We start from the raw sequence: 104,747 nt of genomic DNA on the forward strand, positions 1-104,747 counted from the left end.
ACTTATCGCAGGGTGTTAAATCAACACAGTGTTGATATGTTTTCCTTAGAAATAAAATGTATTTAACGGCCCATTCAAATTGATTGTCAATTGCAGTTGACAGGTAAGCGCAGTCAAGCAGTCAAAGCGACAAACGGCAGCGACAACGTCGAAATCGTCTTGCAATCGCCCGAGTGCCAATTGAATGCAAATGCAAGTGTGCAAACAACGACAAGAATGCCGGTCTCACCGAAGCGAAAGCTCTTTTACTCCATTGTACACTCTCTCTTGCTCTTACGCTCTCTTTGCTCTCTCGGCTGTGTTTACGCACGCAAGCACGCAAGCACACACACACAAACACATTCGCAGGTGGCCATAGCTACAAGTTGCCGCAAGCGATGCGACGCGTGGTCCAAAGTATCCTGTGTTGTTTGTGGGCGTCGTCTGTGTAACTGTTGCTCTTGCTGTTGTTTTGTTGTTTTGCGTTGTGTTTGTGTTGGGGGGGGACTTTGCTCTCGTTGTCTCTCTCACTCGCTCGCGCGCCAAGCGTTGGCAGGCAAGACAACGCTGGGCAAAAGCTCTCCTCCCGGTCGTAGTTTAGCGCTGTCATTTGCCGTTATTAGACGTGAATTTAGCACGACGCCGTCGGGTTTTGATTCATTATCTCTACAGCGAGAGATACGTCGTTTCGTTGTCGTGTGTGTTGTCGCAGCCTCCGCAATCTTAATAAATTTATAGAATCTAAATAACCGCAGCAATAATAATAACAACAACAACAACAGCAACATCAACAATATCAAACAACAACAAGAGGAAAAGGAACAACAGCAAACAAATTGAGACATTGCCGAAGGCCATTTGATTATTTGTATTTGGAAAATTCGTTACTTTAGGTACATATTCAAAATGGGTTTTTATAATTTTTTGCATTTATTATCTATAATCAAGAATTAAATAGCTTGCGTGTGATCAACAAATGTGAAATGTGCGTATGTTTTATGTGTGTGTGACTTGAGTAATAAAAATGATAAAGACGATAAACATTCAAAACGATGGCAAAACTGACACTCGACTACGGCCAGGGCCATGTGTATGTTATGTTAGAAGTCGTCGCCGTCGTCGTCGTCGTCGCTTTCACGTCCAAGTGAGATGGGTGAGACGATAATTTCAACATTTGTTGCACCCACGACACGCTTCTGACTTCTGACTCTTCTCTCTCGTATGTGACTGGTTTCACACTTAAATTATAAAAAAAAGAGCAAGAGCCAACAACAAAATCAACAGCAGCAACAACAACAACAGAAAAGAAAAGAAAGAAAAACAACGATGAAAATAAATTGCCACAATGCTGGATATAGTCTGCATAACACGATGCGCAAATAAGCTGAGCCGATAAAAATGATCTTTTCTTAAGCGTAGCGAATTCCGAGGCAGGGGGGCTGATCACTTAGCAGCTCGCTCCATTGGCACACAATGAGACTATTAAATTGGAGAATAAGCATTTGATTGCGACTAAATATGTGTGCTTAGCGCTTGAATAAATTGAGAAAAAAACACACTCACACACAACAAGCCAGCATAAACAATTTCAAGATCTTTGCTCTCTGTGATCATGTTGATCAGTTGATTCACTTGTATTCGCATTCATGCCAGCCCATGTTTGTCAGCCCTCGATTTAAAATCCTTTTTAAATTCCACGAATTCTGCATTATTCTTCTTACTCATTCAATTACACATATGTATATAAATTATTTATCTATTGGATCGGCCAGATCACAGCCGTTAGATTGCAGTTTCTGTCTGCTGTTTGTTGCTTTTGTTGTTGACCAAATATAAACATTGTTACAATTTGCAATGCGTTCATTTGCCTCCAGAACACTGGCTAAAAATAAACATAAAATAAAAAATAGACAAGAGCAGCAAATACACACAACAACCCCAACACTAATAATAAAAATAAAGTAAGAACAAAAACAAAATACAAAAAACAAAAACAACATAAAAATAATTGAAAAGTCGAAGGCCAGCATTCGACTCGACTGCAAGTTACCCTCCACAAAATATCAATATATAAACATTTAAGTACAGTTCAGTATAGTACTTATAGCATATTGTAAGTAAGTGAATAAATTCGTGAAGTTGCCATGTAAATTATTTAAATAAACATTAAACTCTTTACGAACGTTTTCGAGGGTTTTAACCCCCCATAATAATGATATGTCTGGCTTCAGGTTCATATCATGCTATATTATTTTGCAATTGATTTGAGTGAACACAGTCGAACTTGTAATTACATTACATTAGTTGCAATTAGATGACAACCGAGTTGTATTAGTTGCAATTAGATGATAGCTTGAAAAAATAAGACTAATAATTTGGAAAAACATTTACATATTTGTTTTAAATGCTGAATAAAATATTTCTTAGATTTTTTAACTATAAAAGGTAAAAAAGACTTGCACCATTTCATAAAGAATGTGTGTATATAATAATATTAACAATTAATAATTTAGATAACTTCATAACATAAACGAAATACAAATTAAAAACCAATAAAGTACAGCTAGAGTGCTTGACTGTGAGATTCACACTACCCATTTTTAATAAAAAGCAAAACAGCGTGGTATAATTCTGAACATATACCAGCTTAATAAAACGATAAAATAATAATTAATACCAGAGGCTATATATAGTATATCGATATAGTATTGTGCTCAAAATATATCAAAGCTTTAATATTAATTTCGGCAAAAATCTAAAATACAATCCATTTGCGTTTAACAATAACAAGTGCTGTCGAAAATAATTATGGGTCCATCTCATATAACATAGTTCTTGGTATCTAGATGTTCATACGGACAGACAGACATGGCTACATTGTCTCGACTGTTGACGCTGATCAAGAATATATACTTTAAGGGGATAGAGATAACTCCTTCTACATGTTACATACTTTTCCTGCAAGTTATACGTTTCTACCCTACGAGTTGTGGGGGTGAGAAATGTAAGAGAGTTTTACACACTCTTTTTTATAAACAATATATGTATATATTCGTATATGTTTCATTTACATACATTTGAATACAGCAAATAAGGCAAATACAAAATGAACTCACAGTTCCCTCCGGGCGCAACTCCTTGAACTAGATAAAACATTCTTAGGTGCGCTTTGAATGCTCGTTCCACTCCGATAAGCTTTAATATGTTGCTTAGAAAATGGAGTTTAATATAAGATGAGATTACTTAATGATTACATTCTAAGCTCGATTGTTTGTGCTACACTCAAGCCGTGTTCTCTCGATGTTAGTGCCCATTTTAGTTGGCCTTCACTGTGATGGAAGTGCTCGTTAACTGCAATTCACTTTGGTCTGAAGTGCAATCAGTTCAAACACTTTTAGAGGTACATAGTAGCTGAAAAAGTTGCCAATTGCCAACTGAAGTGCAGTTGTCATGTTCGAGCTTCGAAGCGAACGCCCCTTAGTTAGCTAATTGATACTCCATTAGCTGCGTCACGGTTAATAGCTCGAAATTGAAGTCGTTGCTCAGGCGACAAGAGCTTACACTCGGCCCACACACACAAACACACTCACACACACACGGGAGAAACAACAACAAGACAAGTGCCCACACAAGTATTACGACTGAAATAAAACACACAAAACTTTGTTCAAGAAATTTCAGTTTGTTTATGGATTCCTTTTTTTTTTCTGGGTGGCGGGAGGATTCAACTTTGACTTCAGTATTGAAACGAGTATGTGTGTGCGTGTGTGTGTGTGTGTGTGAGCAGTCAGCAGGCCATAAAATGTCTGCAGCTTCTTCTTTAATTTATTCTTCTGAAATTTATATAATAATTGCAAATGAAATTTTTTGCTTCGCCCGCACTTTTTTCCACTTCCTTTATTTATTTTGTGCGTTTTCGTTGCTCATAAAACAACTTTACACGCTAAGATGCTCCGAACAGAGGTCGACAGGTTCTTTTTCCTTTGGCAAGTTCAAAGCGTATTTTTTTTTTAAAGATTTCTTATGCTGTTGTCGCATATGAAATTAATTCGTTTGCTACTGCGACGTTGCACATACGACACGTGCGCCACATGAAGTTAAAGCATTTAGTTTGTGCTGCTGCTCTTTTAATTTGTAAACTTGTGGCTATAAAAGCAAATACACATACACGCACACACACACAGGAGCACAGCATGTGTTTGTTTGGCTTAACGTTGTTTGTCTGTTTTGACCTCGCAATTGCCAATTGGCAATTGGCAATGGACAAAGCATTGAGGAAGGCAGCAAAGGCAGGAAGGCACAATGCCTGGACAGTCGCCTGTCCAGTCCAGTCCAGTGTATATGTGTGTGTGTGTGTGTGAGCCTGTGTGCAAACAAGCTATTTATTTGCTTTCCGGCGTCCATAAATATCGATCATCATAGCGCCTGACTGCATCTGGCTTTTGATTTGCGCCCTTTTATCCAGCTCCAGCTTTCAGCTTTAGCAATTGCCATCACATCACATCGCATCGCATCGCATCTGATGGGCAACGCTTCATGCATTCATTCATAAAATTCTGTGTACTCATTGTGGTCTGTGCGAGAGAGTGTGTGTGTGCGTGTGTGTGGGGGGTCTCTGCGTGTGCTATGTGTGTGTGTATGTGTTTTTACGTGGCTTTTATCACGCCTGCAGTTGACATAGACTCTGACTATATACGACTCTATACACACATATGGCAGCACATTGGCCGTTAATAGCCACAAAAAGACATATAATTGATTGGGTCTCATATGATAGCGTAGCGTAGCGTTTTTCTTTATCGTAAGCTCCCCGCATTATACAGCTCTCCCATATGCCTTCATGCCCCATAAAACTTACAGCGATTATCACATACATTTATATATATGTACATATAATATGCACAATGTATATAGAATATAGTTTTCGATTGAATTTTTGGTTTTTCCATTTGTTTCGATACTTAATAAATCAATTATAGATCGCAAGAAGCAGCAGCAGCAGCAACGGCAGCAGAGGCGGCGATCTGGTAAATATAAATATAAATATAAAGTATACGCGGCGTTGCAACGCAAGAATAATTTTTGCATTATTTACATTGAACAACCAGCAGCTGAGACTGTCTGTTTATTTGGCTTTAGCTTTAGCTGCTAATTGTGCGCATTAGTAGGCAAATTAGCCGCTTCTTTAATGGAATTCGAAGCACAACAGGGCCACAAACAGTTCCAACCACAAAGCAAAAGCAACAGGCAGAGACTCAAGAGAGAGAGAGAGAGAGAGAAACAAAGAGCATATACAAGTCATAATCTAACGCACCCGGTGCAAATATTGCGTTTGTTTGCCACCATCACCATAAATAAATCGCAGGCAGCCAAATATTTGAGCACGGCATGCGCCACTTGCTGGTGGCACTTGTCCGTCTGTCCGTCAGTCTGTGTGACTTCTTCATTGCCTCCAAAGTTGCGAGGAAATGCTCGAGATGCATGACCCTCTGAGCCACCATCTCGCCATAAATAATTCATGGCTATTTTTGGAACTTCACCAAGATCAAAGTCAAGTGGCCCAAGGGAGAGCAGCAAATATTAGCATTAGTCAATAATATGCTTGACCATTTTGCGTATTTAGATGGATGCAAATTTGATTTGGCATCCGTTTTCATTAAACACATTTATATTTGGTTTGCCACCAAGCACAAACAACTACAGCAAATAATCAGCAGCAGCTCATCAATCTCTTTGACAATTGATTTTGCCCGTTTGCAGAGCACATCTTTAATTCTGACATTCTCATTAACGCTGGTGACGTTTGTTTGCTGTTGTTGGTTTGACTTTTCTGTAGCATCATTACCTTGTTTAACGAGCATGTTGAACGAAACGAAAGCACAAACAACAGCTTTGATATTTCGACATGCGCCCTTTGACATGAGCTCCGCCCTGAGAACATCATCAACATCAACATAAAACAGCAGCAAGTACACACATACATACATATATATAACATATATACTATATAGACTTGCAAGTACTTTCAGTTTGACAATGACAAACTGTGTGTGTGCGTGTGTTGGAGTGTGTTTGGTTGGTATTTATTCATTAATAAATAACTTGACACTCTTTGTTTTAATCACTGTATACAGCAGCAAAGACCCTCGCAGAAAAGCGAAACTCTTATTTGTTCTACTCTCGTTTTTGTTGTTCTTTTGCCTGCCTTCAGTCAGCTTCAGTTCAGCTTTTGTCCTCACGTTTGAGTCAATGTCGTTGCCAAGTGTAAATAAAAATAAGAAACGAAACACACACACAGACACACACACACACAAGTATGTATAATTAAGTACGCACTCAAACTCGTATAATTATTACCCACCTGAAGCAGCTTTTAATCAGAATGTTGGCAAAATATCACATTGTAGTTTTTTCGGTCATTCGCTCTCGACTTGGATATACGTAGATAGAATAGATAATGATTGGCCGAATGAAATTTTAAAGTGCAAACTGTTGACAGTGACGAATCACAATTTCGAGCGATAACAGCGAAAGTCGAACAACAGAGGTAAACTGGTGCATACGCTGCGTATGCGTAATGCGAATGTGTCGGTAATCTAGATAGTTCTTCGCTGAATAAAACTAAGAAACACCTTCTCAAGGGCATTCACTAAAAATTAATATGCTCGAAATAAAAGTAATAGAAGTGGCTAGCATTATCAATTTCATAAACTTGTATAATAACTACTGACATCCAGTGCGTATACGTAATAATTGTAAACGACGCTCTGTAGATTTATCTTTATAGCTCCTTTGAGCAATAGAAACTGAAAGTGAAGCAGATTGTATGATGCGTAAATAATAGCTGAGATATTTCCGACCCCAACTTCCTGGCTTACAGTGCGTATGCGCAATTATTTGACTGAGTTGATCGACGCACATTTTCGACAGCTGATAGTTAAATTTAGTCGACATCTTTCAATTTGTTTTTAGAATTCATATCATCATAAATTGGACCGAAATAAATTCAGAGCACACTTTGTTTATTATTATTATTATAAATATAGATTTTATTGACATGTGAAGAGTAAACAAAAAAATGTTCATTTTATGTTGTTTCCAATAAAATAAAATTAAAGCGAAATATTTCCCCTTCGGGTGCATATGATCAACCGTGCTTTTCCGCACCTTTTAATTATACAATACATTCTGATGATTGTCTACGTCTATGTAAATTACGTGATTATTTGATACACATGGTAAATAATCAGACGGTGTTTTATTGCACCGCCTGTTAACAGACAGATTGAAAATGTGGATCAGGTAATCAACGATTGGCAATTAACAATTGTAATCGAAGCGTATTTGGGGCTTGTTGCTCGTTCCATTGCTATTTCCATTTCCATTTCCACTGCCAGTGACTGACAGTTAACACAGTAACCCCGCCCCAAAAGTGTAGAGGCCATAAAGATTGTTGTTTATTATTTATCTGCATATTATCTACACAAACACAAACACAAATGCAAACACAAGCACTAGCACACAAAAGCGCCGAAGGGAGCGGGATTGCCACGTGATTTAAGCATGTATTATTTGTACAGATTTCTTTTTAGAGTAAGTTCTACTATATGCGAATGTGAATGTGAGTGCGAGTATCTGGCACAACTCAGCGGCATATCTGGATATGTGCGATATATATTTGAGCAGTCTATGAGCACTACTATATATCTTCTGCCAACTGGGGGCCTAGCGACCTTGCAAGACGATTTTTCGGGTGCGGAATTGCGAGTTTCGCTGGGCTAGGTATATTTTGTATATTATTTATTTTTCGGGGCTTGGACATTGCGTGAACAAGTTGATATCAGATAAAGAGCCCAAAAAGATACGGAGCATTTCTTTCACATTTAACATTTTTTTTGTTCATTCCATTTCCAGCTTGTCAGCATACACATATTTGCGCAATTTGTGTCTTGTGTCTGAGGTGATCCGTTTAATTGCGCAGCGCATCGTGTCGCTCGTCGCGTCGCGTCGCTTCGCAGAGGGAATGCGAAAGTGTGTCTCGAGTTCAGCGGCAGCCGTAGCCTGTCCACACTCCACAGCTCACACACAGATGACGTCCCGTTGACATGTGCCCCGTTGGCCATACACGACGAGCGAAGAGTGCGAGTCCAAGTGCGAGGAAGTGTGCCATAAAAAGTGCGTCGTTTATTTGGAAGGAAGAAGAACAGCAGCAAATGTGCAACGCATCAATGCAACATTGTGACACACAACATTACATGATAACAGGCTGAAAGAGAATAATCAAACAGCACACACACAGAGACACACACACACAAGTTAATTACTACAACGTTACAACATTCCTTTAGCAAATGGCTGACGACGATTTGCGGGCTTTGGTAGAGATGCTGGATGAGAATCCAGCTGAGAATAGTGCCAATATATTTGCCAACTTCTCGTTGGACATGCTGCAGCGAGCCAGCGCACTAATTGGCGCCCAGCAGCCATCGCACAGCGGTGATCCCCTCCTACTACCCCCCATCAATCGCACCCTCGAAGAGCAGTGCAAGCATCAGGCAGACAAAGTCTCCGACTCACAGCACAGCACGGTGAGTTCTTTAATCTGCATTTAATTCAACTTGAAGTGGCAGTCAGACAGAATTCAAGAGCATCTTCAAGTTATTTTTGCATGAATATGAATATGAATGTAAATTTGAATCATTGTTGAGTCATTCAACTAGCACGAGCTTGGCGCTTGCATTTAATATTTTAGCAAACAATGTCCAATTATATTTATGGCTATCAGTGGCAAATGAAGTGAGCTAGACAATGGGGAAAACCATTGTCATCATGCATTATGTGCTACTATAAAGATATTAAAAATTATAAATTAAATTGATAACACTCATATTTTACACACTCTGTTACAATGCGTTGCAGCGTCTAGTCAATTGTTATGTGAATTAAATAATCTAACAAATACTATAAAAAAATATGACAAAATCGAATGGTAATGAAAATGAAAAAAAAACAATAATTTTAAAGGTGTTGCATAAATATAAAAAAAAACAAATTATAATTATAAAATGAGCAAGTTATTATTAATTAAAAATTTTAAAAATTGAATAATTTATAGAGTACATTTTATTATGCTTTAAAACTTTTCTCACATTCAAATTCGATGGTACCAAAAATTAATTTCTAACAAAAGCAAACAGAGTCTTAAATAATTATAATTCAAAATAATAAAACAAAGTATAGAAGCAAAGGAAATAATGTGAATTTTCTTCAAGTTTAAAGCAAATAAATACAAATTTATTTGATCTATAATGTGAAGAATATAAAACATAACTAGAAATATTCTTAAACAAAAATCCACGGCAAATAAAAAGAATCATTAACTGAAAAACCTTTATAATAAACATTAATTTCAACTATTATTATTATTTGTTATTTATTATTATTATTTTTAAACAAATACAGAAAGATTAATCTTTCTATAATTATTATTCAATTATTAATAATTATAAAGCACAAAAGCCACAAATAAATATTTGAATTATGTCAAATCTCATGCCGATATTTATGAGGAAATTAATAAAATCAAAGAAAATACAGAAAGTTTTTTTTTAAATGAATACTTTTTAAAATACTAATAAGACACCTTGGTAACAAATTTTAATACTATAAACCAAATTTGCATTCAATAATAATAACATAATTATAAATATTATTCACAAAATAGAAAGAAAAAAAAACACAGAAAGTTTTTGTTTAAATAAATACTTTTTAAAATATTAATAAGAGTAAAAATTTTAATAATATAAACCAAATTTGCATTCAATAATATTTATTAAAAAGTAATAATACAGCAAGAAGAAAACATTTCAATTTTCTTCACGTTTAAAGCAAATAAACATTTACTTGATTTATGAGTAAATTAATCAAGAACAAAATTATAAATATACAAAAACAAAAAAACCAAGAAGGTTTTTGTATAAATAAATAAATAAATACTTTTAAAATGCCAATAACATTAAGAGAAAAGCCTTTAAGTCAGTTAGGCGCCGCTTATGTTTATCAGAAAAGCACGTACGAAATGTTCTGCTCTCAGGTTAAGGAAACAAATAATAATTGAATTTATTTATGTTTATAAATTTGTTTTGTGTACTCTCTGACTCTCTCCCTCCTCTCTCTCTCTCTCTCCCTCTGTTTTTGCAATATTTGTTCAATGGACTGCAGACTTTGTACTGTCCCGCGTCATTCGACTCGGTGCTCTGCTGGCCCCGCACAAATGCTGGCACCTGGGCAATCCTGCCCTGCTTCGAGGAGTTCAAGGGTGTCCACTACGACACAACAGGTGTGTATGGCTGTAATATGTGTGTGTGAGTGACCTTTAAATATTACTGCAATTGCTTACAGAGAATGCAACGCGATTCTGTCATGCGAATGGCACTTGGAATCATTATTCCAATTACTCCAGATGCTCAGTGCCCGTGGTTCCTGAATTTTCGGCCAGTGTCGATCTGCCATCGAATATCTATGTTGGCGGTTACTTTATAAGTTTTGCCACATTGGTGGTGGCTCTCATTATATTCCTAAGCTTCAAGTGAGTTGCACTTACAAATAATTAGAAATTAAGTTATGTATTAATCTTCGATTGACAGAGATTTGCGCTGTTTGCGTAACACAATTCATGCGAATCTGTTCCTAACCTACATCACCTCTGCACTCTTGTGGATTCTCACGTTCTTTCTGCAAGTGGTAAGCATGTGATTATATTATTCTCTACGTCCTTTTTCTAATCTATCTTTTGTGCCCAGATAACCACCGGATCTAGTCATGCTGGCTGCATTACGCTGGTCATTATGTTTCAGTACTTTTATCTGACTAACTTTTTCTGGATGTTCGTGGAGGGTAAGCAAAATAAAAACAATTGAATACAAACAGTTTGCAATCAAGCAATTGAAATTCATTTGTTACAAATAATAGTAAATAAATAAATAAATAATGCATAAAAGAGCCACTTAAGATTGCCAACTCTATTCGACTGTATTCTTGCTGGCCAATCAAAAGTTTCGCTAATTTGATTACAAAATAAATATAGATTTTTGAGTTTAATTATTCTATCGCAGGCCTCTATCTCTATACTCTTGTGGTGCAAACATTCTCCAGCGAGAACATTAGCTTTCTTATCTACGCCTTGATTGGCTGGGGCTGTCCCGCTGTCTGTATATTGGTGTGGTCCATTGCCAAAGTATTTGCGCCGCATCGAGAGAATGAGCATTTCAATGGCGTAAGTGCGTCATCAGCTTTCAGCTTTCGGCCTTTGGCTTGCCTCTGGTTGCCTCTTCTTGTGTAAATTATTGATAACTTATTTATGAATTTAGCTGGAAATTGAATGCAGTTGGATGCTTGAATCTCAAATTGATTGGATATTCAAGGGGCCCACCGTATTTGCGATACTAACTAATTTAGTTTTCTTGATACGCATCATGTGGGTAAGTCTTTGACTTTTCTCTTGAATTCTCTTTATCATCATCTAATCAAAACTTGTTCGCTTCAGGTATTGATTACCAAATTGCGTTCGGCTCATACGCTTGAGACGCGGCAGTATTACAAAGCATCCAAGGCGCTATTGGTGCTAATACCGCTCTTTGGCATTACGTATCTGCTGGTCTTAACCGGGCCTGAACAGGGCATCAGTCGGAATCTCTTCGAGGCCATGCGCGCCTTTCTGCTTAGCACACAGGCAAGAAGAAGGGAATTTCTTTCTGAACCTACAATTTAGTTAACATTTTTAATTTAACTTAGGGCTTCTTTGTGGCATTGTTCTATTGTTTTCTGAACTCGGAAGTGCGACAGACGTTGCGGCATCGTTTCATCAGATGGCGGGAGAATCGAAGTATACATCGAAGCAGTTCATTAAAGAATCGTAGGTGAGTGGGCAAGCAAGTTTATCGTTTTACTCATAATATTGTTATTGTTTTATTGTGGCTTACGCATTGCATCATTATTATTGTTCAATGTCAGTTTGTTGATTCGTTGCTGTAATTATTGTTATTGTTGCTGCTGTGGCTCGCTGTTGTCACTTAACCAAATTAATTTCCATTTCAGACATCGCGCATCCAAAGACTACTCGCAACGCTCGCGTACTGAAAGTCTACGGTGCGTATACGCAATGCTGCTACTAATCATGTAGCTGCAGTTTATCGCCCCCGCCCTCTTAACACAAGCCTCCCACGTCTCGTTTGAACTAACTCAATGACTGCATGATGTGTGGTTTCAAAATTTTCCTTCTTTTTTTTTAATTGATTTCTTTATGATTACTATTTTTATTTTTGTTTTTCTTATCCACATTTTTAGGTTGACCTCAACAAGTCCCGTGCCAACTGGACACTATGAATGATTATTATAGTTTTAGAAAATACCACCGAGATTTACGTTTTTTTTTATACATACCTACATGTTAAACACACCGTTTTGTATAAAAGTATTGCATACACTATTAAAGTATTATTTTTTCATCATATTGGAATCCATTCTGTGTGTATTTGAAATCTCCATCTCGATTCTCTTGCAGTACCGAGGAATGTGTCATCTGCTTACGTCCATCGCCGCATACACGACTGGGATCATTGAAACGTTATCACAGCATTGATTTAACCGACTTTGTGTAATAGGCTACTAAAAAAAAACCCAACCCAAAGGCCAATTGAAAAGCGTTTGCATTGCTTAGACTCGACTTTTAAGTTTATTCTTGTTGAGAAAGTGACTTGAAGTTACAGGAAAAATGTTTAAAACTAACGTATTTGTATTATACTCGTATGCTTTAGTGGTAAAATCTCTCACTTAAATGTTTAAGTACACAACGAAACAAAATTGTAAACATAATTGTATAATTTATTTTGGATAAATTAACATTAGGATTGTGCAGAGCGCAACCAATCTGAAATGATCAGAGACGAATCGAAATTGTTCCGTATTCAGTATTCAGTTGCACTGTGCACGACTACGACTATAGTAAATATTATTAAAAATTAGCTATAGATTTGCTAGATAATTAATTTTACATTTTACTTTTTGTTTAGTCGATTATGTGCCAATTCGTGCAAAAATGTTGTTTATTACAATTACATTTTTCTTTTTAATGTATATTTTTAACCCTAGGTTTCATTTTTTCATTCATTTGTCATTTTTAATTTTTCCTTTTTTTGTTTTTGCTTGCTATTAATTTATTTTCTCATAAGGTCACATTGTTTGTATCACTGATAAATGTAATTTAATTTAAACAAACAATAAAAAAATAAACTGAAGTGAATTGAGAAATGAAAAGAACGAAAAATGAAAAAGAAAACATAAAACAATTTACTCTCACACACAAATATGCATATGTATAGTATATGTTTAATAAAAAAATATCATATAGTTTGCGAATAAAGCTTTCAAAATATCAAAATTGTCATCATTGTATTAGTTCTTACAAATTAGTTTTACCTGTCGTGTGCATGAGTATGAAATCTGCAAATACATTAATTATTTATTCTACTAACTAAAGCTATCACTGTCAACGCCACAGAAGCCTATAGCATTCGGCATTGGCATTGGCATCGTCTCTGAATTTGTCCCTACACTTTTTGTTACTTTAAATATTCGGCAATTATTATTTGTATACTTTAAATGTACTCGTATATATATGTAGTATGAATGTGTGCGTGTGTGTGTGTTTGTTATCTGTGTGTATGTGTTTATATCTGAGCGAGCGAATTATACTACAACTAAGCTAGGCATGTATATTGTATATATATAAAAAAGAAACGCCAAATGAGATTGAAATTGAAATACAAGTTCACAAGTTTTACAAGTTCACACGGGGCTGGTCTGCCGGAAACCATTTGGTCTGCAAAATATTTTTGTGTGGTGTAAAAAAGGCGTCTTCGGGATGCCTCTTCTTTGCATTTTTTTGTTTTTTCCTTTTTTTTTTGTTTTAGAGTGGACGCTTAACGCTTAATATGTATTGTTAGTACACAGTAATAATTAAAAAAAATAACAATTACACTATGAACTAATTAACGCACAGAGTGTGGGGTAAGGGCGGGGTCTGGCTTGAGCTTGGCTGAGATGCTCCGGCTGCTTCGAATTGGCTTTCTATCCAATGTTCTTTCTATCGCTTCACTTAATAATAATATCAAATGCACTCGCCGGGATTCTGTGCACAGTATTTGGGGAACAACGCTTCCGCCTTGATGCCCAGCTCAACCAGGCGATTGCGGAACAGCGAGATTCGTCGAAACACATCCGGCTGCACAACATCAAAGTCATGATCATCATTCGGATCTGACCACAGGCGTTCGGCGAGCGCCGCCGCCCGAGGCCATAACCGATTGTCCAATTGATTCTCATCCACCTGCTCGGTCCACATGCAAGCCTCACCGCCCAGCACCTGTTGAAGCACATAGTTATTTCCAGGTTGATAAAGCACAATTCAAATTACGTTACCTGTTTGCGTCGTTTCTTGTCGAGACGCATACGCTCCCAGGGACGATGCTTGTAGACATTCTGCCACGTGCGATAGGGCGAGCAGGCTGCTTCGCCCGTCGCTCGCCAGCTGCCAAAGCCGCAGTCCAAATACCAAGCGTCCACATGCGAGAAGATGACGTTGTAGCCATTATCGAGGAGATCATAGTTCTCCTGCCACGTGCTGCCGCCCCAGATCTGCACCACGAATTGACTGTTCGGAAGACACTTGGTGTTTGTGAGCGCGCTGGACCAGACGGCCACATACTTGGGCGGCACATTGCCATTGGCCAGTTTCAGTCTATAAACAAGATGATAAATTAGATCAATTTCATAAACAAATTTTGGTCAACTTACCTCGCATTGGACTGCAGCATAAAATCGCACCACAGACCACGCAAATCCGTGTCATTGAAATACTGCGCCCAACAGTCCAGATTCACTTCATCGCCGCCCAAGTGGAAAATATCCGTGGGCCCCGACAGCTGAAGAAACTCCTCGTAAAGGCGCTGCAGTATGAGGTAGGTGTGGTTATTTTTCGGATTCAGTTGGCCGCAAGGCGGTTCGCCACAGTAAAAACTCCATGGCTGCTGATTGATGCACATTGCCAACTCGCCAAGGCCACGTTTGGGTCCCCAGTCCCAGCCATTGCCCGCGTGCGCCGGCGCATCCAACTCCAAGAGCACTTGAACACCATAGATCTTGGCAAACTCAACCACCTCGCGCACATCCTGATCGCTGTACGTTTCGCTCTCCGAATAGGCGCCATGCTCGGCGAGTTCGGGATAATGCCGCGACACATATGGAAAACTTTGTGCATCCGTGATGTGCCAATGGAAACGATTCAGCTTTGTCAAACCCATGGCGGCAATAGTGCGTTTAATTGCCTCCACCGAAAAGAAGTGCCGAGAGGTGTCCAGCATAAGGCCACGATAGCGAAACTTGGGTACATCATTGATCAACGAGCTGGCGTAGGTGTGCAGCAAGCGATCCTCATCGTCATACCAAATGAGCTGCTGCAGCGTGGACAGCCCATGGCGGGCGCCAAAGAACGTGTGCGCCGCAATGTGCACCACCAGACGTTGATGTTCAACTAGAGAAAGAAATTAATTGGATATTGGAGGAGATATTCACTTTCACTTTACTTACAAGTCGTGCTTAAGTGGTAACTTTCATTGTTGTCCAGATTAAAATCAATCTCGCCGGACTCGTGAACGGAGAGCTTCACTTGCAGGCTTTCCAAGTCGCCGGCACGTTGCAGGCCAAAAGTGGAGCCAAACAACGAGGCAGCTGGCTGCGTTTCAGGCGCCGGAGCTTCGTTGTTATGACGTCGCTGTCTGGACGTCGCCTCGCTAACCAATGTGGCTGCTGCCGCTTCTGGAGTGTGTGTGGCATAGTCCAAACGTTGTATTTGCCGCAGATCCCTGACGAACCAATCGAAGGCGATCTTCAGCAGCTTGGACACCTCACGATGCGGCGTATCCAGCTGCAGTTGCACATCCTCGACCGAGAATCGCAACGTGTGCGCACTGATCAGCGATTTGGTTGTGGGATGTGGCCAAATGTTGATGTCGCCACAGGTCATCGAGCAACTGGTGAAGGAGACACGCTTCGTGTTGCTCGCATTCTTGCGATAAGGTGTGCGCACACATCTATCATTCTCGCATTTGTATGTCCATGACTTTTCCACCGGTCTGCAAAGGGATTTCATTTGTTAGTACTTCATTTTTTGCATTTGGTAGAGTGCTACTTACATGGATAAGTGATTGCGATCCTTGTGAGTGTGTGGCCGCAGCTGTGAATCGCTGTATGCCTGTGTCTTGATCACGCCCTGATTCCAATAGAGCACTGTCAGTATGAATACCGCACCCGAGAGCAAGACGAGCAACGCACGACGCAGCGAGACGGCCAGCGACATCTTATAGAGGTACCGTAGGCTGTGGAGTACAATTTAATAATATAGCTCGTTATCAGTGTTGACATCATCAAAAGGTGGAACACACACACACACACAGAAAGGTTGACAGAAAGTTGGCAAAGTTGGCTTCAAAACAAATTAAACAGTTAAGCAAACAATAATGTACAGCAATCAAGTCAAGACCAACACAAAGGACTGCCTTTTGCCTGTCGACGTCCAATGCGGGTGACCCACAAAAGAGAAACACAACAACAACTACAACAACAACAACAGCAACAACAATGACAGCAATAAGGAACTGTGTCCACACTTTGCACGCATCGAACTTTAATCAATGCTCGCGATTTGGATGACTTGAGCTTGAGCTTAACAGCCGATAAAATCTTAAGGAAACCCATTTTGCCCCTCCGGACTCGCCTTATTTCTGTTGTTCTTTTTTGGGCTGGCATTTATGACACATAAAGCGCATATGAAAACTGTTTGTTTTCCATATAAATCCTGACACGCAATGCTTAGCTAGCCGCGGTTTATCCCTTTCATTTTTGTTGTTTACCCTGCTTGACGGCGCATAATGTTGCTTCTTAAATATCAACAATATGCTTTGTGGCATGCCCCAACCAGTTAGCAAGGAAGCACATATGTACATATGTGCCTGGTTATAGTTACCCAAGATGCGCTTGACCAAGCGGACGACGATGGATATTGGATTGCAGCTTATATTGCATGTCGGCCAACAATATAGCAATTGATTTCATTGTAGCGTGTGCCATAAAATGTAGATTTTCAAAAAGGAATTTATCTATTGCAAAGCTGACAACTATTTGAAAGGCTTTGCCAGCTATAAATCATTGTGGAATAATACCCGGAATTAATAGTAAAAAACCATATACATATTATGGCACTTAGTTAGGTGAGCTGAGCAAACAAAAAGTTTGTCACGGCGCTGACATTGTTTACCTATCGATTTGTTGGCTAAATTAAGTTAACGTTGCCGACTTTAAAGTGTGTCAATTACAGGCGAACGAGAACAACGCCCCGCCCACATATGAGCACATTCAGGGACAGGTCTGCAAACTGGTGACTAATGCTCCTGCTGTGCACACTAGCAATTGCCCAACTAGGTGTAGTAAGTATATTAGACACACCCTGCGGTGTGTTGCAAGCTAGCAAGCAAGCGAGCCTTGCGTGTGCTTACATTGAGTTACATTTTCAAACAAAAAATATGAAAAATATACGTGGCAGATGCCGTAACACGTCTACAATTTGTTGCGCCCTGTCAATACCAAATGGTCGAAATATCAACACAGCAAATAGAAATAGAAGTAGACTCAAAGACGTGTTATTACAAAAGGAAGTGTGAGAGGGGCCAACTACAAACATATATAGAACCTCTTCGACCAAACGAAAGCAGCCATACTGTTGATAGGCTGTGTGCATAATAAATCAAGAGCGCGTATGCATAATTGATGCCAACAAAAGCAAACAAAAGCGAGTATTGACAGCTTTAAGCTGGCAAACATAAACTAATTGTGAGTACAGAAAGTGTAGCATACTTTCAAGCGCAACGAATTCAAAAAAAAACAAAACATTTTCAACTCTTACCCGTAGCGCGTGCGCAGTGCAGCGCTTAGTGACCAAAAGCGCCAAAAACTATCCATCATCGAAGGGTACGAGCCTCATCTGTCTCAATGATGACACAAAGACCACGACAAATGAAGGCAGCCAGCCCAACTGTTGAAGGGCAGCTGTCACAGTTCCCGGCGCACACAAACAAACAGGAATTGAAATCACAAGAACGAGTTGGTTGAACAACAGCTGCAGCTGCTCTGCGAATTGACTATTTCTTCTCTCTTGCGCTGCACAATTGTTAAATTAAGCACACGTGTATCGAATAGTGAAAAGCAGAACGGCACAAACGGTAAAGGAAATAATAAACTCAAAAAATTGTGACAAGTTTTCGACGGAATGCAAAAAACGTGATGCGCGCAACGCTCGAGAGGTGTAAGTAACAACTACTATCAGCCCAAACTGCTGAGCCTAGCACGGATTTTCTTTCTGCTAGTTATTTTATTTTCATTTTCATTTTGTTGTTTCTGTTTCTGTTATTTTTTTTGTTTCGAAAGATTTCCCTAGCTAGACTGTTTGGCTGGCTGAGTTGACATGGAGCGACGAGCACACACAAATGCTGGTCCCAAAAATGGCGTGCAGGCATTTACATATGTAGTATGTTCTTGAACCAGCAGCTGCCATTGTTGCTGAGCTGCTGCTGCTGCTGGACGCGTTCACAGTGCGCGTCCAAAATATTGTGCACACCTGCTGTGTTCAACACGTTCTTCGACATGCATATCAATTAGTTGCCGTGATAATTATACACAATTGCCAGCTGTTTAGCGCGAAATGCGCAATTAATAAATAAAATTCGAAATAAAAGTGATTAGAATCGTGTGTTTTAATTCAATTTGTAGCCATTGCATAATGACATAATTACGGCTATGAATAGCTCACAAGCAAACCACAATAATATAATATAGGAACGTGTAAATAAATGCCAATGTTCATAAATAAAAATGAATTATAAATTACCAAGTAAATAACATTTTAAGTTGAAGTTATAATTTAGTATTAACTAGAATTATTATTATTAGTTATCATTTTGGTATCTTTAGTATTTATTGATATTCTTTTAATTGTAGTATTTACGCTATTTTCTTTTGATGGTATTTATAAAATTTGGAATATAGTATTTACACTTTTTTCAAATTTTGTTTACAAAATCTGAATTGTATTCTCGCCATTAAATTCAAAAATGTTTTATTTTTATTTTTTTTCTTGCTACTTTTAACAAATTTGACTTAGTCATTGCTCAATATGCAGGGCATCGACTGTTGCTTTGAGTCGCATTATTATTTATGGTCGCATGCCGTGAAAAACGACAGTTGGCGACAAGTGTTGTTCAAATGGCATGCACGGTTGCCACAACAACAACAACCACATATACAAAACAAGTAAGAGCAGAACGAGGCAAAGCGAACGACTTCAATAATACCCTCTGTTTAAAAATATTACAATTGAAAACATTTTTAGCAGTTGTTATAATTTAAAAATGGAAATTGGAAATGTAAATATAAAAAGAAATAACTTTTATTCTTATTATATTGCAATTCACAACACTTTTCGGCAGCTGTAAAAAATTAAACACAAAAATATTGAATTTGGAAAAATGTGTTTAAAATGTTGCGCATTTTCTAGTTTAATTGTTTTGGTTGCTTAAGAAGTTTTAAAAGACTCCAAGAAGAAAGTTTACAAAAAGCATAAAGCGATAAACTTGTATTTTCAAGTTGTATCATAAAAATGAAAAATAACTCGTATTCTTAATAATTTTCAATTAAAATATATGAATAAAGAAAATTAAGTAAAAAAGACTCCAAGTAGAAAGTTTACAAAAAGCATAAAGCGATAAGCTTTTATTTTCAATTCGTATAATAAAAATAAGAAATAGCTTTTATTCTTAATATTTGTATAGAAATAGAATAACAATGTTACATAGACTAAAAAGAAATACAAATTTATAATTTGTATTTTAAAGCCCCTACAAATATGCTATAGTTTAGGCCACCCGTTTGGGCTAGTTTACGTTTGCAGGATAGTAAAAGCAGTTGGCGCTCAATTTGATGTGAAACGCGCAGGAACCGCACACATATGAGCATACAACACACACATACGTAAAGTAAGGGAAAAAGGAAGCTCAATACAAATAGCTGTGCTTGGCCTTTATTACTTGTCGTTGAAAAGGGAAAGCTGCTTTTAGGAAAGCAACAGCAAAATGGCGGCAAAACTTGTAACAGGCGCACAGCAAACGGCAGACAGCAGACAAAGTCTGAAACAATGCACGAAGCAAAGTTTTGCTGGCTCTTGCCGAGTGAATGAACGAAGCAAATGGCAATCGGGTTGACTAAAAACTTCGGCGGCGTCGTCGTGCCGCATGCCACAGCAACAGAGCGCACACAACAAAAGGATAAGTCAAGTCAGCCAGAGCAGACCAGGCGAGGCCAGAACAGACTGCCAGCTAGCTAGCCAGGCAGTCAGGCAGCCAGTCAAGCCAAGCCAAGCCGGGACTTTAGTTGCAACAGCACTACGTATTTGCCAAGACGTACGCGACGCAGCGCAACGCAACGCAAAGCGACGTGACTCGACGCGAATACCTTATTCTGTGTATGTGTGTGTGTGTGTGTTTGTTGCCATACACGTTGCGAGGCGTCGCGACCAAAACAAGCCAACACAGAAATAGAAATAGTAACACTTGTAGTTGGTGTTAGTGCTAGGTTTGCTGGTTACCTTGGCCATCGATCGTGCGCGCGTGGTTAGCGTGTCAGCCTGACGTACATTACGTATACGACACCAAGGCACTGCGCTATGTTGTGGAGAAGCAGGCAGGCAGGCCGTTGTCCTTGGTTTTAGTCTAGCGCTTGCAGCGTGTGGCAACGGTAATGTCCTGACTTTAGTGCGAGTGTTTTTACTATCTGTCTCTGTGTTCGTGTGCGTGTGTGTGTGTATGTGAGTGTGTTAGCCTCTCTCTTAGTCAGTAGTTGAAACAGAGCTAGAGAGTTGTGCCATGTTATTGGCTAATCGTTATGCAATCGTCTAACTTTAAGCCATAAGTGGAAATGTCTTTGAAACGTTATGCAATCCTCGCGGCGGTCAGTCAGCAACAGCAGCAGCAACAGCAGCAGCAGCAGCTGCATCATCTGCCATACAATGCAACAGTCATGTCAACAGCAACGCCAACGACAACGACATCAGCAATAGCAACAACAATGGGCACAACATCTTTGCCCGCCAGCAACAGCGAGGAACAGGATGAGCAATTGCTGGAGGACGCAGACGTAGAGGAAGAGCCGCCATTACATTCCACGTACTATCAAGGCGGCATTGGTCTCTATTATCAGCAGCTCGGAGGAACACCGACAGGAGGAGGAGCAGGCGGAGGAGGAGGCATATCACTAGTTAATGGCGCCACTGGCTCGAGCAGTGGCGGAGGCAACAGCCATGGCACAGCTGGTGGCAGCGGCTCGCAGAGTTACGCTCATGTTGTCAATGGCAGCGTGAATCTTTTACTCGGCGGGTGAGTGACGGTGACGGTGATGGTGATGGTGACGCTGATGCAGCTGCCAACTGCCAACTGCCAACATCATTTTCATTCATTTCGCATTTCGCATTTCAGGCTAGGCAGCTGCCTTATTAATTTGCCATGATTAATTTATGAGCTGCAGTGTGTGCAGTTTAGACCAAGTTTCCTTATGCGTTCCCTTTCATTTTGTGACATGCACTCACTTCACATACTCAAACTCAAACTGGCATTCGTAACTGGGAATACAAGTGAGACATGTGGAAGTCTCAAACTTATAAACTTTGCAATATAAATGAACAGTTTTCGTTATGCCCAAGAGAAATTTTCACATATGCACGAGCTAAAGCTAAAGAACTAAAAGTTTGAAACGAATTCTATTTTTCATTCATTCGACCTAATTTCAAAAAAAAAGTTTCTAATTAATTGTGAACCAAAAACATGTGAAGCTAATCACGTAAAGTATTTGTATTACTTCTGTACTTTGTGTCCCTTTTTAGTGGACATATCAAAGTTTAAGTAGTTATTAAAATAGTCAATAAATAGCTCAATGTCTGCTGCATGACTTGCTCTTTGACGTATCGTAAAATGTAAGCAGCAATTTGGATTTAGTAATTGCCTTAACTTGTGCTTTATCGACTTTAGCTGCAGTCATAAATTAAATGAAATGGCTTTTCGTAATTTCCCTAATTGTGCATAATTTCTCGTTATGATATTCCATCATCATCTTTGTTGAAGACACTCTGCTCTGTTCTCTGCCATAGATCATGCACAATTTGCTGGGATGATTTATTAGCCAGCTGCAAATTAATAACATCAAAAATTCATACAAGTCTTCTGGGGAAGTCCCGCTCTTTTTTTCTCAGAGCGTAGCGTAGGACACATATAATAAAGTAAACATATTTATAATTGCGCGTCTTTCGTCTTTTTGTTACATTTCTCAGACTTTACCCCCTTTGGGGGTAAGAGAGAAAGTGTCATGGTACGCTTATTAAAATTTATTTTTATGCATGCAACACGAGCAGCAGCCCGACAAAAAGAAGCAGAATAAATGAGAGCGAGACTAAAAAATGGGTTAAACGAAACAAAAGCCGAAATTGACAACAACAACAACGACAACAACGAGAATGAGAAAAAGTTGATGTTCGTAAACAGCGAAACGCTTCGAATCTCGTAACTTTATTTTAACTACATTTTTATCGATCGTCTATAGCATGTCAATGAATTTCCACCATCTTTCGTTGATAGTTTTAGACACGCCTCCCTCGACCCCCCTGAAACACATCGTTTTCTATATTTTCCTTCCTTTTTTGGGCTTTTAATGAACCGTTGACATGCAAGAAATTGCGTGAGGCGCCACGGAAAATGAGCAAAGCGAGCGCTGGAAAATGGGGAAAAAACACACACACTCACACTCACACAACTAGGCAAGCGAAAGGCCAAAGGATAAAGGACAGAGAACAGAGGACGACAAGTGGCGCATTATGTTGCATTTAAAGCGGATTAAGTGACATCACATCATTGATTTGTGTAGCGTGTCACAGATTTGAGGAACTCGCAAAACGAGGTTACGACGCTTCAAAATCGTTATTATTATTACTATTATTAGAGGGGATTGGATAAAGCACTTTTCTCAATTTGATAATAGAATGTTACTGTAATTGAAGCTATTTTAAATATGCATAGCATACTTTTTCGGGCAGCTATGAATGGACACGAACATGGACAATGCTGCGAAGGTCTGTCTCTCAATTTATTTGATTAAAGAAAATTGCATGTTATGCTCTAATAATCTATTATTGCAACGGCAAATAAATGTTCACGAGTTGAAGGACATTTTAAGTGCTTGCAAACAACGCAGTCAACAATATTTCATTCATATTGCAATTGATTTTACTCCCCAACATTGCGTTTAAACACTTCAATTAAATTGTCAAATAAATCAAACAGTATCGAGTGGGATAATTGATGGACTAATGTAAAGTTTGAAGATAATTGAACCGGTATTATTTATTTATTTTGTTTTTGTACTTAAAATTCGGATACACTTGGTAGATTATTAAATTGATTCGATTTAAACTTAGCAACGTTTTCTTTGACAACAACTTGTCTATAGTATAACTGCTCACAAATTTGGAGTACTGCTAAAAATAATACTTAAAGCGTATTTTTGTCTGCTATCACCAAAAGCAGAAACAAAAAAAAAACTCACAGACAATAAACAAGATTTCGTGTTATGCATTTCATTTATCTATTTGTAGGCCAATATTGTCGAGCAGCTGGCTTCAGGGCAAACACAATGAAATGAGCTTACCACTATATATATACTATATGTATTCCCATTGTATGTTCGTGAGTTTGTCAGTTGTTAAACAGAAATTAATAAGAGCAAAATCGAAATTAAATTTCGCAATCAATTCGATGTCTGCTTCACTAAATGAACGTTTTACATACCCTGTAAATTATAGAGCAAGGTTGAAGCAGACTTGAAATATTTAGTAGATTATTAAAAACTCTCTAACACAAATATACTATAATATGTATATAGTATTTTATGAAGATATAGCTGAGTTGAACCATACTTCAAATTTTTATAATAGTATTAAAAATGTCTAAATTAAATTCTTAACTATAAATGCTGGCAACAATTAATGGATTTTAAAATTGTACTACATAAAAAGATACTAAAGTTTCATTTGCTGGGTATTTTTAGTGCCCACACATGACTTCAATTGTTTTTTCTTTTTGTTGTATATTACAGCTCTATGCTGTGTCTGGTGACTACAATTTTATGTGTCGTTTGTTATTGTTGTCATCGCAATATCAAAAAGCGAACTGAGGCCGCCTACAGGCAGCAGCAGCATCAATGGATGGAAAACGACCCCAATATGGAAATCTACAGTGTTGAGCAGGTAAGCAATAAATCCATATTATTATTATTGAGTTCATAAGTAGACAATTTAGCAAAACTTAAACGAATTAGAGTGAAGACACTTTTATTTATGTCGTACATATTTTTATTGAGTTCATGTTGTTAAAAAGCTTCAAGCACTTTAAACAATCTGTATTTGATTAGCATTATTTTTGTGTTTTACATAGATTAATAAATATATATTATGTAAATTTTCTATTAATAAAAAAAAACACAAACTTACAATACTTTTATCCGTTTTAATAATTAGTAATTTAAAGTAATTTCATAAACTGCATGCAACAAAAGCAAATAAATAAATTTCAAATTTAAACATTTTTTGCTCACTTTTGCATTTATGATTTTTACTTTTATTGCATGTTTGTATAACATATAGTAAAATGTATCTTGATAACTAAACCACAGCACAAAAATAACAAATTTTAAATACCACAACTCTAAACAACATTCCACTGTAACTAAAAACAACAAAAAATAATTTTTCACTTAAATAGCGTACTAGCGAGAAATGTGTTATCAAAGTTTGCAGCACGAAAAACAAATTAATGTTGTTTGCTTCGAAAGATAATTACTACTCATTAGAGTAGAGTTCTTGTATAACATGAAAGTAGAAGCGGAAATCATAGACACTGTATATGTACTGTGATTGTTATCAATCAAGAAACTGCGACTACTTGAATTATAGAGTGAAAAAGAGAGAGAGAGAGAGTGAGAAATAAATTCGTAGTTCAATTTGTGTTGGGTTAATGTGGCCAATTGATTTGAAACCAATTGAAGCATTACCCTGGCACTGTTAATGAAAATTTATGCACTAAAACAGGTGCGATGGCAAACAGCAAGGGCAACAAAGTAGTTGGAATGAATAAATAACGCTGGGGCGAAAAAGGCTAAACTCTTGGACATTGGCTTTGGTGCTAAGTTGTTTGGCCCACTCACTTACACACTTACACACACTTACATTAAGCGCACCGCCGTGTCTTATTGTTGTTTGTTGGCCCAGTGGGAAAACGGTGGAGCGTAAATCAACGTTAGCCTGGCCCATGTCAGACAATGTTGTCAACGTTCGTAAGCAGTTGGTTGCTTGCTTGGCTGGATTACAAGTGCCACACAAGTAGCAGCAGCAACCACAACGTTCTCTCGCAATATAAATAAATTTATTATGTGTGCAATTTAAACTTTTTTATTTGTGCAGCGTTAATTTCACTTCTTGGACTAAATAAGCACAATCTATTGCTTTCCTCGCTTATTTATCTAGCTGTGTTTTTTAGGCCAACTTCATGGTGTAATGGCATTTTCTTGTTCTTCCTCCGCCCTCTCTCTCTCTTTATTGGCCTTGGGCAATTGTTACCGAGAACTTGACTTTGATTTGCTCACACTCTGTTTCACTTTCCATTGCAGTGCTACGAGACTTCGGGTCTCTTTCTGGGCGACTCGACGGATGGTTTGGCTGCGTTGCCAGCGTTGCATCATGAGCCGCCGCCTTCGTATGACGCTGTCGTGTTGCATGAGCGGCAATTGCTGCAACAGCAACAGCAGCAACTCGAGGAGCAGCAGCTACAGCTACAGCAACAGCAATTGCTCTTGCAACGCGTCTCTCCGCCGCCTGGTTATCGCTCCACGCTCGACATCAGCTGTCTGCAGCAGGCATCGTCGTCGGCTGCAGCTGTGGCAGGTGGCAGTGTTGAAGCAATGCCTGGTGGCAGTGGCAACTCTCCAGCTACTGGAGTTGGAGCTGTCGGTGGCGATGCGTTGGTGCACAAGCAACTGCATCGCACACTCAACGCCCAATCCTGTTGCTCGCTGCAACGTGCCGAGGTGGAGAACATGTGGAATGCAGCTGCTGCGGCGGTGGCAGCACGCAACAACGGCAACTGCCAGGAATTGGAGATGTACATGGCGTCGCCATCGCCGCCATTACCGCTGGCATTGCAGGCGCGAAAGAATGCGCAGGCGGCGCTGCGTTTGAATAGCTTTGGACGACGCTATTTACAGCAGAGTCAGCTTCACATGCAACAGCACAGTCACTATAGGCGTGGCTGCCCGTTGTGTGGCAAGTTTCGCTATGCGGCCGATGACGAAATGTTGGCGGCATCCGTTGAGAGCGGCCTGGAGCAGTGTGATGACAATGACAATGTGGCAAGTGAGGCAAGAATTGAACAGCAGCAGCAGCAACAGCAACAGCAGCAAATGACTTTGACTTGCCTAAATGGCAATCAAATTGATGCCGCAGTTGTTGAAGCTGATGCTGCAAATGGAAATGTGGTGGACAACAGCACAACAGCAGCTGAAGATGTGGAAGCCAACGCTGACATAGACGAAAATGACAATGCAGCAGAGACACCAACAGCAACAGCAACTGCAACTGCAGCATCATCATCAGCAGCAGCAACAACTGCAACAACAGCAACTGCAGATGAGGCTGCTGCCAACCTAGATATTAACAACATCAACGAGAACGGCATCATCAGTCTGGACATGAGCAAAATCATTGATGTATCGGGGTTGCCCACATACGAAGGAGCGCTAAAGCTCGAATCGAGTGGCTACGTCTAAGAGAGGGAAAGAGAGAGACAGACATAGCATCCCCCAAATGTCAGCGAGATATATGAATGACAAGTTCACAAAATTTACCAAATGATAAATCTATCACGAATGTGCTTTATTTTACAAAAACCAAAACAAAAAAATGTGGAGCAGAGAGTTGTTGTTAATGCCTCCCCCTAAGAGCAGGTAATTTTCATTGTGTTAATCAAATCGCAACTGCCTTAACAGCAACAACATTGATCTCGGGTTGAAATGGCTTCGATTCTCAACCCACAAATTGTATGAAATATATATTTCTAATTTTAGCTGCTAGTTCTAAGCTTACATATCCTCCCAACCACCCAATTCTAAATAGCAAAAACAGAAAATAATAAGTCAATGTTTGTTCCGACCGAGTTATAAGTAAAACAAAAAGAAAAAAAAAGAAAACAAAATGCAAAAAAGAAAACGAGAAATATCAATAAAAGAAATATGCTCGAACATTGTTGCTTTGAACCTTCGCTTACCTTAACCTTAATGCGCTGTTCACGCGTCGTCAAAGGCAATCCGATTGATTTTGTATTAAATGTGAAAGCGAAATCGCAATCGAAAGTGACGTGCCAAATGGCGACAAGTACTTAGCTCAAAGAACGCTTCTATTTCTGGAATTATGTAAGTACTCACACACATACACACGAATGTTTTATGTCTGTCATGGTATATTAGGGTGATTCAATCTTTTATCTATGATGAATTCTATGAAATTGTTACCAATTTTTTTGTCTGCGATGAATTCTAAGAAATTTTTACTTTCAAACTATGTGTGTAAAATTGAATCCTTAAACAACCTAATACTATATACCTCAATTTTATACATCTCAGTGGAAATTGAATTTAGATCCACATTTATACTCGCTACCCTACCCTATGGGAGTAGAGTATTATTACTGTGTTTGCAAAAAACAATGTGTAACAGGCAGAAAGAGTCATCTCCGACTCCATGAAGTATATATTATATATTATATATCGGCGACATCACCCGAGATTATATAATATAACCGTGTCCGTCCGTCTGTCTGTCCGTATGAAACTTTTTCAGCAATCTGATAACCTGGAATGTTTAGTACTCAATATATTTTGAATGTAGTACCATATATAATATACCAAATAAAACCTTTGGCATATTTAAGTATTTTTGCGCTATATATTTTAGTGTATTTGTAAAATATGGTTGAAGATGAGTAGCGGCTATCTCACAGTCGAGCACAATCGACTGTAGCTCTCTTACTTGCTATATCATATATTGAAATATTCTTAGAATTCTGCACTGAAAATACGATTCTAATAGAAGTTTACAACTTACAAATTGTGTCACCCTAATGTTCATAGTTTCTCCCATGAGAGCAAATAAGTTGCAAGTCGGAATTGGACTAAGGCAAAAATAAAGTTGAAAGACCACATTACACTTACAAACAAATGGTAACAAGCAACTTGTTAGTAGCTCTCAACATTTTGCGCATATACCCTGTAATTTTATGTACTAAAGGTATAAACTCTTGTGCCTCACACATGCATTAGGCAATAAAGCCGAGTATTTGCCAGTTGTGCCCGCTCATCTGAGAAACCTTCTTCACATTTCAGTTTTATGGTCTATTCCAAAAAGGGTTCGCTCAGCAGCGTAACCTTGAATGGCCCCACACACACACACAAACACACACAAGACAGACAAGAGAATGGTTGTGGTAATATGCCATGAATGTAATTATGCATGCACTGTGTTATGGAATTCATTTTCGCTTGACTTTTTACCCAACGATCAACAGGAATTTTTTGCGCTTAATAAGATGAACAATTTTGTCTGCGTTTTGATGACGCACTTTTAGTTTTTTTTTTCTTATCACTTTTAGCATGACCCATATACGATTACGATCTAACAGATTTGTGTCTTTTTGCTTGCCAAGCGACGTCAAAACGTTTTTATTTTTTCGATTTGTATTTTATGCTCACTTTTCATATTCATTTTCTTTTTTGGGTTGTACGAAATGCTAAAAATAAAAAATAAAATGCCGACAACCCCAACAAGCCCCCAGAGTTTGTTGAGACTGCTGCTTTCGATGTGGTTCGGCGACTCGTGATCTCATGACAATGCTGCGCTACTGATGCCGCATAGACGGATTATCCATTTTGCTAACGGGGCGTATGCTTAACCCAAATGGCAAACGTATGCGCGATTTTGTTTGCAGTTGTTCAATAATTGTTCTGCTGACAACGACTCAAAAAGCAAAACAGCAAAAAAAAAAAGAAACAATAGAAACACTTATTTCGAATCGATTGGTAAGAAAGCACATCAACATACCGTCGTAGCAGCAACATTTCAAAGAAACAAATTTCCACAATTACGAAGCAACACAACAAATAGCATTAAGCACATTTTATTTTTGATTTCTTTCAGAAATATTTAAAATTTTCTCGGGAATTGTATTTAGAACGTGCTGTTGAAGGAAATGCACATAATATTATTCAGTTGGAACGCGTGTAGCTTATAATTGCAACTGAAAATGAAGCGTTGCGTTGGTGGCACAACAAGTGAGGCATTCACACAGCCATCGCTGTTGAGTGTCGAGCAGACAGAGCGGGCAACATCACAGAGAGCGACAGAGAGAGAGAGAGAGAGAGAGAAAGAGAAGAGCAACAACGGCGTGCTAATATGCAACCTAGACAAAATAGAGCGTCTACTTGGGGCCTCTATATATACGTATATATGTATGTATGGATGGGGTAGAATATGTATGTGTGTGTGTGTGTGAATCGAGTGACGGCATGAGACGGCGCCACTAACTGCGCAGCGGCATCGACAAACCATTTGACCCTCTGTCACTTTGACAATCTGGGGTTGCCTAGTTGCCTGCCTCCTTCGCTTTCGCTTCCTCTTCCACTGCTTCGATTTATTAATACAATCTCTGTCCCCTTCCCCTTCCCCATCCCATCCATTCACTGCCCACCCACACACCCACCTAATGTGCATTGAGCGATGTGCCATTTTTAATTGCTGCCAATTGCCGTGTTACAAAGCAACACTCAACAAAAACCAATTTCAACTCAAATTGGGTGATTTAGTTGCTCGCCAGCTTGCATGTGTGTGCTTAAGGGTGTGCACGTGTGTATGTGTAAGAAGTGTGCCCAAAAAGTGTAAAGAGGTCGGAGACATGTTTAAAAATAGCCAATGGGTTTGTCATCGCTCTTGATGTTAGAAGGGGCGCAAAAACAAAGCGACAAATTATGTGACCCGAAAATTCAGCGAAAAACAAAAGAGAGAATTACGGTAAAGTGTTGGGAGCACTCTAACAATGGCAAAGGCGTTCCGCTACTAAATTAATAGCAATTGTGTTTGACTCATTTTATTGAGCAGTATGAAAGTACATATCTACATACCATACATATATGTAAACAGGTAATTCATCAAAAATGCATGTTGCCAAGTGAGATTAAGGTATCAGCAAACAACAAAAAGCAAAAACAAAAACCGTTGGGAGTAACTGTAAGCGTAACCCAAGCGACAGCAGCTTTAACAACAGTTGCTTAAACAAAAACAACAGCTGAGTGAAGTTACACACACACACACACACACACACCACTCAAATGGAGTTTTACACATGTATTGGTGTGTGTGTGCAGATTATCATAACAAGCACAACTTAGATGTGACGCAAGCACAAGCACATAAGAAACAACAAAAAAAAGTCGAAAATGAAATTGCGAATAGCCTAAAAAGACATAGAGAAATGATAGACAAACGCACAAACAACACAATTAATTGTGGGAAAAGGAAAGACGGTGGGGAATGGGGGCAAGCAAGCAGCATAGTTAACAATTCAAGATACTTACCCACACCGCAATTTGAAATGCTCTTTGCATGTCCTGATTTTGTCTACGGCAGCGATGCCAATGCTTCTCGGCTGAGCTTCAGTCCCGCAAAGCGTAAGTTTTGTTTTTGTGGTAGGCAAGCAAGGTGGCGATAGTGAAGGGAGGAACGTAGCGCGACAGGTTAAGAGTGCGGTGGCGACGGCAGCGGCGACGGTGACAGTGACGGCGACGGCGGGTGTAAAAGCAATTTACGACACAATATATATTGCAGTGCGTTTTGTTGACGTTTTGCGGCTTTGTGCGTATGTGTGTGTGTGTAAGGCCCTCACTGAGTAACTAATTATAGCATTACATTTTCATTGGTTTTCATTATTATTTACACTAAAATTGTACATTTTGTCTGCGCCAGCGTGACCGCAAGATGAACTCTCAAATATACCACCTGGCTTCAAAGCTTCATGCCAAGAATATACTAGTACACATGACAAAAAAAATATGACCGTATATGTGCCAGCCTGGTTACATTATTTTGTGCTATTAAATTAATTTAAATTTTAGCCTAATCAAATAATAGTTTAGAAAAATAAAAATAAGTAAAAAATTTGATATTATTTTTGTTACAGCTGTCGTTTCATAAATGCGTCAAGATAGCTCTGCTACTTTGGCGTCAACTCTCCATAAGTCAAAATCAAGCAGCTGGAACTAGTTCGGAACCAGTCAACCCCAAACCGTTCCTCAAATTTCAGTACCTACGGCAGTAGCAACCACACGAGAAGTATTTGTTTACAAAAACAACTCGTGCGTTATAATTTAAATTAATTTAAGCGCCATAAGCCATTGCTCAGTTGCCATACAAAGGCTTAAGCGTAGATATAATTTATTATCGGCAATTCAATTGTCGCACTAGAATACAAAGCTACTTAGTAATAGTATACGATCTAATCTGCCAAACTTGCAGAAATTCTCATAAATCAAATTCATCTAAAACTTGCAGTATATCGCATAATCCAATTCATCTAATTGTTGCAAATGAGGTTAGAGTTCTTCAGATTCCATTTGAAAATCCTCTCGTTATGTAATTGTCAATCATTTGAACAACGATTGCCGTGAAACATTTCCAATAAATATGTATGTACAATCCTATGTTTGATTAATTATTTAAATAGTGGCCCATGTAGGATAAATCGTCATCTTGATCGCAATCGTTTTGACGCACTGCCACTGCTGTTTCCACAAGATAATAAAAGCATTTGAATTTTTCTCGCTCCTCACGAGTTAGAGCTGAAAGATAAGAGATGATTGTATTCACCGCCATATTAATGACTTTAAATATGCACACCTGGTCGTGGAGGAGTCTGCGGTTGTTGTATGCTTTCAGTCATTATTGAGGTTTGTTCCTGCTGCACACTTGGAACATCAGCTTCGTCGGCAGCGGTCACAACGGTTGCCTCGGCACCCAATATATGATCTAACAAATTCTGATTGCCTGTAGATCATTCCGTAAATCAGTATCAAATATGGGAGACAAAATCAATTCATTTATGAATTTTACCTTCAGTCTTTGTTATTTGATTGGATACACTGGTATTGGCACTCTTCTTTGTGGTTGTCACTTCTTCAGTAGTGAAAACGGTCCTGATTAAAAAAAAAAACGACAATGTAAAGGCAATTATTCAATCTTGTTCTTTGCAACTTACTTGATGACACTTTGCCAATCATCCGAGGTCTCGAAACGTACTTCTTCTTCGCTGCCCTGTTCGCACGATTCATAATCCTGTGCGCTATCTTCGCCCTCAGATCTGTGGATAATGAAATAATACAATAAGTGAAAATGTCAACAAAATTTGGCGTATTAATAGTTGATATGCTAAAGTTGCTGCATAAATCTACCTAAGCATTTGAAAATCTTGCTTTTCTGATTTCTGTTCTCGCACATCTTCGTTTTGAACATTCAGTCTAAGAACTTTCTCTGGGATAATCGCCTCATTCTTCTCTTCGCTCTGTCGCTTGCGCCCGCCTTTCTTGAGTCTTTCTTTTTCTAAGTCTATCGATGGGTTAACCGACTCACTAGCTTCATTTAAGAAGCTACTACTACTGCAGCTGCTGTTGGCGATTGAACTACAGCTCTGGCTCACATCCTCGACACCGGACTTGCGCAATTTAAAGCTTTGTATCTTTTCGATAATGGTGGCTCGCAGCGAGGCATGTAGCTGTTGAAATTTTAGCGGATTGTTGGCAATTGCTTGTTGCCAACTTCGAAAGTAAGGAATGGTGTTACAGTCTACAGTCTTATCAACTAGAAGCGGTCTGGACATTACCTATAAATGACGCTCTCATCGTACTCTGGCTCCATTTTCATCATTTGGCCACTCGGTGTGCGCACATACTGATCAAAATTGGTCAACACATTGGCGATGCCCTCGTGCATTTCGGCTGCACTATGAACCTCCTCGGTAGCTCCAACAATCTGCAAGGCAAGCACAACACGATTAATATAATGTACCATTTAAATGAGAATTTGAATCGCTCACCACTTCAGAAGCAGGACTGCCTGTTATAGGATTGGGTGTCCCTCCACTTGGCATGCTAATGGTGCCTGAGGTATTGGGACTAATCTTCTTGCCGCGCCTCGAGATTGTAAAGTGCAAGGGATCGTTGCCTTCGCGTCGTATCATTTCGGGCAAAATTCGTCGTCGCGCATTGATGAACCAATTGCAGACCTGCAACACTGTCAGATTCGCCTCTTGGGACAACGAAAACTTCTCAGCATCACTGGGATACGCATTGTAACGATGTTCGTAGAGCCAACGCTTTAAGATCTTCACCGAATGCTTGGGTAGATTGCCGCGACGCTTACGCAATGACCCGTTGATGTCGATCTGAGAATCCACGAGCATGTCATGATAGTTTTGTATCTCGTGCCCTGCCTGTTCAGAGTCGTGATCCTCCTCGACAATCTCATCGGCGGATAGCGTGCCCAACACTCCCATCGCATCGTGTTGCAAATGATCCTGTTCATTGCTCGACTCGGAATTGTATCGTTCACGTGCAGCCACAGCTAAAACAATAAATTACAGTATATACACACACATATATTAAATAAATAATAGCATATATATGCTCACATAACAATATGTCGTACCTTCACTTTCTAGAAGATTCGCTTGTACATCCGCCTCGCGCATCATGTCCTGTATATTTTGACGCACTTGGCGATCCAGCACCAAATCAACCTCATGCTGCTCCGGCGATATCATTTTTTCGTTCAACTCGAAAACAACAATAAAAAATATAGGTAAAGGAGCAAGGTTGACTTGCAACTTCTTGAGCAGTTTCTCCTTTCACACGAAACGAAAATTCAAAAAGCAGTTGAAAATATGACTGAAGTATATATTTTTTCTATTCCAAATAATCGTGTTCACAGCACAAGCTTTGAGATTTGACTAACTTTCACTGCATGAGATTTTTTTCCGGTGACACCAAAGTTCTAGCGCAGCCTCCTATTGCACATTATTTCCTTTTTTTGAAATTTGTCGCCCTACGAAATGGCTCGTTTTTAATAATCGAGTATGTTTTCTGTATGTGTGTGTGATGTTATCGTTTATCGAGAACTTGTGGTATAAGACATTGCAAGACGTGACAGTATAACATGTCAAATTGACATTGCGAAGAAGAAATTTTGACAAATAGCTTAATACGCGCGCAGATTTCACACAAATGTAAACACTCTTGTCACTCCAACTGTTTTTCTCTTTTGCATTTAAATTTAAATTGCATATTTAGTTGGCTTCTAACCTCTGCGAGGTATGAAGCTGTACTTCGTTTTGTTTTCTGCACAGCGTTTTTACGCGTTACTTATTCCTAATGACGATCTTGATATCCAAATGTGCGCATTTAGCGACAACGCTGACACAGTTTCACTTTGTATTTCCAATAAATGACACTGCTATTACAGTTTTAATCACTATTACAATTAGCAATGTTTTGTTTTGCTGCAATTTTAATTATGCATCTCTTTTGGCATTGGTTGTACACACTGAAATGAGCTGAAATTTGCGTTTGCAACCAACTTTGCGCGAGACAAAAACTGCGCACAGCCAACTTCGCGTACTACAAAAAATGGTAAACAAAACATTTGTAAACAATGAATGACAGCAGTGAAACGGAATATGTGCTTGATGAACAGCTGTTGTCCAATATGAAATGCAGCGAAGATGACGAACGAATGGAGGAAGAAGATATGGATCTTAAAGTTTCCATCAATGACCCTGAACTGTTTGCTGATCCACTGCAGGAAACAAATTCAGCCTCCGCCAACTTTCCATGGTTGTTTAAAGATGAAGATATTATGTTGTTGTGTGATGAGGTGACGCTGCAACCTGCAAAAAGTCGTGGCAAGCGTGGACGAGCAGCAAGCACAAGTGGCACTTACATTTCCAGCGATGGGCAAACCTGGTGTCTGGAGCGTGAAGCACAACCAAACACAGAGGAGCTACCGTTAGCCAAGCAACAAGCGTGTGGCAAAGGACCCGTGAGATCCGCTACAAATGCAGTTGAGGCATGGATGCTACTGTTTGACGACGATATGTTACGCATGCTGCAACGCATTGTCAATGAGCAGATACGTAAAAGACGCAACCGAAATGATGCTCAACGACTCACAGATCTCACAGAGCTGCGTTCCTGGTTGGGTCTAAATTATCTTTGTGGTGTCTTCCGCAATGCACAGTACAGTGGACCTCTTGGTATAGTTCTCACATTGGCATTTATATGTCAGTCAGAATGTTAACTCATATTCCTCTTGCAGAAGAGCTCTGGACGTTGGAACTGGGCAATGCTATATTTAGGGCAACTATGTCGCTGGCACGCTTTGTCTTCATAACCGAGATGCTCAGCAATCAGCCGGATGATGGCCAACGACTGTGGCAAAAGTTTCTCATCAACAGCCGCTCCTACTACGGTGCCAGCGCTTGGCTCTGTGTGGATGAAGTGCCTGCCTTAGTTGACACCCGCTTGATGATCTGCTGCGATGCCAAGACACAGTACATGACCAATGCGTTGCTTGTGCTGCAACCCACGGCACCCAGTAAAGAGCTAGTGCAGCTTATCTGTGATTACAAGACAACGGGACGTAATATTACACTTGGATCATATTATGCCACAGCGCAACATTGCGACCTGCTGCTGCAGTACAATTTAAGTAGCATCTGCAGACTGTCACCAGTTGCTGGTGAATATCCAAAAAACTGGACAGAGGGAACGCTGCGAAGCGGCTCCAAGCGATTGTCACAGCGCTGCGACGTTGCGCTGCTCAGCTGTGGCTTGCCCAGACAACTGGATGCCTTTCAAATCGAACAGCACACATCAACGGTGTGCTCGCAGTTCTATGAACTTGCCACACGTTATAGCACAGCGTTTGCGTTACCCAAGCGTCAGGCGGAGGAGCGGCAGCTGCATCCCTTGCTACAACTGTTGCATCTGCTGCTCAATATTGCTGCTGTGAATGCTTGGATCCTGCTGCGTCTGTCGCCAAAGGGGAATGCGCATATCGAACAGCGCGACTTCCAGCGCCAATTGGGACTCTTTCTCACTCAGCAGCGTTTGCAGCACCGACTGCATCGTCGCACGATGTCTACATCGCTGGTAATGCGACTACAAATCTGCGAGATTCTTGGACAATCCAATCAGCGCCTGCTGAGCGAAGCAACTGGCGATGCAACGCAGCGTCAAGGCGTCGGCGTCATCAGCTTGACCCGTGCCATGCTGCCCGAGGATGTCAAGTTGGTCAGTCGCCATGGTGAGAAGCATCGACGTTGCAAGCCGTGTGCGCGGAACAAGCGTGAGACGAAAGCCCGTACACGTTGCCAGCAGTGTCAAGCGCATCGTTGTGGCAATCATCTAATCTCTCGCTGCTATGATTGCATGGGTTTGCAAGAGTCTCAGCTGCCCGAGAGCAATAAGAAAGAGCAGTAGTTGATTATCGGGTGCTGAATGACCAACTGAGAGTGGCTGCACAACATTTATTTGGAAAGTGGTAAGAGTTTGCTACAACGAATCCACAGATGGATTCAACAACTACAACTACAACGAAATTGGGCAACAAAAAGCGCCACTTAAAATTTGTACTGAAACGATTTGGGCTTATACTTGTTGGCCACAATTCCATTGCTGTTATGGTTGCTGTGGCTGTTGCTGCTCGCCTTGCCCGTCTCAAAGGGATCCGAGCTGTCGAGGAACAGACTGAGGAACTGCTCGTTTTGCTCTTCTTTCAATGGCATCTCTAGTTCGCTGCACGACTTGACAATCTCAGCGCATGCGCGCAAGTCCTTGCGATCATCTAAAACAAACAAAATATCAATAAATAAATGCAATTATTGAAATAATTAAAGTTCATACATTGATAGCCAAAGAGTCTGCGTAAGCTAAGAGAGCAAGCCTCGCGTTGATTGTGCTCTAGGAATACTTCAATCAAACGATGCACTGCATCCACATTGTGATGACCCAGAAATGAATCACATAGTCCATCTGCCCGGCGAGCCACCAAACTTTGCAGATCGGGAAAGTTCTCAAAGAGTTCTTCGGCATACTTTTGATCACTGAACCAACTGCTAATGAAGCACTGCTTCCACACACATCCCACCACAAAGATGTCGTTGTGCTCCCGGTGTATGGCGCGTGCCACCTCCGTCAGCGAGATCAAGACAGCCTCCGACTTCTGAGCCAAAGTCTCCTCGGCAATTGTGCGAAAAGCGCAACGCATCGCGCGCCTTCCCTCATCGTTTTTTAAGGCAGCAGAGTAGCCACGATGCAGCGTCATAAGGGCGACATCGGAGTTGCCATTCTGCCATAATGCCAGGGCCTTGAATGGTGCCAAATCCGAGTAAGTGATGGCAAAGGGATGCTTCAATTGTCGGCATGTTTCGGCCAGCGAGTCCAGCTGCTGCATGCGACCCATATTGCTCAAATACTTGAGACAGGCGATGAACACCTCGTTGCAGGGCAAGAGATGCCAGCGCACACACTGACGGATTAGGTAAAGGAAATCCACTTTATTCTTGATCTCCAGCGTGGCTAGTAGTAGATTGTCCAACTGTGGCTGCGACAGCGAACGTATGTCCAACCCCAGTTGCGGGGAACGCAACTGCTTCAAATCATTCATCATTCCCTTTGACATTAAGCCAACGTTCTGGCCAAAGCTATTTTTCTTTGACTTCGTCTCCTCGGCAACGGGCGATTGTTTGGCCCTAAGATTGTCATGCAACTCCTCCCACTTTTGTGTCTTGCGATTCACGAGCTCATCGGTGAAGGAATCAATGGCATCCAGTTGTTGTTGAGTGGACGTCTTTCGTCGCTGTGAAGTTCCTCCTGGCCAGAGCAACGCACTGAGGTAGTTCTGGAAGCGTTGCAATCCCTTAGGCGAGCCTGGAGCCACTGTCGTTGTGCCGTTGCTGGTTAGGCGCGTCAACATGGCCATCTCTGTTGGAATCAGCAGCCCAATGCACGTCCAATTCTACCTCTCGAACGGGTCATCAGCATTCGATAGTGTTGATAAATGTATAGGGACAGAAAAAACAAATACAACAATTATATAACTGAAAGTTGTGTGTGTAACCGTTTGCTCATTTGGTTCTGTTAACTTAATCGGGGGTGCTCTTATTTATTAATGACAGCAGTTGAAATACATTTATCGTTTTACCTATGATTGATATTAAGCAGGTAAATGTAATGAATTTAAATTATTTCTTTGAGTATGGCAAATATTTCCAATTTTTTATAAATATATTAAGAGATTATTTCACTGATAACAGTTATCATTTAAACAGACAATTGTTATCGAATATTAAAAACATACAACCGTTTATTGCTGTTGCCTCAATAAATGATTGATTTCGTATTTATAAAGTGCTATTACTTATTGGACAATACAAAATATAGAACCTTTTTTGAAATTTAAGTTATATATATAAATGTACTGATAACAGTTTATATTTAAATAACAGCCTGCTATTGATAACATAGGCTTTGATATGTATTGCTATCTCAAACTATTAAATAATACCAATAATTCAACTGGGAATTTTATTTACATTTATCGTTTGTTAATGCCTATGATTAGTGCATAGCATATAGTGCGTATTTATATATTTGAATTAAATTCTTAAATTCTATTCTAAATTTCTAGTTAGCTACTGCATTGCTGAAGACAGTTAACATTCAAACAATCAACGGTTATCGACAATCGATAGAATGCAATGCGTCGCCTATCAAAAACAGCTGTTATTGGCAAAGCATTGCGCCGCTGGACGAGATAAAACTTCACATAAACAAATCAAATGTCTGTTGTGGTGCTAGATAATGGTGCGTACACAGCGAAAGTGGGTCTCGCTACGCAGGACGAGCCCCAAGTGGTGCCCAATTGTATCATGAAAGCGAAGAGCGAGCGACGTCGCGCATTTGTGGGCAATCAAATTGACGAGTGCCGAGATACATCAGCGCTGTATTACATCCTGGCATTCCAGCGTGGCTATCTGCTTAATTGGGATACACAGAAGACCGTGTGGGATTATATATTCAGCAAAGAGGGCATCGGATGTACGCTGGAGAATCGCAACATTGTCATCACCGAACCACAGATGAATTTCCAAAGCGTCCAGGAGGCAATGCTTGAAATGCTATTCGAGGAGTATCGTGTGGCGGGCATGTACAAAACCACAGCTGCCGATTTGGCCGCCTTCAACTATGTGGCCGATAGCGAAGAACGCACCACAATGCAATCGCTCAACTGCATTATAATCGACGTGGGATACAGCTTCACGCATATTGTGCCCTTTGTGCTGGGTCGACGAGTACTGGAGGGCATTAGGCGTATTGATGTCGGTGGCAAGGCGTTGACTAACCATCTAAAGGAGCTCATCTCATATCGCCATCTCAACGTTATGGATGAGAGTCATGTGGTCAATCAAATCAAGGAGGATGTTTGTTTTGTCGCTGAGGATTTTAAGGATATGATGAGTGTGCATCATAATGAGGCGAAGCGACAACAAGTTGCTGTTGAATATGTGCTACCCGACTTCACCACTGTGAAGCGTGGCTACATACGTGTGCCTGGCCAGCCACGGGACGACGAGGAACAACAGCAATTGGTTCCGCTGTGCAATGAACGCTTCACTGTGCCCGAAGTGCTTTTCAATCCCTCAGATATTGGCATCTCACAAGTCGGCATACCGGAGGCCGTGGCCGATTCCCTTAAAGCGTGTCCGTGGGAAGCGCATCGCGAACTCTTGCTCAACATTCTTATTGTTGGCGGCAGTTCTCAGTTTCCCGGCTTCCTGCCGCGCCTCAAGCGTGATCTGCGCGCCCTTGTGCCCGACGACCTGGAAGTGTCACTCATTTGTCCCGAGGATCCGGTGAGATACGCTTGGTATGGCGGCCGAGAAGTGGCCACCAGTCCAAATTTCCAAGAATTTATTTACACGAACGAAGATTACGAGGAGTTTGGCGTTCATGGACTGCAGCAGCGTTAATTATATATTGGAAGCATATTATTAGTATTATAAGTTGTATTTGTATAGCCCATAAATTGTATGAATGTCCCAGCAATTAAGATAAATAAGAAACACTTTGATAAACTTAAGCGAAAAGCAATTCGGGCGGATTCCATTGTATTTCAGTGCTGGAAAATGCATCGTTGAATATTGGTTGCTGTTGCTAAATAACAACAATTATTGCAACAAGAGTGTAAACTCACATCCCTAGTGCTAATGTTCAGATGTTATTGAGAAGACTGTCGGCGAAGTGACAACAATGAAGAACACCGGGTAAGGGCTCATAGGCATAACTTAATAAACTTGTTAAATAATTTGTTATTTATAGCAAGTTACGGGGTAAAACTCTTTTTATAACGGGTGCATCCCGAGGCATTGGCAAAGCAATCGCTCTAAAAGCAGCTTGCGATGGAGCAAATGTAGTTATAGCGGCCAAAACAGCTGAACCACATCCAAAACTGCCGGGCACAATCTATACGGTCGCCGCGGAAAGTAGGTATTGCAATAAGCACAATTATTTTAATTGGAGTTTGCACTTTACTTGTTTGTTATCTCCCTTATCACATAGTCGAAGAAGCTGGCGGCAAAGCGTTGCCTTGCATTGTTGATGTTCGCGATGAGCAACAGATTCGAAAGGCCGTTGAAGCTGCAATCGATAAATTTGGAGGCATCGATATTGTGATCAATAATGCGAGCGCGATTTCAAAAACTCAAACTTTGCAAACCGATATGAAGCGTTATGATCTCATGCACAATATCAACACAAGGGGTACTTTCTTGGTGTATGTACATATTTCTAATGTTATTTGAAATTAATCTAAGTTTGCTCATTACAGCTCCAAGGTTTGTTTACCATATCTATTGAAGAGTGACAATCCGCACATTTTGACCATGTCGCCACCCCTGAATATGAAAGCCGAGCATTTCTCTATACATATGGCATATACTATTGCCAAATATGGCATGTCCATGTGTGTGCTGGGCTTGGCTGAAGAGTTTCGTCCTCAGGGAGTTGCTGTGAATGCTCTTTGGCCTCGAAGCACCATTCACACTGCAGCAGTTGATATGCTATATGGCTCAAAAGGTGCATTACATTCTCGTAAGCCAGAAGTGATGGCCGATGCAGCATACGCTATACTGTGCCGCGATGCAAGGCAATGCACCGGAAATTTCTTTATTGATGAGGACGTTTTATTAGACGCTGGAGTCAAAAATCTTGCCAAGTATGCTTGTCACCCTGAAAATGTTCACAAATTGAAAGCGGCTATATTCATGGACGTTAATTGTGCAGCATCAAAATTGTAAATAATGTTTCTACTAAATAAATGTTTAGCGGCTTTAGTGCTCGAAAATGCAGTTACTATTACAGTTCGATGACAGCGTTTAATCGTTGGTGAATAGCAGTTGATAGAGATGGTGGCTCAAACGATTGCAACAAATGTGCTAACTCACATCTCTAGTGCTAATGTTCAGTTGTTATTGAGTGTGAAGAAGGCTGGCAGTCAAGTAGTCAACAATGAAGAACACTGGGTAAAAGACTCGTGGAAATAAACTTAAATAAATTAATAATATTGTCTTTATTGTCAGCAAGTTGCAAGGAAAAACCCTTTTTATAACGGGTGCATCTCGTGGCATTGGCAAGGCGATTGCATTGAAGGCAGCTCGCGATGGTGCAAATGTTGTGATTGCGGCCAAAACAGCTGAGCCTCATCCCAAGCTACCTGGCACAATCTATACGGCCGCCGAGGAAAGTTAGTACTGCACTTTGGATTTGTTGAATTTTGAACTTTGATAGTGTATTGGGTTCATTGCTTATCTTGACTTTTACTTTTAGTCGAAAAGGCCGGAGGCAAAGCGTTGCCCTGCATTGTGGATGTTCGCGATGAGAAGCAGGTGCAACAGGCGGTTGAAGCCGCTGTGGCCAAATTTGGCGGTATCGATATTGTGATCAACAATGCGAGCGCCATTTCGCTAACACCGACACTGGACACGGAAATGAAGCGCTATGATCTGATGCAAAATATCAATACAAGGGGCACATTCTTGGTGTAAGTGTTATCTCAACTCATTTAATTAATTATTCAATGCTTATCAATACTCCACAGATCGAAAACCTGTTTACCATATCTGCTCAAGAGCGATAATCCTCACATTCTAAACTTATCACCACCGTTGAACATGAAGCCGCATTGGTTTTCCAACCATACAGCCTATACCATAGCTAAATACGGCATGTCCATGTGTGTGCTTGGCATGGCTGAGGAATTCCGTGCTCAGGGTGTTGCAGTGAATGCTCTGTGGCCCAGGACAACTGTTCACACTGCGGCAGTTGATATGCTCTCTGGTCCGGAGGGATCTTTACATTCTCGTAAACCGGAGGTGATGGCAGATGCAGCATATGCTATAATATGCCGAGATGCTAGAGACTACACGGGCAACTTCTTTATCGATGACGAGGTTTTGTTAGACGTTGGTGTAAGAGACTTTAGCAAATACGCTTGTTATCCGGAGAATATGCACAATTTGCAATTGGATATATTCTTGGATGATGCAGGTCCATTTGCAAAGCTGTAACTTTTTGTTGACGCATTTTCTTGTTTTGTAATCGTTTTTATATTCTTGATTGTAAATAAAGCATTTCTGTAAATATTTTAAATTCAACTACAAAGCTGGCGCCAATAAGAATATCGATATTGCAGATAAAATAGTGTCGATTAGTAAAACAAACCACTCTCGTTTGAACTAGTTCAGTCAGGACTGTTGATATTTTTCAAAATAAAATATCGCATTGATAATATTTCGATTTTCTTATCGGCGATAATGTCGTTTATATAAAACTCAACTGAATATAAAGATAGATAGCCCAATTTTAAAAAATGGAATAATAATATTGATGTTTATCGGGACTGTTAATGCAATAAAATAACGCATATTTAAAAATAGTCGACGATCTGTGACGATAACATGGGTGCGAATAATCTAGACGTGAATGTATCGATATTAAATCAACTTCAACATAAGTTCAACATTGAAATTCGCGATAGATGCATGCACGCTTAGCACATGTCACAATGAAACGCGAATTTTGTTTGTTTTTGCTTATTTTGGTGTTTAAAAATGTCGTTGAATCGGCAAAACTTAACCATCCGCGTGTTTTACTACCCATATTTCAAGACAAATCCATCAACTTCACGCTGGAAGTGGTCGAACCCAATTGCTACAAATGGTTCGTTTTGCCGGCTGTTCCCGCCCAGTGGCGTCTTTATAACCTTAAATTGAAAGTGGTTTGTTAATAGAATTGTGTTTTTTAGGACCTCATCACGTCAAGATCTAATCACCGTAACGCCCATATACAAGGGATTCAGCGAATGCGCAAGCCAAGCTGTGGTCACAGTCCAGACTCGTGAAAAGCGCCGCAACACGGCAATTGTCTTTGCCGAGGAAGTAGCCACTGGAGCCACATTGCGTTGTGATGTGATTGTGGATACGATTGCTCGGTTAAATGTGCGCACGGCCACACGCCAACTGTACCTGGAAGAGGCGCCGGCTACGTTTGAGCTACATGCCTTCGACTCGCAGGGCAATGAATTCTTTACGCTGGAAGGCATTGAGTTTAATTGGGAGATTTCCGCATCCAGCAGCAACATGCCAGCTGCATTGCATTTTCTCACCTTCTCGGACAGTCCTTTCCATGTGGTGCCGCCGGCCCTGGAAAAATTCGAAGCATCTGGCATAAAAGGTTATATGATACTGTTGGAGGGAATTAACACGGGCACTTCGAAGGTGGCCATCAGTATGCCACAGCCGGAGTACAGCCATGTGCCTGCTATTGAGGTGTACATCAGTGTGCTGGCCAACATCATTATCGAGCCATCCGATGTCACTGTTTTGGCTGGCGACACCATCAAATTTCGCATTCTACAGCTGAAAATGGACAGGCTATATGAGATAACATCGAATATGCAGTATTATCTGGAAGTGGAGGATACAGATGTGGCTTACTTAAAGGGCAACAGTGCCACAGGATCGCGTTTGGGACGCACACAAGTATTTCTAAGGGATCGCAATATGCCGCACAACAGCGACAATGGACTGGACAAACCGAAGGGACCAAGTGCCCTGCTCACTGTCGCGGAACCTCTCAAATTGGGCATCAGTTTGCTGCCTCACAATAACTGGGTGACTGTGCAGGGCGAGCGTCACGAGGTGGCATTTGATCTGTATGCCAGCGATGGCCAAAAGATTACGCTTGGCACTCGGTATGCCATTGGCTCGGAGCTGAACGACGCCTTGTTCATCATACACAAGAAGACGAATAATGGTAGTCGACTGTATGGCGAAGCAATACGGGAGGGCGTCACGCAAGTCTATGGCCACTACAAGGATGTAAGTGACTAGAGTATGAAAACTTTTAGAACTCGTTTATATAATAATGTTCTATTTGCAGCTGTCCGTACAAGCAGAGATGCAAATATTTGAATCGTTGCGACTGCAACCTGCCAAAGTTATTCTACCCTTCGATCCGAATACCATAAAATCTCAAAAGTTTCAATTTAATGCTGCCGGCGGTGATGGCAACTATGTGTGGTTTTCTGGTAATCCACAAATCCTGCAAATCGATGGTCAGGGCTTGGCTACGACAGAGATACGTGATGTCCGTTTGCCTGGCAGCTCGCAGGAGTTCTTTGACTCTGGCATCGATCTGGCGGCTCATACAACGGTGCGCGTGGCATTGGCCAAAAACCAGAAGATTTCCCGGCAGGCACAAATCTACTTTTTGCCACCGCAACGTCTGCAGATCAAACAGTATAACTTTGAGACGGCTTTGAGGGATTATGTACATCTTCATGTCGCTGTCTATGCTCATGTCAATGGCACCTATGTGCCCTACTCCAAGTGCGATAATCTGCACTTCCAACTGGACTTTACGCATTCCATACTGCAGCTGGAGAATGGCGCAGCGGATCCAAACGAAGCATTGGCCCCAGAGGCCTGTCATGTTCTCAGACTGCGAAGCACAGCCGTGGGCAGCACTTCGCTGCGAATCTCATATACCTTTCAGGAGAAGGTTTTGCAGGATTCGGTCGATTTGCATGTCTTTGAGCCGCTAACTGTACTAAATCCTTTGGAGAATGAGGTTGTGCTGCCCATCGGCGCATCGCGCAATGTGATCTACACGCATGGACCGCAACGCATCTTCACGCTCGAAGCTGAGCTCACTAAGGCAACGCAGTTCAATGCAAAGGTGGCGCAAGTATCGGAAATTGTATTTGATACACAGAATTCGATCACGGCATTCACTGTGCTGTGCGTGGGACTGGGCGAGACGGATTTCACTTATCAGGTGCACAACACTCTGAACACACCCAACTTTGCTGCCTACAATGCCCATGTGACCACCAAGGTGCACTGTGTGCGTCCACGTTTCCTTAAGCTATATGCTCGCCAGCAGCTGCGTCAATCGTGCCCAATTGAGATGCGTTCATCGCTACTGTACCTGAAGGATGAGGAGAACAAGTTTGAGGTGGAGATTGAGGTGCAGGATGTCAAGAATCGCAAGCTGACGAACATTAGTTCGCTGTACATCGATTGGGAGTTTGCTGCTGGCGACGAACGCTATCACACCGACAGCATTCCCCATCAACAACAGGCCGAGGTTGAACATTATCAGGGCCTCAGGCTGCCAACTCGTGATGTGCTGGTGTTGACACTCGGCGAAGTGGCGCCCAATTTCCGCATCAAGGGCACCGTTGACCGCTATGACGACAAACTGCTGGCCAAGTTGGGCATCACTCAGGAACGTCCTCCGTTTGGTGTAAAGAACGTGAGTAGTCAATTTATAAATGTCTCAGTCAACAATTAACATTTACATTGAATATGCAGCAAAAGACCGGCGAAGTTTCCAAACCGGACATTGAGAATGAGTTGCGTTTCCAGACGGTGAACAGTACATTGCTGTCCCAGGATCATGTCAGCATTTTCCTGGCTCCCTCGCACAGCGAACGCTTGCCCATAGCCCAGGGCAGTGGATTCTTCCAGCTGGAGCTCTCCGAACAGGGCATTGTGCAGGTCAGCCACGACGAGAAGCATCAGCAGCTGGTGCTGACGCCACTGCGTTTTGGTCATGTGCGCTTGGAACTTATCGATCGTTGTCTGATGAATGATCCCGCCTATTTATCCATATCTGTGGTTGGCATTGGTGCCATCAGAGTTGAGTCCTTGGATCGCGTTGAACGTACCAACTCTATTGAGGCTATTGTGCGACTCTACGATACCAATGACAACCTGCTGCACATTGATTCCAATATGCTGAGCGTCTATCAGCTAACTGAGCTTGTCTACGATCCAACCATACTGAGCATCAAGCTTGATGAGCAACACAATTTGGGCATTGGCAGAATACGTTACACCATTACAGGCAATAATATTGGCGAGACTAAGATAGTCTTCCAGACCGGCAAGGGTGATCTGCTGGTGACCAGTGAGCCGCTCAACATTCAGGTCTTCGCACCATTGCGCTTGTATCCGCGTAACTCAACGCTTGTTGTGGGCTCGAGCATACAGATTTACTATCACGGCGGACCGCAGCCAAACACGAACATTGTGTATAGCGTGCAGAAGCAGCAAGTGGCCAGTAAGTTTGATATCCGCCCATGATATTAATGCAGCGTACCTAATCCTATTTCGCATATTCCCCACAGGCATGAGCTCGGCCATTGTTACAGCACACAAGCTGGGCGTAACGAAAATAACCGGCAGATGTTTGCTTAAGAACCCAATTAGCGGAAAGGATGATGTGGTCTCGGAGGATTCGGTGGAAATTCGTGTCGTCGCCCTCACAGCAATGCAAATCCGAACGCCCCTTGTGCGTATACGCAGCGGTGCTGTTATGCCTGCCACGCTTTGGGGCCAGCCCGACTTGTCGCCCATGGTGCTGGGCACGTTGGAGAATATGCGGACCACATGGACGGTCAATCAGCCGGATGTTGTCGAGATCTTTAATGTATTTTCCGCTGCAGGTGAGTCGATTGAGTGAGTTGCACTGTTAATGTAAGTGTGCAAAGATACCGCATTGTTGCGCAGAGAATTCAGCTCAATGCCCACCAAATGCACGCATAGCAATTGTTTTACGATGAGCTTGCATGGTTGAGTCTCAGTGCAGGAACAGATACGGAACAAACAAGCATATATCTATTATATTATTTATGAATTCGTTTATTATACTATTGGGACAAATAGTTTATTTAACAATCAAATGTCTGTGTAAGAAGATGATGCTCAGCTTTAATATCTTTAGCTTGATTTTAGAGTAAAAGGTTGTGGTTTTCAACATATTTTTTTACATAATACTTATAAAAATATTATTATTATTGTTTCTGTGAATGATATACTTTTTTATACAAGCTAGGTTTATAGATTAAACATAAGTTTGTATACATAAAATTCTAATTCACATATCAGATTCGATTCTTAATGTAATGTAGAGGCAAAATATACAAAATAATCTTAATTTATTATATATAAATTTATGAATTGTAAGCATAAAGATGTTGCTGCATTTTTACAATTCAATTTCAATATCTCTCTTATCTCTTTACTTTTGAATTACCTTAAAGTTTACTTAGATTTTATATAATAATTTTTAAATTACTTAGTTGTTCTGCTTAAACTAAATTTGCAGTCTTTTTTCGTTACATTTGAATCAACATAAAGTAAAGTTAAAATAAACTTGTAAGTTAAAATTAAGACATTAAAATTGCGTATTTGTAAGCTCAGCTTATTAAACAGAATTATATTCAATATCAAGACATTTGAATTACCTCAAGGTATAGTTGAAATAGACATTAAATTACTATTAAGACATTCAAGTTACGTATTTGTAAGCGCAACATATTGTGTTTATCAAACTATTAAGCTATATACTAACTATTTATTTGTATCTCCCGCAGGTATCGAATACCAGAGCAGCGATTTAATTTCTGTACGTATACGCGCTCTCAATCCTGGCAAGGTCACAATCACCGCCTCCGTGCAGCTGGCAGATGGCGTAAAGCTGCCGCCGACCAGCGTGGAGCTAATTGGTAAGTGAAAAGTGGTCGTATAGAGATAGAAAGTTATGCCCACTGTGTACGGTGGGGATGGATGGCTATGTAGTTTGGAATTTCAGTAGTGACTGACCGCAAATTGAAATTGTTATCACAGTTTTCAAAACACTGGAACTGCTCGCACCAAAGCCGATAACAATGGACTGGATTTTGGCAGCGCCGCGAAGTACGCTTCAGTTAAAATGTAATATGGATGATGCTGTCTATAAATTGGATGGTCAGAGCAGCGGCATTGTCAGTGTGTCGCCAGATGGTGTTGTCAATACAAAGGATACCCTCGGCCGTGATCTGATAATTGTAAGTGTGTGTGTGTGTTGTGTGTGCATATTGTTCGTGTGCAAGTGTGAGCGGGGGAGTGAGTGTTTGTTTTGGATTTGTGGTGAAAAGCAGCTTATCTCCTCCACCTCTTGCCTGCCTCGAACTACTTATTGAAGCACTGCATTTGATTTGATTTGATTTGACTCTTTTTTTTTGGGTCTCTTATCCATCCATCCAGGCGAAAACTGTAGACCAGACGCTACCCATTGGCATCGAAGTGAAGAATGTGCAATACATTTTGGTGACTTTGCAGCCGGACATTAAATTGAAACAGCTGGAGCATAAAATACCACGCGGCATGAATTTCGTATTTAAAGTTTCGTTGCATGACAATCTCGGCAACGAGTTCTCCCACAACATTGAGGATGTGAATGGACTGCGCTACGATTTGGCCACCAAGGATGTGGTCGATGCACAGATTGGCAATAATCTGACAATTGCGGTGAGTGCCCATTTTGTGAACGGGATTGAAGTCGCAAGTCGAACTCAAAGTCGCATTGCTGTCCCGGTTACAATTTTGTGCTACACTTTTTTATGCTCCACTCAACGTCATCGTTGAGAACTTAAAAACTTTTTGCCTGTCATATTTAGTTGAAGTAACAAAGTGTTCTTTGCCGTCGTGCAGTCTTTATATAGTCCTCTAGTCCAGCTCTCATGCTCGTTTATATGTAAATGTGAACTTTAAACTTTCAGCAAGTTATTTCAATTTTAGTTTTGCGCGCCTGCTAACAACAAAACCGCTGCATTTTAATGCACTCGTAAAGAGCTCTGCTTTCCCACCTGAGCACAGCTTTCGCTCACTTCTCTTTGCCAAATAGAAAATAAAAAACAGAAGAAAGGAAACAAAAACTAACAAAAAAAAGAAAACAAAAAAATCTCAGCGTCCGGCCGCATGGCACGTCGTTCGGCTTGGCCACAACTATTTTCGTTTTATAATACCCTGTACTCATTGTGGGAATTATAAAGAAAAGGTAGATATAGCATAGGCTTGAAATTCTTAACCAAAAAGGCAAAATTTAATTTAAAAGTAAGAATAGAATAATCATTTTTGTATAGTTAAAATTTCAATTTGTCAGAAGTATTTGTGCTACAAGCAACTGCAAGTCGATCACACTCGCCTGTGACACTTTGTCTTTTTGGAGTTTTTCTTTTTAATTTTTACTGAGCTGTGGCACGTTGATGTCACCACATAAAAATGCAACGACGCGTTGTCGCACATGCTGCAAGCGTTGGCTCTTAAAAATTTGCGGCTGTCGAGTGACCGCAGACCACAAACACAGAACTCTTGAAGTTGCAACTGCTGCATGCTGCATGCGGCATGCAGCAACTGCAAGCATGGCCAAAAACACATGCATTAAATTCAAATGCAACGACTAAAACCCAAAAACTAAAAACTCTAAACTAGAATAGAAAATGTGTGTTTTTTTTCGTGTGTGTTGAGAGGAGGGAAACTCAAATGGATTTTCATTTCGCACACAGTTGAGTTTGCCACGCGAGACGAGCAACATGATTGCCATCAGCTTAAAGGATACAACTGGAATGAAGCATGCCGAGGATTACATCAAACTGTCTGTATCAGACTCTCAGTTCATTTATCCCACCAAGGTGAGTTTACCACTCGAATAACTGCTGTCAGTTCTTGAGTTATAATTAATTTTATTTTATTATTTGATATATTTAAATTGTACTCAACTTTAAATGTGAAATTACTTTAATCAAATTTCTTTTGGTTTTCCCCCTCTTTTCGCATGTGTCGACCAAATAAATGTTTACACATTTGTGGCAACACCAATCTGGGCAATAAACCGAAACCGAACTCAAACCCAAACCCAAACCCAACCCACAGACAATTTTGTCAGTAGGTGACATCATTTGCTTCGATTCACCGCTAACTTTGTCATCGATTTGGAGCAGCTCCAATGAGCAGTTGGTAACGATTAACCAGCACACAGGTGAGTGAAATAGTTTGGCTAAATTTCGGTTCGATTTTCCATCGATTGATTGATTCGAAGTTGTAATCAATTAGTTATATTGCATAAAGTTTTCATGTTTTATTCTAGTTCATTTATTTCTAATTTTCTCTTAATTAGTTATTGGTTTAATTGTTTTGTTTGTAGCGTTTATTGATCAATTGTTAACAATTTTACTATAATTGGCAAATCTTGCGATAATTCAATGACCAAACACTTGTCAGCTCTGCATTTGAATGCTAATTTATGCGCTGCAATTCACAAATTCACAGACAGTTATTTTGTTTGATATCTGCCGTTCTGTTTGCTCCCACTTTAATTACACACACACACACACACACATGACCATGGAGTGTGTGCTGAAGGACAAATCCTGTAAATTGGCCTATATTTCACATACGATTTATTGATAACCCAATTAGGCTTATTTTTGGCTGCTTTGTAAACAAGCCAAACAATGACAACAACAGCTAATAAATAGTTGCCAAAATACAACAATTTGCTGCGTCATTTTTGCATTCATTAACTTTTCCAGAGTATTTCATTAGATTTGCATTCTGTAACAGCGCTCGAAACTCTTTTTTACGCTTCACGAATGTCAAGTGCTTCAAGTGGATCACACTCCGCACTCCCAGTATAGACTGGAAACATTGAATTTGTTGTACTTTTACAATGTGTCTTTTTTGTAGTAGAGTAGTCTAAAAGTTTAAGTTGATTTGATTGTAAAAGGCGTTGTTTTAAATAGGAACTGTAATATACTTTTATTTAGAACTAATTCTGATTTTTTGTAAAATAGTAATTTTTATTAGAATAAAGTCAGTAATATAATTCCTATTTTATAGAAATTAAGAATTAGTTCCAAAACAAAATTATATTTACAGCCTCATCAACTTAAACTTGTCGAATTTCAATGCTGTTCATATATAAATTTCTGCTCCTACCCTTAAATATTTCACTTAATTGTAATAGTCAGCTAGTTTTACAGGGTAGCTAGGAGTTGAGCACGCTTTGTTTGCGTACATTTTGTTTACCTTTTGTTGGGCTCAACAGGGAAATGGTTTGTTGAAGTGTGTGCGTGCCTTGAGCCTTCGAGTGTCGTGTAAAGTGTTGAGCACACAGTGTTTTTACGCTTCTTTTTCACTACAGTAGACATTGACTAAGTTCGACAGGGAATAAACACAGCACACCCACACACACACACACAGAGTTGAACTATCTTTTTTGTTTGGCTGTTGAGCAATTGCAAAATAAACTTGTAACGCAATTCACAGCACAACACAACGCAGCTAAGCATAATACATTATTCATAAAGTGGCGCCAACCCGTCCCCCTCCCCTCTTTACCCACCACAAGACCGAATCTTCAGTCAAACAAAAAATAAAACATAATAAAAAAGACGGCGAAGAGAAGAAAAACAATTTTTCACACTTTGCACGTCGCAGGCAAAAGGATAAAGCAAATAAAGGCAGGACGCAAGCCATCGCGATTATGCAACTTTTGTGCTTGTATTTGTTGCCGTTAACTGCGTGTTGCGAGTGGCAGAAGCTGCTGCAACCAGGCATAAAGATAAAGTGCGAGTCGCATCAATATATTTGCCAAATATCAATACAAGTGATGCCAACAAAAAAAAGAGGAAGCTTGTGTTTTTGGTACATGGATTTTCTTGCGACAGTCATTGATGATGAAAGTGAAAATAGATTGACAGAATGTACGAGAGCATCAAGCTCTCTCTCTAAGCTGCTTGCATTGCTCTCTAGTATCCAAGTCTTAAGTACCATGGAAAATTGCAAAATGCCTTTGCCAACTTGAAATAGCATTTCAATTATGATGACTCTTTGCCGTCTGCCCATACACACACACACACACACACATACACATACTCATAGAGGTTGCTTAAAAGCCAGCACAAACTGAATTTTCAATTACCAAAACTATGAAAGTTTTGTGGTCATAAGGTGAGGCCATTTGTCATCAATGGACAGACAACAACACACACACACACACACTTAAAGTAACAAGTCTCTCAGTCTTTTGTTCTGTCAGAACCTTCAATGCTTTCATGAAAATATCAATCTTAGATTACGTATCATCATTTACTTATCAAACTCGAGAATCCATGAGAATGGTCAAAACAGTTCCGTGCATTAGTCTTCGCACACACACACAGACACATACATAACACTTGACTTATTGCTGCTCCCCATTTTAAAATGCCCTTTGTCTACAGAAAGTGTTGACAAGTCAGTGTGTGATTATTTATTATTCCCCAATTCATTATACCCTGCAAATGTATGCGAATGCTTAGCAAATGGTTGCAGCTCTTAGTTAAGTATATTTTAAATACAAGCTTAAAGTATTTAGAATTAAACGATTTAATTTAAGCTTTAGTTGAGTGTCTGAAAGTCGAGTACGCCCGCTTGGCACATTATTACGTGCTTTTCAATTGGCATTGTCTTCATTGTGTGACCAGCAATAAATCCCCAAGCAATTTATACAGCCAATATTCCTCGAAGCTGCAGATTAGTTTTACTTGCTGTTTCTTTTGCTTCTGCTCCGGCTGCTGCTGCTGCGAGTGCAAAAGAAAAGTGGAAAATCAAAGCTGTTTTGAGTCATGGCATCTCAGCAAAAGAAAATTCCCAAAACAATTAGTCTGATGTCGCCTGCAGTGCTTCAAAATTAATTTAACTACATGCACTAACCGAAACAATGAATAAGGCTTGATAATACAAAAAAAATGCTAAAACTCGAAAGGTCATCAAAGTCACGATAAGAAAGTGTCATGTTATATTAATTAAACATGGCATGACATTAATATCAAATGCTTTGCTTAACTTCTGACTTCAGTTTTCCATTTCCACCGTCTTGTCATCATTCTTACATCCTAAACTGACGCTTATCATTTATGCTACATTTGAGTAACCAAGCAGTTGACCCATTTTGAGAGTTCACTTTAAACAAGTCTCTCAGCGCAAGTATTTGAGCAGCATTTATGCTTCGCTGGGCGATGTTATTTACTATTCAATGCGGCGCACCATTTGCATTGACATGCCGGCATAGGAAGGAAGAAAGATGTAGATGGTGATGAAGATGGCGATGAAGAGGGAGTAACTCCAAATAGCTGGAGGAGCTGTGGGAGAGAGAGTGTTGTATTGGGGTACAGGTAAAAAATCATTGAAGCATATTTAATGCCATCAAATATTAATATCGTTGTTTGTTTGGCAACGTCGCGCAGAGTCGACGACATTGCTTGCATATTTTAGGCTTTATCGTAGACATTTCGGGTAGCTTTCCTCTCATATTTCTGGAATTTCCGAATACTTGCCAGCAAGGCATAAAATTATTGCCCTTTTTGTTGGTGTGTGTGCGTGTGTGTGTTATATATCAATGCCGGTGTGTGTGTGTGGGCAAGTCAATGGAAATCGTATTTATATATATTTTTAGTCTAAACGAAATTAACGTTACGTTTCTTCGTTTAATAAACTTTTCGAAAGTCTTCGATTTGTGTGCACTTTATAAGTTCAACTGACTAGACAGCATAAGGGCAGATGTCGAATCAGATCAAAGAAAAGTTACGTATTGATGTAGCAAAGTTTTCAAACCAAATGAAATGCGTCATGAAAAACCTTTGAATGCTTTTTGATACCAGATTCTGTTGCTGCTGGTATGTTAAGTCTTCAATCTTAACATCATATTTCAATTGTATCTAAATCAAATATTTAAATTTATTCAACAAAATCAATAAATTGGTAAATTCGAAGTTAGAGTTTAAATTTTAATTTCATCGTTTTCATATTTCTAAATTTAGTATTCTAATTCTTTATATTGACTGATTTTCTTTAAGTTCTAAAACTTATTAAACAGCCCTCGCAATTAATTTGGGGCGGGTAATTAAATTCTGCTTTGGCTGGAGTAATTGAGTTTTGATTTTAATGTTTAGTTCACTATTTATTTCAGGCATTGCACGGGTGCTAAATCATCAACGCAAGCTGGGCGAGAAGGTGGCGGTGACATGTGGCGATAAAATGCGGCGTGGCGGTTACCTCAAGTACGATCTGGAGTTGCGTGAATCGGATGCGGTACGTTGCGCACATAGAGAGAGACAGAGAGAGGGAGAGAGCCACTTGTAACCCAAATTAAATGGGCAATAACTCATATTCTCCTCCGTCCCATTGCGTATTCCACAATTGGCAACGACACCCCATTTATGCTATTTGTTTGTTTGCAGATTGTGTTTGCCAAATCCCTGGACATATTCAGCGGATCGGAGTATAAGGCGCAGTTGGTGTTGCGCAATCACATACAAGTGGACAAGTACAGCAATTTGGTGAGTGGTATTTTGTGCATACTGAAATGCAAACAGCAAACTACATACTCACACACTCACACACACATGCGATATAATTGCAGATTGCACAGAACGCATCGAAATGCATAAATCAGCTGAATAAGGTCGCTGTGGAAGCGTTTAACTGTCGCCTGGTTGCCAAGGATGAAATCGGGCACAAGTTGCTCAAGCTGTATCAAGTGCAGCCCATATTTGATACAGCCAGCACACAGTATGCTTGCAGTCTGCAGTTGAAGTCCACATTTACTGAACTGTTATCCACGCTGAAGACCAACAATGCCTTCTTGGAACTGGAGGTGAGCTTAAGGAGTTGTCAAAAAGAGATATAAAATGTACAATTTATACTAATATCGTTTTTATTTTTTTTTTGTTCCTCTTGTTCTTCAGGCCTCAATGCCCAACGGAGTATTAGATACCATGTCGTTGAAGCTAGTGCCGGGCATTAAAGTGTCGGTGGAGTCATTGCAAGTGCACGACTTGAAATCGCAGGAACTGCAAATAAGTGGCTTGGATAAGGCACTTCAAAAGCTGCAGGTGAGTTGGCAAATTTGTAATAGTAGCAAAAACTATTAGACTATCCTGTCTTCGCCAAAGATTGATGAGCATCGAAAGGGAGCTCGTATTTTTGTTGCTTCGTTTTCCTGTTTTTATACCCAGTACCCGAATGGGGTAGAAGGGTGTTATAACTTTGTGTGAACAGGAAATGTATGAAGCATTGAGAAATGTAATATATATATTCTTTATCAGAGCCAATAGCCGGGTTAATAGAGCTAAATTTCAGAGACTATAAGAGATAGAGTCTCTATTTGATGATATTTCATATTGTTGCACGCGCATAAAGTTTGCTTAGATTTTTAAGAGCTTGAAAAATATCGAAAAGTCTTACACAAAAACTACTCAACTTTATGACTAGCGACCACACTAAAAAAATATAAAGGTTTTTTTTTAATAGATAATGAATTTATAGAAGAAACTTGCAGCAGTCGACAACCTCAAAAGTTTGTATTATGTTCCCATAGAGCTGTTGTTATAATTCAGTATTTATTGGTATATTAATATGTTGAATGCATTGGAATGCAGTTATACAAAATATATAGTTTTCGGTTTCTTTTTTCAGTATATTTCAATCAATAATACTACTTTCGCATTTTACTTTTATTTAAAGTGGGAGGCGGGTATATCAAAGTCGAGCACACTCGACTGTAACTTTTTTACTTGTTTTTTCTTGTATTTTTGCCTGATCACGCTTCATGTGCTTCAAGGATATCCGTTTTTAAAGTCATCTTTTGAGCTGCACTTTAGACTTGTATCTATTTATTCGCCAGCCTTGAGAGACAATCATAAGATAGTAGGAGTAGCGACACAAGAAAAAAAAAAAACAGGCAACAGAAGGACTTCACATTTTATGTGGTAATAAAATACAGGAAATTGCTTTACAATGTACGCTCCTGTTTCAAGCCAGTGGCAGTAGCTAAAGCAGTCTATAGCTGTAGCACTGTGGCTGCGGCAGTGCCACTGGCGGCTTCTGCCAAAGTACAATATTATGTACGACAAGTGTTGAGAGTGCGCGCTGTGTGCTCGAATCGACAGACTGAGAGTATTCCATGAATTCGAAAGTTCTTACTTATGGACTGTCTGTCTTTCGCCATCATCATCAGACCATCCATTCAGTGTTGGCCAGCCAGTCAGACAGCCATTGTTGCCTGCCGCCTGCTGCTGCTGCTGCTGTTGTTGTGCCGCAAGAATCGCCGCAAGTAGTTGTGGCTTCCACTTGCCACAGTAGCAGCTGCTGCTGCTTTTGCTGTTGTTGCTGCTGCTGCCTTGCAATGTCAATGTTCACCCTCAAGACTCTCCTTGGGCTGTAAGATGTTAGTGCCCAGTGCTGCGCGTCTCAAAAATGCAAAATGACAGCATTTTGCTTGACTTCCGTTTCCGGCTAGCCTGGGGCATTATTTGCTTTTGCTTCGCTCCATCTCAGTCTCCGTCTCCATCTTCGACTTCGACGTCCGTCCGTCTGTTTGTCTTTGCATTTGACTATTTCAGTAAAATATTAGCTGCATTTCCAGCAACTCTAATTACAGTTAAGTGGCCATTTGAAATATGCCGCATAATTTGCATTAGCTGAAAATTTGCTGTTTGGCCAACAGCAGCCGCATTAAGTAATGCGGTCGACACTGAAAGGCTCTTTGTTGACCAGAGTTGGTTTACATGACATTTGATCGCTTAATTTCGATATACAAAGTGAAATGTTCACAATCGCACCGATTATTTATTTCAAATTTTGTAACACGCCCACTTCCGCCCCGCAAATCGACAAAAATCAAATAACAATTTAACGCTAGAGTCGCTAATTTTGGTACGGACAATAATAGTTAGTATTTATTTAGTATTTATTATTCCTGGCAATTTGATTGAGATCGGATCAAAATTGTAGAAGTTATTTAAAAAATAAATTATGCCTACTGCAATCGAGTTTTAGCTGTTTTGGTATATTTTGATCTCTATGGTATATTTCGAAAGAGGTACTTATACCAAAGATAACAGTCATTATACTTTAGTACTTTGCGCCAAATTGCGCCATATTCGGTATATTTTAAGAATAATACTGCACTGTTTGGTTTTTATTTAAAAATGTGTAGCGGGTATCTCACAGTCGGGCACACTCGACTGTAGCTTTCTTCCTTGTTTTTGTCATGCCTAAGGCTAAATTTGTCGAAGCTATTCAAATTAAAAGTCATGCATTATTAAGGCATTAATATGTTGCTGTTTATTAACAATTAATCATTTAAAGTTACTGCAGCGACAACGGCGGCATCAACTCTCATCTGAGACCACAAAAAGGCAAATTATGCGGCTGTCAATTTCAGAGCGCACTTGGCAATTTTATTAAAATTCACAATAATTTCATACATACACAGAGCAACTGCTCTGCAACCGCATGCCAGATATCAAGTTATATATATGTATTGTACATATATGTATCTGTCTCTGTAATTTTAATGGCAACCTTTTTCGACTGGTTAAAAGCGCATTGGTCTGCATAATTTTCAATTAATAATTAAATATCCTTCGTGTATTATCGATGGACTAATAAGAATGCTTCGCGTTGTTGTTGTTGTTGCTGCTGCTGTCGTTGATATGGTTACACTTCCGTTTATTAACTTTGTGCATACAATTTAATATTTTTGTGTTGTTTAATATATATTATATACATACGTCGTAATGCAATGCTGAAATTCGCCTTTGAATACCCTCTTGATGTTGTTCATGTAAGCACTTCGATTTTGCTGTTGTATAGGGTATGTTGCAGTCGTGCATGCCGAGCATTTGTCAGCATGTGTTCGGATGTGTCAGCAGTTGCTCTTTTGGTGCATCCGATCCAATAATAACTTATTTTTTGCAGTTATTCACATTAATTTTGCAAACAAAACTGCGAAAAAAATGTAATGAAAAAAGGGCATGCTAGACTAGCAATTAAAATGGTTAGAAAATATGCTATGAAATGATATGAAATTAAAGCCTTTATGAGGTATCTAACAGTCATTCCTACTGCATATGTAACATTGTTAATTGTTTTATTTTTTTTTGTTGTTATTGGTTTGTGTAGTTTTGATCATTTCCCTTGGCATCGATTGCGCTGCACTTTATGGCAATTATTTATGAATATTGCTGCGGCAATTTGTGAAATGAAATTAAATTTAAATTCACACCGAAAAAAAGCTAATCAATTTGGGTAAAATTTAACTTTCTAATGAAGAAATACCTCGAGTGTTTGTCGAATAAACAAGCAAGTCAGGAAAGGAATGTATACGTATAAAAATAAATAAAAAGATTTTATAAATTTGCAAAGAAATACAAATTTCTAACTGGCAGCTGTGACAATAAGAGAATTGTCAAATTGTTTGGTTCGTAGCAACATAACATGACACACTTTTATATCACATGTGTTGCATACATTTTAATTAAATGATTGTGCATCAGACACGTTGAAGATGTTTGCTGCATTCAATTGTAGGCTGCTTTGTGTTGCTGTTGCTGGTTTCGAGAAAATTGCAAATGTCGCAACAGTTGCGAGATTCTTGCAACATAAAACGTGCATAAAGAAAATCACAAACTTTGAAAGAAAAAATAAACTCGTTTCATATTCGCCCAACATTATTATATGACTCTCTGTTTATTTGTAGATGCGTATTTAATTGATTTTGAATTTACGTTTTATTTACTTGCAGGTCAAACCATCCGATTCCAAGTACTTTTCCATCGATTTGGTTGAACAGGCTCATGGCCTGAGCAAATATCGTGTGCGTTTCCTCAGCGATTTACCACTCGATGAGCATTTCTCTGTGCTGATTCATTCACCGGAAACGAATCAAAGCCTAGAGGTGAGTAAACATGCCGCTTAAAGAATGCAATTAAATTCGTCTAACTTAATAACCGAAATTTGTCTCATCGTCAAGTGAATTTAGCAAACAAAATAGTCAAAAAAGCAAAGTTAAATTTATTTTATTTGACATCACTTGCAAGATTGAGCTAAGCACACGAATATTTTGTTGGCTTTTGACTTTGCTAATTATCAGATTAAATATTTACAATTTATATACGTGAATATCAAGTATACGTACAAACATAAATTTACTTTATATTTCTAGGAATTTTTGGTGATTCTCTTTATCGATTGTTTGTTGTGTTTGACTGCCACACGTTTTACTCGAATATTTTAGTAGAATTTTCGAGTGCAACATTTTGTGTACATTTTCGGTTGCGTTTTCAATTTCGCCAAATTTTGTTTATTTTCACTTTGCAGCTGCAACAGCAGGAGGAGGCAAACAAAAACACAACTGCAATAAGCGCAAATGTAAATACGCTTCCATTGGCATTTTTCATTGGTTACCTGATGCCATTAGATAGTGCAAACAGACTGATAGCCAACCAGAAGCCGAGCCGCGTATCAATTTGTTGCTAAAGTTTCAACACCCCAACGTGCCTTGTCTCTCGCCAAAGTCCGGCAATTTAACATCCAGTGCACGTTGCCACCAAACTTGCCATTGCAGTTGCAGTTGTTGGTTGCAAGTTGCCAGTTGCCAGTTGCCAGTTGTTGTTGCCCCCTCCAGTTGTTGCAGTTGTTGCGTTTAAGGCAACCAAAAGGCCAGCAAGTAGACGAAAAATAAAAATTGCTCTCTGCACATATAAAGCCAACGGAATTGCATAAATAAGTTTCGTTTATGTAACCCGAAACTCTTCCCGTCTTCCATATCTCTTCTCTACCCCCATCCCCCAAAGCGAATGGTCAGCTGTCCGTTGCAGTGGCAACAGCAAAATGGCGTATAACTTGCCCCTTGCCGAACCGAACCAAAGCCAGAGAGTTGTATACTCTTTACATGAGCCCAATCTCTGAGACCGCCCGCTCGCTTTCCCGCTTGCCAAATTGCATAAATTTCGGCAGCTGAGTGAGTGAAGTGAAGCTAAGGCGAAGAGGGGAATGTTGGTGGAGGGCTTCCTCCTCGCTCCTGGCCTGGCCTGGCCTGGCCTGGGTTCATCTATAAACGCTATCTGGCATACAGCTGCACATAAACAAAGGCAAAGTCGTTAAGTATGTGCCCCGCTTCCCTTCATGCCTCTCCTCTGCTGACCACATGGCTATTGTTTCATCTGTGGTGTGTTCATCCAACGCTTGGGGACACACACATCATGTCAATAAATTCAGTTCCATAAGTCGATCGCTTGTTCGACGTCTCGCAACCTCAGAATGCTCATTTATTAGCCCAAAGCCCGCCAGCGGCAAGCCTCGACACGGGACAGTTACGTGTTTATGCTTCCTTGGCCAACTCACTGGTTGCCAGCGCTTAAATTGCAACTTAAGCATGGCCAGCCCAATACAACAAACGACACATTCCTTGACCGAGGGGGCCATACTGCTCCATTTCACATGTTTAATTGCGATATTCCAAAGAATTTTGCCAAAGAATAAGCGAGCGAATCTGGCTCTACAATTGAAATCAATCTTCCTCTCGTTATTCCAAATGTAGCTTTGGTATACATATTTGTTATAAACGATTAAGTTGTAGCTGTGGTATATTTATCATAAGTATGTTTTCGGTATTTTAATTTATATATTATTATAACAATAATATAGCTTTTGAATTGATTTGCTTTCAACTGTCAAGCCCACTCGATTGTAGCTCTCTTATTTGTTTTAAAATATTTATTATGTATTTCATAAATTAATATACAAGTCAATTAATTTCACTATCTTGAATCAATTGAATACATTTATTCAAAATGTTCAACATAGTCTACTTCAAATTGCGACCAAAAGAAGTTAAAATCATTTCAAATTAATGGCATTCTTTGATACATTTTGGTATATTTTCAGTATTGATTTATATACAAGTCAATTAATTTCCCTATCTTGCGATGAAATTTGAATTGAATACATTTGTTCAGGTCTCAAATTGAGTGCAGAAATTGAAGTTTAAAATAATTTAACATTAATATTCTTAATTGCAAGCTTCTGTTTCTATGAAATACAGTATTAAGCTCGTTTGTTCTGCAGATCCTTTTATTATAATAATTTAACAATCTAATTCAAGTTAGAAATCGCCAAAAATTCGCAGTTGTCATCTATGTCTTTCCTCCAAAATTATTCATCATAAATTTCGCTACGAAGCTTGTGCAACTGCAATTGGGGAAATCCTTTTTAGAAACTACACAAATGTTTTTAAACAATAAACATTGAGTTAATAATTTACTTTTAGTTTCGTTGTAACTACAATTAAATCGTTGCTGGCCTTGAGTCTTCGTCGAGAATGCAAACTTTGTTCGAAGAAAATGTCTGCAAATTGTAAGCGAATACTCGCACTCGAACTGTGAATGTCAATTGCATGGCTAGTTGCCATCGCAGTTGCAGTTGCCATCGCAGCTGCCGTTGCAGTTGGTCAAAATGGCCAAAAAGTTTTAGCAATTTCGTATAATTGATTTCTGTGCGTTTTGTTGCGTTTATTTGGCTTTGGCATTGGCCAAATTCACTTCCGAGCTCTCTTCTGCAGATTTTTATACCCGCTACCCATAGGGTAGAAGGGTATTATAACTTTGTGCCGGCAGGAAATGTATGTAACAGGTAGAAGGAGGCATCTCCGACCCTATAAAGTATATATATTCTTGATCAGCGTCAACAGCCGAGACGATATAGCCATGTCCGTCTGTCCGTCTGTCCGTCTGTGTGTCTGTCCGTCTGTCCGTCCGTCCGTATGAAACACTGGATCTCAGAGACTATAAGAGATAGAGCTATAATTTTTTTTTCGACAGCATTTGTTATGTTTGCACGCAGATCAAGTTTGTTTCAAATTTTTGCCACGCCCACTTCCGCCCCCGAAAATCAAAAAAAATCGAATAACAAGTGTAATTTTAAAGCTAGAGTTACGAATTTTGGTATATACAATAATTACTATAGTAGTTATGATTCCTGAAAAATTTGTTGCGATCAGAAGAAAATTGTGGAAGTTATTAAAGAAATACTTTTGTATGGGCAAAAACGCCTACTTACTAGGGGTCTGAGTTGCTTTGGCCGACAATCTGGTAGATTGTGCCGTCTATGGTATATTTTGAATGGTGTACTATATCGATATACCAAATATACCATTTGGTATATTTTTAGTATTTTTTAGTATTTTCGGTATATTTTGAAAATGATACCGCAATATTTTGCCTTTATTAAAAATGGGTAGCGGGTATCTCACAGTCGAGCACACTCGACTGTAACTTTCTTACTTGTTATTTATTCATTTTATGTGCACAGTCCCAGCAGAAATGCAAACATAGCGAAAGAGAGATAGTGAGAGTGAAAGTAGAGACGCCAAGGACGCTTCTTATTTCATTTGAGGCAAGCGTCAAACTCAAGTCGACAAATCTAGTAAAGTTTTTAAGCTTCTTCATTTTCTCTGTTTAACACTTAACCCTTATGCTGGTCCATTGTCATTGCAGGTTCCCATCGTTAGCGACACGACGACGCTGCAAAAGTGCTCGACAAAATCAACTGGAGGACCGTTGCTGCAATTGCTGATCGAGAATCTAAACTTTATCGTGACTATGATGATAATTGTTGTCGCATCGATATGGGGTGAGTAAAATATACTAGTAAATATAATATTAATGCGATTCAATTGGCGCATAAATCATGCAAAAGGGCAAACAAAAAGGCACAAAATGTTGTTAGTGCCAAAGGCAATAAATCATAAGTGCTTGTTGTTGTTGTTGTTGTCGACGTTGTCGTTTACTGTTTGCAGTTAATCGCAAATTCCATGAATTTTTAATCATGGCAAACGCGAAAGGCGAGCAGCTTCACCTTAGCGGCATCCTTAGTGTTATCCTTTGACGCAGACCTTTTTAGTGACGCTTCATGCGACCTGCGCTTTAGGACAACGCTTCGTTAAACTTTGCCATTTTCTTGCATTTTTACACGCAGTCAGAGTCAGATACTGAGTCAGAGTCAGAGTCAGAGTCGAGGCTATCCGAGTTGTCCTCTCTGCCATCGCATAGTTTGGTGGCAAAAACTTTTCTGTTTTCGTTTTCGTTTTTTTTTTTCGGAAGCGCTTTGCAAACTCTCGCTGCTCTGTGTGTGTGTGTGTTTGCCATTTTTCAATGTTGTTCTTCTCGGTTCGGTTTTGGGATGTTCGGTTGTTTGGCTGTGTTCGGTTGTTATCGGTTCCAAAAACACTTTACACCCAATAAAAAGGAAAAAAAAAGGTGTAGCTAAGGTAAACTTAACTAGAGGGTTTACCTTGTTCGCCTGCCAACCGCAAACTGATAAGAACTTTGTCTGTTTTCTGTATTCTGTGCTCTGTTTGTTGTGCTACGTGCAACATATACACCCACACACATTCACTGACCCTGCTGACACGCTGCGTAGACATAAACAACAACACAAACAACTTGAATGTTGCAAGTGCAACTTGATTAATTGCAACAACTGTTGGCCATGTATGCAAGTATGTGTGTGTTTGCAATTGCCTGCAGTATATATTTTTTTATTTCTATATATATGTGGTTGATTTTATTCTTTTTTTTTGCTCTCTCTCTTGCAGTATATGTATCCTTCTTCCAGTCACAGGGAGTCGTGCAAGTCAACTCCGAGGGTAAGTTTAATTAATAATTTTGAGTGCACAGCAAGAGCAGCAGCAGCAGCAACGCCTGAGGCAACAGCAGCAGTATCAGCAGAGAGAGGGGGAAGGAGACCATCTTCTTCTACGCACAACTTTTGCTACACTTCTCTCTATTAGTTTTAAGTTTTTAGTCATTTCGTGCATGAATACCAAAAACTTTTTCGGAGCGATAACAGGCCGCAGTCTTTGCACTATCATCATCAGTTCGAGGCAGCGCGCTACCAAAATTTCTTATTTATGACTTAAACTTTGATTTTCTCCCTCTTCTCTTCTGCGTCGCTTGCCTCGTTGCTTGCAGTATTTTGCTTTCTTTTAGCCACACCACAGTGGGGTCGACATTTGGCACTAGTTTTAAGCTTTGGGGATGCCAACGAGCGTGATATGACTGCCAAAAAAAAAAATAAATAAATAATATAACTGACCAATTGGCGCGATGCTCAACGCCGCTATAAATATCTTTTTGCCTGCATGCTAATCAGAGAGAGAGAGAAAGAGAGATAGAGTAAAACAAGAAAGCTACAGTCGAGTGTGCTGGACTGTGAGATACCCGCTACGCATTTTTAATAAAAGCAAAACTGTGTGGTAAAATATACCAAATAATTATACAACATAAATACTGAAATATACCAAAGGCTATATTTGGTATGTTGATATAGTATTACATTCAAAATATACCAAATATAAATAAGATTGTCAGCCTAAGCTGCAAAGATTCGATTGCAGTAGGCGTAATTTGTCACAGAAAAGTATTTCTATAGTTTTTACAATGTTTATCCGATTGCACAAAGTTATAACAACCTTCTATCTTATGGGTAGCGGGTATAAAAAGGAGGACAAGCCTGAATTGCAAATCAATTTGATTTGATTTGAAATGCAATCAGAGTCAACACACTTGCGAGCACATAAATATACTCAATTCAAGGACATCGCTAGCCATTTGTGTGGCACAAATCGAAACGTCGAAAACAAAAAAAAACCTTGACACCACTTTAAATTTAGCAACAATTTCTTAAGTTTTTGTGCAATGCTGTTGTTGAAGTGCTGAGCGATAAGCGCACGTGTCTCTGTCTCCGACGTATTTAGCATTTTATCAGCATTGGGCCACAACTTGGCAACAGTCAAATTACCTTAATTACAAAATTAGTCTAATTACTTAAGATTTGTGAGCCTCCACTTTTCTGCCCACTTCTAATGAGCTCTCTCTCTCTCTCTGTCTTTCTCTCTCTTGGCGAGGTCAGCAAGTTTGCTCGCCCATCCGCACGTAATTTTTACACTAATTTTAATAGCTAAATTATTTGCTGTGCTGTGTGTGTGTGTGTTGGCCAAAAATGTTGCCTGTGTTTTTGTTTAGCCCACTCATTTTTCATGCCCGACGAGCGCTTTAGTTACTAATTACTTACAACACGGTTTTCGCCGCCGATGAGGAGGAGTAGGAGGAGAGGCTCGACAGGTACACGCCTTCTTCTTGGCGGAAGTGTCGGAATTGTATTTAAAGGTAGAAATAATTGGCGAGTGCTTTAAGCGAAAGTTTGTGCAGAAAATGGGCAAAATGGGAAAATCCAATATATATTTCGGTATTAATAAACAATTTCATTTCTTTTTCTTTTCGTTTTGATAGCTTTCCAGACAAGCGCGTCTCGCAAAATTTCCCCAAATTCCTCGGCGTTTAATGCGTCGCCCAACAAATCATTCGGAGGTAAGTCGCAGCAATCATCGATTGTTATTTATTACGCCTGCTTAATGTGCCTTAAATCGTCTCGTTGCAGATATGTCGAGTCGTTCGCTAAGCCGGTCGCCCCGTTTGAACGAGGGCGAAGAGTATTTTGTCTACGGTAATCCACAGATGAGTTCGCCCAACAGAACTCGTCGCTTCAACTAGTTTACTATGTTGCAGAGAGGCTGCTGCAGGAACTGATTTCAATTTAGGCAGCTAGTAAGGTAGTTTTTAAGAAGTCATAGATGAGAACTCAGGTAATGACGTCATATCGATAATTATGTGTTTTGGTTTCTATGTAAATACTATAAACTATAATTAACTGTAAGATATGTTAGATAAGCTCAAAAAGATTATGATTATATAGGGAACCTAACTCATTTCTATAATATTTATTAAATACTTAACTTTTGTAAATCTTTTGTTAAATATTAGCACACTGTTTTTTGTAATAATAATGAGGAATAAATAAAGAGGTAAAAAATGTATTCTCAGCTCTTTTGTTTCCGAGGGGTGTCCACACCAACCACGTTCCGCCACGATTTCCGTTGCATCTTTGGCTGCAGCGCACGTGCAAAGCCACTTCAATTACTCTGGCTTCAGGATTTGCTTTTGCCTTTGCTTCGACTGTGTCTGCCAATGTGTTAAGTGCAATCTGAGTCAAGTTGCGTCGAGTCAAGTACTCAATTTTTAAGCGCTTTTTAGCTGCACAGCTCTTACTGCAGGGAGCAGAGAGCTGAGATCTGCAACTGCAGTTTCAGCTGGAATGTATGCTACGATTTTTGTTATATGCATTTCTAATTAGAAAAGCATCAAGTCAAGTATGCCATTAATTTTACATTTGCGCATTTGAAGTGCGCCACGCCCACGAGCTCTTCAGCAAAAAAAAAAAATGGGCAAGTACTTTTGCACTGTAGCAGCTGCAACGCTTGTAAAAAAGTTATTTTTTATTCGCGAGACAGTGAGAGTGTGTGGGTGAGTATTTATTCACGATTTCTCTGGCCCATTCTCTGCGATTTGATTCATGGACTATATGCATATATATTTTTTTGCGCCGTTTGTTGTTTTTTGCGTTATTAATTAGTTTTAAATCGGCATCTGCAGCAGGCAATTGGGTCAGCAATAAAATTAGTTGAGCCTGCACTCGATACATTTGCATATTTAATGAGCATCGACCATTGCACTCTGTGTGTGTGTGGTGTCGATCTACTTGATTTATTAATCTTAATGGCAGCCAGGCGGTAGTTTAACTTGTGTGGAATAAGGTTTTCACGGACTTTTTTCGGCTACCATACAGCTTCATCATTTTAACGCAATTTCCTTGGCAGTGAAATGGAAATTTCCATTTCGTTTTGACTTTTATTTTATACATATATTTTATTTTTCTCCCCCTTTACTTTTTTGTGTTGCTTCATAAATTATAAATAACTTAATCGTGTCCGAGCGTATTGAGCTGTGCAACCCAAAAAAATAAATATGGTACGAGGGAAAAAGATTAACTTGGGCCAATGTTAAGGACTTAATACTCTTTTGCCTTCGAGTGTGCATGTTTAAGACATTCAACTAATTTGGGGCTGCGGCATTTATATTTTGGAGATACACATAGAACTTGCGTTTCATTTTTCATAATAAAATTGTAATGCCCAACGGGGCCAAAGAAGAAGAGTGCAGGAAATGGGTTCAAGGATCGAGAAGTTTGCTCAAGTTGACGCGACTTAAGAGCTGACAAATGCCCAGGCATCGTTCAACTAAATATGAGCAGGCAAGTGTGTGTTTGTGTGTGTTCAGCTATTGATTAAGATGCTTGGACTTGACTTCATTCATGTGTTAACATTACACAGCGAACGTTGTGTGTGTATGCGTGTGTGTGGGTATGTGCGTTCCATGCTTGATTTGCTCATTTCCGGTTCATTGAAATCCGGTTGGCGTGTGAGTGTCCGAATGTGTCGGCCTGCGATATTCTAATCGGATTTGTGTGTTTGCCCAATATATGAATTATGTGAAGCAAAATGTTTGTGAGCCCAGCCTCTATATACACACATATTTATATACTTGGTATGTGTGTATATGTTGGTGCAAATGAATTATTAAAACAACAATTAGCTGGTCCAAAAAATAATTATGTACAATCAAAATATACTCGACTGTGCATAAATGCAACTAAATTGAAAATATTTGTTCGATCGAAATGCATAAATAAATACAGCTAGCTGCGCGATTTGTGACTAAACAATTGCAAATAATGTTATTAATAATTCGCTTACAGCGACAACAACAACAAAAACAACACAAATTAGTTAGCTGCGGCTGCTTAAATATTACGCATACGCAACGTCACCAGTCGCAATCAAATTTAAATGGAAATTCATTTCATTCTGTTAATGGTTTTACCTCTGCTGCTGCTGCACCTGTTAATGAATGTGCAGAAGTTACACTTTCGAGATGCTTTCTAATTAAAATGAGAAGCAAAAGATAAAGACATCAATTACACTCTGCTAACAGTTTTTGTTTCCAGCTGTCAGCTTATTCGGCACTCGCTGATTCCTCTCGGTCTTTGGTTCTCTTTTTCTCTCTCTTTCTGTTTCTCTGACTCTATCGCTGATGCTGCAGATTCTAATTAATTACACAGTCATATGACTCGCGAACATTCACACAGACTACAGCTCTTAAACACACACAGAACAACACACATTTGGCTTTCGTTTCAATTTTCTGCACAATTTTTACAACTAAAATGTTTACATTGTCTTCAGCTAATTGAAATTCTAATTATTTTCATGAATTCATAGCCCGAGTTTGAGGCGCAACCGATAAGTAATTAAGATAGCGGCAATTTATCATAATATACATAGTACATAGTACACTTTATAATAAAAGATATGCATTTTCATTAGACTTAACAATTTATAGTTCCTTTTTTTATTTTCACATTTTGTTTTCGCTCACACTCCGAGCTTAATTGCTGAGGTAATTGCGAGAGAGAGCCGAAATTTGGGTGGGGAAATATCATAAAAATTACGTTTTGTTTATCTTAAATGTCATAAAATAAATTTACAAATTTACGAATAGTACAATAATCAAAAAAATATACATAAAGTATTTATAATCACATCACGGTACTCTTGATAATCGTAGCACACAGACTTTGGTCGCTCAGAATATAATCTTGTTGTTGTTGTTTTTTTTATAGTTGAATAAAACTTAATTAAGCTATTTGCTAATTTCATAATTGAGTTACTCAGTCAAACGTTCGATTTGTATCGTCGCATGTTTGATGTTGTACTTGCTGCCGCAGGCCAATTTCGTTGCCAGTTCCAACACCGCATCTGAATCACTCGCCAGATCTGTACAGTAGATATATAGTGAGTGAGTGTAGCTGAGTGTAAAGGGAGTAAAGTACACTTTTAATGCTTACCCACAACCAGATGCGCCATCAGTACGCTGTGGTCACTCGTATGCTGCCAGACATTCAGATGATGCACCGATCTATAAGGAAGTATATAAAATGTAATTGTTTAATTGAAATTAATAGCAGAGTTCATTCCACTCACTTGACACCCGTTATGCTGGCCAAGTCATGGTGCAATGTCTTCAGACAAATGTGCCGCGGCACCGCGTCCAGCAGTATTGAAATGGACTCTCGGAACAGTTGCACCGTGGTCATAATGACAATAACTGAGAAGAGCAGCGTACAAAGTGGATCCGCATATTTTGCACTTGGCTGGGAATAATAATGGCAATAGGGAGCAGAGTAGAGGTCAGTTAGTTAATTGAATTATGAAGCTGACTGTGTGTCTAGACTCACATAGAATTTGATTAAGACAGCCGCCAGAAAGACGCCAATACTCTGCACCAGATCGCCAATGACATGAATCATGGCCGCTCGCAGATTTAAATTGCGTTCCGTTGCACTATCAAAATTCAAAAGAGGAGAGAAAGGGGAGTATTAAAAAGGAAAGGGAGAGAAAAACAAACAAATATTAACTTTGGGCTACAAATTAATAACTGCAAATCAAGCTGCACAAAATGCAACTAAATTAAACTCCCATAACATGTAATCAAACAAACAATCGCCTGCAGTCAGCAGTCAGCTAGCTGATTGTTTTGTTTTTCCTGCTAATTATGGTTGTTTATGCCACTCGTATGTTTGATGCTGTTGTTATATATTTATTACAATATTGTATTGCATTTTGATACGGGCGACCCATAGAGTAGAAGGGTATTATAATTTTGTACCGATAGAAAATATTCGTCATCTCATTTAAAAAATTGAAAAGTTATTCAAAAAATAGGTTTATATAGAAATCTGGTATATTGTGCTCTCAATGGTGTCACATGATATTGGTATATTTTAGTATATTAATTTGTTATATCTCAACAATAATACCGTCTTGGCACTGTTTTGCTTTTATGGATAATATGTATGGGGTATTTGTTGTTATAAATTTATAATTATATTATATAGAATTTTGATTCTGACTAAGAGTAGAAGAGTTAATATCCTTAATAGGGCACCTTAGCTTACTAGTTTTAATAAATTTATTGACGATATGAAACGTTCGTCACCTCATTTAAAAAATTGAAAAGTTATATTCTATACGGTATTCTGTAATATTTTGTGGTCAATGGTATAGTTTGATTGCAGTACTTTAAAATCGGTATATTTCGGAATATTAATTTGCTATATTTCAACAATATCACCCCCATGACACTGTTTTTCTTTTATGTATAATATGTGGCGGGTATTTTACAATCAATTCCACTCAACTGCAGTTTTACTTGTTTTCGTTTTTAATTCATCAATTTCATCACCCGTTTTACCGCAGGTCATAAAATTACAACATGCCATTTGAACTCGTAGAACTCCCCTCGCAACCAACAATTGTACCTACCCGTCGTGCTGGGCTGCCTTTAAGCCATTTGGTATAACAACATTATGGCCTTCCTCGCTGCCACTGCCTGCATTTGCCTCTCGATATCCATATCCATGACTGTGATTGTGACTGTGACTATGGCTGTGAATGTGATTGTGACTGTGACCATGGCTGTGACTGTGACTGTGGCCATGGCCATTGTTTCCCATAAACCAGGATCCATGCAATACGAACATCATGCTGCGGGCCAAATAAATTAATATATCATAAATATGCGCAATTACAAGTGGGTCAAAAGAGTTTGCTCAGTGCAAGTGCTCGAATTATTTTTGGAGATTTATTCAGCTGCAAATTGCCAAATACTCCAATTAGAATGCTGCCAAACGAACAAACATTTTGGCAAGTGAACCAGCTTAGTTGATGTGTTCCACATCGAGTGCTTTATTATCGTCTTACCAATTATTGATTTAAGCAAATCTTGTACAAGAAATTGTTTGGCAATTGATGAATGAAAGCTAATTGGTTATTTTTAGATATACTTTATATTTGTGGCGTTATTTTTAAATGAACATTTATTGAGATTATCCCAACTTGAATTGATTTGATTTTATAAAATTTTCAATAATAATGCAGTATAAAGTCTATAACTGGATATTCATCAATTATTGTGCCATGAAAATACGAAATTTATTTATTTATTTATTAGAATTGTAGTGTAGAATTCAATTTTATACAACAATAATATATTTTTAAATACTTCGCTGAAAATAATAATAAATTTGTTTTTGCTCTTAACGTAGACAATTTTATGCAATTATTTTGAATGCACAATTAAAGATGGATGCAATTATGATCGGCATTATACTGTATAAATATTAGAAAATCTAATAAATTCTATCGCTTGTGTGCTTCAAAACACAATTGGTGGCAAGAATAAATATTAGCTATACTGAAAATTAGAGCACACTAGGGAAAATAAAGAGACTGTTGATATCATGACAAGACTATCGATTGCATGATACATCACTGACATGTTAAATTACTTTGAGGGTCCCATTGTATGAGGTAATTTGCAAGTTGCAAGTTGCTGCTATGCGATTCGTATCTAATTCGTGTACTTACATAATATTAATACCAATGCCAATGGCTGAAATGCTCATCATAACATTAACATCCAGCACAAAGTCCTGTGAGTAGATTCGTTCGATGGCCACAACGACCAGCATTGCGGTAAGCAGCCAAATGCCCAGAATGGAGGCCAAAGCACCCATAACCTCTGTCAAAGGAGCAAGTAACAACAAAAAAAGAAAGTAAAGACAATAGATGAGAGTTTCCGAGTGAAATGGCAAGTTAAACGCACGCCAAAAGCAGCAGCAGCAGCTGAAGCAAGTGCAGGACGTGGCCTAATAATAGACTGGTTGATAACTAACATGTCCTCTCTCAGTCTTGGTATAAATGCAATTACCGTGCAAGTATGTGTGTGTGTGTGTGTATGAGTGAGTGGTTGGACTGTCAACTGGTCGTGCACTCATTAGCATAGTGTTGGCCATCATAATTGGGTACTTACCGAAGCGTTTGTAACCAAAGGACATGCGTGAGTCCGGCGGTCGAGAGCCCAGCCATATTGCAACCAGACCGATGACGAAGCTAATGCAATCAGATGCTAAATGTGCGGCATCTGCCATAATGGCGAGGCTTCCGGCCATATAACCGCCAAGGAATTCAATGATCTGCGGATGCAGCAAAAGTGTCAGTGTGTATGTGTGTGGGTGTGTTTGTGCATTTTCTGCTGTTATTGTTGCTCAAATTTATCATAATTAAATGAAGTATGCACATCTGCATGTGAGTGTGTGGGTGTGTGTGTGTTAGAGTGTTCACTGTACTTACCATGAATATGCAACACAGCGAAATTGCGAGCAGAATTTTAAATTTCGCCTCTTGCGCCGATTTGCTTTTAAGGTTCGTTCCAAAGCCCGGTTGCAAACTGCGACAGCCCGATGAACTTTGCCCCTCGCCCCCCTGCACGTAACCAACGGCAGCTGGTCCATGCTCCAAGTGCTGCAAGTAACGTAATAATTGCCTTATAAATATGACTGTCTATTGTAAAGCTCGGGTAACAGAAGCTGTTACCAACATAACTGTTACAGTGCCACATGAGCCCTGCAGTGAGTGCTACGGTATCATTTATCGTTTTATCGATATAAAACGCTATGTGGCCACACTCTTACAAGAAGCGAAGAAGGGAAAGCACGCGGAAAAGCAAGATCGATATTGAAAAGTGTACCTTAATTATAATTTCATCATATCTCTTTATTCTAATAAATATCCATACAAAATACAAGCCTACACAAAACCATCCCTTTACAGTTCAGAAGTGGGATCTGATAAGTTGTATGGATGTGAAAGCGTGAAATTGAGGATGATGAAATAGGAAAAGACATTGTGCAGAAACAAACTGAGACAGAGAAAACCAGCAAGAATAGTCGGCGTTGAAAGTTTGCAGTGAGATGTGTTCTCAAGGTCTGTGTGACAAAGAAAACTGCAAATAACGGATTAGTTCCTTTTTCTTCGTGGCAGACGGATTCAAAGTCGTGGTTACACCAAGAGACGGTGGAGTCTTAGAGAACATACTAGAAGTGTGCGTGTGTGTATTTGCGAAATACAAGACATTGTGAAATACATAGCAGCAGTGTGCGTGTGTGTATTTGCGAAATACAAGACATTGTGAAATACATAGCAGCAGTGTGCGTGTGTGTATTTGCGAAATACAAGACGTTGTGAAATACGTAGCAGCAGTGTACGTGTGTGAGTGTGTGCAGAATTATTAAAAACAATAAGAGAACTAAACAGAAAAGACAAAATATGCACAAAATAACTGATCTTAAGGTGGATCAGTTGAAATTCCTTCTTCGCGGTGTGGATTTGCCAACATCAGGAACGCGTGCTGAATTAATCCAGAGACTGATCGAGCATGAGGGTTCGACAGAGATTGAGATGCCGCAAGCAGCTAGTCTTGCCAGTCAACAAGAAGATGCAATTGCGTCACAGGCAACGGCTATTTCGAAACTAGAAGGCGAAATGAGACAGCTAATGGAGATGATGTCCCAGTTTATGAGCGTTCAAAGACAGAATACATCGACAGTTCCTAGCCAGCAACCGCTAGCAATGAATAGTGAAATTCAATCACCAGATTCAAACAATGTATGCAGTCAAGGTCAGCAAGTAATTAACACAGCGAGGCAAGCGTCAGTGAAAGAAATAGCGAATACCTTGCCAGAGTTCGACCCCAGTGACAAAAACGCCATCACTGCCAAACAATTCATTGATCGGGTAAACAAAGTAGTTGATGCCTACAATTGGGATCAGAAATTTTTGCTGCTCGCCATCTACACTCGCCTCAAGGGTCCTGCCAAGATGTGGCTCGACTCATCACCAGTGGTGCATACCCGATGGAGTAACTTTGCCGAAGCTTTAAACGACGAGTTTGGTATCGAACCAGACGAAGCAGAGATCCACTTCACTATGGCCAATGCAACGAGAAAGTCGAACGAAACTGTTAAAGAATATTGTTTTCGTATGTCAGCCCTTGGTGTTCGGTATAAGCTTAGTGAAGCAGCGGTCATCAGGTACGTCAGAGCCGGTCTACAGCATCGAGAGTTGCAAAATAGCATTGCAGCGATTCAGTTTTATAGTATGAAGCAGCTACGGGATGCAACTGAAAACTTCTTCATGAACCGAAGCCGTTTAAGCGAGAATAAGAGGAGTATGCCACCAAAAGATTACAGCGACAATCAAAAGGCGAGGTCAATGCTAAGTCAGCAAAGCAGAAGGAAGCTTTGAAATGCTATAATTGCGGAGAGTCAGGACACTTTGCCAATTCTTGTCCAAAGCCACCAACAAAAACAAGATGCTCCAAGTGCAATAAGTTTCATGCACGGAATGAGAATTGTCAGTCTGCAACTGTAATGCGCGTGGGCACCTTGCAACCAAACATGCCCTTCCTAAAGAATATTGTTGTCAGCTCGCACTGTTACGTCGCGTTCATTGATTCCGGAAGTGAGGCTAGTATTGTGCGCAGGTCAGTAGCCAAAGAAATTAAAGCCGTTCACAGCAAGTGTGCTATGCAAATCAGAGGCATTTGTGGAGGTACATGTATGTTAACCGAAGCTATACAGCTGGAAATAGTCATCGATGGAAAAAGTGTTTCCGCCAAAGTTTACATTGTCGAAGATGAGATACTCCCAGAAGATTTTCTGTTGGGCCAAGACGTCATCGTAAGCGCTAAACTGTCATTCGATTTTGAGAAGATCCAGTCTAGAGTCAACCGAGCAGTACCGATGTCAGCAGAGCGTCCATGCGATAATTTTCCAGACTTACTTCTTGGTAATTTCGAGAAACAAGAAGTGAAGGACAAAATGCGTGCGTTGTTGGAAAAGCTTCGCGCACAAAACGAAACTTTGATTGCTGATCTGCAGGCAATTGGCAGTCATGATGATAAAGAAATAGTTGAGCTGCAGCAATTAATTGAACAGAGGACACAGCAGATTGAACAGCTGCAATTGGCGCATGATATGGATACAGCCAGCCTAAAGATAGCAAAGACTCTTTTGGACGAGACCGATTGGCTGTTTGCCATACAACTACAAGATGATAAAATAAAAAGCATTGTCACCGAGATGAAAAACGACAAGAAATCTGAGAACGACGACTATGTGATCGAACAAGACAGACTGTTTCGCAAGCACGATAACAAGCTCCTGTGGGTAGTCCCAAAACAGTTGAGGTTCCATGTCCTTCATGAATGTCATGACAAGGCTGGACACATGAGCACTGATAAAACTTTGTCACGGATTCTGAACTTATTTTGGTTTCCTCGCATGCGTAAATTTGTGAAAACGTATGTCCAGTCCTGTGTGGGCTGCGCCTTTTATAAGATACCAGGAGGCCGCCAGGAGGGCCAATATCACTTCGATGACATCAGACCAATACCGTTCTTCACAGTTCACATGGACCACCTGGGACCATTTCCAAAGAGCTCGAAGCGGAATGAGCATATTCTCGTGATAGTCGATGCATTCACGAAATTTACTGTACTGAGAGCTGTTAAAAGTACTGCAACGAAACATGTCATAGATGTTCTTCAGGAAATAACAGGTTACGTTGGAATGCCGCATCAAATTGTTACTGACAGAGGAACAGCTTTCACTTCCAAAGACTTTGAGAAGTTTTGCAAAGCAAATCATGTAAAGCATATTTTAAATGCCGTACGGACTCCGAGAGCAAATGGTCATGCAGAGCGAACAAATAGGACTATACTGTCAATGCTGCTCCCGTCGAATGAAACTGACAAGCGTTGGGACGAGAAGATGAACACCATCCAATGGAGTGTTAATACCATGGCAAACACCACTACTAAATGTTCTCCTTTCCAGCTGCTGTATGGTTATGAACCCAGAGATGTACTTAAAAACACTCTGACGAGTGTGATCCAAGGAGAAGATCGACAGATGCTTACGGATGCTGAGCTGGAAAACCTTCGAGCAGACGCTGCAACGCGTATCAACGACCATAGAGCCGCAGCTAAGAAACGCTATGACGCCAAGCATTCCAAGCCAACTACATACAATAGCGGAGATATTGTTTTGGTCGAGAATGAGCCTTCCAGTACTGGTACCTCACGTAAATTGGAGCCACGTTATAAAGGACCGTTCATAGTCACCAAAGTGCTGCCCAAGGATAGATATCTAGTGGAAGATATTTCCCATGCACAGCGAAAGCAGAGACACTACAAATCGGTCTACTCTTCCGACAAAATGAAGCATTGGTGTCAGCTGCCGCCGGATGAATCAGACGAAGAAGACAATGGCGAGATCACAGCAAACGACTCTTGCGAGGACGCTGCGATTTGTCAGGAGAGGCCGAATGTAAAGCTCGGGTAACAGAAGCTGTTACCAACATAACTGTTACAGTGCCACATGAGCCCTGCAGTGAGTGCTACGGTATCATTTATCGTTTTATCGATATAAAACGCTATGTGGCCACACTCTAACAAGAAGCGAAGAAGGGAAAGCACGCGAAAAAGCAAGATCTATATTAAAAAGTGTACATTAATTATAATTTCATCATATCTCTTTATTCTAATAAATATCCATACAAAATACAAGCCTACACAAAAACCATCCCTTTACACTATGTGTGTGTTCGACTGTGTGAGTGTGTGTTTGTGTGTGCATATAAATGACTGTTGGGACTGTGTGTAGTGCAATTTTCATAGCATACAACGAGGAGCCAATTGCAGCTCGCTCCTTTAATTGAACAATTACAGTTATATAGTATGTGTACATATATATATATTTTTATATGTGACAACGGGTCTGGCAACGCCGAATGAGTGTCGTATCGATTACAACGGCGAGGGTGCTATCGATAAGTGGAGGCACGAGTATTAATCGCAAGGAGAGACACGAGAAAAAGCAAAGCGTGCTAACGACGCGATTTTGTAAATATATTTTAAATATTCACATATTAACCGGTCAAACCACATATATTTATATGTTTATGGATATCTATCAGAAACTTACCAAATTGTTGCAACTATTGTTGCTGCTGCTGTTCCGTAAGAGGGGCACTTCCCACGTCTGTTCGTCGAGTTCCATGGCATCGGTTACTCTTGTTGTTGTCGTATTAATGTCAATGATGTTGTTGTTGCCAATATTGTTGGCATTATTGTTGCTTTTGGTGGTGTAGTTGTTGTATTTATGATGACCATTTGGCATGTGGTTTGTGCTGCGATTTGAACCCACAACATTCAGTCTTGTCTCATCTAGTTGTTGCTGCTGTTCTTCATGTTGTTGTTGTTTATGTTGTTGTCGATTATCATCCAAGTAAAGTGAAAAACTTTCGTCATAATCATCATCATGCATTGTGGCTACCAGAGCGCTGTCAAGTTTTTGATATTTTGACATTGTTTTCGCTATTTTTGCGCTTTTGTTTCGATGCCCTTCGTCCTTCGAGGGTCCTTAGTGCCTTTGTCTTTTTATGTGTTGTGTGTGTGTGTATGTTTGCTTGTTTGTGTGTCTGTTAGATTTGAGCTTAGCTTGTTGCCCCTTCTTCTCGATGCTCATCTACATTGCATTTATCATAATTAGTGTGCGCTTGCACTGGCATGTGTCATGTTCACCATCATTATCATTATCGTTATTGTCATTATTGTTATTTTCATTCTAATCGTCGACGTCATCATCATCATAAAAATGGTTGCTTCTTGGCCTGGAGCATTACGGGTTACGAATTAGAAATGCTTGCTTAATCGAATCCAGTCTCAAGTCTCTCTCTCTCTCTCGTCTCTCTCTGCGTGATATTCCAAAATTGTTTCAAATTAGTGTGTTTGCGTTAGTGTGTGAGCGACTAAGAGTGTGTGGGAGAGTGTGTTTTGTTATCAAAATGTGTTCTGGGTTGTTGACTTACTTTGTTTTTAAGTAGTATTTGCACACAGTTGTGTGTTTACTTAGTTTTTGTGAGCTACAATCCAGTTGCTCGAATTCACAGGGTATATATGCTTAGGGCTTATCTTAATATCTTGATGGACAAAAGAAACACAAATTAAATATAGAAATTAATATCAAATGTAAATCTTTCCATTTGCCTATGTAAATGTTTTCTGGTTTAAACTACAAACGATTTTCGGATTAAATCAATTTAAAGTGCTACATAAAATCATGTTGCTATTTGATTTTTGTATTTAAAAATAAACTAGTTTATTGATTTTGTTTTTCTAAACACATGTTGGCATTGCTTTCATTTTGCATGTTGCTGCAGCAAGCAATCGAATGATTTTCATTTTCAATTAATAAACATTCAGCAATTAAGCATGTTGCACACAGCAATGTTTTTCGTAGAATTTTATGCTTGCGAATTGAGAAAGTGAAATTAAATTGATTGGAACATTTTTCAGAAAACACGATTGTTCAATTAACTGTGCTGTATTTATGAATTTTAAATGAAGAGGGTATTTAATCTTCGGCACCCTTAAGTACGTTTTTTTTTCTCCCTGCTCGAAACTATCAGTTTTATTTACGCATACGATGTGTCACAGTCTCTTGGCCAACATTTATTTCTTTGGGCTTTCTTATCAGCAGCAGCAACAACAACAACAACAACAACAACACGAATGGGGAGAAAGAAGAACATAATAGTTATGTCGTTTGCATGTAAGTATTTAGTTTTTCTTTATTCTGTTTATTTTTTTTATCCTCTCATTCGCTTTGCCTTGTTGTACGCATTTATTGTGTCGTTGCCTTGGGGACCTCAACTTGCGATAAGCGTCGCCGTCGAAATCATTCCCATGAAACTCTGCCTCAGTTGTTGCCGGCTATGATTAACTTATCCAAGCTGCTTAACATACGCACACACGCTCACACACTTGACAGAAGCAGACTTTGTAGACACTTGAAATGCCACAACTGATTCAATTCGCAGTTTGGCAACGACTGAACAACAATTAGCACTTGATTCATAAACGTTTTTGACATCTCTCTTTTTTTGACCACTTTACTTCTATTCCACTTTGGTTCTTTTGAGGGACTTTGTGGCAAAATTGTATAAACTGAAGTGATAAACTCAAATTGTGTTTAGATTAGATAAAACATTGATTGCATCGCATAAACTGACTGAGCTAAAAACATGCGACATATCATACATATTAATTTACAATTGTTCAACTTTATCAGCATAGAATTTGAAGCGATTTATATCGAATATTGAACAGACCAATATCAATATTCGTAACACATTTTGTCAACAAATTGATTGCAAATATATTAAATATCAAGTCTGATGACAATTGACAATTGGGTTTATTTTAAAGCGACTCTTGAATCAACTAACAAACATTGGTAAACATATCTATATCATAGCTGTTCCCTAATACACTACTATATCTTATCTGGAACCGAAGGTATAGTAAATGTTCATTGTTTGCTGTTTGGGGAAATACAATCTACACTTTAAAATTTGCCGTCGTCTGCGTCTTTAATAAGCTGTCAGTATGAAATATTTATGAAAACATATACATACATGCACATGTATTATAAATATAGATGGGTAGCTAAGACCCGCTGAGTATTGATAAAAATGTACGTGCGCCTGGCGCACTTTTCATTTAACACGGGGCCGCAGAGTCCCCAAAGAGCACACTCGGACTGTGACTGTGACTGTGGAAAAGGTCTCGGAATTTGATTTGAAATGAATTTATTGTTGACAGCGCGGCGCAAATTTAGCGTTCGATTTGTGCTCTCTATATATATAAATATCTATATATGTTTCTTTGTGTGCTTCACTTAGTTGTTCTTGTTGTTTCAGTTGATTTTGTTCTTTTTTTCCCAATGATTTCCATTTATATCAGTTTATTTATGGTTGCCAGCACTGCGTATAGGGGCTTCTTTTGACGTCTTTTGTTTCTCTGAATCTCAGCAATATTTTTGTGGCAATTCCCAATGCCACATTTACTCACTTTAAGTTCAAGAATATGCACACAACAACAAACATATGAATTCGCTTTTAATAATTTTTGCTTAATTTATTTGTTTGCCTTTGAATTTATTGATATCATTTATTGAATGTGAATTAATAAAGCATCCATCGACAGACAAACATTGACGTCGCAGTCGCAGTCGCAGTCGCAATGCGTTGTTGCGTTGTTGTGTCGCATCGTAGTTAGCATATTATGCCTGTCCATTGACCTTATCAACAGGTTTTTGTTTTTGCTCTGTAATATACAATCGAACTAGTTTGTTGTTGTTTTTGCTCGCCGCAGAAGCTGCGTTTTAAACGGTTGTTGCACAGCACGTGAAGCCGGTCAGACAAGAGAAACGGTGAGAGAGAGAGGGAGAGCGAGAGCATCATTGCGAGAGCGAATGGAGCATGTTTAGTATGAGAGCTTTTGACTCATCTCAATGCAGGCGAACGGAAGAAAGAGAGCGAGCGAGAGAGCAAGTACACGAAAATATAGACGTTATCAGCGATAATGAAATTGTAAATGAAGTTGTTTAATTCTATGGGATCGCCGTCTCTTTCACGTGATTTCTGTTTATGTTTCACACAATTCACTAGACTGTTTATATTGTTTACTTAGCACTTTTGTGTATGAGTTGCTCTCACAGTTTTACCATTTGGTTTTTATTAACTTTATTCTTTGTTGAAATTACAATTTTCCATGCATTTAATTTGTCACGGTACATAGGCACATTTCTTTGCATGTTTATAAATATTAAATATTTTATTACGTAAAAAATATACGTATTTGTATTGTTTTAACACCTCGCAATCGTTTATACTCAATTGGATTTCCCCATTGTTTTATTTGTCAAACATTGCACAGCAATCGCACTCGATATTCTTTTTTTTTGATTATCTTTCATACATTACGTACATATTTGTGTATTGTTGCGATCATTAGCACGCCGACTTTTTATTATATGAACGTATGTTATGTGTGCGGTTCTTCTTTTTTCTGTTGTTTTTTGTTACCGTTGCAAACGCGCTCGTCGCTAGCGACGCTTCAAGTTCAACTGACGGCAGCAGCAGCAGAGCAGAACAGAACAACAGCCAGCTGAGCTGTGTGAGCATTAGAGAAAGGGAGAGCGCTGAGCGAGCGCCGGGTGCTGTAGAAATTCGTTAGTACTTCAATTAGTATTGGTGTGTGAGTGTGAGTGTGAGAGATCTACGTCATATTTTACACTTGTTGTTGCGCCTTAATCAGCAAAGCGCCCAAAGCTCAGCAGCTCTTTGAGTGCTTTTTGCCATTTTGAGTGTTTTTATCGTTTACACTCAACTTGCGATCGCATGTGTTGCTCAAGATCCGTTGGAGTGACAGTCTGTTAGTCTGCCTTCAACTTCTGTAAACAAAAGTGTCTAGTGTCATTTTGTTTTACAATAATTATTAATAATAATTAACATTTATTAATATTCTTAAAGTGTAAGTAAATATTGGTAATTACTTTTAATGTTATCTCATTGAAATTGACAAATGTTTTAAACACCTTGTCTCTTAATGCTAATTATAGTTGATACATTTTCTTATCTTACATATTGTAACTTTTTACTTACATAATTTGAAATTTGTAAAAATATTTCTTACACTGTGCTATACAAAATACTTTACTAATTACAGCACCATTTTAGTTACAAAACATTTTACATTATTATAATTGATAGATTTTCTTATCTTAAATATTGTAACTGTTTACCTATAGAATTTTAAATTTGTAAAAATATTTCTTACAAGGTTCTATACAAAATACTTTACTAATTACGGCACCATTTTAGTTACAAAATACTTAACTAATTACAGCACCTTTTTAGATAACAAGAAGTATTTACAAGTAAATATAGAAACTCAATAAGTTAGTAAATATGTAAAATATAATATAAAGACTTATTTCTACAATAAGCACTTAAACAACAGTCAATTTACAAGTCTTCACAATTTCTGCCATGCGCAATTTTCACAAGTTCTGTATTGCAGCACTATTGTTTTTTTTTTTTTCTGAGAATAATAATCGATAAGAAAATATTTCTTAAAATTTCATATTCGATTAAGCTTTAATTTCATATTATTTTCATAGGAAATTGAATGAAATGAAACGAATGAAAGATGTGATAAGAATAAATAAACTCAACTAATGATGTAAATTATTGGGAATTTTTTTAAAATTTACACCAATTTATAGGGTATACAACGTACATATATATGCTTGTCTGTACTTTAGTTCAACGTGCATCAGAGCACAATTGTGTTTAATAGGGGGGCAATAGAGGCCAATAAGCGATTCAATTCAAAGCATGATATCATTTTGCTGTTCAATTCAATATTATAAATTTAATAATCTAAAAATAACTTACATAAGTGCAAGTGCAACAACAAATGAAAAGCGGCTTACAAATGGCAAAAATAACAAGATGAAAATCCAATCATAGCAATAAAATCCTTTTAAATTGCAAATACATTTTAAAAATTTGCATTCGAGATGAATTCTTTTCAATTAGATTTCTGCATTCGCCCAAGGATAATCCTCCAACCTTACACGTTGAAACTGATATTTTTGTATTGGCAATTTCTTACGTGTTTTCTGCTGTTGGTTGTTTAAGTAAACCATAAATGGCTATATTTACGGTAAGCGTTTACTCTGAAATGGCCCGAAAAAAAACGATAAGATTTCAATTAATATTAGAGAGCAGCTTAAACACACACAGATGCCAGACATAGATACGAGGTTGAACATCAAGAACAACAAAGATGGAAAAAAAAGCTGAAGAGAAAATGGTTTTAAGTTACAGGCAGCCAATCACAAATACTTGAAACTGGCTACTTACGAGTATTGCCAAGGTTGGAATCTTCGGAAATTGTTGCAAGCTTGAAAAGTACATCTCAAGTGGAGCCCCTCTGTTAACGTTGCGGCTACGGCATGCCGCAGATTACGTATACGTCGCGTATGCGTGTGTGTGGGTCTTAGTTACACCTTGATGAAACGTAAACCACAGGTGAAATATTTAAGAAAATTAAATCCGAAAAAAGCAGAAAATATAAATTAAATTTCTTGGAACTTTTCTTCTGCAACTTTTGAGACCGCCCAACGATGCTAAACCAGCGTTGCGCATACGCCCCGTGAGCCGCAACCTGATGCTAGACAAACTCCTCACGGTCTTGTTTGTATGCTCGTTGGCGTTGCCACCCATTTTAAATAATCGTTAGCAGCTTGACTACTTCTTGGTCCATCCATCCAACCGTCTATCCATCCATCCATTCATCCATCCATCCGTCTGACAAGACTGTCTGTCCGCCTGTCTTGGTTTATCTTTCCTTGAACTATTGACGCCGCAGTTACCATTGATGATGTTGTTGATTGCGTTTGTTTGGGGGCTGGCTTGACTTTTTGTTGCCCGCGTGTGTGTGTTGGGGGGCGTCTTCACTGATTGCTAAGCAACAATTTGTGTTTTTTTTTTTGAGCAGGTTAACGATAACTGACAAACATGAAGCACAGATTAAATATTTAACATTTTACTTCTGAACCTAATCGCATGGGTAAATGGCAGCTGCTATCAAACGCAGTGGCACACCTCCACACACACCAACACACACACACACACACACACACACACACACACACACACACACACACTTGACAAGTTGAGTTGAATTTTCCGCAAGCCGGTCGCGTTTTGGAGACGCTCCTTTCGATCGCTCGGGAAATCACCAAAATAAGTCGTAAAAACCTAAAAAGTGACTGCGAGTTAGCTCGAGCAGTGTTCAACACTTGTGTACTCACGGTCGGTCGGGGCACCTGCTGCTGGACGTCGTAGACAGCCGCGTTGCCAGGAGACGCATTGGCGGAGTTGACGGCTGCGAGGGAAATTGTTGTTGGTTCCAGTACAATTGGCCACAACTACTTGTAAACAATCGCAACTGCACTCCCACGATCAGCTGACGACGAGGGCTGCACTACCATCAGCTGCGTAGCCAGACTGGGCGCTCTGGCGTTGCCAGTCGGCCAATCAGAAGCTCAGCGCAAAGCTTTAAAAAGCACAGCGCAAAGCTCAAAAAGTGCAAAAAATATCTGCATACTTTCAGGAGCAGCTAATTAGTATACGCATTAAGCTCCGCTTAAAGAGTGCAGCTGCAGTGGCGCAGTGCATAGAGGCGCGGACTATTCAGCGATCCACGGTTCGAATCCACCAAGATCGGAAAAAGTCCAACACTTAATTTATTAGGTGGTCTGGCCGAAAAGAGTGGGTCGGGATGCAGCGCACACCACCACCACCACCACCAGCAGCAGTAGTTAACAGGCCCAAGTTCCCGTGTGGCAGCAGCATAGAAGAAAATGCATGCCATAACCAAACGGGCGACAACAGGAGCAGGATCGAGGAACAAGCAAGCTCGTCGGCGGTCGCTGGGTCTGATCCCGACATGGCGGTCACACGCATCATCGTGCCTGTTGCTGGCCCAGCCAACGAGAAGCGGCGGTCAGTCAAAGACCTTCTGGAGCGGATGGGCACAGAACTGGACGGCCTCTCGGAGCAGTTCGCCTCTCAGAGGCACATTAACGAGAAAATGAGGAGCAAGCTCATGAGGCTGATGAAGCTGCAACGAGCGGCAGCGGAGCAACTATGCCACGAGCCAGCGGAAGATCCCGCCAACGCAGAAGCAGTACCACCAGATCAGGCAGCTCCAAGCGAAGTTAAGTTGGCGACAACCGGAAGTAAGGCAGCGGCCACACCCAAAAGACCGCGAGACATAGAGAGCGGGTCGAGGAAAACTCCTCCCCCAAAGCGCAACAAAAATGTTCACAACCAGGTGCAAGGCGGCGAGTGGACAACCGTAGAGCCGAGGAGGAGCAACATCACCACCACCGGTCCTAAGAAGAAGGCCAACAAAATACGCCCGGACGCGCTGGTAGTGAGCGCGAAAGGCGAGATGAGCTACAGCGATGTGCTCTCTCTAGTCACGAGACGGCAGGACGGCAGACTCAAAGACGTATCAGACAGAGTAACAACTGCGCGCAGAACTGCCAAGGGCGATCTGCTGCTAGAACTTGAGGAACAGGTCTGGACAACACAGACAAACTACGAGAGGAGATCGAGAAAGTGTTGGGAGACTGTGCAGAGGTGCGCACTCTGTCTCAACTCACGCAGCTGGTTGTCAGAGACCTGGACGAACTTGCAAGCAAAGAGGAGATTGTCAAAGCGATGGCGGAGCAAGTTGGCATGCCGGCAAATCTGTGCCAGGTAAAGAGCATAAGACCTGCTTACGCCAACACTCAGGCGGCGACGGTCCTGGTGCCTCCAATCTGGGCCAAAAAAATTGGACAGCTGGGCAAGCTGAAAATCGGCTGGACGCGATGCAGAGTAGCCGAGCAGGAGCCGAGGACTCGGTGTTTTAAATGCTTGACTTTGGGCACATTGCGAGCAAGTGCCAAAGCGCGGTGGATAGAGCAAACAGCTGCTTCAAATGTGGCGAGCAAAACCATAAAGCGGCGTCATGCAACAGACCAGCGAGATGCTTTCTTTGCGTAACCAAAGGCATCAGTGAGGTCAACCACGCAGCGGGTAGCAGACTCTGCCCTTCGGCAAATGGGCGAAGTATAAAACACACACTATGAAGATTATGCAGCTGAACCTGAACCATTGTGCAGCGGCTCAGGACCTCCTACTGGAGTCGATCAGGGAGAATGAGGTGGATGTATGCGTCCTTAGTGAACCCTTCAGACCTGGTTTTGGAGCTGATTGGACGTGCGACCACACCGGCAAGGCGGCTATATGGGTTTGTGGCAGAAACCCACACCAGTTTGGCCACCAACAGGCTGACGGCGGCTTCGTCAGGGCGCTAGTGGGCAGTGTTTGGGTGTACAGCGTATACTTAGCCCCCAGCTTGTCAATTTCGGACTTTGCCAACACACTGGACAGATTAGCTGCGGACGTGAGAGACCACTCACCAGCATTCGTCGCAGGCGACTTCAACGCTTGGGCAGTCGATTGGGGTAGCATGGTCACCAACCAAAGAGGGCGATTGGTGGTCGAAGCCTTTGCTTCACTGGACCTAACTCTCCTCAATCAAGGCTCGAAATGGACATTTAGCAGGGCCGGTACCGGCTCAATTGTTGACTTAACATTTTGCAGCAGTTCGCTCGCTCATTTAGCGGAGTGGGGAGTCAGTGACTCCTATACAGGAGCGACCATATGGCCATTTTGCAAAATTGGAGCTCGGAGCCTCAGGTGCATCTCTGCCGCACCTCGTTGGAGGAATTTCTCAGCCAGCAAGCTAAACGTCGAGCGCTTTACAAGCTCGCTGAGAGATCTGGAGGTCTCAGGCAGCGCAGAGCAGATGGTCGAGACTGTCATGGAAAGGCTAGAGTCGGCTTGCGTAGGCTCCATGCCGAGTCGAGTAAACCCCTCGCTACGCCATACACCAGTTTACTGGTGGAACGAAACCATTGCCGCTGCAAGACGTGTCTGCAACCACGCGAGGAGGCGCTATCAGAGAGCGCGGGGAAGACCCTCCTTCCTATATTGGCAAACACTCTTTAGAGAGTCGCAAAACTCTCAAAAATGCGATCAAGGAGAGCAAAAACGGTGTTTCCTGGCCCTGTGTGACACACTGGATGACGACCCATGGGGCAAGGCATACCAGATCGTTATAAAGAGAATCGGGGCACGGAGATCGCCACCACCACCGGATGATCTGTTGCGTGGGATTGTCATGGATCTGTTTCCCAGCGTGGAGGAAGACAACGCATGGCTGCCAGATACAGCATCCAACGATGGTCTGCCGCTGAAGTTGGTCACCAGCGAGGAGGTGTTAAAATGCGTTAGGAGTATGAAACAAACCGGCGCTCCAGGTCCGGATGGCATACCCGCAAGGGCACTAAGGCTCGCCTGCTCCCTCCATCCAGAAGCTTTTCAGCAATGCTGAATAAGTGCCTGGAAGAAGCTGTAGTCCCGGATAGGTGGAAAACTCAAAAGCTGGTCCTAATTCCGAAGCCCGGGAAACCGCCTGGCAATTCATCCTCGTTTAGGCCTATCTGCCTCATCGACGTGGCGGGGAAACTGCTGGAGAAGGTGATCTGCACTCGCTTGGAGGAAGCTATATTGGTGAACGGAAACCTTTCCCCCAACCAATATGGATTCCGGAAGGCCAGGTCGACAGTAGATGCAATCGAGAAGGTAGTTGGCATTGCTTCCAATGCAATTGCTGGCACTCGCTGGAAAGGGGCCAGAAGAAGTACTGTCTGATGGTGACATTGGACATCAGAAACGCCTTCAACTCGGCCCGGTGGAACTGCATCTTACGGGCGCTAGACGCATTCAAAGTCCCACGGCAGTTGCTAAAGATTATCAGGAGTTACTTCTCGTCGAGAGTACTCAAATATGATACCAGTGTTCGAACAGAAGAGTACATCGTGACTGGAGGCGTTCCTCAGGGGTCTGTGCTTGGCCCGCTATTGTGGAACGCGATGTACGACGGAATCCTTCGACTGGACCTGCCGACAGGAGCAAACCTAATTGGTTTCGCCGACGACATTGCGCTACTTGTGGTCGCTAAGGAGCTGGAGGTCGCCGAATCAAATTGCAACAGAGCTATCGATTGCATTGGGACTTGGCTGCTCTCCGTCGGACTGGAGTTGGCTCCCCAAAAAACGGAAGCAGTGCTGATCAGTAGCAGGAAGAAAGTGGAAACAGCGGTAGTCAAGGTCGGAGCCGCCCATATTACCTCCAAGCGTACACTTAAGTACCTGGGAGTGACGATCGACTCGAGGCTGAGTTTTCGGGAACACCTGCAGGAGGTTGGCCGTAAGGCTGCTGTCACCAACAGGGCGTTATCTCGCCTGATGCCCAACACCAGGGGCCCCAAACAGTGTCGTCGAGCATTAATTTCGAGCGTAACAAGGTCCATAGCCCTTTATGCTGCCCCTATCTGGGCAGACGCCGTTATCAAAAGCTCGTACGTCGGCGGCTTGGCGTCAACCTTCCGGCTGAGCGCCATCAGAGTCATAAGCGGTTTCAGGACCGTTTCCGACGAGGCTGCACACGTCATTGCCGGCATACCCCCTTCGAGGAAATGGTCAGGAGAGGGTAAGTGTCTTCCGGCAACTCCAGACTGGCTCCTTACCCAACGCCGAGAAGAGATCCATTAAACAAAGGGCACAGAGGGAATGCCTCGAAAGGTGGCAGACCCGGTGGAACGAGGCGTCCAAAGGGCGGTGGACTCACCGGCTTATCCCTCTCATTAAGGAATGGACGACAAGGAGTCACGGCCAGTTGAATTTTCACTTGACCCAGGTCATCAGTGGCCACGGCTGCTTCAGGAGCTACTTGTTCCGGTTCGGACACGACACAGCCGAAGAGTGCCCCGCTTGTTTCCCGACTGCGGTGGAGGACGCCGAGCACGTAATCTTCCAATGCGGTAGATACGCAACCCTCAGACAAGAGCTGGCAGTTGCAATTGGTGAGAGGTTAACCGTGTCGACATTGGTTCCGCTGATGCTGGTATCGTCCGCTAACTGGACACTGATCAGCCAATTTGTGGCTGCGGTCATGAACGAGCAAAGGAGGGCTGAGAAGGCAAGACAACGAACGAGGGAGTAAGTGGCGCCGACGCACTTGTGAAGCATTGCTTCGCGGCCGTCCCACAAGAGCCAGGCTCCGCTAACTCGGTTTTCTTCTTCCTTGTCTCTAGACATAATTTCCTATAACTCCACTCTGTAAACTTTTTCTAACCTATACTACGAATAAAAAAAAAACACACACACACTTGCAGGAACATGTGCGTAACGTAGATTCGCGTAATTAGAAAAGCAAACGAATTACGTCTGCGGGCATGACTGCCACTTAAACCACACATCGCAGTCAGGTTGTACCAGTTATTTGGCTTCTCATTCAGCACAGCTTCAGCAACACACACACACACACACACGCAGACATGCGATACAGCAAGTGAAACACAAACGGAAACATCATCGAGCCGCATAACGAAGGAAATCAAGAAGCTACTTCACACAGAGAGGGCAACAAAAAAAAACGTTGAGTAAAAATGGTAAAAATGCGTTGGCTTGTATGTGTGTATGTGTGTTTTTTGTGTGCGCGTGTGTGTGTGTGTGCTATGTGTTGGCTATACACAACACTAAAGGTAACACTGGTTAGGGCTTGAGACAGGTTCAGAAGGGTGCAGAGGAAGAGGGAAGGCAGGTGACACAGCCAAAGTGAATTTAATACAAAGTGCCTTGAGCATTTCAATGACGATGACGGTGAATCGTTGAGGCTGTCTCTCTTTTTGTCTGTGTTTGTGGGTGTTAGTATAGGTGTGTGGTATATGCCTCTATTTGTGTGTTTAAAGGAAATAAGGGATACAATACCGACTATTTAAAAAAGAAGTATGATGAAAGTTGCTTTCACTTTCTAAGTTCTTAGAAATTTATAAAGAAATTCTTTTTCATTTTGAAATATTTAAAAATAACTTTATGTTTAGAAACTCCAAATTGAAATGTAATCAAATAAGTTAAGATTTAATTAGTTGAAAAGCTAAAAACTTACATGCAAAATTTGGTTGCTTTTTTAATTTAACAAATTAGTACTTTATACTTAAAACTTTCATGAAATTTATTAAAAGAAAAATATTTGCTTAGCATAAATTGCTTACTTTCATTATTATATATTTCAAATTAATTGTTTTTTAAATACTGAAAAGAAAACAAGTAAAGCTTTCATTATGAAAATGGTTTAAGATCTTGTCTGATATTCTTGAGCAAGCCAATTAGTAGTTTAGCCCAAAAAGATTGAATTTGTGAAAATGCAATTTATACTAAGAAGTTTATTCAAAACATTGTTTCAATATCTTTGTGAAAATTAAATTTATAAAAAGAAAATTCTTCTTTAATAAAACATAGATGAAGTTTTATATTTATGCATAGTATATACCAAAAGACACCAAAAAGATACCAAATTCAATATTTTAATACAACGCATATACCAAACGAGTTCATTATGTTCCAAGCAATAGCCCAGCATGCTTGCTGAGAAAGAAGAGTGTTCTCTAATGACATCACAAACTTGATATATCCTTGTTTGATAGGGCAAACCCGAGAAGCATTCGTTGGTCCTGCGGGTGCTGCTGCTTCTACGTTCTGTTGTTGTTTCTGCTGCTGCTGCTACGTGAGTGTTTCATTGACACCGAACCATTTTATTTTCACTTTCTTTTTTCCTTCTTTTTTTTGCGTTTTTGTTGTTGCTGTTGCTTCTCTTCGCCTCTGCTCAACGATGGGTGAATGAGGACGTTAGACCTTAGCTTTGTGTGTGTTTCTCTCTCCCACTCTTTCCGCATGTGTGTGTGTGTGTATGTGTGTAGGTGTGCGTGCGTGTGAGTATGAGTGGTTGAGTGGTACGTTCGTGTGCATTTTGTGAGCTTAATTGAAAATTGAGTGCTTAACTTTGATTTTGTTTTCGGCGGAAGCGACACTCGAACTCCATGGAACGTCACCAAACGATGCTATGCGATGCGATTCGATGCGACGCCGTCTCTTCCATGCCTGACTGACTGCCTGTCCCGCTCTCTCCTCTCACCCCCCCTCCACCGATCACTCTCACTCTTTACCCCAATGCTAGCTGATTGTTTGTGTGCGGCTTTTGGTACGTTGAATTTTGCACATTGTGAACACACGCATACACACACACTCACACCATGACATATATGTGTATTTATGTGTATTGAGGGTAACGCACTCGTAGAGTCCAAGTGAGCTTTTCTCACATACAATTTTACACTTCACTTTCTATGCTCTGTAATCGAATAACATAGGCGAAGCGATACTTTGACTAAGATTATTTCAAATTTTAATAGAGGGTTTCTGCAAGTTGCTTAGAGACTGCTTCTGAGTCAGATGTGCATTATAAATTATAGATATTGGAAGTTATTAATTATAATACATATATTAAATATTATATTCTTTATTAAATTTAAACAGAGCAACACTCATTTATTGTAATACAATATAAGTCACGTTTCTTGGTCCGTCATTTAAGTTTGCAGCGATAGAAAATTCCTTAAATTATTCATTTTCCTTACAGGGTATTTTCTAGTTGCGCAGCATTCGTAGCAACACAGAAAAATTCCTTTATTTTTTGCTGTTTGATTTTGTAGTTAACAGCTCTCGCAGCGGGACGCTCTCGAATTTTTCCTGTAGTTTGTTTTAAAATTGACAAATTGACTTGTTGGCTGTGGCACGCCCCCGTTGCTATTTTTGGCCTGTTGATGGCCTTGTCACCCGCGTCGCTCTCACCCCATCATTGTATTGTTGCTGTTCCCGCTGCTCAAAGTGAATTCATTAAACACTTTAAAGCACAGCACGCCCTTTATCGGCTGCCACAGAACTGAATGAGTTTTGCTTTAATGCGACCAAAAATGTCCAATGTACATAATTGTTTTAACCGGATTTTCAACTCCCTAAAATTCTAGTCTACATTTAATTGAACTGTCACAATTCGCTGTCAACTGTTTTGTGGATTAGGCGATATAAATTATAATAAAATTGGCAATTGTGTCGAAAAAGATAATTTAAAGCGTCCCCAGTGTGCATTGCTGACAATTATTGACAGACTAGTCGAACTCTTTACTCGCCTGCACGTTTACACCACTCTTTACTTTTTTTTACACATGCTTTTGCTTGCTCACAGGTTTACCTTCTGTGAAGCGAGTGACAGAGCGAGAGCTTGTTTGTATTTACTCAAATGTCAGGCTGTTGTTTAATTATGTAACTCAATCTAAACATAATGTGTTTACACTTGCTGCTGCTGTTGCTGTTGCTGCTGTTGCTCTGCTCTCCTGTTGACTGAAGCATATTTGAGTGTCCGTTGAATCTGAAGCAACCGCAGTAAATAAATGGCGCATAGCAAAAAAATAAATAAGCCACACACACACATACACAAACGTTTGCTTCATACTGATGTTGGTAATGTAGTTATCTAAACATTTGCCAGCACTAATTACAAACAGTACAAACTGCAAGTTGGGCATTAATCATGGGAATTATCGGTGCTATTATAAATAATGTTAAGCCCAAGCAACAGCACTGACTTCAAAAAACACATACAACATACAGCAAACTAAGCAACAAAAACAACAATATATGATACAACTTGATGTAGGCATTGTTAAGCGTCGACCACAAAATGCATTTTACTTATGTGCTTGGCTTCCTCTGTCTGTGGTTGCTTGTCTCTCTTTTTTGTGGTTCCATCCAACTGCAAAGCGAAGCAGGTCAGCAAATGAGTAGTAAATAATATATATAAGAGTATGTGTGTACACTAAATGTTGCTATAATATTCATAACCGTACTACAGTTAAATGACTCTGTGTTTTTGGTTAGAGATAAAAGTCTCTCTGCTTGCCTGCGGCAACAACAAAACAAAAGTGAACTAAGTTTACTTCAAAATGCAGGGAAAAGCTTCTTATTAATGAGAACTGGGAGGCTGCAGCAACTGAAATGAAATGGAGCAATGAACTGCGCATTTGCTAATCCTTATTATAACTGCTAACCAACTAATTATGTTTTATTTGGTCTTCTGTTCGAATTTAAATTATAGCTTTTTAGCAAAGTTGAAGTCTATTGCATTATATGAATGTTTTTATAATCTTCTTACATCGTATGCTTATATAATGGTATTTAACATTACATGTTGCATTAGTGAAATGATTTCTGATACTACAAAATATAGAAGTTTTCAAAACGTTATGTTATATGCCGAACAACGACAGCAACGTTTGGGGTTATGGCTTTGGTTGATAATTTGGTATATATTGCAGTCTGTGGTATATTTTGAATGTGATACAGTATGTTCTTATACTAAATATAGTTGACATTTTTGGTATAATTGTTTTTTTTTTAAATTATAATTATATAATAATTTATATTTTATTTTGTTGGCATATTTTCAGTATTTTGTCGGTATATGAATTTAGTACATTTTTTTAATACAGTTTTAGCTTGTATCTCGTATCCCAGCACAACTTTTCTTACTTGTTTTCTATTCTTTTAGGCAACAGTTACAGTTTTATTTCATTAATGGTGTTAAAAATTTAAATTTTTGTTTAATTCAATTCCATTTTTTTGTATACAGAATTCAGAATTTTTAACCACTTTACCCTTTTCAAACTTTTTAATACCTTTTCTTTATCTAATAAATTATTCAGTATAAAATGTGTTTTTTTTTTGGTTTGTTTTCTGTTTATATAAATATAAATATAAATGTTTACCCGATTATTGTGTGAAATTGTGGTTTTTTAATATGCTTTCATAAATTTCTATTCATAAGTTATGTTTATTATTCACATTTGTAGCTGAGTCTCACATTGAGATTCATTTTTTCGCTGAACTATTTTAGTTGAAATGCTTTCATCAATTCATTTAAATTAGGATTTGTGCACGTAATTTATTTGTTTGCTGGTTTCATTACGTTTCTACTGATGTAATTATAATGTATTATGTTTGGTTGATATACTTAACGAACGAAATGTCAGTCATGCAATCTGTAGGACCTCGACTTGTGCTTTTGAAGAGATCTCATATTGAGCTCTAACCCGATTTCATGCTCCATCTAAATGAATAGAAAGGCACTCACTCACAGACACACTTGTACACATATGTATGTATATATATGTGTGTGTGTGTGTGTGTGTATAAATGAATACACATAAAAATCACAATGCGCACTTTGAAATGTGTTTGTAGAAATGTGAGAACTTGACATGGTTGATAGGGTCACCAGCTCGCTTGCTTTTGCTTGGTTGCCACATAGATGGCTGCTGCTTAGCAAAAGGCAAAGAAAACATCAACACAACAACACATACATTCACTTGGTGTTGCTGTTGTTGTTGTTGTTGTTGTTGTCTCATCTCTTTCAGCTTGCCCCTTCGTGTGGAGAGGCAAAGGCATCATCGTCATCAGCATTAGCAACATCATTGAGAATAAATGCCACAGCAACTGGCTGCGCATTCAAGTGACTTAATTAAACGTTTTCCTGGCACAGATAAATGCCAAGGTGTTTGTGTGTCTGTGTGTGTGTGTCAGCATGTGCGTGTGTGTGTGTGTGTGTGTGTGTGAGTCGTGCGTGCTCGTGGGTGTATAAGGAAATTGGCAGCTGTGGAGTAGACGAGGACTAGTTGAAAGGTGGCTGCAAATCGTTAGAATGAATGATACCTGCCGAATGACTCTGTGTGAGACAGTGCGTAAGTGTTAGTCTGTGTGTGTGTGTGTGTGAAGCACGTTCTTATAAATTGCACACGAATACAGTTAGGCGGTGCTTCAATCTTCAATCTATTTGAAATTAATGCACGACAACTGCCTCAAGGTCGCTTACAGGTCGTTGTACTTTTTCCGCCTCCTCTCTTCTCTTCTCTTCTCTTCTTTTCTCTTCTCTTCTGATCTCCTCTCTTCGACTCCTTTAAGTATGCTTATAAAACTATAACTGTGCGTGCCACTTGACGCCGTTTTCGGAAGCTTTCTTCTTTGTTGTTTGGGGAAAATATGCCACGGCTTTCATTTCGGTGCCAAAAGTGCATTATTAACACTTGAGTGCAGTGAAAGATTTGTGTGTATGTGTGTGTGTGTGGGGGGTTTTGGGTGTGTGGAATACCCCAAAATCCCATCGAGAGACGAGAAATTGGGGCTTACCATCATCATCGGCTTTTGAGAACTACAAGTATTGGCCACTCACTCACCTACGAGTAGCCGCAGAGGAAGCCCAGAGGAAAGTGGAGAGGGAAACGGAGACAAAGTGTATTGCGTAAATCCCAATACAACTTTCATATTTCTGGTTTATTTTTAGCGCGCGGAGGAGGAGGTGGGCTCAACTTTTTAACGATAAACTATAACGGCGCATGAAAAGACTGTGGAAAGTTGGTTGCGAACTTTTTACCAGAAATTTCCTGCTAACGATCAACTTTATTTTTTTTTCTTTCTCTTTTCTGCCGAGCACAAAATGCAGCACGCGGCGGCAAGTTGAGGCGAGACTTGAATAGAATCAGAGTGGAGGAGAGAGTGAGAGAGAAAGAGAGAGCGAAAGTGCAAGCGAGACTCGAAAATTGGCCGTATTTGTGTATTTTCGTGTGCTGCGAATCGGCCGAGCCCACACGGCGTATGAGTGCTGCTCAGGCATTTCACTTAAAAACTGTTTGGCAAAAGTTGCGGCCATAACAATACGAAGCTAAAACTGAAGCTGAAGCTGAAAAGTTCTTCGTACTGTCGATTGTGCAATTTATTTATTTTTATTTATTTTTATATTATAATTTGTGTTCAAATTTCATAAAATCTACCAAGTTAAATGCAATTCGATGCTGCTGCTGCCACTTGCTGCATGTTGCAAGCGGCGGATAAGCAAAGGCAACGAGCTGTAGCTGTAGCTTCTTCTATAGTACTACCAAAAATTTGTTTTGGCCCCTTTGTGAGTGCACTCTGTTTACTTTGTGCTTGCCAGCTGCAGTGTGGCTGAGCTGATAAGCTGACACTGTGCTTCCCTTTCCGTTCGCTGCTTAAGATTCAAGTTTTCATTCCACCCTCAAGTGAAATAAGAAGTTAGATAGATATACGATATATATTAGTTTATGTACATATAATTTTGCAATGCTGTCGCACTCATGCGTGCAATTGTTTGATAGCTGCAGCAAACTCTCCAGTTTTAAGCTTTTGTGTGGCAACTGTTTAAGATCGTTGCTGGGGCTGCTGCTGCTGCTACTTTGCGCCCAGCCATTAGCTTGTATGTACTGCATACATGTCGTATGCGCAACGGGGCACAAATACCTTTGAAATAATTAAGACTTTTAGTGCTGCTGCTGTTGCTGCTGGTTACTGCTTGCTGGTTGCTGGCTGCTTGCCTGGCTGCATCTCCTGGCCTGGCCATTACGTGCCAAAACCGCCATCAGTGCAAAATATGCTAAGCACTTTTGAGTGCCAACTGAGAGAGAGAGAGAGAGAGAGGAGACGTCTGGTGGCAGCAGTACCGGATTTTCAGGGTCTACTATGCGCAAACCGAAACTCTGCATTGTGTGCGACATAGGCTCAGAACGTTGTTGGATGCTGGATGCTGGATGCGGATGCGGATACGAATGCAGCTGGCTCACTTTATGCTCCTGCTCCTGCTCCTGCTGCTGATGCTCCTCTACCTCTCTGCCTTGGGCTCTGTTGTTTTTGCTAACTGGTGTTGACGCTCATGGTTTATTCATGAAGCGTTGCCAACGTTCCGTTCCCCTCCCCCACCCTTCCAAAACTGCTCGAAACTGTCACGTCTGGCTAGCCCGGTGTGTGTGTGTGTGTGTGCGAGTGTGTTGACCAATTGCGTTTAAAAATGAGTCGGCGGTTAGTGATTGCCAGTTAGCATACGAGCGAGTCTATATATACACCACATACTCTCGTATACTGTGGCTCCCCAAAAGGGACTTTCATTCATAGTCTCGAAGCTGCTTTTATAATTCGCTTTGCAGAGTTTTTCGGGGCCATTTTCAGTGATTTGCATGCAGACGTCTCTTTAGCCTCTCATGCTGCCAATGCATAAATCAGACTTTATTGACAAATGTTTGGGCAGCATTTCGAGCATTGCATTATAATCAACTTAATGTCACACACTCCTGACATTGATCGTACTTCTCTGGCATAAAAACCACACTAGGATAATTCTCAAAAAAAAAAACAACAACAACACAAACACTTTACATGACCCAAATCATTTTAGTCTCGATAAAAACTTATTGATGAATGCTTGTCATCTGTCAGCACAGTTTGCTGGCTTGAAAGTCTCTCTCTCTCTGCTTCATCTTCTTCATTCAGTGCATTGAGTATTTTATGTGCATTTCTATGACTGGTTTTTCAGCACTTTTGCTTGTATACTGTACTGTTCATTTTTTTTTTTTTTTGGCAATTTTGATTACTGTGAAAAGACGAAAATAGTTTGCACTTGAGAATTGATTTTGTGACCTGATTGATTTAAGTGATTTATTCTTATTTTTAGCAAGCAACAAAACCAAACTGATTAAAAGTATTTAAACATTTAAATTTAATTCCATTTCTTGAATTATTTCTCAAATTCTCACGTATCTTTAAAGAATTTCTTTAGTGCATATAACTTATTACGTATACGTAATAGATTTATTTATTTGCTCAATCTGAAATAATAAAATGTATTTATTTGTATATTTAAAATTTAAATAAAATTCGAATTATTTTACTTTAATTCAATTTCTTGCTATGTAAATACACTTTCTAATTAAGTTGAAATAATCAATTTCAAGTATAATTTAATTTTGAACATAATAAATTTGATTTAATTGTAGTCAGACTTTTGTGACCACTTTGCATGGCAGATTAGTTGAATATATCGCACAAAACTGTCTTTGGAAATACATTTGAGTTATGGGGCAGTTGGGTCAACGACCGGAAATGATTTATATTTATGCGCAAGTTGATAAAACACCTTGAGCGTTTTTGTTTCGATACTCGCTTTTATTCTTCTTGTTGTTGTTTGATTTTTTGTGTGTTGTTGTTGTGCTGCATTAAGAGGCTTTTACAGGCACTTGCAGGAAATTACATTTATGTTTCTTATTTTTAGTGACAATTTCCTGTGCACACACAAATCGAATTCATTTGATTTGATTTGATTTATTTACCGAAATGCATGTCTGACCAGCAAAATGCTCTCTGCCCATGATGACGATGATGACATGGTGGTGACCCAAGCAAATCCATGTCCAAATAGTGTGTCATAAATTGAAAATGGCATCCACGTGTCAACCCCAAAAAGCTGACGAGAACACGGTAGCTGACTGAAACAACAACAACGAAAACAAACCCAATAATGATGAGGGTGCAGAAAAGGGGTTGGAGGTTGAATAGATGTCACAAAAGTGAAAGACAAAGAGCGGCGCACTATTGTCGTAACTATCGTGTCTATATAAAGCTGATGCCACTGTGTCCCATAAACCTAAATCGGCCAACGAGCGCGGCTTTATGTTTATTTGATGCTCATAACGCGCTGTTTGTCGTTTTTGCTGTTGCTGCTGCGTTTGGCATTGGCCATAAAATTGATTGTCCTGCTGCGACAGAAGCCAACAAACATAAAGCGCATCAATTCCTTGATTTGCTATTGTTTTTTATATATATATTCGCTTCTTATTTTACCGTGTCTCCACAGTGATTCTTTTTTTGTTGGCTTGCCCGCGGCTGCAGTTTCATTTTCATAGTTTCCTTTTCGCTTTTCGGCACTAAAATTCTGGTCGTTGCCGCAATTGATCTTACGACATGCAATTTGCCGTGATATTAAGACAAATTGAATGCTTACAGCTCTGGTTATCATTGCTCAATAAAAGCCCAGACTCTCTCTCTCTCCCTCTCTAGAACAGAATTTTTCAATTACACGCACTTCACTCAAAAATAGCGGAAACCAAAAGGAAAAAAACAATTTCATACTTTTCGCTATTCTTACCTCAATTTTCAATTTTCTCGTGTGTGCGTAAATACAATTTTTGCGCAGTTATTTTCGAATTTGGGACGCGAGAGTGCTTTTGTTGACGCAAAATGTTGTTGCCCTTGTTTTATGGTCATCATCGCCAATGCTGATGATGGTTTCCTCCAACTCTCTCAGTGCTTCTCTCAGTCTCTACTCGCATGCGTGTGTGGCTAACCACCTTTCATTGCTGCGGTCACAGGTCGGACTCTTTATTCGCTCGGCGTTATAACTGAGGGTAAACTGCACTTTCGGCTTACAGGTATTGCAATTTTCGGTTACACTTTGTGGTCAACCATTAGCTCGAATATACTTTAACTCGCAATTGTAATTAAAATTTGAGCTCTGCTCTTGCTTTTGCTTGCTGTTTAAATATTTACTTTTGCTCAAATGTCGTTGCTATTTGTTGTTGTCTATATCAACATTGGACTATAAATTATTATACTATTAAAGCAAGGCAAGTTTGAATTTATCCAATATTTCTCTAAAATCTTGACAATGACATAAATTGAATTTACTTTAATATTATTTCAATGAACAGAAAAGAAATGAATAAAACTATTTTCTCTCTACCCTAATTATTTTCGTTGGGTATATTCTTAATCAAATTAATGTAATAATATGTTCAATGTTTTCATTTTAATTATTATTAATTTTAATTATTTTTTTAAAAGTATTTACTTTGGATGATATAAATTATTACGTATACGTAAAAGTTTTATTTATTTGTTCTACGAGAAATGAGGAATATATATTACAACATATTATAACAAAATATTTAACAACATATATGAGAGATAAATTAAATCATGTTAAATGAGATTTTGCTTATAACACTTATATAATATTACAATAATCTCTGAAAGTGCATCCGTTGTTTGCCATAGAATATTGCACTTTAGCAGTTATATTTTATACTTTTTATGCCATTCTTTTGCGATTGTATTGCGGTCCTTTTTACATTTTAATGCTATATAAACAAAATAGCATTTTTTTTTTTTTAATTTATTTGAATAAATTGCATACACACTCACTCACACGCACAATATGTGCAAAATTGTTCGAGAGCTGGACAACAGCAATAACAAAAGGAATGGAATGTGAAATGTGGAAAATCATCTGTCAAATGGTTTCACATACATGCATGCAAAAATTGCAACATTGCAATGTGTTTCCAGCTTTTGTGGCGGTGGTAATCTCCGAATGTTGCCAGAGAGGCGGTGTTGATGATGTTACCTCAGGGCTGTTGAAATGCAAAGTGTGGGCAACATGTTTGAATGATGTGTTTCATACTTTTAAGCGCGTCAATAAACACGACAATATTTGTGCTTTAATTCAAAGATTTTGTCCAGGCAATCGGCTTAAAGCAAGAGACAAAAGGCGTACGCCACGCCCACGACACAGGCAAGAGATCTGTAAAGTAGTTTGGCTCTGCCTTTGGCTCTTTGTTTTTAATGACTGGACGCTATTGTTTGGCTTTTACTCGCACTACTTTGGCTGGCTCTCTCTCCACATCGTTGTCGTTGTCGTTGTCGTTGTCGTTGCCATTGCTTTGGCTTTGGCGTGGCATGCGTCCAAGTAATTTTAATTCTATTACCCATTACAAGAGAGAAAATGCTGCAGAAGGAGCCAGCAGCAGCAGCAGCAGTGGCAGCCACGTTCTAAAGTACTGGTTACTCGGTTGATGCTGCTAGGAACTGGAACTGCACTTAATTTCTATTATAATGATGACATGCCGTCTGTGAGGCAGTCACTCCTCGAGGCCACCTCGAACACCACGCCTGACACGCCTACATTCGCCCACAAATGCCCACACGTAGCACACGAATGACGTGGCTGATGCTGCTGCTGCTGCTGCTGATGCCGCTGCCTCCGTTGCAGTTTGCCATTTTATTTTTATACCGCGTCAGAGAGAGAGAAGAAAGAGAGTTCCTCTTATATTTTTCGTTTTTTTTTCTTGTGCCATTTGGCGACGCGACGCTTCCGCTTTTATGGACATTTAGATGCAAAGTTTCTGGCATAAAAATGGCGTGGCAGATAATTTTCATAATTTTCAACTACATTTCATTGTGCAACTGTGCGGAGGGCGTTGGCGTTTGGCGACGGGGGGCGTGGCCCGGACACAGACCTGGCCCTGCTTACACTCCGCTCTGACTTGGCTTGGCATGGCCAGTCAGTCGCTTTCAACTGGCTCGTTATTCTCCAGTTTTATTTTCGTGTGACACTAAAAAGGAAGCGAAAAGTCAAAGTCGCTGTTGCTGCCATTGCTGTTGCTGATGCTGTTGCTGTTGCTGTTGCAGTGGGAAAGTTGGTTTTTATTAGCTCGCTTCTTGCCTTGCATTCTCTTTGGTCATTTTGCTCATATTTTGCTGCCAGCAACAACAAATTTTAAGAGCAGCAGCAACAGCAACAGCAACAACAAGAGTAGCTTTGTTGACGCCAGACTGTAGTTGGCAGTGTATTATATTTTATTAGCTTTGCTGGCAAATTTATGTTATTAAACGGCTTTAAGCCGTTTGTGTGCTCCTCCCAGTGACAAATTCCTTAAAGCCGCCTGAAAGTATGCTATGAAAGTGTTAAACGGCAAACAAGCGACAAGTGTGACGCATGCCAAGCATGTGTGTCGATAGTGTTTGCTTGTGTGTGTGCCATCGAATGCTTAGCATATTGCAATCAAAATGGAAAATGTAACAAAGTTACGTTAAACGCATTACGTGGCTGACAGGCGACACAATACATGCTCAAACAAGCTCACACACACATCTATATGTATGTATGCAGATGCCAGAGAACATATGTTGAGTCAATCGATGAGGATGCATTTAAGTGCTGCATATAAACGGGTTTATAACACACACATACGTAATTCGTTTGCCACCTGCAAGTAATGAAAAAATGTGAGCGCATTTGCTTTGACTTCTAATGGATCTGGTCATGATAATAAACTCTGGAATATTTTACGACTCCTGACGCGACAAAGTTAGAAGAGGAGTTGGAGATGGAGAGAAAATATAAAATAACGAGCATGCATTCAATTAGTATTCATAATTTCCAGCTGACTGCGGGCTGTTGATGCTGGCTGCTGCACTCGCGCTTTGGGGTACAGCTGGGGGGTTTTTCAATTTCATTGCAATAATAAGTAATCATAATAATAATAATAAGTTAGTTGTGCAAATGTTTTGCCCCGCTGTCGCAATGAAAAATCAACAACTTTTGCCCAATGACATCAATTTCATTTAAATGTAAATTAATTTCTCCCCACACATGCAACCACCGCACATGGGAATTGTAAAGTTTTTAAGCTGACTTATTCAACAATAAAGTAGAAAGTATATATTGTGTATATATGTATATGTAGTTGGTCGCAGTGTGTGTGTGTGTGTGTGTGGTTTGCAGTTATAGACGATTGCCAGCTGGATTTATGCTAGGCAATTGCTAGGCGAATAGTCCCAGCAGGCTGAGCCAGACTGGGAAAAAGTTAGCGCTGTCAGCTGGAGTAACGCTTTTTGCTGGCTGGCTTTTTGGCATTGAAAGTGCAGCAAACGTTTCCGTTTTGAACTTTGCCATATCCGACATTTGCTTACTATTCAAATTGGCTTCTGGCTGGGACCAAAGATGCCATCTTTCTTGGCCCTCCCCTCCCCAAGTTTAGGGACTGCAACAAAGTTTGCTAAACTTCAGGTGTAATGTGCGGAAATGCTCACATTCAGTTTTGCTGGGCTACGTTTACGTACTTTAAAGCAAATATTTGTACATTGACTTGACTTTTAGTCCGCCCCTCTCGCTCGCTCTAAGGCGTATCTTTCCGTCTCTGGTTCTATGCAAATTTTGCTTGGCATGCAAATCAATATAACTCAGCACAAGTGTCACTTTTTGCACCGTTCTTACATGGCCTTATGTAAATTTAATACTCTCTGTGTGTGCGTTGCACAACTTCTGCTTAGATTTTTCGTAGGCCAGAGAAAAGATTGTTTTGTATTTCTATACCCGCTAACCAGAGGGTAGAAGGGAATTATAACTTTGTGACTTCAGGAAATTGATGTAGCAGGCAGAAGGAGGCATCTCTGACTCTATAAAGCATATATATTCTTGATCAACGCCAATTGCCGAGACGATATAGCCATGTCCATCTGACTGTCATGGCAAAAAACGCTTACTTACTATGGATTTTTGTTGGATGGTTGGATATTTTTATCATTTTATAACATTTATTAATATATCAATATACCAAATTAGCAATTTGATATAGTTTCAATATTTTTGCGGTATATTATTTGGTAAATTTTAAGAATAATTCCGCACTGTTTTATTTTTATGAAAAATGGGTATCTTACAGCCAAACACACTCGACTGTAACTTTCTTACTTGTTTCAAATTTGTCCAGCTGTAAATGCATTAGAGCAAGTACACTTCACAATGTAAAATTTGTCAGGAATTGTGTATGAGATAACATAGTACATAGAATACATGAGAATATTGCATTAGTTCTTATCTACCTGTTGGCACTCACAGAGGAATAGACTTCTGTTTTGTTGGGGTTATTGTAAATAAAAACAATTGCAGTTTTAGTGCTTTGTGCTGCGTGCTTTGTAAAATTTTAATTGAAAACTTATCAAACATTTTCCACTCCGATTGCTTTTCACTTGAGTTTGTTAGATAAAAATATGAAATTAATACAAATACAAGAATTTGTTGCATTTGTTCATAACAGCGTGCAATGCGCACACTTCTAACTTGCAAACTCATTCAAGTGGCTACACATGTGTTTTTGTCGAAATACCCTGGAATAAATGCAAAAGGAAGTGAAACATTTATCTCTTACAGCATTATTTCAATCAATGCTGACTTTAAATTATTGGCTGGTAGTAATACACTTAGTAGAGTAATTCATTTTAACGAATATCAAATTGTTGTTTAGAAAATAAAAGTATATCTTAGTTGTGCCCTGTCAGAATATAAAATATGAAAATAATATATATCAGAAGATGTGAATCATTTATTTATTTTGGATTTTCAATGCTGACTTTAAATTATAGGTAGAAAGATTAAATACTAAGTAGAATGTTTCAATTATGTTTTTTTTTTGACGAATTCCAAATTATTGCTTTGCAAATACTTGTAAGAGTGAGTCATAAAATCTAAGTTGTTGATATAAAATAAAAGAAAAATTGTAATTTTTACCTAGTTTTGTGTTGAATAAGAATGCTTAAGTAATAATTTTTGCTAATCTGGATTGAGGTTATAAAACAAGAGAAGAATTCCATCATTTGTTTAATTATAGAAAACCCTACTGAAAAAATAATCTTATTTTACTCAAGAATTCGGTTATCTTTATCAAGTGCGGTTTCAATTAATTTACAGCAATATTGCTATTCAATCTTGAAATACTTAAGTACAGCACTTCAAATATAATCATAGAGTGCTACAAAAATTAAGCACCTTAAACTGAGTATAGGGTATCTTTAGAGTTGAGCGACTTTTTTTTAGTAGTTGTCTATTCAATTACAATGTCTTCATTTTGGTTACATTCTCCCTCTTCTCAATCGTGGTCACGTGGCCAAATTGTGTTCAGCTGCAGTATTATTAAGTCTTTTGGCATCCAGTTTATAAGACACTTGTCCAGTTAATTAAAAAGAATTTGATTCTAATCTCGAGAGTCTTTGATACGTTAACCTAATCTGAGAGGCCATTCATAAAGTTCACGACTCAAGCGAGTGATTGCAGCGATTAACTTGTGAGTACTCATAAGTATCAATGCAAATGCGCATTCCAAAAATAAATTCACACAAATTTTTTGTGTGTCGTTCGATTTCGCACTTATCAAAATCGGAAATTGGAGGCAAAAA

At 39.8% G+C, this 104,747-nt stretch overlaps 11 protein-coding genes and 2 long non-coding RNA genes across 28 annotated transcripts; 7 read left to right on the forward strand and 6 right to left on the reverse strand.

The window, feature by feature from the left end:
* Positions 1-586: 586 nt before the first annotated feature.
* Positions 587-13,399, forward strand: LOC132792899 (diuretic hormone receptor). 6 transcript variants are annotated; one of them, XR_009633048.1, is made up of 13 exons: positions 587-872; positions 7,894-8,567; positions 10,201-10,318; positions 10,381-10,567; positions 10,626-10,722; positions 10,782-10,875; positions 11,094-11,254; positions 11,349-11,459; positions 11,525-11,710; positions 11,773-11,897; positions 12,076-12,126; positions 12,325-12,471; positions 12,542-12,557. XR_009633048.1 is itself a non-coding variant. In XM_060802430.1 (12 exons), exons 2-12 carry the CDS (start codon positions 8,331-8,333, stop codon positions 12,636-12,638), a joined length of 1,464 nt encoding a protein of 487 aa, XP_060658413.1. In that variant the 5' UTR covers positions 587-872; positions 7,894-8,330; the 3' UTR covers positions 12,639-13,399. The 6 variants fall into 6 exon arrangements, 5 of the variants coding, with proteins under 5 accessions (XP_060658413.1, XP_060658416.1, XP_060658415.1 ...); XM_060802430.1 differs by lacking the exon at positions 12,325-12,471 and having other exon boundaries at positions 12,542-13,399; XM_060802433.1 differs by having other exon boundaries at positions 12,325-12,635.
* LOC132792894 (probable beta-hexosaminidase fdl) lies at positions 12,693-31,272 on the reverse strand. 3 transcript variants are annotated; one of them, XM_060802420.1, is made up of 6 exons: positions 30,859-31,272; positions 16,230-16,412; positions 15,625-16,169; positions 14,833-15,568; positions 14,458-14,776; positions 12,693-14,401 (listed from the first exon to the last, which is right to left on the reverse strand). In XM_060802420.1, the coding sequence occupies exons 2-6, from the start codon at positions 16,391-16,393 to the stop codon at positions 14,147-14,149; spliced, it is 2,019 nt and encodes a 672-aa protein (XP_060658403.1). In that variant the 5' UTR covers positions 16,394-16,412; positions 30,859-31,272; the 3' UTR covers positions 12,693-14,146. The 3 variants fall into 3 exon arrangements, with proteins under 3 accessions (XP_060658403.1, XP_060658402.1, XP_060658401.1); XM_060802419.1 differs by lacking the exon at positions 30,859-31,272 and adding an exon at positions 29,330-29,471; XM_060802418.1 differs by lacking the exon at positions 30,859-31,272 and adding an exon at positions 17,060-17,199.
* On the forward strand, positions 20,500-27,517 carry LOC132792896 (basic-leucine zipper transcription factor A). 5 transcript variants are annotated; one of them, XM_060802422.1, is made up of 3 exons: positions 20,500-21,515; positions 24,280-24,430; positions 25,849-27,517. In XM_060802422.1, the coding sequence occupies exons 1-3, from the start codon at positions 21,058-21,060 to the stop codon at positions 27,001-27,003; spliced, it is 1,764 nt and encodes a 587-aa protein (XP_060658405.1). In that variant the 5' UTR covers positions 20,500-21,057; the 3' UTR covers positions 27,004-27,517. The 5 variants fall into 5 exon arrangements, with proteins under 5 accessions (XP_060658405.1, XP_060658406.1, XP_060658407.1 ...); XM_060802423.1 differs by having other exon boundaries at positions 20,506-20,877; positions 25,849-27,512; XM_060802424.1 differs by lacking the exons at positions 20,500-21,515; positions 24,280-24,430 and adding an exon at positions 25,317-25,581 and having other exon boundaries at positions 25,849-27,513.
* Positions 31,273-31,682: 410 nt separating the features above from the next.
* Positions 31,683-34,513, reverse strand: LOC132792898 (uncharacterized). Of its 2 annotated transcripts, XM_060802427.1 has the most exons (8): positions 33,980-34,513; positions 33,369-33,895; positions 33,156-33,304; positions 32,728-33,090; positions 32,535-32,636; positions 32,390-32,472; positions 32,177-32,323; positions 31,683-32,118 (listed from the first exon to the last, which is right to left on the reverse strand). In XM_060802427.1, exons 1-8 carry the CDS (start codon positions 34,092-34,094, stop codon positions 31,988-31,990), a joined length of 1,617 nt encoding a protein of 538 aa, XP_060658410.1. In that variant the 5' UTR covers positions 34,095-34,513; the 3' UTR covers positions 31,683-31,987. The 2 variants fall into 2 exon arrangements, with proteins under 2 accessions (XP_060658410.1, XP_060658411.1); XM_060802428.1 differs by lacking the exon at positions 32,728-33,090.
* A 16-nt stretch (positions 34,514-34,529) lies between these two features.
* On the forward strand, positions 34,530-37,569 carry LOC132792895 (uncharacterized). Its single transcript, XM_060802421.1, has 2 exons — positions 34,530-35,582; positions 35,645-37,569. Exons 1-2 carry the CDS (start codon positions 34,982-34,984, stop codon positions 36,808-36,810), a joined length of 1,767 nt encoding a protein of 588 aa, XP_060658404.1. The 5' UTR covers positions 34,530-34,981; the 3' UTR covers positions 36,811-37,569.
* Positions 36,811-38,454, reverse strand: LOC132792900 (uncharacterized). Its single transcript, XM_060802436.1, has 2 exons — positions 37,234-38,454; positions 36,811-37,174 (listed from the first exon to the last, which is right to left on the reverse strand). Exons 1-2 carry the CDS (start codon positions 38,309-38,311, stop codon positions 36,951-36,953), a joined length of 1,302 nt encoding a protein of 433 aa, XP_060658419.1. The 5' UTR covers positions 38,312-38,454; the 3' UTR covers positions 36,811-36,950.
* Positions 38,455-38,983: 529 nt separating this feature from the next.
* Positions 38,984-40,476, forward strand: LOC132792901 (actin-related protein 6). The gene has a single exon (XM_060802437.1). It carries the CDS (start codon positions 39,171-39,173, stop codon positions 40,359-40,361), a length of 1,191 nt encoding a protein of 396 aa, XP_060658420.1. The 5' UTR covers positions 38,984-39,170; the 3' UTR covers positions 40,362-40,476.
* A 68-nt stretch (positions 40,477-40,544) lies between these two features.
* LOC132792904 (hydroxysteroid dehydrogenase-like protein 2) lies at positions 40,545-41,745 on the forward strand. 2 transcript variants are annotated; one of them, XM_060802439.1, is made up of 4 exons: positions 40,545-40,655; positions 40,711-40,874; positions 40,951-41,164; positions 41,219-41,744. In XM_060802439.1, the coding sequence occupies exons 1-4, from the start codon at positions 40,642-40,644 to the stop codon at positions 41,685-41,687; spliced, it is 861 nt and encodes a 286-aa protein (XP_060658422.1). In that variant the 5' UTR covers positions 40,545-40,641; the 3' UTR covers positions 41,688-41,744. The 2 variants fall into 2 exon arrangements, with proteins under 2 accessions (XP_060658422.1, XP_060658423.1); XM_060802440.1 differs by lacking the exon at positions 40,545-40,655 and having other exon boundaries at positions 40,788-40,878; positions 41,219-41,745.
* Positions 41,746-41,810: 65 nt separating this feature from the next.
* On the forward strand, positions 41,811-43,031 carry LOC132792902 (hydroxysteroid dehydrogenase-like protein 2). Its single transcript, XM_060802438.1, has 4 exons — positions 41,811-41,912; positions 41,970-42,133; positions 42,217-42,430; positions 42,488-43,031. Exons 1-4 carry the CDS (start codon positions 41,899-41,901, stop codon positions 42,954-42,956), a joined length of 861 nt encoding a protein of 286 aa, XP_060658421.1. The 5' UTR covers positions 41,811-41,898; the 3' UTR covers positions 42,957-43,031.
* A 368-nt stretch (positions 43,032-43,399) lies between these two features.
* On the forward strand, positions 43,400-66,480 carry LOC132789536 (nuclear pore membrane glycoprotein 210). Its single transcript, XM_060797605.1, has 19 exons — positions 43,400-43,608; positions 43,694-44,768; positions 44,830-46,206; positions 46,266-47,016; positions 47,084-47,401; positions 48,332-48,463; positions 48,585-48,784; positions 48,984-49,247; positions 50,285-50,410; positions 50,652-50,757; positions 54,730-54,851; positions 55,001-55,099; positions 55,183-55,416; positions 55,508-55,654; positions 59,350-59,502; positions 63,101-63,236; positions 64,201-64,251; positions 65,897-65,974; positions 66,045-66,480. Exons 1-19 carry the CDS (start codon positions 43,427-43,429, stop codon positions 66,155-66,157), a joined length of 5,664 nt encoding a protein of 1,887 aa, XP_060653588.1. The 5' UTR covers positions 43,400-43,426; the 3' UTR covers positions 66,158-66,480.
* LOC132789537 (uncharacterized) lies at positions 57,978-59,415 on the reverse strand. Of its 2 annotated transcripts, none has more exons than XR_009632707.1 (3): positions 59,333-59,415; positions 58,337-58,550; positions 57,978-58,281 (listed from the first exon to the last, which is right to left on the reverse strand). It is a non-coding gene; the product is annotated as an uncharacterized LOC132789537 (long non-coding RNA). The 2 variants fall into 2 exon arrangements; XR_009632706.1 differs by lacking the exon at positions 59,333-59,415 and adding an exon at positions 58,884-58,950.
* Positions 66,481-68,875: 2,395 nt separating the features above from the next.
* Positions 68,876-81,439, reverse strand: LOC132794022 (proton-coupled zinc antiporter SLC30A2). Its single transcript, XM_060804239.1, has 11 exons — positions 81,296-81,439; positions 78,334-78,444; positions 77,448-78,216; positions 72,754-72,924; positions 72,434-72,596; positions 71,989-72,142; positions 70,885-71,106; positions 69,798-69,903; positions 69,544-69,713; positions 69,408-69,478; positions 68,876-69,336 (listed from the first exon to the last, which is right to left on the reverse strand). The coding sequence occupies exons 3-11, from the start codon at positions 77,829-77,831 to the stop codon at positions 69,227-69,229; spliced, it is 1,551 nt and encodes a 516-aa protein (XP_060660222.1). The 5' UTR covers positions 77,832-78,216; positions 78,334-78,444; positions 81,296-81,439; the 3' UTR covers positions 68,876-69,226.
* Positions 81,440-81,850: 411 nt separating this feature from the next.
* Positions 81,851-84,359, reverse strand: LOC132794024 (uncharacterized). 2 transcript variants are annotated; one of them, XR_009633180.1, is made up of 5 exons: positions 84,192-84,359; positions 83,239-84,138; positions 83,117-83,174; positions 82,988-83,051; positions 81,851-82,944 (listed from the first exon to the last, which is right to left on the reverse strand). It is a non-coding gene; the product is annotated as an uncharacterized LOC132794024 (long non-coding RNA). The 2 variants fall into 2 exon arrangements; XR_009633179.1 differs by having other exon boundaries at positions 81,851-83,051; positions 84,192-84,358.
* Between the last annotated feature and the right edge of the window lie 20,388 nt (positions 84,360-104,747).

The sequence above is a fragment of the Drosophila nasuta genome, chromosome 3 (genome assembly GCF_023558535.2).
Source record: "Drosophila nasuta strain 15112-1781.00 chromosome 3, ASM2355853v1, whole genome shotgun sequence".
Classification (NCBI taxonomy): Eukaryota; Metazoa; Arthropoda; class Insecta; order Diptera; family Drosophilidae; genus Drosophila; species Drosophila nasuta.

What these genes read in the sequence shown, in the direction of transcription:
- LOC132792902 (XM_060802438.1), top strand. An exon ending in CTATACGGCCGCCGAGGAAA is followed by an intron (nt 42,134 to 42,216) that starts GTTAGTACTGCA and finishes TTTTACTTTTAG; the next exon opens with TCGAAAAGGCCGGAGGCAAA. An exon ending in ACAAGGGGCACATTCTTGGT is followed by an intron (nt 42,431 to 42,487) that starts GTAAGTGTTATC and finishes AATACTCCACAG; the next exon opens with ATCGAAAACCTGTTTACCAT.
- LOC132792898 (XM_060802427.1), bottom strand. Translation starts at nt 34,094, where the DNA reads ATGATATCGCCGGAGCAGCATGAGGTTGATTTGGTGCTGGATCGCCAA. An exon ending in GATGAGAGCGTCATTTATAG is followed by an intron (nt 33,091 to 33,155) that starts GTAATGTCCAGA and finishes TTACTTTCGAAG; the next exon opens with TTGGCAACAAGCAATTGCCA. An exon ending in CAAGATTTTCAAATGCTTAG is followed by an intron (nt 32,637 to 32,727) that starts GTAGATTTATGC and finishes CATTATCCACAG; the next exon opens with ATCTGAGGGCGAAGATAGCG.
- LOC132792896 (XM_060802422.1), top strand. Translation starts at nt 21,058, where the DNA reads ATGTCTTTGAAACGTTATGCAATCCTCGCGGCGGTCAGTCAGCAACAG. An exon ending in GTGAATCTTTTACTCGGCGG is followed by an intron (nt 21,516 to 24,279) that starts GTGAGTGACGGT and finishes TGTATATTACAG; the next exon opens with CTCTATGCTGTGTCTGGTGA. An exon ending in AAATCTACAGTGTTGAGCAG is followed by an intron (nt 24,431 to 25,848) that starts GTAAGCAATAAA and finishes TTTCCATTGCAG; the next exon opens with TGCTACGAGACTTCGGGTCT.
- LOC132792894 (XM_060802418.1), bottom strand. Translation starts at nt 17,163, where the DNA reads ATGGCACACGCTACAATGAAATCAATTGCTATATTGTTGGCCGACATG. An exon ending in CTTGGTCAAGCGCATCTTGG is followed by an intron (nt 16,413 to 17,059) that starts GTAACTATAACC and finishes TGTACTCCACAG; the next exon opens with CCTACGGTACCTCTATAAGA. An exon ending in TTACCACTTAAGCACGACTT is followed by an intron (nt 15,569 to 15,624) that starts GTAAGTAAAGTG and finishes TTCTTTCTCTAG; the next exon opens with TTGAACATCAACGTCTGGTG.
- LOC132792899 (XM_060802430.1), top strand. Translation starts at nt 8,331, where the DNA reads ATGGCTGACGACGATTTGCGGGCTTTGGTAGAGATGCTGGATGAGAAT. An exon ending in ATTATATTCCTAAGCTTCAA is followed by an intron (nt 10,568 to 10,625) that starts GTGAGTTGCACT and finishes TTCGATTGACAG; the next exon opens with AGATTTGCGCTGTTTGCGTA. An exon ending in AGTTCATTAAAGAATCGTAG is followed by an intron (nt 11,898 to 12,075) that starts GTGAGTGGGCAA and finishes TTTCCATTTCAG; the next exon opens with ACATCGCGCATCCAAAGACT.
- LOC132792901 (XM_060802437.1), top strand. Translation starts at nt 39,171, where the DNA reads ATGTCTGTTGTGGTGCTAGATAATGGTGCGTACACAGCGAAAGTGGGT.
- LOC132792904 (XM_060802439.1), top strand. An exon ending in CTATACGGTCGCCGCGGAAA is followed by an intron (nt 40,875 to 40,950) that starts GTAGGTATTGCA and finishes CTTATCACATAG; the next exon opens with TCGAAGAAGCTGGCGGCAAA. An exon ending in ACAAGGGGTACTTTCTTGGT is followed by an intron (nt 41,165 to 41,218) that starts GTATGTACATAT and finishes TGCTCATTACAG; the next exon opens with CTCCAAGGTTTGTTTACCAT.
- LOC132792895 (XM_060802421.1), top strand. Translation starts at nt 34,982, where the DNA reads ATGAATGACAGCAGTGAAACGGAATATGTGCTTGATGAACAGCTGTTG. An exon ending in ACAGTACAGTGGACCTCTTG is followed by an intron (nt 35,583 to 35,644) that starts GTATAGTTCTCA and finishes TTCCTCTTGCAG; the next exon opens with AAGAGCTCTGGACGTTGGAA.
- LOC132789536 (XM_060797605.1), top strand. Translation starts at nt 43,427, where the DNA reads ATGCATGCACGCTTAGCACATGTCACAATGAAACGCGAATTTTGTTTG. An exon ending in CTCCGTTTGGTGTAAAGAAC is followed by an intron (nt 46,207 to 46,265) that starts GTGAGTAGTCAA and finishes TTGAATATGCAG; the next exon opens with CAAAAGACCGGCGAAGTTTC. An exon ending in AAACGAATCAAAGCCTAGAG is followed by an intron (nt 59,503 to 63,100) that starts GTGAGTAAACAT and finishes TTGTCATTGCAG; the next exon opens with GTTCCCATCGTTAGCGACAC.
- LOC132794022 (XM_060804239.1), bottom strand. Translation starts at nt 77,831, where the DNA reads ATGTCAAAATATCAAAAACTTGACAGCGCTCTGGTAGCCACAATGCAT. An exon ending in ACAATAGTTGCAACAATTTG is followed by an intron (nt 72,925 to 77,447) that starts GTAAGTTTCTGA and finishes CGTTACTTGCAG; the next exon opens with CACTTGGAGCATGGACCAGC. An exon ending in GCCAGCATAACGGGTGTCAA is followed by an intron (nt 69,479 to 69,543) that starts GTGAGTGGAATG and finishes ACTTCCTTATAG; the next exon opens with ATCGGTGCATCATCTGAATG.
- LOC132792900 (XM_060802436.1), bottom strand. Translation starts at nt 38,311, where the DNA reads ATGGCCATGTTGACGCGCCTAACCAGCAACGGCACAACGACAGTGGCT. An exon ending in CAGACTCTTTGGCTATCAAT is followed by an intron (nt 37,175 to 37,233) that starts GTATGAACTTTA and finishes TGTTTGTTTTAG; the next exon opens with ATGATCGCAAGGACTTGCGC.